At 44.3% G+C, this 139,790-nt stretch overlaps 2 protein-coding genes across 3 annotated transcripts; both read left to right on the top strand.

The window, feature by feature from the left end:
- Positions 1-7,782: 7,782 nt before the first annotated feature.
- Positions 7,783-9,246, top strand: Or98b (Odorant receptor 98b). Its single transcript, XM_017237234.3, has 4 exons — positions 7,783-8,092; positions 8,154-8,340; positions 8,394-9,000; positions 9,078-9,246. Exons 1-4 carry the CDS (start codon positions 7,783-7,785, stop codon positions 9,126-9,128), a joined length of 1,155 nt encoding a protein of 384 aa, XP_017092723.2. The 3' UTR covers positions 9,129-9,246.
- A 64,631-nt stretch (positions 9,247-73,877) lies between these two features.
- beat-VI (beaten path VI) lies at positions 73,878-130,000 on the top strand. Of its 2 annotated transcripts, none has more exons than XM_017237393.2 (7): positions 73,878-74,535; positions 99,014-99,059; positions 117,844-118,049; positions 119,455-119,546; positions 119,799-119,909; positions 128,333-128,602; positions 128,767-130,000. In XM_017237393.2, exons 3-7 carry the CDS (start codon positions 117,923-117,925, stop codon positions 129,151-129,153), a joined length of 987 nt encoding a protein of 328 aa, XP_017092882.1. In that variant the 5' UTR covers positions 73,878-74,535; positions 99,014-99,059; positions 117,844-117,922; the 3' UTR covers positions 129,154-130,000. The 2 variants fall into 2 exon arrangements, with proteins under 2 accessions (XP_017092882.1, XP_017092881.1); XM_017237392.2 differs by having other exon boundaries at positions 117,838-118,049.
- Positions 130,001-139,790: the final 9,790 nt, after the last annotated feature.

Below are 139,790 nucleotides of genomic sequence, written 5' to 3'. Positions count from 1 at the left end.
ACCCTATGGGGGAAAACCCCATTTTTAAGGGATCCCATCAGGAAAAATGGACAAAAAATCGAAAAAATATTTTGTCTCAGGATTTTGATGCAGAATGGTGAAGAATCGATCCACAAATCGTTTAAGGTACTCCGCTTGAGAATCGGATGCGAATTGGGGAAGATATAGCCATCCCAGTGGACCCTATAGGGGAAAACCCCATTTTCAAGGGATCCCATCAGGAAAAATGGACAAAAAATCTAAAAAATATTTCGTCTCAGGATTTTGATGCAGAATGGTGGAGAATCGATCCACAAATCGTTTAAGGTACTCCGCTTGAGAATCGGATGAGAATTGGGGAAGATATAGCCATCCCAGTGGACCCTATAGGGGAAAACCCCATTTTCAAGAGATCCCATCAGGAAAAATGGACAAAAAATCTAAAAAATATTTCGTCTCAGGATTTTGATGCAGAATGGTGGAGAATCGATCCAAAAATCGTTTAAGGTACTCCGCTTGAGAATCGGATGAGAATTGGGAAAGATATAGCCATCCCTGTGGACCCTATAGGGGAAAACCCCATTTTCAAGGGATCCCATCAGGAAAAATTGACAAAAAATCGAAAAAATATTTTGTCTCAGGATTTTGATGCAGAATGGTGGAGAATCGGTCCACAAATCGTTTAAGGTACTCCGCTTGAGAATCGGATGAGAATTGGGGAAGATATAGCCATCCCAGTGGACCCTATAGGGGAAAACCCCATTTTCAAGGGATCCCATCAGGAAAAATTGACAAAAAATCTAAAAAATATTTTGTCTCAGGATTTTGATGCAGAATGGTGGAGAATCGGTCCACAAATCGTTTAAGGTACTCCATTTGAGAATCGGATGAGAATTGGGGAAGATATAGCCCTCACTGTGGGCCATATAGGGAAAACCCCACTTTCAAGGCACCCCATTAGGAAAAATGGATGAAAAATCTAAAAAATATTTCGCCTCAGGATTTTGAAGCAGAATGGTGGGAAATCGACCCAGAATTCGTTTAAGGTGCTCCGCTTGAGAATCGGATGAGAATTGGGGAAGATATAGCCATCACTGTGGGCCATATGGGGGAAAACCTCATTTTCAAGGGATCCCATCACGAAAAATGGACAAAAAATCGAAAAAATATTTTGTCTCAGGATTTTGATGCAGAATGGTGGAGAATCGATCCACAAATCGTTTAAGGTACTCCATTTGAGAATCGGATGAGAATTGGGGAAGATATAGCCCTCACTGTGGACCCTATAGGGGAAAACCCCATTTTCAAGGGATCCCATCAGGAAAAATTGACAAAAAATCTAAAAAATATTTTGTCTCAGGATTTTGATGCAGAATGGTGGAGAATCGGTCCACAAATCGTTTAAGGTACTCCATTTGAGAATCGGATGAGAATTGGGGAAGATATAGCCCTCACTGTGGGCCATATAGGGAAAACCCCATTTTCAAGGGATCCCATCAGGAAAAATTGACAAAAAATCTAAAAAATATTTTGTCTCAGGATTTTGATGCAGAATGGTGGAGAATCGGTCCACAAATCGTTTAAGGTACTCCGCTTGAGAATCGGATGAGAATTGGGAAAGATATAGCCATCCCTGTGGACCCTTTAGGGAAAAACTCTACTTTCGAAGGATCACAGGAAGGGATACCATTCCCCATTCCTCCGTCGCGGAAGCTTGAATGAGTTAAATAAAGCTTTTGGCCCTTCCAACTTTGAAATTACTGGCACATATTCAAATAAGGTAGTTTTTGTTTTTAATATTTGTGTATTTAGACGGATTTCTTTACTGGCCAAGACGTCTAAAAGATTTGACAGACAAACAATGCCGAGAAGAAAAATAATAAAACAACGAATGGAACTTTGGGCTGTTGTGGCTGTCTTTGCACGTTTCGGCCTCTGTTTCTTCAGTTTTTCTCATGGTTTTTGTTGCTGGTGCCAGTTGGCAGTGGTGTTTTTGTTGTTTCAGGTTGCAGGTTGCTGGTTGCAAGTGCCACTGACAAACACAGCTGTCGAGTGCGGTCCTTAAATGGCAAGTAAACTGCAGCCGAGCGTTTGCTTTGCTAATTTTCCGGGCCGCCTTTGGTGCTTCTCCAACCGCCCCCTCGACAATTGTGTGGGCGTGGAGAAAAGTCGCAACAACAACAACAAGGAAAGACAACAACGTCTAGAGGAAGCAGCAAGGTGCTGGACCGAGGCAGAGGCGTTGTCAGGGCGTGGCTGTGCACTTGCTGCTTATTATTTGCACTCGGCAAGGCCAACAGCATAATAAATTGGAGGGTCAGAGCGGGGGGCGGTACTGCGGGGACTCCAAGTGCTGGCCGGGGTGAATCGGAAAATCTTTTATTCATGAGTATGGCACACCCCCAACCAACTGCGTCCATAAAAATTGCACAATTTGAAGCGCCTCCTTCCAGCCGCTTAGTCTGAGACGTATGTCCAAAAAAAAAGGAGTGAAAAAAAGGAATTTACGCGCCTCGGGCGGCTCTCTCAAGGATTTCGGCAATGGCTCTCTTGGTCGCCTGCCCTTCATCCTTCACCCACCGCCACCGCCATCGCCCGTCCTTCTAGCCGGAAGGCTGCAGGCGATAGTTGCATAAATCATAAAAGCCGCGTTTGTTGTTGTCCTTGCTACGTCGCCGTTACTCCTTTGCCGCGTCCTCATCCTTCCGTGGAGGACTTTACGACACTTAAGCAGCGAAAGGGGGCTGAAAGTAGGTGGGGTGGTGGGAGTGTCTCCAAATGTCTGAATTTGATTGCACGGCCACAACAGCGGCTTGTGAAGTGCCATTGCTCACCTCCCAAGGACCCCGTTCCCTAACCGTTAAACGGGTTCAACTCCCCTCGAAATACTTTGCGATTTTATTTATGAAGGTCTAAAGGTCCTCAAAAGAGGCTCCACTCCAACCACAGACTTTAGGTTGTTTTGCATCACATTTTGCTATTGGAGTATGTGAAAAACAGGTTAAGGATAAGAGAGTTCAAGTTAAGTTATGCTAACAACAGGTTCATAATCAAAGAATATTGGCATTGGTTTTTGGTAAACAAAAATTGATTTGGATTGCGAGAAGAATCTGGAAGTACCTAACTCCTGTCTTGTTAGTCTTTACTAGATTAGTTAGTCCCTGATTCGGAAACCCAGTTTAAAATTTCCATAACTACACCTTTGATGAACGTATTTGGCAACTGAATTGGCTTTAGAGCACTATCCAGTCACCTGGCCATTTGGCCATCCCCCTCTCCACTCCCATCCAGCCAGGCACTGAGGGTCAGGAGAGCCACGCACTTAATTTATGACTCGGCGGGCAATAATTCAAAGTCATAGGCCTCCAGAGACCATTCAGGGAACACTCGACCACTCATTCGCTCAGGGGGCCTGCCAGGGAGTGGTGAAATCCGTGGGGCTAGTGGCAACACCTCACAGGATGAGAAGGCGAAGGGGCCTGAGCTGTGGCTAAGGAATTTTTAATTAAAATATTAAAGCATTGGCTGGAAGGTGTTTTTAATCTTGAAAATTGTTTTAATTGTTATTTAGGATTTGTTGCTGATGGCGGCGGAGTGTTGGACCTCTGCTGGCGGTGTTGTTTGTGGTGCAATTTATGTGCGCCTAATTAGAACAGACAACAGTGGTGTCAGAGGTGGCCGCTGTAAGTCTGCTGATGCCGTTGTTGGTTCTGGTTTTTCTGTTTTCGTTTTTTCTCTTTCGTTTTATTTTTATTTGGCTTTTTTGCACTGCCTTATACAAAGCCGCTTCATAATTACCATATTTTCAAATTACCATTGGCCAAGTGCGTCCGGGCCGCGACCATGGCCGCCATTTTCCTTTGGCCCCGCGGCCATAAAAGCTAATTGTATGCGTGCGTGGCCCGAAGAGGGGGGCCTGTGTAAGGTAAATCCTTGGCCTGTTGTTGTTCGGTGATTTATATTTAATTGTTGTCATTATGGTCATCAAAAGCGTGTGAAGTCCCGGCGCCCAGGAGGAATACAGAGCAGGATGGATGGGGCTCGGTCTGGACTGGATGATGTAGTGCCTCAGCTGCTGCCGGGGAATTCTTCGAGTGTTTCCTGGGTCAACACGCGCTGACAGATGTCTAATTGCTGGCCAAGTTTACTCGTGGGTCTAGCCGACTTTTCTTCCCCCCCGGGTGATAAGAACCTTAAGAGTGCTCCAGGAATTCTCTCTTTAGGGTTTCGGAAGAGTATCCAAATGATGAGAATGGAACATTACTGGCTCGGCGCATGCCTCGTTTCCATTCATTCCATTGAAGCTCGAGTCCTGAATCGTTGTTGGGGCTTCGTTTCAGTTGCGGCTCGGTCCTGGCTCCATTTGGATGTCATGGATATATGGATATCATGGATATGTGAATGTGGGGCTCTGTTGGCTGGGCCACGCCGCAGATTAAATCATATAAATATTGATATTCGTTAAACTAAATGGAATTAAATCTAGCTTTGATTGAGTCTTGGCCATTCATTCTGCCACGAGGCTGGCGCCGGAGTGACACAAGTATAATTGAATGGATGCGGATTTGATTATGCAATTGGGCGGCCAGCCTCGAGGCGCCTCGCAAAGTCAATTTGCCTTTGGCCGCTGGTAGTTCATCAGCATTCGGCAAGGCGGGGAAATAAATTATTTTAATTATTCATAAAATAAAACGAGTACTTATTTGCCTGATTAATACAATTTCCATGCCCCATCCTCCCCAGTTTGTTGCATTTCACTCAATTTTCTGCATTGACACAAATTTAATTAAACTCTTTTTTGTGGGGCCTTTCTCTGGATCTGAAGCGAGCATTAAACATCAACATGAACAGCACGAGCGATAATCATTAGTTGCATTAATTCAATATGAAATTCCTTTTTCCATTTTTTTTGATATGAATATTATATTATTATATTATTATATCCCCCACCAGGCCGTCACTCAACCAGTAAGCGATTGTTCGTTAAATTGATTATTAATTAAAATGCGTTTTATTGTGGTTCATGCGTAGCTCTACTCTTCCAGAGGCTAATAAGAGGTTTTATCGCAATTTGACCAGAGAGATAATGAATGTAAAATTAAGTCTTCCACAATTGTGTCAATCGTAGTAGACCAGTTATTATCCTCCCAAACTGAGTTTAACATATAATCATACCTGAGTGAAGGGTATTTACAGAGGTTCTCTCCTGCCTTTTTGAATTGCCTTATCGTATCGGACGAATAACTGCCGGTAATGTAATTTCCTTATTTCAATAGTTGCATCAGCACATTAACCAGGAAAAAATAAAAAAAAATGGGTAAACAAGAGGCAAAAAAATAAACAAGTTTCTCAGGTTAGAAGCGATGGGCCGTTTCCCACGAACGGTGATTGGCTGGTTTGGGGAAAACAAATTACTTTGGTTTGTTTGTTTTGCAAAAAGTATATTTTTCCCATTTGCGTTCTCCTGGAGCCTAGACAAAGCCCCTTCCTATCTAAATATGGCCTCGTCATTTGCAAATTCGACAGTTTTCTTTGAGCGTATGAATTCATGGCATAACAACCCCACACAATCACGTCCCCCTCAAAAGATTCCCCGAAAAGTCCCAGGCAGGTAGTAGTAGAAACGCAATTTGAGAAGGAATCGCTGCCGCGCGGTATGAATACCCCATCCAATAAGAAAACCCCAATAAATAAGAAATTCGAAATAAAATACCTCTCATTAAATGATGACAGGAGCAAATATGAAAACACGCCAGCGGCAAAACATCATCCACCAGATACTGTTGCCATTCAAGATACGGCTGCCTTTGGTAAACGAGCTGGTTGGGGCATTAATTACAACTGTCTAAGTACGATTCTGGAGCTAAGACAAAGGTTCTTGGTTCGCTGCGAAATGAAAGTGGTTGTGGGGCGAAAAACAAAGTAAATCGAGGGCCCAGGAAAGCGCCTGAGCTAAACAAATATTTAAGTTGATTGGGTGGGCGCGCAAATGCAAAAAGTTTCCACTCAAGGAGTTCACCAAATTCGCATAAATTCAATGCGTGCCAGGGCAGCCGTGAACTTTTTAATGTATTTTAAAACACTTTCCACTAAACATTTTAAGCAAACGGCTACCCCGGCCTTCCCGGACTTCGTTTTCGTTTTAGTCTCTGTGGCAGTCGCAAGTTGACTTCCTGTGCGAGCGGCAAAAGCGGCAAAGTTTTCGCTCCTCGGAGTTGCAGGCAAAATCCCACGGAGGCTGAAATCAAGTATTTCATTTTGGATTCAACTGCTGTCCGGGCAGTGCAACAACTAAATGGGCTTGCCCAGGAAAGTAATTCAACTTTGGAAGGTAGCCCGAAGCGAGCTATACTCTTTCCAGCGAGTAAGAAATTTCTGATTCTCTGAACTCTGGTATTTCCTTAACAATGTTCGAAAACAAATGAACTGATAAGTGTTAAGACCAATAGTTGAAGAACAATAGTCAACAAGTGGCATTGGTTCAAGCATTATAATTCTTTGCACTTCGTAACTCGAATATTTCACGCCTCCTTGAAAAGGAAATTCGACTTTCGTTGAGAGCCCTGCCATGGCAACAGAATCTGAAGCGAACTGCAGCGGCATCAACGTGGTAATAACAATGCCAGGAATAAGAAAAACTTCTTGAGCAGTTTTCGGTTGCCACCCCAAGGCAGACACCCTCATCCCCATCCTCCCCATCCCATTTCATTCCATTCGCCCCTGTCAGCTGCCAGCTGAGTTTCGAGCAAGTTCTGTTTTACTGAAAATATATAAACTCCATATCGTGGGGCTTGGTCAGTGTCAATGTTTGTTTTATGTGCCTCCTAGCAAAAGTTTCACACAGCTTCCCCAGCAGGACGCCCCTCCGACTGAATGGAGTGGAGGAGATCCCACGCCAGGTAAAATTTTTAATTAATTACTGGTTGACCTCAGAGCTCGGCTGGTTAATAATTGAGTAAATAGACTGGGAGGAAAGCTCTGATTTGTTCACTTTCGCATTCACATATCAAATTAATAATGCTGTCGCTGCAAAGTCTGTGGCGTAAGTTCAGAACTTAATTTGTGTGTGTACTATTGCCTTTCTCTGGTCTACTTAGAAACGCCTTAAGCTGCCATCCAGTTTCGACCATGTAATTGCATTAATTTATTTGGGAAGCTGCATTATTCGACCGAGCGATGGCCAAAACTTTGCCAGTTGCTGTGATCTCTGACCACGACAACAATACCGATACACGGCAAAAGTCCTGGGCTTAGCAGTAATTAAAACCCTGAAATGTTGGACGAATCCGAAAACAGAGCACAATTTAAATGGGCCAGGAGTTTGGGGATGGATGCCGACCGAATCGAGACAAACAAAACCAAAGTTTTCACATTTGAAATGCAGCAAGGATTTGTTTAAGTTTTTGCTTTGCATTGCTGCCAAATATTTGCAGTGTCTCTGAGATTTGTTTGGAGCACCACAGACCCTGCAAGTGGATACCGCACACTTGACGGCTGCAATTCGAATTTGCTTTTAATTGTTTTTAATTAAGTAAAATTTATTGTGCAAACATAAGAGGGTCCGAACTTAAAATATCCAACAGAAAGGGACATTTTTGCTTGCCTAATGCCATTTCCATACCGAGAAAAAGGTTAAAGGTCCAATGCTTTAATTTGAATAATAAATAACTGGCGAGGTTAACTTTGACCTCGTTGAAGTGATTATCGATTTACTTAGACGTTAATGAGTAGAAGCTTTTATCGAACCTTTTAAATGCCTATAAATTCTACACCCAACTTTTCACATGCCTCACTCGTTCAAAAATGGCGAAGGATAACTTTCTGCGACTGCAGTCCATATATTTTCGCCTTTTGGGACTCGAGCTAAGGCAGGACAAGGAGGTGAGCCATCGATATCCCTTGAGGATTATCTTCTGCTTTTTTTCGGTGGCCACGTTCCTGCCTCTGACCATTGCCTTTGGGATAAGCAAAATCCAGAATGTAGATCATCTTACGGATGCCCTGTGCTCAGTCCTTGTTGATTCACTCACCATTTGCAAAATCGGATTTTTACTTTGGCTTTATGCGGATTGTAGGCATCTGGTCATAAGTTTTCAATGTAAGCTTCGAAGAGGTAGGTTTTCTTTCTAATGTCGCCTGTATTATGAATCTGTAACTCATATTCTAACTTTCAGAACAACAATATAGTGATCGTGAGGCTATTTTATTATCTTACAATAAGCGGGATCAGTTCTTTAGTGGCCTGTACTGCCTGTGTTTTTTATTGGCTGGAGTTTCTGCCTGTCTGATCCCACTTCTGTCCATTTTTATCACCCACCTTCGAACTGGAGAGCTGCAACCGGGACTGCCCTTTCCAAGCGTGTACGTTAACTGGAGAGTATCTTAATCTTTAACTAATTGCTGATTAATTGCAGCTATCCATGGGATAATAAGCGTCCTTTTAATTACCTCGTCTCCTATTTGTGGAATGTCAGTGCTGCGGTGGGCGTGGCCCTGCCCACAGTCTGTGTGGACACTCTCTTCTGCTCCCTCACCCACAATCTGAGTGCACTATTCGAGATTGCCCAACTGAAATTAATGAACTTTAGGGGCCGAAGTCTGGGCGAGACCCGTGAGAAACTGGTGCATGCTTTTCAGTTGTACGGAGAATGCCTGGAACTGGGCCAGTCACTGAATGGATACTTTAGGCCTCTCATCTTTGCCCAGTTTGTGGCAGCTTCCCTGCACCTGTGCGTTCTTTGTTTCCAGCTATCAGCCAATTTGATGCAGCCGGCGATGCTATTCTACGCGTCCTTTACAATAGCCATCCTGGGGCAGGTGTCCATCTACTGTTTTTGCGGATCGAGTGTCAAGGAGAGGAGTCAACAATTCGCCCACGCACTCTACGAAAGCCCCTGGCTGCAGCTTTTGGAGGACGATATCAAACTGGCCAGATCCTTGCCGTTTGCCATGATGAGGGCCCAGCGAGGATGCCGCATTGACGGGTTCTTCTTTGAGGCCAATAGGCAAACGCTAATTTTGGTAGGTGTGGTGCGCCATATTAATTACATTATTTATTTATTCATTTAAAATCGCCTTTTTTTTCTCCTCGCTTCCAGATTGTGCGCAGTGCCATTTCATATGTGGCCCTTCTCAGATCGCTCGCCTAGCCAGTCCAACGCCACACATACATTATTCAGGGTCCTGCTCTGCCTGGTTTAAGTCCGGAAATATTTACAATTATGCTTTAAGCCACCGTTGTTACAACGAGTTGGCTAATTAAGCCATGTTAATGGCAATAACTGCTCTGGAAAACCAGTGCTCCGCCATTTAATGCCTTTTGCATTATTGGCCTTGCTTTCAGCTCTTCAGCCCTTCAGCCCTTTAGGACATTGAACGTCGGACGTATACGTAATATTTGCTGTTGGCTTAATTTGCCTCCTGCCCCTTTTGTGTATAATTTTTTTTGGTATTTGGCGCTGCATTCATTTTTTTCGGTTTCGACCCCTTTTTTGTTGTTATCCTCGCACAACATTGCGGTTGTCTGCACGTGCCGGGCCAACGATTATGTATAAAAGTGTGACACGGTCAAAGGATTTGGGCGATTTAACTTTGTTTTGCCGATAGACAGCTAGGCTCTATGCCAGTGTGTCCGGCATGTGTGAGCCGCACGTGAGTGCGGTTGCGAAAAAGCCAATTGCAGTGGCCTGGATTTTGGGACGCATCCTGCAACACCAGCATCAACTGCATGCTGCAAGGCAGCTTAAGTTTAGTCGATTTTGTAATTTGTTTTAGCCACATTGTGTTCGGGCTAATGCTGGCTATGTGCGAATAAAACATTAGGGGTTCATTTTCCATCTGGTTTTATGATTCATTTGTTGATTATGCGCCGGGCTGGTAAACTTTTAGCCCGATTGACAAAACTCTGTGTGTAATTGCTGGTGTCGGGACCCGCGAGCCCTTTTCCCCAATCGCAAAAACAAGCAGACAAACAAAATCAAAGACAGTCAACACTTTGGCCGTGGCGAAAGTGGCGAAAAATATACCCCGAGGGCATTGGACTATCACAGTCGATGTGGGTTCGCCCATTCGCTTTCTCTATCTGTCGTGCATTTGCCTTCTCTCTCTTTTGGCTGTTTCTGTTTCTGTCCAGGATTCTCTGGCTCTGTCCTTCGGCGTGTCGTGTGGCGCTTTGTGGCCCATTGAGGCAAATAGTTTCGGTTTAGTCCAATAATGATGCTATTGCAACACAGAGCTTTTCCCCGGCTTTCTCCCTGCTTTCTCTTTTCAAAGATGGTGGTTTGTGTGTGTGTATGCGGGGGTGTGTGTGTGGGCGGATGGGCTCTGGTCCACTTTCATTCAATTGACGCTCTTCGAGCTGAAATGCCATAATAAATTCAATTGTGCCAGTGAGGCCCCCGGCGTCTGTCACTTTGTGTCAGCCCAGATCGGTTACTGCCATTCTTACAACTTCTCCTCCTCCTCTTGACCCGTACAGAAAACATTTATTATTTGGCTTTCTAACATTGTCATAACATTCCCTTTCATTACGAATTTTTCCCCTCTTTTTGAGTCTTTCCTTTTGCGGATGAAATTCCCTTTTTAATTTGGCAATTAATTGAATCAATCGCTCGCACTTCCTTCCGGTCTTCGGGCCATTTCGGGTCTCCATGCCTTTGGTATTTTAATGCCGCTAATTTATGTGGTCAATTGTTTTTAGTTTCAACAAGCATTTCGGTCATTTTTTATTGCCAAATGGTCTCGACAGCACCGGAAGCTTCAAAAAGTTATCCCCTTTTCACGGCCTTCTCCTTTGTGCTCCATGATATTTCCCTTGTACTTTTCAAAAGGATTTTCCGTTTATTTCCGATTTTGTCAGAAGCAATTATTTCTCTGAGTAAACATGACTTTAAGCCGGAGCACAGGTCCAGGTCGTACCCCCAATTAGAGAATAAATACCAAATATTGCGTATACGACCCGTACAGTGCCCTCCATTGTGCATATATGCATACATACGAGTGCATGGAAGCATAGGCAAGGCAAACGAATTCGTTTATGTAGATTGCCTGGCAAACGGCCGAAGGAAAAATGGTCGGAGTGTTCAGATAGACGAGATGAAGTCATCTTGAAGAGTCTAAACTATCCCATTGGCAAGGCGAGTTAGATATTTGTTGTGTATTAAAGTGCCTTTTGCCAGGATGGACACGCAGAGGTGAAAGACTTTCCATCGAATGCAGCAAGAGTTCGGCAGTGCACATGAAATTGTTATAAAGAGCTAACCGGATATTTTCGGAATTTTTAATTAATTCGTCTGCACTGGCAACCGACTTTCCGGGTTCCTCAGTATTTCTACGTCCACACATCCTCAGCCATTGTCCGGCACCGGTGCTGTCCTCGCTCGCACTTTTGTTGCTGCCACTTGCAAGTCAGCTGCCCTATGAGTGTCTGCACTTGGAATAATTATTTTAAATTTGTATTGAAACTTGTAGATGGGTTTATAATTTGTATAATAAAAATGCGCTAGCGGTACGTGGAAAGGCTGGACCGACATCCTAACCCTGAGGCCATCAATCTTTTGGACAACAGCTACACCACAAGGAGGCTGAAACGGACCCACCCATTGGACCTCTGCCACTCGGGCGAAATAACTTAAATTCTATCGCTAAGGTTTACTGTTAAAATTAGTTTCCTAGGATAAGCAAACATTGTACTACTCAATATTTCATTAAGTTAAGGTCCCATTATAAAATTTAATTATTGTCCATATCTCCGGACAGATTTTAAATATAACTATTGATTGATTGATAATAAAAAAAAAAAAAAAAAAAAAAATGCGCTAGCACTAACTTTTAAAATGTAGTTTGTACATACACCATAATTACTTGACCTGTATTTTTTTTAGTGTTTTATTGACGTTGTGGAAAAGCAAGCGGGTCGAGTTGCAACAATTTTCGGCATTTTCAGTTCTGGCTAAAGCAGGACACACGGCTTCCCAGGCTGTGACTGTTCGCCTGCTTTGTTGCTGCTCATTCATTGTGCAAAGTTTGTATAAATTTTTGATTTCTTTACACAAAATGCTGTGCATGTCTCTCCGAACTGTCTGATGTCCTGCTGTTTGAGCTCCACGGGTGGAGAACGACTTTTGTCCCCACAGTAAGCTGCTGCTGCTTCTGCTGCCACTCCTGCTCCTGATTCCGTCGCACAACACAAATGCCATTGATTGAGTCACATCGCCTGGGCATATAAATCTCCACCGATGGGGTGTGGCACGCTCGACTGCTGTCAGGAATTCGGGCTGGCTGACTGACTAGCTGGCTGCCTACCTTAAAGTTTTCGCCGTGCTGCGACTGAGCCACTGCGAGAATCCAGAACCGGAGAACTGACGTCTGGTGCGGCGTTTGGCGTAACTTGGCCGATGATTTCGTTATTGTTCGATTGACAATAAAAAATCAACTGAAAGTTGCAAAAGGCACAAACTGTCATTGAATTTGTGAATACAGACACACGGTCACAGACACAGACATACAGAGAGGCGCACAGAATGAGAGGGTCAGGATATTGCTTTGCAACTCCATAGTTGTAAGCATATAAAAATAAGTCCCTTGGGGCTTCCAGTTTCGGTTCTCCGATTCGGGGACCTTTTGCACCCCAACCTACCACAAAAGCCTTTCAAATTTGTATGCAAAAATGCAATAAGCGAGTACAGCTTAAATAAAATGCATTTCAATGATTGCATTTTGGATTAAAACAACAAAAATAATAACAACCGAAATGGGGGGGACCAACAAAAATATCCGACAACAGTCGACATCTCTTTGTTCGGGCCAACTACACGCAAAACATACATATTTATTAAAAGTTCTTCTCTCGCTTTTTAACGTTGTGCGAATGGCAGGCAAATGGAACTGACAGACATGCCATATCTCCCAGTTTGCTTCTCAGTTTAGGTTTAATGAAGTGCAAACAAAAATATTTTCAATTAGAGCAAATGCAAACCGAGCAGCAACCAAGAAAACCAACGACCCAAAGCACAACGACCAGAGATCAGGGAATCCGAAAAAGTGAATTTCAAAAGGAGTAGTGGCTGAAGAGACAGTAACGCTGGAAACATTCCGCAGAGGTGAGTGCCATGCAAATGCAGCTTGCCACGTTTTGGGGAGGGGAGCTTCGGCTTCCAGAAGTGCACTCACCTTTAGCTACAAGCTTAGCTCGCTGTCGGCTTTCTGCTGGCGACGTTGTCCGCCTCTGAAGTCTTCCAGAAAAGTGCTGTTTGCCTGATGGATTCCCGATCCTTGGCAGATCCTTTTCCACCGAACGTTGAAGCGAAAACATTCAACCTTTCGGAGGGTCCTGAATATCCCGATGCAGCCTAAGCTGGTACACGTGCCTGATTTATGCCAAAGTCTGGTCCTTTTTCGCCTCTGATGGGGCTTTGTTGATGGCTGGCAGAGTCTCTGCACATTGACTAAACATTCAATAAATAAGGCAAGCAAATTACGATTCGCTGATGTTTTTACGACAGCGACGTGCCCATTTAAAAGTGTTTTTGATTTGTTGCCATTGCCGCTGGCGGCACATTAAATTTATATGCCAAAATTTCACGCACTCCTAATTTATGTGGCGTGGCTAAAGTCGATGTTGCAAGTAATATTTCGCCGCCCAGCAACTTTATTATTATTATCGCCCTAACCACCACTTAGGCGATGACATTTTTATTCCGGCCATCAAAAACAAAAGCTTTTTGTTTACGTCAATAAATGACAAAATTGTTAACAAAAATGTATGCCCTCAAGGAATGAAATAAAAACTATTCCAGTGATTGTGCAGTAGAAATATTTCTGTAAAAAAATTCATTGAATATTTGACATAGAATAGAGTTTAAGTTATTTTCTTTGTTTTTGAAAAAATCAGGTACTAAAAAGGAAATGAAATTCATTTGACATTCATTGTTTAACCTTTTTTGAATTGAGCAATTGAAAGGAAATAGTCAACGAAGTAATTCAGAGTATTTTTATGAAATAATAGGCTTAAAAATTACTTCAAAGTTATACTTTGTTTCTCAATAAAGACATGATAAGGATAATCATTTTTTGTATATTAATTAGACTAGGGTTCCCGTAGGAGAGGTTAACTACGCAGTCCTGGGACCCCTCTGCCGTTTCCCTCCTGAGCTCAGCATACCCGACACGCGCACGCTACTTTGGCAACAACAATTTGCAGAAGTTTTCAACTTTCAGCTCGCTATTGTTGTTGCCCCGACTCCCCCTATACTACATGGTATATCCATACTACATACACAGGTATTTTTTTTCTCCGGCTGCCCCTCTAGCAGTGCTCGGTAGTTGTTGTCAGAGTCACAGCCGTAGACATATAGCCATAATGCTTACCTGAGCGAAAGCACAGCAAAAAATATACAAAAATTTGCATGAAATCGCTTAAGTGCTTTCGCCATAACTTTACTGAGAAGGGGCAGGAGGGCAGGAGGGGAGCCGGAGCCGGAGCTGCAGGCGCCCATAACGCTGTTGGAAAGTTTGCATAAAAAGCAGCTACAAAAAATTGTTTGGTTGTTGTACTGGTGTATAAATAAAAACTTTCGCACATGTGACGAGCAATAAATGCAGCAAATTAAACAGAATTCAACAAATTAAATCCGCAACAGTTATGGCACAGCCCCATTTGCAACTCGGGACGACCTGGGGGGCGGTTTTCCAGATTGCCGTTCAAATTTCCCACATCGTTTCGGTGATGGGCAGACTTCCGCATCGCAGGAGCTGGACTATCTATCTTTTAAGAGCAGGCCAAACAGCCTTGAGCTGTTGGGACGACACTGAATCAAACTTAGAATAAGCATCAAATGCTCTCACCCATTGACAATGTGCTTCCGTGTTCTGGCATTTGTGGGCCCTTCCATCCAAGCCAGCCATTCCATTTCATCCCATCCCATCCCATCCATCTATCCATCCATCCATCTAAGCTCAGGTATTTCGAATCCATCCTCACGTGCTAAAAGCATCTGCCGCAGTTGGCTGCTTTTTCCTTTTCGTCCTGAAACTCTCTTCATTTGCTTCTGCCCTACTGCCAATCCGCCTCCATTTTTTTTACCTTTTTACCCTATACTACCTGGTTGCATTGTCTGCTGTGTGTAACTAGCTTCGGGCGCCATGTGTTTTGTAATTTCCTTTTGCCTCTGAGATGGTTGCTACTTTCTTAGATTTTTTCTCTCCGCCTGGCCACCAAAAGTGCCAGTGCATTGACCGGCAGACGGCACACTGACATACACTTTTTTCTATTTGGGCCAGTTCCTTTTTTTATAGCTAAGAAAATACCATTGGAGACTTAAATAGGAAAATATAAGTCTTTTGTTTACCATGGGGCTTAAATGTTGATGAACTTTCATGCCACTCGATGTCGTTCGACCATCCGATTGTAAATTAATTTCAAATTTATTCAACAAACGTAAAAACAATTAAATTTGACAAAATGCGCGGACCATAGAATGAAATGTGTGCGTGCCGGTCGCCAGCCACAGTCCTGGGCGGCGGAATAACTCAAATGAAATTTAATTAGTGCCAAAATGTGGATACATTTTTCACTAATGACACGGCAAACCAATTTACTTGCGGCTCAACGCCTGCATGTCCTGCCTAGCCACACCGACTTCCACAGTCCCCTTCGTGCGACTGTGTGTTGTCATACATATTCACTTTTGTATAATCGTGTTTTGCGGGAATCATGCCGACCGATTCGCATTCCGTATCCTTTGGCCCTATCAATTTAATTCATTGGGTTTGCACATTCATTGGTTTGGTGGGGAAAACTTTTTGGCAGTCCGAAATGCTTGTTGCTCAGATGGAGGGCGCTTATCATCGATTTTATTGGCATAATCAGCGTGAAAATTTGCATTACAAACTTTTTGGCAACCGGCCACGCCCCTGCAAACGATAAACATTTATCTTCATTATCAAATTTGCGGAGTCCGACCCCTTCTACGGTCGGCTGGGGTTTTTGTCGACCGCCGCCTTCGTCATCATCATCATCGTTGGCAGCTTAATGAAAAACTTTTTGCCTCTCGCGCATAACCCTTTTTAATTTTTATTAAGCAGAAAATTGCCTGCCGGCCAGGGTCCTTCGTCCGCACCCGCTGATCCTTGGGCCTGAATGGGGCAGAAAAAGTGTAAGCAAAAAAATAACAACAGGCAAGCCAAGTGCGTGGCCTTGGCTTTTCGAATTTTCAGTGCTCTACGCGTTGGAAAAAATGCCAAAGAACCATTTCCCATATAGTCAAATATTAACAAATATTGTGATTAAATTTGTTGCACAGATTCCAGTTAAATTCATTAATGTAGCGGTCTTAAAATCTCTTTGTGCTTGGCCTAAACCCGATTACAAGCCCCTCTTGGTTTGGCCACTTTGCTTTATCAACTTTTGCCTTGTTTATTTTGCTTCAATTTTTTTTAAGGGTATTTCTCGGAGCTTCCCTCAGAATCTTTCGGCGCATTTTAAGCTGATTCGCAGAGACCAGCAGAGGGCAGGGAAAGAATCTCAGAAAACAAATTAGGAAAAAAATAATTACTTTCTTATTAGCCGGAGCTCGGGCCAAATATTTTCAATCAATCCTGAAAAGAGGACCCACACAAGGGCGGGGCAATCAAAATGGACATTGACCGACGCACCACTTGAATTGGTTGCACGTGTCGCTTGTTTGCACTTCATTATTGTTAGTTCATCCGTCGGTTGATTTTGTTGCCGTAGCATATACACAGTGTACATGCCTTGATGCCGCAATGAATATTTAAATCATTTTTTTCAGCATCCGATTTAATTAAACTCTGTGAAAAAAGGCACTACAACTATTCCTCTTTCCCTCCGACTGGGTCAGGGCCAAAGTTGGCTAGTTAATTAAATTTTAATTTTATTCCCCATAAAAATATTTAACCAAATTTAGCAGAGCTTAATAAAACGCTTAATAGTTTATTTAGTTTGGCTAATTGAAATCATTTACGGCCCACCTGGCGTATGAGTAATGGCCCCGCATTAGAAATCCTTTTGTTGTGTTTTTTGTACTTTTACGGGCTCGCAGATTATAGCGATTAAATGGATAATCAATTAAACATTTATTATTCAAACTCCCACTCAAGCGGGTTGAAAAAACTAAGGAAGGGCAAACGAGACCAGCTCTCACTCGCTGCAGGAAGCCTGTGTCGTTTTATAAGCAACAAATTTGGCGACGCTTGCTTATTTAGTTAATTATCCCAGATTACTTGCTCTTGATTATTTTGTACCCATCCAGCTCCATGGCCCCATGGCTCCCCGAGCTGTAAAGTCAGCAAGTTCGGCTCTGATGTCTGGGGTCCTGGGTCCCGTCATGTTTACTTATTTTGACGCAGCATGTGGTTTTGCCAGCGCACAGCAGGCCAATGCCAAGTTGGATTTTCTTAGCTGACAAACGGAAGGACACAGACAGGAACTTGGCGGCGAGATCGAGACCTGAGGGTGAACCTGAAACTGAAACGGAGACTGTGGCTTTGGCTTTGGCTTTGGCCGGGCCGATTCATTTGTAGCGTCGCCATATCAACAATTAAATTAAACGTGTTTGCTTTACCCAAGCGAGCTTAAGCGTTCAATCAACGTTGCGGAGACAGAAACGCTGGCAAGGATGCTCTACAAGAGCTATTCACTGCACGTGCGGCATTTTAAATTACTAATTACTCGTATTTCAGGTAACATTTGCTTTCACTTGCTGGGCTGGCTACCTTGCTACCTGGTTACCTGTATAGTTGGCTTTCTGGGTTGTAGCTGGAGCCGCCCCTTTTTGGTCACATAATTAGGTGCAACACGAAAGGGACTTCCCTAGACTGTGGACTGGAAACAGCAAGGCCAGCAGCCAGGCTGCGGCTTTATGTAAAGTTTCATTTAGCTTTTGTGCAATACCAACTCATTGTAAAACTTCTTAGTGTGGCTATGTTGTTTTGGAATAACTTAATTAATTTCAAAAGCTAAAAGCTAGTTGTTTAAAACTATACATACCTTTTTATTTAAAAATAAGTATGATTTAACTATTCAGTTTGTGAGTCCCTTTAAAGGTCCTAGGGCTTAAAGGTGAGTTATTTGTCAGTCTGATGTTGCCTGAATATTTCACAGGCAATTGCCATTCCAGTGATTTCGCTGGCAGCCAGTCAGTGGATGACCCACGTATTGCGGTCAACATTAACAGCCAAACGAAGCCGTCCTCGTCGTCATCATCAACGGCAGCATCATCACGGGTCAATTCTGGACGGAGACCGGCAACCGGCGACTGGTGACCGGCTGGAACCCAACCCCAAATTCAATTCCCAATCCCACCATGGCGCTGACCATTCCCGGGCACACACACGATGCAGTGAAAATAAATACGCAGCAAAATGCAGTTGCAGTTGCAGTGGCGACCCTAACCGTTTGGATGGCCCGTTGCAAATGAGCGGCAATAAACGCCAAAAGCAGAAAATTCAAGTTAATTACGTTTTTCAATTAAGCACTGGCTCGCCGAATCCCCGCTTTATCACCCCCGCTCCTGCCACTACCTTCCATCCCCTCGACCATCAATGGCAGCGGTAAAGTCACGAAGCTAACGTTGAACGTGGAACTACAGTTTGGCATTGAAATTGAATTGATGTTCGAAGCTTAAATCGAAATCAGTTTATTATTTTCCAGCCAGGAGCCTTCTGATGAGTTCGTTCGTAAACGGAACTTTCCAAATATCCCTCATAGGCTTTGAAAGCTTCCTGTCAAGGGTATGTATGTTCTCTTTGAGAACTGGGTTTTTTTGTCGTGTCCTTGTTTGGACCACGAGGATTACTGGGGTACATTTTATTCCTTCATTCGCCACGGTATTGAAATATGTATTCCAAATTGACCACCAAATATAATTCATCATTCATGTGTCCAAACTGACACGTCTGTGGCCGCAAACAAAAATGAAATTCACTTTGTTTGCGGTTTGCCAATTGTACAAAGTAAGCTTGTATTTGCTATGCCCTTTGCTTAACAATTTTTTATTCGAATCGCACGACCCTCGAGGGGGCTTTTGTGGTATGAAATATTTATGGTGAGCGTTTTATATTGGCCTAGGAATTAATCAGGAAAATATGCGGCCAAGTGGAAATTTTTGTAATCATCGCGGTTGGCAGTCGATTAGCAGGATTCGAAGGAGACCGAAGCCATTGGCCCATATAGCACCTGCAAATGCCCCCAGGGTCTTGGGCTACCAGCTATCAAGCTGGCTAATAACTCGCGTTGGTGCGCATTAAAAATGTACACAATTTTAATTTTTAAATAGGCGTCTCTGGCTGAGCAGAATCTTGAGTCGGAAGCCCTCCATCCGAACCCCCAAAAGGCCCCATTTCACTCTCCATCCAGCCACTGAAGCCACTCGAAGCCGTATAAATCCGAGATTGTGGCCGCCAAGTTGTCGCATGTGTGTGTGAGTGTGTTTTTTGGGTGTGCCAGTATGAGTCCTTGTGTGCTGGTGTATGCTTGCTATCTTGACTTCATCCTTGACTGCTGGCTCGCTCTCTGGGTTTGACTGTAATTGAAGCAAAATGAAAATCTTTTATTCATGAGGCTATAAAATTGCCCAATTTTCAGGCCATTAGCAAAATTTACGCCTTTTTCTCTGCACGCAGCGCATAGTGGCCATTAAATACAGTCGCCTGCATAAGTATGCATGCCATGCGGTTGCTTCGTGGGCGTTTAGATTTCATTTCTCACTCGACGCGTCTTGGTTTGGATTTTATATCATTTTTGTTTAAATACACGGCCCTTCGAACACCTCCGACTGAAAAAGCCTCATCCGTCACTACGACGCTCATAAATCGGAGCACAACGTGGCGTATGCTTGATTTCTGCCTTAGTCTCAGAGCCTCTTGACAACACAGCATCGACGTCATGGCCTAATCCTATTAGGCCCGCCTCGCTTGTATCGAAAGCAGCTTAGACATGTCAACGTTGTAATTAAAAGCAGTTGAAAACATCAGAGTCTCTGCCGAAAATGCTGCCAAGTCACGCGTCGCCTGTCGGCTTGGCTTTCTCGTCGGCTAGTGAGCAGCAAGTGCCTTTCCCGAGCCTGGCCAATTATTATGTTAATTTTATGGTCAAGAGCGGCTCATTGAGAGTAATTAAAGTGCAGCCAACGAGCTGTGAGCCGTGCCGCAAGCCTGTGTTTTCGTTCCACTAATTAGTTTGTTCTTAGAAACATATTTGCTGGGCCTCTTGATTGTTTTGTTCGCTCGCAAAAGTGTTTAACAGATATGGATGGTTGATTAACCGATTAATCCATGGGTAATTAAAATTGAGCCTATCTCCGAATGCAGCGTTGGCATTTACCCTGGCTTTGTCTGAACTTGACACTCGGGCGGCTGGGTAATACCCAATAGATTTTTAATTTCAATTTTCCAGCTATTGAGTAACCACATAGGAGCATGCAGCACGCAGCCTCCGGAGCCAGGCGCATTTCTGTTTTTATGGAATTGTGCATACTGCAGCCGCCCAAGCTCAGACACAGGACAGAGGGTTGCTATTTGGGGGTTGGGGCCTCTGGCTCGGAGCAGTGTCAGCGGTTTATGGTCCCTTTATTCCTGAAATGCTGCCGTCTGAAGAGGCATTGGTTTCCTGGAGCTTAGTGGCTTGCAACTGTTTCAATTCGGTTCAACTTTAATCGAATTTCCTACCCTCTAACCATAAGCCAATAGCTTCTCAATCTCCTTGGCAATCTATGCTCCTGCTCAGCAGCATTAGAGATTCGCACACGTGAGGACCAACGCCCAGATATTACTTATAAATAAATAGCCGCTGGCATTTTCACAGCAGACACTTTGGCCAGCCTCGGTTTAATAAATATTTATGAAATCCCCAGAGCAATCGACCTGCAGGCAAATTTCTGTTCTGGTTTAGTTAGCAACCGATTTAATCCGAACGAATGCGAATTTGGTCTGGCATATATGCTTAAATTACGTACAATTCAGTCCGTTCCAAACTGCTGCCATTAGAAATCAAACAACAATGGACTAGCAGGACCGGGCCGGGATGGGCCTTGCTGGAGTTGGACCAGCCATGTTCAACATGCAAACACAAATGGTCGAAAAAATGTTTGTTCACACAAACAGAGGCACAATCGGACGCACACTCACGACAACTCAAAGCGGAAGTATATAGGGGCATTTAAATATGCAAAGGAAGTATGCACTTAATTTGTGCCATCCTTGTTGTTTGCCTTGCCATGGTTGTCATCCTCGCCGCCTCTCTCTGCTTTTGTTTGTGTGGCCAAAAACAGGGTCGAAAACAAAAAAAAAAAAAAAGCGGACAAGTACTAAAAAAAAGTCAGATGAGCAGCGTAGGTCCGAGCGCTGATCTGACCATAGAGCACAATATTCAAGCTCAAACACAAATCCCAACTAATGTGGGCCAAAAACTTTTGCGTGCCCACATTTCCGAGCCGATGTGGCAGCGGCACCCAGAACCAGCTGACTTTGTTGACTGTTGAGTGGCGGCGGCGGGCGGACAAACCCACCAGTGGGACGGCAGAGAGGCGCGAAGAGTGTTAGTGGTCAAAATGCTGGCCGTGGCCCCCTGGCTGACTGCTGGCCATGTGCCATGGCCGTGCGCCGAAGACAAAAGTTATCAGCGGGCCGCAAAGGACACTGTCACGCCCCCTCCCTAGCTCCCAAGCTCCCAAACTCCCTAGCTGCCCAGCTCCCTACACTCTGATCCCACTTCCCTCTGACAGTTTTAATTGCCTTGAATGTTTGCAAATTTCTTACGATGGCTGCGATGGGGGAAATTGTTGTAGCATGCGGTTGGCGAGACAGACAGTCGCCACTCTCGTTGGCTGGTCGAAGGATCTTAAGCTGGCGAAAAGTTGTGCGTTGTATTTTTCTAAATGCTATTGCAAAAGTTTTCAGATACATGCTGTAGATGAACTAACTTACATTGCAGTGGACGACGAAACGAAACAGGGAGGAGCAGCTGAGCATCTGCTGGACGGAAGGCAAATTAGTAACAGCTGCACAGGGCCATCAAATCAAAGATGGAATTTGCTTGACAATTATTCGAGAGATTTTCATCCCTCTGACTTGGATAGCTTTGGGTGCTCGTCTTCTTAAATGCTGGAATTTTCCTTGACGCACTGCGTCACTGGAGATCATTAAAAATTATTGATTGACTTGCAAACAAGCAGCTCACACCACAACCCCAACTTCATCAATCCGACCCCGCTTCTCGGAGATAATTCTATTGTTTTTCTGCCACAGACCGCATGCATCATGGGCCAATGTGTGGTGGTGTCGGTGTCCTCTGTGCTGTGTGGTGGTTGCTGTATCCTGTATCCCTGTATCCTGGGTCCTGTTTGTCCGCTGTCCGTGTGTGTCCCTGCAGTGGCAAGCTCATCAGGATGCCAGAGCTGCAGCACCGTCATCATCATCGTCCTAAGCGCCTGACTCTGACTTTGGTTTATTGATTTCACAATGCAGCAGGAAAACACTCTCGCAAACACGAACACTCATACAGCCGGAAAAACATGTGAACACGGACACATGTCGGGGTTATCCTTGTGGGTCATCCTTTATTGTATCCCGGGAGTCACTCCCATACACAAGCTTATTACCTTACGCAAACGTTGTTTAACATAGCGACTCAAGCTGGAGGGCAATGTAATTAAGTTTTAATCAAACTTTAAGGCATTGCTCATCCGCCGCGTATGCCCGTCTGAGCTCGGCGCGCGAAGCTCAGAAAGTAAGCTGGAAAAACAAGGAGCGAGTCGGAAACGGAATGAGCAGGCAGAAGACAAATGTTTGATCATTATTACGCTACCATAAATAAAACGGACCCGGGGACAGACACGGACGGGGAGACCGGTGTACGGCGACCTGCGACCTACAACCTGCGACCGGAGAGCAAATTCCAGCAGCGAGTCTGCGTCGCACCTTTGGCGAGCTGAAAAGCGTAAATGATGACGGCCAAGACACGAAAGGAAGGGACTGGAACTGGGACTGGGACTGGGACTGGAGCCAGTCTGATGCTGTGGCCGTTTGAATAACTGCGATTAAAGCGAGCAACAAAACAATTATTGAGGATTTAATTGCTCGACAGAATGTAATTAAGCAAAGGTAGCACGTCCCAGAAACCGTCGCCCACCTCTGAAGCTCCCAGATCCCGACAGATAAACCACAGAGGGTCGAAACCTTGGTGCGTTCTTATGCACAGTGAGAAAGAGTGGTGCTTGTTCTCGAAGGTTTATAAACTATGGACTATGTGTAGTGCTGGACTATAAACAGTAAGCTGTTTTTAGTTCTTATTAAAAAATATAAAATACTATTACTAAAAACTACCTATTTATATTTTATCTCTGTATGGGCATGTTTTGAATGTGGTCTGTGGGTCGAGGTCATTAAATGCAGAGTGGGGCAGTTGATTCAAGAGCTCCTACATATAATATAACATTGTAGCAACCGCAATGGAGTGAAGAGCCTATTAAAGGCAGCCAGTCTTCACAATCGTTTGGCTGACATGCCAAAACCGCTCACTCATCCCATTGGCAGAAGCTCTTGGCATTCGCTTGAGGCCCAAATACCACTCAGCTAGCCAGCCAGGGAGCTAGCCAGGCAGTTGCTCGGTTAAAACTTTTCAGCAAGTTTCAATTTATTAACGAAATAAAATGCAGATGAATGCTTTGGGACCCAAGTCAGAAGACATCGCCATAAGCCGCACTCGATGTGGAAACTTTTGATGGCCCCGTCAAGTTTCCGGCGACGGGAGCCAAAGTTCACCTGGTGGCTAGATTAAAGGTGGAAGAAGGCCAACATCCTTCCTATGTCCAGCTTGTTATTGTTTGGGCCTCGTTCTGTTGTTTCTATATTGGCCAGTTGCGGGGCGTTAGCCATCAATGGTAGCGAAATTGAGGAATTTTATTTGTTACGCGCCCGCGATTTCAATGCAATTTCCACGAGAAAAAGGCCGAGGCGCATGCAATCGCGTTTCATTGCATGTATCCCGTCTGTGCTGCGAATTGAAATTTTGCAACATCCCGCTCTTTTATTTGTATTTCAACGTTTTTTTTAGTAAAGCCAAGCGGCCTATAGAAGTCGGAAAAGTCGACAACACTCTGAAGCAGGGTCTCAAAGCCAGGGTCGAAACATATTGGCCCGAATATCCCGTCTGCAGGCGGCAATAATGTTCCGTGTTTGCTAACACGGTCAAATGGTCAAATGGCTGCTGCCATATTCCATTGAAAGAACGAATTTGTTTTTTAAGCAGATAAATAATGCGGTGCTCCGACCTTTAAAGGGTCCTGGTACACCCTCTAAATAGACTGCCAAAGCTGAGTTGAGTTATTTAGTAGTGAAGTGGGGAAATAGTTTCGTCTCTTAGTTTAAAATGTTAAAAGAGTTCGTTTTGGCAACCAGATTAAGATTTTAGGAAGGGACTGTAGCTTCAAGGTTGAACAGGTCAATAGGGAATTAAAGTTTATCATTTTATTAAGTGTATAAATACTCTAAATAATTCTTGAGTCAAAATGTAAACATTTATTAAGCTGTATTGAAGATTGTGTTTATATGAGCGGCATTTGGTAAAAGCACACATGTTTGGCTTCAAAATCCGACTTACTTAGAATTTCCTTGGATATATATTTGCATCTTTTGGATCCCTGAATGTCTGTTTTTGATAGACAACTGTCGGTGAATCGGGTTTTGTGCCTCCGTCTGATGCGAATGAGCAATGAGTTGTGCAAAGTTTTTCGATTAAAGTTCATAATTACACTTGCAAGTGTTGCAAGCCAGTAAGAGCTGTTCACTGACACATATGTATGTATGCTGATTGCCAAAGTAGTTTTAATTGAAAATCTTTAGCCAAGATCCGATGGAAGCTTCGCTGTCAGTGTGTGGTCGCTATTTGACCCAGCAATTTCCCGAAATTTAGCCATTTACATTCGCCATTTAGATGGATGCTGACTGCTGCAGACGCGGCGCCATCTAAACTGTATCTGCTATCTGGTATCTGGTTTGTGTATCTGAATCTGTGTCTGGGTATCTACATCTTGCTTTGGGAGAGCACATCCACATATGTCTGACATTGCATTGATGGCTTCACTTTGCCTTTTTGCAGTTGTTCTCTATACTCTATACTGGCACTCTACCCACGCATTTATTTCAATTCCTGCGACTGTATTGCCATTTTTTGTTGCAACTTCCCTGCATCCCAGACAGGATGTCTCCTAGCCTCGTGTGCGGTTGTCTTGAACTTGCTGGAATGGCTCGAATATTTTAAATGTCTTTGTCTGACTGACTGACTCGGTAACTGGCTCAGTGCGTTGTCAATCATGTGCATCGCTGGCTTTACGGCTTGCCATGATGTCAGCCACAATAGCAAATAGCGAAAGCGGAAAATACCGAATGGGAAATGGGATAGCGCCATACATACTTTGTCTAACTGATAAGTGGTTATCTGTTCGTGTTCATCTCGGTGTATTTTATGGCTCTATTAAGCCAATTATTTACCTCCATCGGGGACTGATTCTGAAAGCTTCTCCATATCTAGCAGGCAAAGTGAGAGTTTACATTCGGTCGTATATTTGCCCTGTTAACGTTTGTCATCAGATTAAAACGTAGCCATTATTTGGTCAAGCACAAAAAGTTTAACATTTTTCATATTTAATAGCTCCCGGCTATGTGATTTAATTGAAATTTTTCGACCAACTTCCCGGAACTTACACAGAGACGCACCTCAATTTGGCTGTGACCTGCGGCAGGAAAACAATTTAAGCGTTTAAATGTAAATGTTTTACTCAAAGACCACAGTAAGTCGAGTGGCTGTGGCTCTTGAGGATAATTTAATTGTTTTTCCAAGGATTTCTCAAAACATTGTTCGCCTAATCGAGTGGCAATCATCAAAATGTCTTGTTTCAACAATATATTCCTTCACTGTTTATGTTTATTCTCTGGCAGGGATGTAACAACAAAGGACTCGAGCACACAAACGCACAACTTCTTTTCCTACCTCATTACTTCCCGGTTTTTTTTTTTTGCTTTTGCACAATCTTGTCAACATATTAAGATAATACCTTTTTAATCCGTACCGACCCAAGGTCATGGCTACAATGATGAGACAGGGCCCCAGTAAAAATGTCCCAGTTGCCAGCTCGGCTCCTTTCACCTGCCAGCCATTTATCTCTTTTTGCTGGCTGGCCATAAAAACCCTTTTATAATTATGATGACAATAAACAAGGAGCATCCCGTCCAGCCAGCCAGCAATTGTTCCCTTGTCTCTGCTGAGATGGCGATGGGAATGGAAATGGGGGCCGTCAGGTTTTGGGACGACGACTTTTATTAGCTACTTTGCCACGGCTTTGTTACACCTTTCATTATGAATCTGGAATCTGTGGACCTGGAGAGGGGAGCGGAGCGGAGCTGTTGAGGCAGAGGTCCTGCCACAACAATGCCGGGACGAAGGATATTTCAATTTAGCAGCTCAAACAGTTGCCACTTTGACGTTCGGCTGTTGTCTTCGGCCCGTGACGCCTGTTGCCTTCCGTGGAATGGAATGCCAGACGTAAATATTTATGCGGCACAATGCCGAGAGCCAAAGGTGACGATGTCAGCTTTTTAACAGCTGCGGAATTTGTTGGCTGTCTTTGTCTGTCGGAGGCAATCTCAACTAATCTGCGGTTGTCGTAAAATGTAAGCAGCTTCGTTTTGGGCCAAGGAAGGGGGGACGGGACTCGAAATATCTCGGCAATGAATGAGCGACATGCCAGCCAGAATATCCAAGCAGTTCATCAATCATACCTAAGAATTCTTATCGCATTGAAGTGTGCATGTGGCCTATGAATATGGCAAGATAGCGGAGGATTATATTTGCGGCTTTGGTTTGGGGCTTTGTATTCGGTTTCGGTTGGAACGCTTTTTAATTGTTCTACTCCAGCAGCAGTCGGTTCATTTTTCATACGATATAAAGCGGAGAGTGCAGAATAAAATTTAAAGGCACCCAACCAACCGGGAGGGGGCATGGCATCAATTGGCGTCAAGGGGTCTGGTTCGGAGTCTGGATCTGGATCTGGGTCTTTGGTTTTGGTTTCTGCCACAGTGCAGCTTTAAAGAGATCATCAATCTTGTTTAATGGTTGTCCGCACGATTGAATTATTACATGTGTCAGCTGCGCGTGAGTTATTGATATTACGTAACAAATGAAGAAAGCTCCCAAATAAAAATCAACCATCAAGGACCAACAAGGAGCACAGACAACATAGAGATATAAATATATGTACTTGTACTCTCAAGTGAGGAGAATTGCTTCGACTGTCTATCGATGGATGGCACATTGAAGTATTTTACTTCAGGAAGCCCAGTATTGTCAGCATTTTACCCATTTTCTTTGTGTGCAACCAGTTGCATGTGACTCTGATCCTGCCCGTCAGGTGACGCCTTTCCGGCAAATTTCGAGTATCTTAAGCCGACAAACAAAAAGGAATCGACCGAAATTGCTGCGAGTACGACATGGCACATAAAGTCGATGGGCATCCCAGCAACACCAGCTCAATGAAAACAACAAAAAAGAAAAAATAGAATTCCAACGTGATTTGCATATATTTATTTACTTGTAGAGCGGAAGACAAAAATGCAAAAGGGAACGAATACGTTAAGCGAATTGGGTTGCCGACGTGAATCTGTGGAAAATCGACTCCTATGAAGCCTTTCCTACAAGCGACATACTCTTCTTAATGATTTTCATTACTCAATTTATCAATTTATCTGTGGTCCACAATCCTTTATACTTAGTAAATTAAATTCTAGATTTCTTTTAAAGACACAAATATGTCCTTACCTTACCTAATTCTCAAGAAGTCAAGAATCTGTTGTAAACACATTTTCAACTTTTGACTTTGACTTGACCAAAAAATGGCTTATTTTTGGTTTAGCCAGGTTTCAGAAACACGATAACCTCAGATTGGATGGAGAAAAGCCATGTTCGGGGCATATTTATGATGCGGTTGCCATGTCATGTTTATTTATGCAACATCAAACTGTGACTCTGACCATAAACTGCAGCCCACTAGGGTCAGGAATTTGCATAATGCAAATGATGCTTTGGCGGCTGGAATCACTAGATTCCGGCTCTGAGGATGTTACTGCGTAAGTTTTAATTAAGCTGGAGCTTTGATAATTGAAGCATTTGGACCGACAACTGCAACAGGCTAAGACTCCTTTCACTTGTTCACACATGGCCAACAACACTAGCACACATCTGAAGAGAGATACGCCGAGTTAGGTGAAAGAAATGGAGAAAGCCTTTCACTTGCCGGTGGGAAACACGATGGCTGACAAGCATTTGAGGCATGTCACAAAAAATTTCATTTCACTCAGCCTTCCTTCGACGTCCTTTGCATCCTTTGTCCTCTGGTGTCAGCTTTTATTTTAGCTTAAAGCTGGAAATAACATTGAATGAAATAGCCCGTTTTCCCTGTTGATGTTTTTCGCTCGTGCTTTGTTTGGTTTTGTCGTTCTTTGCTGTCGTTTCAAATTTTTTTTGGTATCCCTATACAAGGACCAGGACCAGGACGAGGCCCTGCTCATTTTATCGCTCATTCGCCTGCCCGTCTTTCCTTTAAGGGCGCGCTAAACGCTTTGGGGCGTGGCACCGATGCTGATGCTGATGCTGACGCTTTCGCCGGCGCCGGTGTAAAACAGCATGAAAACTCAGTCACAACCAGTGCAAAAACATTTTGACACTAATTTCATTTTGTATAGAGAAAAACAGGCACGAGTCTCTCTTTCTTCTTCGCCCCTATATATATATTTTACTTTTCTTTTTTTTTGAGAGCTGCCTTGCTGGCGTCAAAGGATTTTCCGGGTACAAAAAAAAAAAAAAAAAAAGGTTGAAATAGAAATAGAATAGAATTGTAGACAACGCAAAATGGGAGAAAATGGAAAACACATTGCCACGAGGGACCCCATCCCGCATGGGCCCCGGGGAGCCGTGTCTTTGAAGTTGGCTTGCCAGTGATTTGCTAAATAAAAATTTATGCGCCATGCTAATTGAAATGCCACACACAAAAATAACTTTCAATTTCCCACCACAGCCACGAAAAGCCCAGTCGCATGCGTTTCATAATTAACATAATTTTCACAGACTCTCAACACTTTCACACCTGTGCTGAAAATGGTTAAGCAGGTGCGGAGCTTAAGGGTTCGGAGGTATGTATTCGCCCGGGACATTTAACGCTTCGTTTGGGGCTGGCAGAAATTAACTGCCGTGAAAACATTTAACATTTTTCCCAAAGAAGCCAAAAAAGGTTGGACAACAAAGGGAAATGTTTCGAAATGTACAAGGAGCGCTCAGTTCTTAATTCAAAACGAAACTTGAATGCTCTAGGATAGTTTGCTTTAAAACCCAGACTTGAAGGAAGTATTCAATTCAAGGGATAAACATTATAAGTAATGATGATTTTTGTATATACATATATCCAACTAATCTCTGATATCACATTGGATTTTTGTAGAACCCATTTGCAACCAAGAGTGGAAACAGCATCGAGGCCAGTCCCATGTTGCATTCTTCTGCCCACCTGGGGGCAGCCAACCAACTGCCACATAAAGGGCACATGCCAGCTCAGCCAACACAGAAAGCTGAAATGAAAATTGCAAGTGACATTAAAGGGTCCGCAGAGCTCTTAGCCAACAAATACCAGCCTTACCTTGTTCCCAGCCCAAGAAGCCCAGACAAAGAGCTGTGGCAATAAAACAGAGGCGCGTGCTTATTCCACGAGCAGCGAGGAGTCGGAGTACAGAGATGGGGCGGCGGAATAGGCAAATCGGTAGCCTCGTGAGAACTTGGTTAATTTTCAATTTGTTGCTTTGTTGGTCTGCCCAAAACGACTAAGCCAACAATTGAATAGCAACAGAAGAGGCAAGTTTGGGGAAGAATAACGCTTGCAAATGAGTTCACCAATAAAAAGTTTAGCTCCTGTTTCTCCAGCCGGAGCAGAGGGAGCCCAAAACAGAATCGTTCGGCATCGAATGGAGCACGCACAATTTGGCAAAGAAAACATAAATACTAGGAACAGCAAACATATGTATGCTAAATGAGCTGAATACAGGAGACCGTAGTGGATGCCAAAGGAAATTCGAGTCCGCATTCCAAGCACACACAGATACAGATACAGTACTGAATCAGATACAGAAACACACTTACAGGCAGCACACTCACAGGGCAGCCAGGGAAATGTAACTGAGAAAATGAAGTCATGTGCTCACCTGTTCAATGCATTTCGTGCTCATTTGTATTGTTGTCGTTGCTATTATCACAGCAACTGTAGGGGATAACATCACCGATGGCGGCGTGTCTATCGACGCTACATGGACTCAGTGTCCCAAGCACCGGCCAGGCACCCAACCACCCACGAACTTCCCCCAAACCCCAATCTCTAGCCCACACATTTGTTTCTGGGTATGTGTGTAAACATGATTGGAAATTCGATCACAGCTGCACACGTAGAGCACATAAATCAGCCTCGGACCGGGCTGAGTCGGTTGGTTTCCAGCCTTCAAGCCACTCGGGTATCCCAAAGATACACCCCAGGGCCCGGGGATATCTGGGCCCGATGCGTGTGTGTTAGGGTGTGTGTATCTGGGTTTAACACCCACATTGATATGCAAACGCCCTGTCGCCTGCTGTGTGCGTAAATTAACTGACCAAGTCCGTGCCCATGTCCATGTCCATGTCCATGTCGATGTCCATGTCGGTGTTCGTGTGCAGGCGATGCAACAATTGATTGTTGCATTTAAGTTTTAAAACCACAAAATGAATTTATCTGTCCGTTGGCAGGTAAATATTCCAGGATTAATATAATGTTATCCCCTATTACCACAAGAAAAATCTATAACTTAATTAAAAGGTCGGAACAATAAGACCCGAATATGAAACAATGGCCGTAAATGATGGCCTTTGTCTTTGGAGAACATGCAGCATTAGATACCCGCAGAGAAGGATATCTGGAGACGGGGAGTGGGAAGGGAAGACTGGCAGGACATTTAGTGGGGACACGCAGAGAGATATGTGTGTTCTTAGTATTTCCTGAATTTCAAAATGTAAAGCATAAATAAAGTTAAATTGGCCATGCACATTGTTGTTACTTACATTACGAGGATAAAACAACAAACTAAAAGGAACAATCGCACTGAAATGATGTATGGCCAAGGAAACGACTAGAAGTTACCCTAAATGTCAGCAAACTAGTGTTTGCTTTAAGATGTGTTTAAAATTTAAACAAAGTCAACTGTCAAAGACAACTATAATGATTCATGCCATCAGGGTAATGTATTCATGAGCTTCAGCCTTTTGTAAATTTAATTTGTTGAAAAAAATGCTGATTTAATTATGGTAGCTCGTGTGAAGCCATTTTTTCGCGATTATTACAATAGTATTCTGTGGCTCAAACAAGAGAAGAACAATATGCCCAACTGGCGGGGCTATACCCAAAAAATACGCCGCTTTTTAGGCTGACACTTCATTTTTATATCCACATAAAAATGGTAGATGAAAATTGTTTTTATTTTTAAACAAAAAAGCGAGCAAAAAAAACGAAATAACAACATTGGTTGATTATTTTGATGAGCCTGGCGCGCAAAAGCACAGAACAGTGAACATGGCTGGCACACTCACATGGGTGCCCCCACAGAAACATAAATAAACAAACGCATACCAGCGAACAAGCGGCACATGTCAATGACTCAAATGGGTGATGCGATGGGGGTCGAGGGCCCCACAGACAAGGGCCGGGATAGATGAAATGGATCATTAGGATGGGGATAGACGGGGAACTGTGTTGGTTGCCAAATTGGCATATTTGCCATAGAAGCAAAGAGCAATTCATTCATTTGCCGCAGACAAACAATCTCGGCCGAAATAAGCATATAGTACATACAGATAAATACGCATATGAATGCGCGTATTAGCGAATGTTTAAAGGAGCCCTCAGGGGGAGTGAGAGTGAAAGTGGGTGGCGGCTCTCGAAACGATGGCGGTGGTGCGTTGCCATCGGCGACGCCAATGCCACAAACAACGACATATTTTCAAATCAGTGCAAAATGGTAACTTCCGCTCGTTAAGCAAGTGAAAAATTAACTCTCGGCTGTAATTTGCTTATGCCTGGCATGGGCATGAATATATGGGCGATGGGTGGTGGGTGGTGGACGTTGGGCTGGTGGGATAGCTGTGTGGAATGGGATACTCCAATAGGGATATGGATTCGAATCGGGACAAAGACGAGGGCGGTTCGAGCTGACAATGATGCGGCTTATGTGGTGGCGGCGTCGCTGGCGACGACAACAACAATAATAGTGCTGGCGCCATAGTGCGCGTCTGGGCAGTAAATAAAAATAATTGCCTTCTGCTTCACTTCGCCTTCGTCCTGCGTCCTACGTCCTTTTTGGGTAGTGCTGTAGTGCGTGCGTGTGCGTGTGTGCGAGTCATAAAAGCGTCTACATTATGAAGAAGCGGCTTAAAATTCACGCATGCCAGCAGTAGTAGTAGTCGTAGTAGTTGTTTGCCTTTTCGTAATAAATGATTACTCTTGCGCCGCCTTTTTTCCCCGGCTCTTTGTCCAAATGGCACACAATTCCTCACTCTCGTCCATTTATACTGTTAAATGAAACACGTGCCAAGGAAGCAATTTCTGTGCAATCTATGACACAAGCGGTCCGGTCCTTCGAAAATCCTTCGGCTCTTTGGCACATTTAAAACGCCACGAGGCATCTCGCAACTCGAATGGAATCGAATCGAGAGCTGTGTACGATAGTTCTGGCCAGCTAGCTTTCGGCCCTTTCAATTTGGCTGGCCAGTTTCCGTAGTTGGTACTATTTTTTTCCTCTCTCAATCCATTGAAATTGTTTGGTCTGCTCAGGAGGGTTTGCCGGCTGGTTCAGTCGAGGTTATAGGCCTCAGTGGCCTATAACCCAGTGGGCCGTCATCAGCGGAAGTTAATATTTGACCTGGCCAGGTGCAGGACTTTGATTCCGATTGCTGTTGTAGCTGCGGCTGCTGATGGAAATGAAAGAAACATTTCATGATCCCGCTTTTATGGTGTCTCTTTTTTTAGAGCCACTCTCCGGTCTAAGGCTTCAATTAGATTCACAGCAAACAATGTGGCAGAAAAAATTTTCATACTTTTCCGCTACTGTGTTGCTTATTCCATTTCGTTTTATTTCCATTCCTATTTTTTTTTTTTTTGCATTTTTGTTGTGTTGCTGGCAAGCAAATTTATGCAAGTTCTTGGCACGCTTTTCCAAGAATTCTCATTATTTTCTCAAGATTATGATTTCATAAAAATTATGTGCAGAGTGGACGGCCAACGGATATTCGGACTACCAGGACTCGGCTTTAGAAAATGACCCTCGGACATGCACACCATGGCACACCAGGCACACACACACTCACAAGCAAACACATTTACAAGCAGACGGGCGAACAAACTCACACGCAGCCACCAACACACATACGCGGCAAGCTCTAAAGTTTTTCTATAAAATGGAAATATTAATTTCCGAGCAAGAAATTTGTTATTTCCGCGACGCCTGCGCCAATACGAAGGGTGGGGTCCATGGGAGGCGGATGCTGAAATTTTAATACGATAATAAATGACTGTTAGCCCCTGCTCCCCGTCCCTCCTCGACTGGCCACCGCTCACCTCGCTCCATGCCACACTGTGCACTTGCATGTACTTAAAATTTGAGTAATAAATTCGGGCGCTGCAACTTTGGCCGTTTTCAACGTTCGACCTTTAGGCGAGCTCTGAAAAGTAGGCAACTAACTTTGCCGGCGATATTAAATTCCGAAAGGAAGGCCACTATTCAACTAGGCCTCGGGTCCTTAAATTGAAACACTCCACTCCTCGTTGGCTTGTTTGGGGACTCTTGAACATGCATATCATTAAATGGATCTGAGACAACGCATAATTGCTGCTGGCTCTGGTTTCTCACTCGTGTCCAGTGGCCAACACTGCTTACCATAAGTGTGAATTCATTTGGTTAATTAGAACGGGATTGTTGGATTACACCGACTGGTTTGTTGCTCAGTCACCGGGTGTTTTAGTTTCGGCTCACTGTGTGAGTCGTGTGAGTGCACTGGAAAATGTATTACTTTTGATAGAGAAAGTTTGAAGTTTATAATAGTGGTATGATAAACTTAATACATTGCTTAGCTTCTTGAAGTTGATAAACGGCAATACATTTTTTACTATTTTGGCTTTCATTTCTTTAATTTTTCGAGTGTATTTTGGTTGACAAGATTGAAATGCCCTCCTTCGAAGCATTTGGCCCACGCATGAACAGCTCAGAATAGATTGCGGTTGCCATCGCTTTGGCTGCTTCTGCTCTGGGCTGGTCATCTTCCTACTAAGGCCCCATCTTGAGTTGCCATGATTTCGGTTAGGACACTCAGACTCATTCCTAATGAGGTGGTGCCTGGCTACCTGGACACTTGATCCATTAAAACGGAACGCATCACCTACCTTTGGCTTGCCCTTTACCATCCTGCCAGGGGCTGAAAGTTTGCTAATGTGACAACAAATGCGTGACAAACAACTAAACAGCAGTCATTCAACAACTAAATTGTAAATATTTTGAACATTCTGTTACAAAAGTTGAAAAACATAAACAGCAATGCGAAAAAAATGAGCGAAAATTGAATGTTTTTGTTGTGCGGCCAGGCAGTGGGCAAACTTTATGGCCACAAACACAAATTACAACTACAACATTCGGCAACAATAGCAACAACACAAAGTTTGCCATGCAAACAAGCCAGGTAGCCGGCTACCAGGTGCTCCGTCCCATCCATTCCAAAAAAAAACAAAAAAAAAAAAAAGGAAAGCAAAGGCAGAGCCGAGCGTTGAAAGTGCTAGAAAGTGCGCTGATTTACATGTTGCCTGGCCATGGACTCTCACGGCCACTAAATTAGAAGTTACTCTGATGCTGATTTCAAGCGGCGGCCGAAGGGGAGGGAGTCTGAAACAGGGCCTGAAAAAGTGGAGTGGAGGAGCCGGAGAGCTTCCATTTTATCTCAATTAAAAGTTGTCCTTCAGCATGTCAGCAGGAGGCGGACCAACGCTGTTGGCCACTTGAAAGTTTATGCCTTATGAGCCGCAAATGGCCACAGGACACGAACAGGAACAGGAAAACGGCACTAGACACCAGGCAACAAGCACCTTCTCCCTGGCTCATAATAAAGACACACGGACACGGCAACTGGGATAGCCGGAGTACTCTTAGAGGGATTCGTAATATAAACACAACAAAAAATCTTAAAACCTTTAGACTTAATTGAATTTAATTAAAAAGAAACTAGTTTTAGTCATAGTTTTTATAGAATTGAGTTAAATAAAAGTAAATGAGACTCATAATGAAGTTACACCCTAAATGATCTGTATTTTTCCCAGTGTAGCTAGCTAACTAAGCCGGCGTGAAGCAGACAAAAAAATCTGCTGAGTCAACAGGAGCCAACTCCTGACTCGGAGGCTGCTTGCCGGCGATGGTCCCTGGGGTGTTTGCGGCTGGTGGGGCAGATGGTGGTGCAGCAACTGAGGAACGTGGGTAGGGGCGTCCTCGTCATTAGCATCAGTAGCCCGGGCGGCGGGTGGAGCTCGTGCCCTTGCAACACCTACGCGTTTGTCTGCGGTTCTGCACTCGCTGTGGCCAAGGTGCAGGTCCACGGAAACCGCAGAAGCAGCAGTAGCCGCCGTAGAGCAGGATCAGACAGAGCAGCAGGATTGCGGGGTCCTGGCCAGGGTCTAACAATAAAACCGAATGTGCGGCGTGTGTGGCCGTGCTGGACCTGCAAATCCCAAAAAACTGTGCTGCAAAAAGTGAACCAACTTAATTCAGTTTGTTTTGGGATTTTTCGCTTTTTTCCTACAATATACGTGAATTTTTTTTCGGTGTGCAGCTCTCGTTTGCTTTAGTTTGGTTTCCCGATTTTTTTCTAACTCATTTCGCATGCAAATAAAATCGTTATGAATTATTTATGCGTGCGTCTGACTGTGTGCGGTTTGGCTGCCATTTGAAAATAATTTTTATGTAAACTCCGGCCGATGTACAATTTAAATTTTTGTCCATTCGAATTATGTGCAAACAGTTGTAAGCCTTGCGTTCAATGCAATGCGAAAAAATTGAATCATTATGGGGATATTGTTGCACAAACCGCATTTTATAGATTATAATATTTTAATTAAAATCAAAGCATGGCGGTATAAACTTTATTATATACATTATGCAATCAACATGAACCAATAAAGATGCAAATTTTAAGTTCAATTTCGTATTAATAATTGAAATATGTCAGTTATTTTTCTGTCCATTTAACTGCAGTTTCAGAAACGAATAAGCCCTTCCAGCTTACAAATGACTTAGCCGTTGGCCAAACTCGGATTTTGTGAATAATTATTTTGTGCTATTCGGGGCATTCATTTGCCATAATATAATTCAGAACAATGGCTGGTTTAAGTGATATAACCCAACATCAGGTATTCCAAATATCAATGTCTAGCCCTGCAGGCGAATGTTACAAACAACTGGCAATCAGTCGGGCTGCCGCTCAGCCAGGCAGTCAGACAGCCAGTCTTTCTGGCCAACAGGGGGGTGGGGTCGCTGGGCACCTGAGCAAAGCCAGGAAAAATGAGCCGCCCCGCTCGGTAATCATTTTGCGGGGTGCGTGATGTATTACACTGGCATATGATTGTTCATTTTGTGAGTTTACACATGTTTACATGACCGTGAGTGAGAAACTGGTTGGGGTTGGGGTACCCCAACTCCCAGCTCCCAACCACCAAACTCCCTACTACCAACACCCTTGCCCAACGCGAAGAAAAACACATGCAAATCTGCTGACGATGCGCGACTGCCAACGGAGTTGCTTGTTTGTGATGATAAAGCGTTATAAATTTTCCGGGCGAATTATATTTGTCACCAGCCGCACGCACCTTAAATCCATGTAATTTTCCTAAAATATTGTTTAGCTTTTCGCTTGGCCCGCAGCGCTGAGCTAAGCGTATATGTTTGTTGATTTGCGGCTAAGCCGCTAAATGGTGCACAGCGCCAAGTTGATGGCCATTGTCGGTGGCTGTACTTTAAGATTTATTTTCATTTGGTGCCGCCAAACCACCGCCACTTGACAAAAGGTTGGGGAATGAATGGTTGGTGCGGGAACCCGTTTTCATTTTTAAACATATTTTCTGCAAGTCGAGGGGCGCCACTTAACTGGGGTTGCCCCTAAAACCACCGTCGGCGGTTCTCGCTCCCCCCAGTATGCTTCCATCCATCCAATTCTTTTCGCCGCCCCCACCATCCTTTCATTATTCCGCTTTCTCTCGCCGAGTTGTTTGCTCATTGTCACGGCGTTCACTTTGTGACCACGCTCTTTTTTTCCCGTTGAAATTAAATGAAAGGATATTATGATTCTGTTAATGCAGTTGCATTGCCTTGAAGTGGAGCTTTATGAATAATTGCAGTGGAAATTTAATGTTTGAAGAAAAGAGGCAGCATATTTAAGCTTGCTTTCCAGTCAAGGACGCACTTTCAAGCCTGTTTTAATGGCAGGCCAACACAACAGCAAACGAAAATATTATTCTTTAAGAATTTAAATATTTTTATACAGTTAACGAGTATTTAGTATGAGTTCTAGCAGGCAAGGTCAGCACGTTCGCCGCCTGCTTGGTTGGCCATTAAAATGATTAAGAACGGCTTGAGCCATTTTTAAGGCATTATTCGAGGGGCAGATGACAACTACCAGAGCCGCGGATAAATTTGCTTTACGTGCAACGCTCGCTACATTTGGCAATTTACGACTGACAGTGTCTTCTGCTTTTGCCAGGCCAGGCCCGGCCCAAGTGGCACGCAACAAATTCTCGCATCAGACTTAAGCCGCTTAATCCTTTTAGTGTTAAACGCGGGCCAAGTGGCAACTGGCAACTGGCAAGTGGCAAGTGCCAACCGGCAAGACAACTTTCGCCGCGAGGGATGGGCCATGGGTGAGTTGGGTCGAGAGGAGTCGAGTTGTCTTGTATTTCTTTAAAGTGAAACATAGCGTGTAGTGGAGGGCAGGAGTGGGTGGCCTAGTGGGCGGCATGGACTTTGCGCTTTACACGCGTGTAATGTGCAAAAACGGCGTTTAATGCCTCACTAATCCCTCAACTACAATGCTGCCAATTTGCGCAAGTGGCGCCCTCCTCAACTCTGCAACTTGTAAGGGCCACTGGAGCCTGGAGGCTGGGGGTGGGGCATCTTACCAGCTTTGCTTTCCTGGATGCTGAGTTGCGACGCGTCTGGCTGCGGCATATGTAAGTGTAATGAATGGTTGCCAGAGGGGGCGAGGATTTCCAAAGAAGTAAAGCATCAATTTATTTAAGTGGATTCCAGGAACACTTATTTAGTTTTGCCAAATTTCTGGCTGCGCATTAGTTCACATTAGTTTTGCGTCTCAAATTTTACCAATATTGGAAAATATTTGATAGCCCTGTTAAAAATTTCATTTGGCAGCCAGCTACAGATATCGTTATCTGAAAACATTGTATTGCCACCGAATTGCTGGCTCCATCCCTTCCGTCCGGAAATCATTTAGTTAAAGTGAAGCGTTGATTGCCGTGAAGCTGTGCGTGAAAATGCATCAAACTCCGTTTTCGCCTGACCGGCTGCCCATTGTCAGGGGGCAGTTTGAATGTTTGCTGTTGCTCTTGCCGCGATGCGTTGCATTGTGCATATAAATTGCAATTTTAACAAACAAAAATTTTTGCTATTGGTTTTGCTTTGGCATTCACAGAGCAGCCTTCCTTCTTTTGCATTTTTTTGTTGTGTTGATTGTGTACCAGTTTAGAATTCTGGTGTGTGTTTGTTGCGCGTGGATTTTAATTGATTTGCAGCATTTTTGCTCTAAATGGCAAATTGCTATTCCCACATTACGCATACGCAGTGTATGGCCGTGGCTATTATTTCCATCTCGCTTTGCCCGTTTCTTATTTCGCCTTTTGCTTTGTTTTTGGCCGGATGCTCGAAAGTCTATCAAAACAAAATTAATTTTCAGGCATTGGCTGGTATTTGTTTTTTGGGTTAGAACGTGGAGGGCTACAGAATAGAGCCGGGAGGATTGCGAAACTCGTGCGAAAATTGAAACGAAACACTTGAGTGCCATGGCACTTCACCCAGACACTGACACGGGCACACCGACTCTCACACACACCTAGTCTGTGTCACTGTGCTGGTGTGTTGGTGTGGTGGGGCAGAAAGTTCAGGCCAAAAACTTTGTGAAACCATTTGAAAAGTTATTTACATTTTAAGTTGTTGAGGTTCACACGACGTCAAGTTGTGTTGTGTCCTTGTGATGTGCAAAATATCTGTAGGCAGGTAGACCCAGTACAAAGGAGTCACTCCCCCCTCAGTATCTGTGTGAGTCGCTTTTTTGTGTGTGGTGGTGGTGTATCTGTGTGGTCGCCGGTGTCAAATCTGAGGACCACAGAGGCTTACATAGAAAATCTATTAAATTGCGGCAATAGAGGAGCCAGAGCCGAATCTAGAGCTAGAGCTGGAGCCAGACTCAGAGTGGCAGCTGGCTGGTCTGGTCTGGTCTGGTCTGGTCTGGTCGCTGGCAAAGTTTGCAACATAAAACAAACATTGGCGAGATATCCGCCAGAGCAGAGCCACGCGAGTCTTGACTGACGACGTCGCACTCGACGCTCTCAATGGCTGACTAAACTTTTGAATAAAAGCAGCCGGCAGAGCAGTTCCTCGTAGTCCGAGCCTGGCAGCTGGGAGTTTCGAGTTGCTGCAACTTGTTCACACAGGAAGAAATGCACTGGAGTTAAGCCTAAAAAATTATATAGCAAATACACCCATTATTTCTTAATCTCTTGATAATTTTGTAATTATATGATATTATGACTGTAATCCTGTTTTTCTAAAGAAGTTAAATTCATAAACGTTATGCTAATTTTTGTACTGTGCAATCTTAGACCGCTCCTGGCTGTTGGCATTGCAGTTCAGCCGGAAAACATAAAAAACTACTTGATTCTTCCTGCTGGAGTGCCAAAAGTAAGCACAGCAGCGCCACATAATAAATAAAGCAGACGACGGGGTACGGGGAATCAGGAGCAGGAAATATGGCACTTAAAGTGCTTTAAATAACATTAGAAAGTTGACTCGCTTTCTCCCTGGATGAGTGTGTGTTTGATACCCGGTCTGGCCGGGTATGAAGAGCCTTGTCTGGCCTGGATCACACCCCCCAATTCAGTAATCTCCCACCCCATCATTGTCGACTTTGTCAGTCTGTTTGACTTGTGCGAAAATCTTTCAAGTTGTGACAATCTCAGGGAAACGCAAAAGCAAAAGCAAAAGCAATGGCAACGGCAACAGCAACGGGAAAGGCATCCTGCATTTGTTAAAGTTGTTCATTTGCAAGGCAGTTGACAGACAGAAACGGAGACGGCAACTAAGGAGGATCTGGCAGCAGGCAGAAGCCATCAGGCAGCCGCCTGACGCTCCTCATTGTTTGTCTTGTTGCTACAACGCATATGACACTCGCCACGCCCACCGACACAACACGTAGCATACAGCACTCGGGCACACGCCCATAAATAAAACATTTCACTTTGTTTTGTCGACTGCCTCTTAGCCTAAACAAACAGAGACCCGAGAAGAGCATCCCCAGATCCGAGACCTGAGTTTTCAGCTCCCAGCTGCCAGCTTCCAGCTTCTAGCTTTGAGCTGTGGGCTTCTTTCTCCCGATGTGACACACTTTGATTTGACTTTAATGCACAATAACATTTTATACTGCACTCGCTGACTGCCTCTGGCTGTTGTCTGTTGAAAAATGCACAAAAGCCGGGCAAATTGATGATGGAATGCTGGATGGAATGCACTCCTCGAGCACGGCATCCGAGCCACCCCACGGATGCGATTTCAATTGTTTGCGACTTTTCATGTTCATTTCCATGTTTCCACTCACCCATTATCCCCGGCTCGGAGCCTTAAATGCCATTATTCATTGAATGAATCTCGCCAAACGCATACGCATTTAAAAGCCAATTAGAAGCAAATTGGAAGGCTTTGTGGTTTGAGCTTTGAGTTATAAGATGCCGCAACAATGCTATTAAATTGCCGAATTTGCCAAAGGTAAAGATATGCGGGAAAATGGCTTGCATGTATTTTGGTTATTAAGCAATGCACTTTAAATTAACCCAAAATGAAGTTAAACTCAAGGCAAGAAACAAACAGATAAAGTGCCTTAGAATTTGCATATTCAAGAAAGGTTTATTCTAGCTGCGAGAAAGGTCCTTTTTTCACCACATAATGAACTATATAATTAGTTGAAAGCAAACTTTTTTACGCTGAGTGACGACTTTGAAAACTTTACACATGAAAAAATTTTAATTTTAATTTTCATTAATGAGGCTATTATTTTAAACTTCTTTATGAACTAAAAAGGACTTCAATTATTGAGTTAAGTATTAAAATTTAAGTTTCTTAAAATATTTTCACAAATTATTCTTAGTGACCGACTAATGCAAATTTCAGCAACTCTCTCTTTCTTCATTTTTTGGTGTGGGCTGGCCTAAAAACTTTTGCCTAATTGGCAGCGGGGAGACCGGAAAACCGGAAAACGCACAAGGAACTGCAGATTTCGCGACTCTGGCCAGTCGCCTTCAGTTTTCAGTTTCCATAATCTGAAAGCCGCCAACATGTTTAACCCCTGCACAATGTCAGCGGTGCTGTCGTCAAGTTTTGGCCCGGCTACATTTCTTAGGCAAGAAGCCCTCGACAAGTCGCAACTCCGCCAAAGTTTTTGGCTGCCGAGTGCTCTCCAGGAATTTTTGCAATGCGCCTGGAAATTTGTTGACAGTTCGAGGTCGTTAACTTTGGTCGCATTAGCGCCCATAGCTGCGGCCCCCAGTTAAATATTGAAAGCGTCTCCCACTCCAAGTTATTCAATAAATGTCAGCCAGGAAGCTATGTCTGCAACTTGTCAGGTGGGTTTAGTGCTTCGCGGGAATTGGCCAAATCATGGTTTTTGGCACGTCTCTCTGGCATCCACTCCACGCACAATTCTCACGATTTCGGCCACATGTGTTTTGGTTGCCAGTCTCCGGTCTCCGGTCTGTAGCTTCCGGTAGCTTCATTTCTCTATTTGGTTGAAAGAGAAATCCTATTCACCATTTACCATGGTATATGTGACCTTCGTTGGCTGGCAACGCGAATTAATACCAGAGCACATACAAAATTTAAACTTAATTAAACTTTCTCGCTGCATGTGTGCGTGGTACAGGAGCGAGCGCGAATTCAATTTTAATTATGAACTTAAATCGAAAAACTTTGCATTTACACGAAGCCTCTGCAAGGGTCTGCCTGTGCCAGAACCTTTCTTCCTACCGCCGTCTGGTGTCTGCTTTGACTATGAAGCCCATTCAAACAGACATTCGCGGCATTCAGGACATTCATGCAGCTTTTACTTCATGCACTTGGGGAAAACTCCTTTTTTTCTAAAAGGGGGTTCGTTTAAAACCAATACTGATTTGTTTAATCTTTAAAGCGGAATCGCAGTGCCCCAACACAAATTAAATATTTTCTTTATCTACGCGTAGCCTTTCGGGGTGTGGTACATTTTCTGCAGTGTGTGGCTGCTGCGTTTATTTATGTAAATTTTCGGGTTGTTGCACTTGCGGCGACTCTCCAACGCAGAGGAATGAAAGCTAGCCGAGAGCTAATTAAATGTGGCCTCAGAAATGCAGCGCTGCAGCCATTGAAAAGCGAGCCAGAGCCCGCAGAAAATATGAGACTGCTGGCTGGCCATTTTTAAAGCTAATTTAAGGGCTGGCTGCCATTTGGTGGCTGGTTACAAAAGCGAGCTGGAAACAGGAACTTTGGATGGCAGCGGCATGTGCCACACATCACGTGCCGGCGAAGACATTGCAGTCGATGTTCATGCATACAAATGCAGTTAGAGGCGAGCGGCAGGACCCTGGAAGCCTTTTTATGACGTCAGGGTGCGACTTTTGCCTCTCTGCCCAGAAACTATGGCACGACTCTTAGTGCCGTCTAATGCGACGTCGCTACTACAATGTCGCGTTCTCTGCCGAGTGTGGCCCCTTCTCTATTTCTCGTCCTGCTCCCTTTCTTGTCGTTTTGTTTTTAAAACAAATTTCCAAAATCAATATTTGCCGAAAGTGTTTTGCATACCAAATAATTTGGCCAAACAACTTGCAAGGCAACCGGCAAGACGGGGGAAACCCGGAGAATTTGTAGTGGCAACAGCAGCTAAACAAATTGTCAACAAATGATTTTATTTTTCTCTCTTTTTTGGGTCTCTAGCGTGGGACTCACATACGCCATGACCTGGCCGCAGGGCGTTGGCAAACAGTAAAAAATTGAATCGAACTTTAAGTCCGATAGGAATTGGATAAGGGCCTTGGCCTCCCCAGCAGAAGGTGAAACTTAAATGCTCAAAATCGAACAGAAACAGCCATTGAATGGCTGGGGGAATTCGAGTAAGCTCATATTCAGCTCACTGCTGACTCGAAAGTAGTTCACAAGCGGCCTGAACAAATAGGTGCTTCTGCCTAATGTGTGCCTAAGTTTCTGCAAAGTTTTTTCCTATTTGTACTTTGCATAAGTAAACAACAAACGGTCCTGAGACCGAGCCCATATTTCAAGCGGTCACAGGCAGCCAGGCGAGGTGCATTGATATATTACGTGTCAGTACACCAAGGGCTTGTTATACCCTGTAGTTGTATAGATGGGTGGTTGTTAGGTTATTGATTAATTTGTAATATCACTGATAGTTCTTGTCTGACGTCCAACACTGCGGATGAGTAATTTTTACACTAATTGACATATGGCAGTAGCAAGGCATTAATATATTAATTAATAAATATTTATTGAAGAATATAAAATGGGAAAGAAATTTTATCTTTGTGTATCTTATTGATAACTATACCAGTTGTAAATGGTATCCCATAGTCCTTTCCATTCGGTTTGAGTCCTCTTCGTTGTTATGCCTTTGGTCCTTGGAAATTCTGCCGCCCTCTTCACTCTCGTTAGCCCGCCGGAGTTGGAAACACTTCCGTCAGGCAGTGCAAGTTTGACACGCGCATCAACACGCGCTTTGTCAACTGGCCCCCGCCACCCATTCTCCGCTCTGGGGCCCTATCGATGGCGCCCTACTCGCCCCACAAGCTATAAGTTCCTGAGCTGCAACAGGAAGACCGCTCACAGGCACACTCATACACGGGCATGGAGATGTCCTGGCCCTGCCACGTGTGTTTGTGAGTGTGTATGTAGGAAATTGGTTTCGCTTGGCTGCGCTTTGCTGAAAAACCAATACCCAGGGCCGGGCAGGAAGTCTTCAGTGACCGCGTCGCACTCGATAATCAGCAATGACGGCGGCCAGCCGATGTCGGACAGCTGGACATCTGGTCAGGCGGACTAACGGACGAATGGACGTAGTGCGGACAGTGGGCTTAGGTCAGGTCTGGGCTGTGTTCTTTGAACATACAATTAATTTACTTTGTTTTTCCAGCTGACCAGACATTAACATTACATACTTGACTTCCGTGCGTGCCAGGCAAACGTAGGCCAATATGTGGGGCAGGCGAGGGGGACCGAGGTCTTCGATTGCTGACCTGCCATATGCCAGCATTTAGCCATTTACTTACTTTAAGCATCATAAATTATTTTAAGCTGTTAAGCTTGCTTTCACTGATATTTTCGCTGCTCCACCTCGTGTGTGCTCGTGTGTTTTTGTGTAGCGCACATTCAGCCAAAATGTTGGGCAATTATGGCGCACCTGGCTGCTATTAGGGCGCTTGCCACGCCCCCAACACACACCTAGCTCCGCCGCCGCCATCTTACCTCTAATGACAGCCATTTGTGCAGTTTTTGTCAGTTGCGTTTATTTATTACACTTGTGTTGCTCCACGTAATTTGTTTATTTGTTGCTTCAGAAACTTTTGGCCACGCGACATGCAAGCTTTTTTGCCGTTCAACACTTTTCCGACGAGCTGATATTACTTTTGCTTAAAGTAGGGAGTCGCATTTGCATGTATTGGGCTTAAATACTCATTTGCCGCCATCTGCAGGACTCAATATGCCACCAGTATAAGCTCGGTCTACCCTCATTTTGTCCTTCAACTGGCGGACAGATGGACAAATGGACAAACGGACATATGGACGGAAAGTAAACAAAGAAAGGAACAACTGGCCATGCTGGACTGGTTCACTGCGGGTCAAACCACTTAATTTTCAGTTTGGTTTAACTTGCAGCGAAACGCAATGGCAGCGAAATTGAATTTGTTGGACGTCGAGTTGATCCGCCTGACGTTCGATCGCTAATTGAGGGGATTAGTGACCCGCAACATGCCACCTGCCAGCTGCAACTGAAACTGGGACAGCCAAGACGGTGCCGAATGGGGCTTACTGCCGTGCAACAATAAACAAATTAGGGATGATGGCTGCTCTAATTGAAATGCTGTGCAACGGAGCACTGTTAAATTTTCTTAAAGCTTAATAACCGGCACTGTCGAGAAGCAAATCCTTTCAATCAAAACCGATCGGTGCGGCAAACGAGCTTCGTGACAGACAAAGGCCTTGATTGATTGCCTGAGAGGACTTTAAGTTTGCTGCTGCTTATTTAATTAGTCGAAATTTTAATGACTTTGCCCGGGGAGAGGACGACGAACAATTTGGCTTAGAGCATTATGTCCAACTTGCCAAATTGTTTTAAAACCGGTTGAGCCAGCCTGCAGCCTCTGTGCGTGTGCGTGTGCCCGTGCTCTGGCCTGTTGTTGTTTGCTAATTTCTAAGCATAATTACGGCAATTGCCGTAAAATGTTGGGTACATATAAATTGAAAATTAGTTAATTTGCAGTTGCATTGCCATGATTTCGTGTTTCGGCCTTTGGCCACTGCCGGGGCATGCCGCAAATCAATATGCAGCGCATAGTGCCAGTGCATAAATATATTTATTGACATGCCAGCAATGGCGGCAATATTTTAATTAAAAACGTTTGCTAATTTCATAATTTAAGCATATTAGTGGAGTTTTTTGTGTTCCTGCCTACTTAAACAATTTCCATGCTCTCAGCTTAATTCACATTATTTATTTGCGAGCCATTTAATTGATTTCGATGTTTATTTGCGCTGTTTTTTTATTTTTACGACTGCACACTTTTATGCAATTATGTTTTTCATGTTAATTTACCAATTTGTCACTTAAAATAATATATTATTATTAATTTAAGCCTACCACAGCCTCCACCTCAATATTCATAAGCAATTTGCTTAGCTACTTATGTATATCGAAAACATCCTTTTTTCATTATAGCCATTGCATTGAATTATTTATGAACACCAAAATGCACCATCATTTATACTTGACAGCAAAGGGGCGGCCACCGAAAAAGCCCTTGACTACACGCACTTAAAATGCCGAATAATTTTCCAAAATAATTTCAATTATGAACAGATTTTAATCCCACACACCGCGTCCGCCGACCTCCCGGATCGGAATTCACAAACAAATGGCATTCGGCTTCGTACTTCAACTCGAGTATGATTCAATTAGGTCTTGGCCAGAACGTGGCTCTGTGTATGGGTGGCTAAAATATTTTAGAGCAGTTTAAAGTGGGTCCAAAAGTCCCAATTAAACTTTGATTATTTGCGTCAGAAACCTAGAATTAATTAACTCAACTCTATTATTGGACGATAATTCTTGGCATAAATTGTTCACAAAGTGGTTGAAACATGGTAAATATTTTGTATCTGAAACTCAAATTAATTCCATAATTATCTCATCAAGAAACCCATATTTTTATAGTTAACAGTCGGAATATTAAATGGACACTAAGCCAATTAACCATTAAATTTAGTTACTCAATTGACTAAATTATTTCACAAAGTACGAAACTTTGTTCCGTTTTTTTTCAATCTCATACATGATAATACATTTTTTCACACGATTTCTAATTTAAATGTACACCTAATTGAATTTGCATTATTTTATATTTAAATAAAAGTTTGACATTAATTTGGCGAGCATTAAATTAGATTAAAGCTGACCAGCTATTACGCTCAGTCGACCTCGGTTGGCAGTGCAAGTTGTTAGGCCACCTTAATGGCCACAAGCCGTGACAATCTCTTTTCACATTCCGACCATGGCACACATTCTGACATTCTGTGGCCTTCTAATTGATGTAACAAGTGTTTGGGCCATGTATCTGCCAGAATTTATAAGTGGCAAAAGAGTCAGGGAAGACACAGTCAACAGTCCAAGACGCTTGTCGATAGTTGTTGGCCTTAGGTCAGCCAGGACCAAGTACGGAGGACGGAGAACACAACCGCAGAGCAGTCTGCGACCTCCCCCAAGGATTCACACTCAATATAAGGCGACACGTAGCTGGCCAAGTGCTGATGGCCCAGACAACTGCCACTGAACCGGACTGGCCTGCGACTCCGCTCCCGCTCTTTTCTGATTCAGATATTGCCTTAGCTCTGGCTTCGGCTGTTGCTTGTAATAAATTTGCTTCAAACATGCAATGCCCCTGGGGACAACTGTGGAGGATTTTGTTTTCTGGATTCCGGACTCTAGTCTCTGGACTCTGGGCTCGGTGTGTCTGGCTTTTGTTCTATCCATCGCTGATGATGTCGGTTTGCCGTGCAAAGCCACAAATTGCCACTTGGCTGCCTGCTCGTGCCAATCTGCTGCAATGCCTCTACTTATTGCTGCTCTGGCTCCTCTTACTGCTTACTCTTGTTGTTGTGGTGTTGGTCTCTGAATAAATCTAAAGAAATAGCATTTAATGTCTATTTGCAAGAGATTAAGATAAAAAGCATTCCCCAGCTCCGTCATCCAGGGAGAAGAGAGTCGCTTGCAAGCTGAACCCAGCAACAGCCCTGGGAATTCGTGCGGCTTATTGATCTGGATTTGGTGCATTGTCTTCCTGTCCAACCAATCCCTTTTCAAATGGCACGCTCGTAACTGCCACAAACAAGTGACACAATCAACACTTGATAGAACAAACACTTCTAAATTAATTAAATTGCAAATATCCTTGAAGCAGCTGCACTGCTTACTCACACACGTCCTATGGCCAGGGTTCATGGTAGACAGATAGAAAAAGAATCGGAGATTTTTCCTGTAAGCTTTTAAGATTTTTATTTTATTAAAAAAATATTTCAGAAGTTCTATAGTTAGTTTTTAATATGGCTTTCTTAGATTTTTCTTCATAATTTATATTTTTACCTTAAAGGATATTAAAGATATTTAAATTTATATTTTCCAGTGTCCTTTCAGATCCCATATAGTTGTCAACGTACTCTCGTCAATACTCGTCCGTAGGACCACTCTGCTCAAAGATAATCCAGGCCATCAATAATGCAAACAGACTTTCCTGCCCCCCGCCCTGCCCCTGCCCCGCCCCGGCCATCGTCCCTCTGCTCCTCGACCACCATCTCCTTTGGCTTGGAGGAGCTCTAGCCTTGTTTGCTTTTCCTTGCGTCGCCTGCAGTTCTTTTGTGCTTTTGCTTCGGCTTAGAATAGTTTTGCTTTTGTTTTTCCCCCTCCCCACTCGTCCTTTGTCTTGGCCATGCCAGTCGCCATGACTGGCGGCCGTTGCCGAACAATTTGGCCAAAGATTTCTCAAGTCGAGTTGAGTTTGGGTTAAACTTGAAAATTAAATGAAATATTTTGCGAGATACCCGGCCGGAGGCAGCATCAGTATCAGGTCCGCTTCCTGGCTGCAGGTCAGTGCTTAGCTTATGCAAATGCAATCAGTTAGACGCCCGAGTTCTGGTCACCTCGAAACAGGAACAATGCGATAAGGTGGCTTCGCTGCTCTATCCAATTGTCTCTTGGGCGATCAATCAAAGTTTTTGGCGGCGGCACCGCAACAACATCATACAGCTTTAGTTTTTCCTCCCATTTCCTATTCGGGCCACGCCCACAAATATGCAAAGCCGCAGATGTGATGCGGGTGTAGTGGTTATAATGGCTACAATTACATAACACGAATATAAATTATGGGCGCATGTAAATTTTTCAATTGCTTAATGAGCGGAAGTGGCCATCATCGTTATATGTTTCAAGTTGTACATGTCGTTTAAATGAATACCCAAAGGGTTGGGGGGACAGGGCCTTGGGAATCGCCATGGGCATAGGTGGCCCTATACCGGAGGGGCGTGACCTCGTCAGGTGCGCTGCATGCACGACATAATTAATTACAAATAGGCGAATCGGAGGGGGAGTTTTGATTGTGGGCCGGAGGTGCCTGATAATTTGCAAAAGTGTTGCCCGTCCAAATGCGTTGAAACGTTCGGCGCGACCGTTTAATTTATGGACCAGCTGTTAAATGTTGTACTTTGTGTGACAAATAGCCTGCAAAGTTGCATATACATACGTATGTGCTCTGAGATTTGTTGGCCAAAAGTAATTAAAGCTGCCAGAGTCGCACGCAAGTGTGCTACGTTTTATGAGCAATTGCCAAAAGGATGTGTGAAAGTTATGGCCAGACGGAAATTTACTTCATTAAAAGCTGTCAAAAATATGTTCAAGTGAGCCGGCTAAAAGGTTGCAAATAGCTCAAGACACTTAACTGAGAGGTCTAATTACTGCGAAAGAAAAGCATAAATTGTGGATATTGCACTTTACTTATGTATGGAAGCATCCATTTCAACTAATGAAACGACAACTGATTTATTTCCAAAGTCTAAAATTGATCCATAAATTCCGTATTTGTTTGGGGGGACGCTGTTGTCAATTGAATCTTACTTTTATTTCGCCCGAACTCAATTTCATGGCATTTAGAGCAGATTGCGAGTGGCGGTTGTCCGACGCCCAGCCGGCAGCCAGCAGTCGGCAGCCGGCAGTTGGCTTGTCTCCCGCCGAGTGACGTAAATTAAATTAGTGTCAAAGGAGCATTGTGAGCAAGCGTGAGTGAGTGTCTGTGCGTGCCTGACACGACCGACAAACATAATGACCACCAGCGCCAGTACTAACACCAACACCAACACCAATACATGAGCAATGGCGGAGACGCAAGAAGTCCTGATGGCGAAAAAAAAAAATGGTGAGGCAAAAATTGTATGCAAATTATGCTTGACATTGTTTCAGCATACTTTTTGGCGTGTGCGCCAAGACAAAAGCTGACATTTAGCCCAAGGAGCATAAAAAGAGATACAAGCCCAGAACACGCCAGAAGAAAGGGAGACAGTCAGAGAGTGGGCGAGTGAGCCAGAGCGATGTCAGGGGCGGGCGAAACTTTGTGACATTTTTTGGCGCGCACAACGGAAACGTGCAAAACTGGCAAATTTATAATGAGCCGCGGGTTCAGCGCTGCGTCCGTTTCTGCATCTTTCCCGGCTCTCCTCCGAAGCCAGTACAGCCAGTTCTCCAGCCCATCCACCCAGCTTCATCCGTTTTAGTCCACTCCCCGCCTGAGGCGTTTTCTTTTGCTCTGCTAAGCACTAAGCGCATTTGTCGCAAGGTTCTGACTTTAAAAGCGAGGCGTCGCAGTTCAAAAGGTTCGGTTAATACCTGAAAATGCTTTTAAGATATTTCATACCCTGATTTATTGGTGCGTCCGCTTATACACGGCTGCGGAATGGAGCGGAGCTTACTGCCGCGGCATTTGCATTTCAAATATGCCACGAATTGATGTATGGGATCGCCTCGGATGCTGCTTAAACTGGAATCGCAGCGCCGAGCAATTTATGGCATTATTGATATTAAATCGACGAGTGAGTGCTTTAATTTGAAATTAAATTACGTAGAAGTACTGCCATCAGCCGGCCATTGTTGTCCGTATCCCCTTTGCCCCACGAGTCGTGCTGCTCGTTTTGCATTTAAATTTGTTTTTCGCGCATAATAAATGTTTTTCCGGGCTTAATTGCGATAACGCACCATCTTTTAACCATAAATAAGATAACGAAGCCAGGGCGAGCAGTAATTGTATCAGCGCGGCAACAATAACAAACAGCCGCGAAAACATTGTCAAACAAAAAACAATGCCCGAATCAGCCTCCTCAGCGGGATCGGGGAATACAAATTTGTTTATCTTTTAAATTCCACACAAGGCTTGGCTTATTAAATTTGCGCCAGAGCGCCATTTTTTCCATTTTCCATTATTTTGGTTAAGCTAGCCAACTTTGAGCCAAGTAATCAGCTTGCACTTGAGCGGCATGTGACGGACATGAAGAGGGAGCTTGCGCCCGGGCTGAGGCTGAGGCGGGGTTGAGAGGCCAGCCAAGCCGTTGACAAGTTGACTAACTTTTAATGCAGCTCACTTAAAAGTTCTCGGCGACCGGAGAGGCAGCCCTTCGTTTACTTTATTAAAAGCAAGATGAAATCTTGATGCAATGTCAGCGCACAAAAATTTCCATACGGAATGTTGGATAATAAGAATTTATCCTGAAAAATACCTAGCCAGAGTTTTACTTTAATTTTTTCTCATTAGATAGTTAATGAACGGAGCTCATATTATTTGTTTCAGTTTGTTTAAATAGTTTGACTTCAACTTTTCCAAAATAATGGTTGAAAGTATTAGCATTGTGGAGTCGAAATTGTTTGAATATTTCTTTTCAAACAGTGCATATTCCATTTTTAAAACGTTAAATTCTTCTAGTTTGCAATCGTTAGTTATTTGCTTGTGTGGCAGGAAAAAAAATACCTTGCAACCCGCCACTTGGTTCCAAATGAAAGAGTCCGCAGCCGGACAGACGGACCAGAGTCGATTGCCTGGCACTTGGACACGTGTAATAATTCAATTGTGTGAACATCTATTAAGGAAGATTGATGACAAGCGCCGGGCAATAAGAGCAGCAGCCAGCATCCTCCATCTCTGGTCTCCAGCTGATGTGGCTGCAGCATGTCCTGGCTGACCGGACAGTTGAGTCAGTGTCAGTGCGTTGCCGGAAAAAAGCAGATGCACACATACAAACGGGATGAATAAATAAATAAAAGCACACCCAGCTGGGTGGCAGTAGGTGGTCCAGAAGGTGCAGGAGGGGCATTTATCATGCGAGCTGAAACTCAACACTACCTTCCGACGACATCACACGTATTCAAGGTGGAACAGCTCGGATTTCTCATTCGCTCTGTTTTCATACCCTCTATCTGAAAAAATAAGGTTGTGTTAAACTTCCAAGAGATTTAAACTTTAAAGCCATGGTTAGCCACCTTTAAAAACTCAGCAATAACAAGAAAGGAAAGATAACTTCGGGCGCACTTCGGTAATATGGGCACTATAAGACATAATCCCCTATATGGCCCACAGTGATGGCTATATCTTCCCCAATTCTCATCCGATTCTCAAGCGGAGTACCTTAAACGATTTCTGGGTCGAATTTCCACCATTCTGCATCAAAATCCTGACACAAAATATTTTTCAGAATTTTTGTCCATTTTTCCTGATGGGATCCCTTGGAAATGGGGGTCCACAGCGATGGCTATATCTTTGCCAATTATCATCCGATTCCCAAACGGAGTACCTTAAACGATTTCTGGATCGATTTGCCACCATTCTGCATCAAAATCCTGAGACAAAATATTTTTTTGATTTTTTGTCCACTTTTCCTGATGGGATCCCTTGAAAATGTGGTTTTCCCTCATAGGGTCCACAGTGACGACTGTATTTTCCCCAATTCTCATCCGATTCTCAAGCGGAGTACCTTAAACGATTTCTGGGTCGAGTTTCCACCATTCTGCATCAAAATCCTGACACAAAATATTTTTCAGAATTTTTGTCCATTTTTCCTGATGGGATCCCTTGGAAATGGGGGTCCACAGCGATGGCTATATCTTTGCCAATTATCATCCGATTCCCAAACGATTTCTGGATCGATTTGCCACCATTCTGCATCAAAATCCTGAGACAAAATTTTTTTTTGATTTTTTGTCCATTTTTCCTGATGGGATCCCTTGAAAATGTGGTTTTCCCTCATAGGGTCCACAGTGACGACTGTATCTTCCCCAATTCTCATCCGATTCTCAAGCGGAGTACCTTAAACGATTTCTGGGTCGAATTTCCACCATTCTGCATCAAAATCCTAACACAAAATATTTTTTTGATTTTTTGTCCATTTTTCCTGATGGGATCCCTTGAAAATGTGGTTTTCCCTCATAGGGTCCACAGTGACGACTGTATCTTCCCCAATTCTCATCCGATTCTCAAGCGGAGTACCTTAAACGATTTGTGGATCAATTCTCCACCATTCTGCATCAAAATCCTGAGACAAAATATTTTTTAGATTTTTTGTCCATTTTTCCTGATGGGATCCCTTGAAAATGTGGTTTTCCCTCATAGGGTCCACAGTGACGACTGTATCTTCCCCAATTCTCATCCGATTCTCAAGCGGAGTACCTTAAACAATTTCTGGATCGATTCTCCACCATTGTGCATTAAAATCCTGACACAAAATATTTTTTCGATTATGTATCCATTTTTCCTGATGGGATAAGGGATCCCATGGGATTTTTCTCTACGGGGTCCACAGCGATGGCTATATCTTCCCCAATTCTCATCCGATTCTCAAGCGGAGTACCTTAAACGATTTCTGGGTCGAATTTCCACCATTCTGCATCAAAATCCTGACACAAAATATTTTTCAGAATTTTTGTCCATTTTTCCTGATGGGATCCCTTGGAAATGGGGGTCCACAGCGATGGCTATATCTTTGCCAATTATCATCCGATTCCCAAACGGAGTACCTTAAACGATTTCTGGATCGATTTGCCACCATTCTGCATCAAAATCCTGAGACAAAATATTTTTTTGATTTTTTGTCCACTTTTCCTGATGGGATCCCTTGAAAATGTGGTTTTCCCTCATAGGGTCCACAGTGACGACTGTATTTTCCCCAATTCTCATCCGATTCTCAAGCGGAGTACCTTAAACGATTTCTGGGTCGAGTTTCCACCATTCTGCATCAAAATCCTGACACAAAATATTTTTCAGAATTTTTGTCCATTTTTCCTGATGGGATCCCTTGGAAATGGGGGTCCACAGCGATGGCTATATCTTTGCCAATTATCATCCGATTCCCAAACGATTTCTGGATCGATTTGCCACCATTCTGCATCAAAATCCTGAGACGAAATATTTTTTTGATTTTTTGTCCATTTTTCCTGATGGGATCCCTTGAAAATGTGGTTTTCCCTCATAGGGTCCACAGTGACGACTGTATCTTCCCCAATTCTCATCCGATTCTCAAGCGGAGTACCTTAAACGATTTCTGGGTCGAATTTCCACCATTCTGCATCAAAATCCTAACACAAAATATTTTTTTGATTTTTTGTCCATTTTTCCTGATGGGATCCCTTGAAAATGTGGTTTTCCCTCATAGGGTCCACAGTGACGACTGTATCTTCCCCAATTCTCATCCGATTCTCAAGCGGAGTACCTTAAACGATTTGTGGATCAATTCTCCACCATTCTGCATCAAAATCCTGAGACAAAATATTTTTTAGATTTTTTGTCCATTTTTCCTGATGGGATCCCTTGAAAATGTGGTTTTCCCTCATAGGGTCCACAGTGACGACTGTATCTTCCCCAATTCTCATCCGATTCTCAAGCGGAGTACCTTAAACGATTTCTGGGTCGAATTTCCACCATTCTGCATCAAAATCCTAACACAAAATATTTTTTCGATTTTTTGTCCATTTTTCCTGATGGGATCCCTTGAAAATGTGGTTTTCCCTCATAGGGTCCACAGTGACGACTGTATCTTCCCCAATTCTCATCCGATTCTCAAGCGGAGTACCTTAAACGATTTGTGGATCAATTCTCCACCATTCTGCATCAAAATCCTGAGACAAAATATTTTTTAGATTTTTTGTCCATTTTTCCTGATGGGATCCCTTGAAAATGTGGTTTTCCCTCATAGGGTCCACAGTGACGACTGTATCTTCCCCAATTCTCATCCGATTCTCAAGCGGAGTACCTTAAACAATTTCTGGATCGATTCTCCACCATTGTGCATTAAAATCCTGACACAAAATATTTTTTCGATTATGTATCCATTTTTCCTGATGGGATAAGGGATCCCATGGGATTTTTCTCTACGGGGTCCACAGCGATGGCTATATCTCTATTTTTCTTGATAGGATCCCTTGAAAATGCGGCTTTCCCCTATAGGGTAAACAGCGATGGCTATATCTTCCCCAATTCTCATCCGATTCTCAAGCGGAGTACCTTAAACGATTTCTGGATCGATTCTCCACCATTCTGCATCAAAATCCTGACAAAAAATATTTTTTCGATTTTTTGTCCATTTTTCCTAACGGGATCCCTTGAAAATGGGGTTTTGCCCTAGAGGGTCCAGAACAATGGCTATATCTTCGCCAATTCTCATCCGATTCTCAAACAGAGTACCTTAAACGATTTCTGGGTCGATTCTCCACCATTCTGCATCAAAATCCTGACACCAAATATTTGTTCGATTTTTTGTCCACCTTTCCTGTTGGGATCCCTGGAATGGGGTTTTCCCCTATGCGGTTCACAGTGATGGCTTTATCTTCCCTAATCTTGATCACATTCTCAAGGCAAGTACCCTTAACGATTTCTAGATCGATTGATCGATTAGAAATCCTGAGACAAAATATTTTTTATATTTGTAATGGATATTCTATTCGTTTATCTTATCTTATTCATGAAGTCGTCTTGATTTTTTTTTATTGTATACCGTATACCGCATGTCAAATAAACGCTGTCAAATGGAAAATAATTCAAGCTGGGTCAGCCATGGCAGTCATTTTTAAAGCGCTAACAGGGGAATCGTGCAAGTAAGACGAAGCCAAAGCAATATTGACTTACTGCCGGGCATTTTCAACCTTATTAAGTTGACACTGTGTCGGAGGAGAGCTTGATTCTATGGCACTTTTAAAGTTGCAGCAGCAGCATCCCGTCGTTTTGGCCCGCTCTTTATGACAATACGCTTGAGTGCCCGCCGCAGTGGCTTTAAAAAAAGTGTGCGATAAGTGGAAACAAGCTGACATTTATGCAGTTTGCCCAGCCAGCCTGCAGGCGACTGTTCAACCGGAGCAGAGCACACATCTCCGCATAGGATGGAGTGCATTGGCAGGAGAGTGGAGTGCACATATTTTGCTGTTTCAGCTGCGGCTATGACTCCTCGGCAGCAACAAAGCCAATACAAGGAACTAACGAGCTTATTTCCAGACACCAGCTCTGTCAAAGTCGCAGCAGCAGGAGCTGCTGCCTGGCGGCTACATCACATGCATGATTGACTGCGCAGTTGTGCAGCGAAACGGCTGATACAGACTGGATACAGGTCTGGCTGGGGGAGCCCGGACATCACGACATCGGTACGAAGGAAGGAAAGGATACCCAAGGACAAGGAGGACAGGTGGTCCGCCATCGATTGTCATAAACTCCGGGCACATGTCCCGAGTTTGCCGCCACTTCATTTGTAAGTTTGACGAGTTGACTTCGCTTCGCGAGCGGATAATAACAATTCAAGTTCGTGATTCTGCTGATGCATACTGCTGTGAGTGGAACTTCAGCGCAAACCAATTAAGATACGCTGCCTTAATAATGGTCTGGCGTACTGGGCGTATACGCAATATCTATGCCGTGGGAGGGTGGAGATGGAACGTCAGCAGTTTCTTTTAATAAAAATTGCATTAAAAGTGAATTGTGAGGGGCAAAGGTAAAAAAAACTCACTCAAGGAACTAAAAATAAAAAAACGTTTAGCTCACCGGCTTCGGCTCCCAGTTAATTAAAAGTTTATTGCTGAACCGCTGGCGCCAGGGATGCAGCCAAAGTTTATTATCTGAATAATTATCAATTCACAGGTGGATGATTGCTGATCTGCGGCCAAGAGGGGTGGCTTTCAGGCAGATATAAACTGAAAGCAAATAATGTACCAGACCGTGGCACATTTTTCTATCCCTGGTCCAAAGGATTCAGCAGCCGTTCATTATCAGGCGAAGTGTACTGCACAAAACGCCACTTTATTAAAGTATTATTAATTAAATGCTAGTTCTGCTTATCAATTAAAAGTGACTACCATGGCAGCCGGTGGTACTCGGCTACTCTGCTAAGCAGGGAAGCGAGAGATAATTGGATTAATGGGCGTGTCCTTTGTCTCCAGATCTGCTTACACATCCTTGCGATGCTCAATCAGCGGACTCAATCATTGCACTTGCGGAAACCAAAAGCAGAACAATTAAAGCAAGCAATTAACAGGCGATCAAGTTGAGTGAGTTGCCCTGTTGTTTGTCACTTGTCTTTCGGTTTTATGTGCGAAAAGCAGTGCGAATACATGACGATAGCAAACAACGAAAACCAATAAAATGAACTTGTCATAAAATTAACGCATTTATAAAGCAAACAATGCGGGATTAACAACAGCGCTCCTACTGCTCCCGACACAGTCATCCAACCAACAAACGCTCTGATGAGAATGTGAATGGTCCTGGGAGTGGGCCATGAAAGGAGCTGTGGGCCCGAATGGCGAATGGCGGCATAAAAACTGCCACTTGCCGTATGTCGAACTAAAGCCATTTATAGGCCATATTTATTTACACGCTGCGGACGAGTTGCGTGAGAAATAACTGCCAGTTCATTTGCACAGTCCCCGGCAAACAGATAAGACAAACATCGGGTCTCCATCACTGGAGGCAGCCCCCTCCAGATTGGCGGTTGTATGTTTATGACAGGCCCCCCATTCGGGGGGCTCGTTAAATTAAAATTCGCACACGATTTGCCAAGATAATACCTCAAGTGAGATGAGGTGGCTTGTTGGTGAAACCATAAAACAATAGTGGTGAGATGGTGTTTTTATGAAAATTCTTAAATGTATGTTTTTTTTTTGTGACGATCGGAAAACTTTAATTTTAATTGGTTGGCCTATACCAGATAAGAACTTGTACCATAAAGTGCAGGTTTTTATATTTTTTTTCTTAAATAGGGTCTACTTTCTTCGATATTGGGGAACTGACTTCTCCTCCGAAATACAGCACGCCAATATAAGCTTTTATGGCGGAAGTTGTTGTTGGTGTAGGCCTTCATATTAGTGTTGTTGTTGTTGCATATGTTGTTGTTACTTGTGTTGGTGTAATTGTTGTTGGTGGCCCTCTTACATGCATGACAGCTGGCGCACACTTTGCGCCTTTGCCCACAAATTACTGCAGTCAAATTGATCGATTGTCCTGAAGGAGAGCGACAGGGAGGGGCGACAGTGTGCGAGCGAGACGGTTGAAGGAAGTAGTGAAAAGTGGGCTAAGAGAAGGATTGGTGGAGGGTCCCAGGGGGGGACAGTCAAGAGGAACGACGTAATGGGGCCAAGAGATGAAGCGAGATGGCATATGAGAGAATTTTATGATATAAGGCATGAGGCACTGAACTGTGGTAAACGATTTGTTGTTGTTTTTGTCTTCAACATTGCATGCCACAAACACGCATACACTCACACACACTTGCACACACACCGCACGTACACCCACACACTCGAGCATCTTCTCACACAGATGAATTGAATTAAATTGGATTCGTTGAGTTTGTGTAAACAAAATTTTAATGTCTTTTTGCTTTTGAAGTCATTCACTCAAACTCGAGTTGAGCTGTGCAGCACAGGCTCGCCCACACACAGACACAAAGGACCAGAGCTCGATGGGGCACAGAGGGGCATGGTGGGGGATGAGGCGGGTGAGGCGGGCAGGAGTCACCATGATGTTGATATGTCTGACATAAATTTCATCAACTGTCTAAGTTAATGACAGTAAATTTGTTTGAAAATTGCTTTAAAATGGCAGGGCAACCAAGCAGCGCAAAAACAGAGTCCGGGCACTTTTGGGAGGCTGGAGCAGGGACGAGTTGAGCTGTGAGGCTGGTACATTGGTTACTTGTTAAGGTGGGTAGGCACATACAGATACGCCCACCCGGCCGACCTCCCCCTCACAGATACACACGCACACAGAGACATCGCATGGGCGCCATGTCGCTGTGACAGCCGTGCGCCAAAGACGCTGGCAAAGGCAAAAGAAATGACTGAATCCAGCGAAATGTGTCATGATAACTCAAATAAAGAATGGAAGCCAACCCATGCTGAAACCCGCTGTCGCAGCCAGCCCCTCCCCGAAGCCGGAGCCTCTCCTCACGGGTTCAAGTCAGTCAACCAGCCGCGAAATGCAAAGTGCGCGGCATTCGTGGCAGCGGAAGCAGCCCCCACACACACACATGCAAGCTTAAGGGGAAAAAATGTGAAAAGAGGAGCACAGGATGCCGGCTAGGATGAACTTATTACGTAAGGGCGAATTTATAAAGTGAAACGAGTTAAATGCCAGGCCAAGAGCGTCTCTGGGGTGTGTCGAGTAACCACCAGTAACCAAAAACAACAGAAACCAAACTTGACACGGAAAGAAAAGCCACAAAATCAGTTTTATGTTTTATTTTAATGGCTTCTCTTAGATCTCCCAACTGAAAACACAATAACAATGTATGGAATTAAATAAAACTTAAATTGAATACACATCTTACCCTCATATAGGTTCATTGAATTTTACTAAAAACCAAACTCTTTATTTATTATATTAAATTTTTTCGTTAATTCTATGGTTTTTTCCCTCCGTGCTGTGACAGCTAAGAAATCATTTCTCTCTGCCTGTGTCTTGCGCTCAAAAATTTTTAATCTGATGATGTCAACACAAATTGTGGCGCACAGTCAAGGGTGCCGCAAAAAAACAGAACATGGGGCGTCGCGGAAAAAAAAAGAAAGCCCCACTCAAGGACTCCGCAAAACGCTCCGGCTGGCAAAAGGTTAGACGGTTAGGCGAGTGTCAGGCGAGGAGCTGAGCTCGCCTTCGAGTGGCGTGCTAGAATCTGCGACTGCGACATCCACTGGAACTGAAAGTGCAACTGCCACAGCAGCCAGTTTTGCAGCCACAGCGGCCTTGTAGTGTCACTTACACCACATAAATTTGCGCGGGTTTTTATTATTTTTCCCTTTTTTTTTTTTTATTTTGTACTTGCTATTACACAACTGCAATTTGCAGTTCCCGCTGCAGGCGCACTCCGTGGCAAAGACTATGTAGCTGTGAGGGTGTCGGGCCAGAGCGCTAATGTTAGGCACTGCAGCGTGAAGGATGCGGAGATGCCTTGGCTTGTTGAGTGTGTCTTCTTCCTGCCAGGACGGCTGGCTCAGCTCTCAGCTCACAGACGCTAAATGATGTCGGGTTGGCATATAGCGGTGTAGAGCGAAGGTCACTGGACAGGTAATCATGGGCCATATATAATTTCCCACATGAGTATGGGGAAAATGGTGCTTCAGAAAGACTTATTAAAAAGGTTTTTTACCCTTAATACTAGTGTCAAGCTACAAATAGTGTAGACAACTTAATGGAAATATTCGATTAGCGTACAGGCAGTTGTTCTATAATGGAAGTCAATTCTGATATAAGATACCGCTATGGTAACATTTGTTGCCATTACAAGTCCTGCAAAACCAATCGGAATACGGGCTATGGCCCCAGGTCAACAGAGAAAGGATACAGACATACCAGTTACCCAAACACCCATGACATAGTGCCAAAAGTCACGAGTTTGCCTGTTCCTGGCCATATCTGCTTTAACTTATCGACATCGCCCGCAAGTATATCAAATTTACGATTCCCTTCGTACATGCATAACAATTATGAACATACATATGTATACGTGGGAGGGTTCGAGGAGAAATAGTGCCACGGGCTATCAGACAACAGTAACAAACGGAATACAAAGATAACAATGACTTAAGTGGCAAACAACAGTCTCCAATTAAATGGCATTCCGCCCTTGTGCAAATTATGGTAGTGAAGCGAACCCAGCTGAATGCATTGCAAATGCCGTATATTAAATTCCGATCCGAAAATTAAAAGGCGACTGTGCGCCATGTTACGATGAAGATGCCAGCGCATCGCTGCGATACTCTTTTTCCAATCCGATCCGGTCCAGTCCGGTCCGACGGCTGCAATTTAATGAAAGTATCACAATGATTGGTTTCCACTGGCGACTAAGCAGCGGCAAAAATGTCCGGCATAATGAATGGCATTGGGCAAAGACACTGGGCGCCGCTAGCCCCATCGACCGTTGTCGTCTTGGTCCGAGTTGCATTAGTCGCCAACATGGAAATGCTATATATAAGCCCGGACAGGAGCCTTGGCTGACAGGCAGCTTAAATCCTGCCGAAAGCGCACAGAATAGTGGCTGCAGAAAGCTGCTGGAGAAGCATCAGCATCACCATCATCGGAGCAGCTACTACACTTGAAGAAACAATTATCTTCAATATTTTCTCAAGCAATTGATGTTCTATGTTGAGTTCACAGGGTTTTTAAAAGTTTGTTAATGAGGTGTTTGAATATTTGAATATTTGAATGGTAAGATTTTTTCAAGTGCTTTAGAAACCCGGAAAGATGCATTGTTTGGCGTAGAATTTAATTTTAGTTTAACTTTGTAATTTATCGATGCCGTATGTCGTCGACGAGCTCAAGCTGCTCTTCCCTTTTTGGTCTTCACGGCTTCAGGACAGAACGCTCTCGTTTCTAGTCCTCCCCAGAAACAAACGTCCGTGGCAGCGTCCGAATGGCAGAAGGTCCTTTTTACAGGATAAGGCTAGGCGGTGGTGATGGCTATCAAGCGCAGTGCAGCGCAGCTCGCTACTGACATTGCTGCTGACTACCTTCATTAGTGTTTTGTTTGGCTTTGGCTAACCATGGGGGACAGGCAGGGATCCCTTTTTTGATGTGGGCTTGAGCTTTTTGAAGTTTGCCTCCCAAAAAGTGCACAGCACTTTTGCCACTGCAAGTTTCCAATCCTTGGTCCCTTTCGCATTTTTTGTTTTCTGTTTCCTATTTTCCTCTATATTGTTGGTTGGATGGCTTGGATGGTTCGCCTTGCCAGCTGCGCTCTGTCTTGCATTTGTCTTCATCGACAGCCAAGTTGTTAGCTCTTTCATTTTTCTTTCGGTTGCAAAAACTTTTGACTCCCTCCTCTCGTTCTCATTTGCCCGCCTCGCCTTCCACTCAATTCCCATTCCTGCTCGTATTCCCACTCCGGTTGCCACCGCCACTGCCACTGAAACAGTCATTCCGCTTTCCCTGGTATCAGTGGCTAACTCGTTTGTCTTTTCAGTTCGCTTTACGTATACGTAATGACAATTAGAATTTGACAGACACAGCGCTCCGAAAGTTGCCCCGGCTAGTTGCCTCCAGCAGCTGTTATTGTTGATTGCATCTAATCCCGAAGATTTTATACTTGCTGCAGTTCCAGCCCCCAAAACCCATCACCCAGCAGCCAGCAGCACCCACTCCATTAGTCCTTAATGAACAAGTTACAATTTGGGCGAGCTGAAAGCGAAGACACCCTCCTACCCTCGACTGTCTCTGTGGCTCATCAATATGGAATTAGACCCCTTGTTCCATAGGGTAGAATAATAGTTTTACCCAAAAACTCAAACTGCCACTGATCTGGCTAGTTAACAGGCGCATTACGTGATAGCAGCTTTTAATTTGCGGGTGTCGGGGCGTTCACCCCAATCAGAAGTCGTCAGGAGGCAGAAGTCAGGAGGGGGAGGAGACAGGACCTGCAAGCTCTCAAATATTCTCAAGTGCACTTCGGCATGAATGTCTGCATTCATACTTGGACATATTTGAAGCACAAGTTGTTGAAGCTAATTAATATTCTCGCATTACAAATATGCGCTCAATTATGCATAATTAGTCGAGCACGTGTAGCCACGCCCCAGCCATTAGACGGACAGAAAAAGAACAGGACTGGTACTGGAGCGGGAAAGGACTCGGTCGTCAGAGTGACGACTTCTGTCTGCCCGTCTGTCAGTCCATCAGTCTGCTTGTCCGTCGACTGTGTACATGGAAATCCAATTTCGCATGGGTTTCATTAGCAGCTCAGCTCTGTTCGGTTAGATGTCTCCCACTCGTGTGGGTGACTCAAGCAATTTAGCTCCACGCTTTCCAACGGAAAAGGACAAAACCGCAAAAAATAATTAAGCACTCGCCGAATTCGCAACTTGGCAATGTCAGCTTCAAAAGCGAAAGCTTTCGCAGAAACCCATGTCGCAGCCGCGGCGCAAATCAATGGCTTTTGGTATTGAAATATTGGAAGCCCCTTTTTTGGATACAAATTCTCATCCTGCCGTGGCTTAGTCTTAGAGTATCCACTCGGGCTTCTCGTGCCAATGACGGCAAACAACAGCACAACGGACATGTCTCGCCTCACATTGCCGGAGCCGGAGGCAATCGCGCCGTAGGCTTGTTATATTGAGTTGTCTGTCCATCAGTCAGCCAGATAGCCATCCTGGCAGTCAGTTAGTCAGTTCTCAGTGTTCTAGGCTCGGTGTTCGGTGCACGATGGTCGGTGCTTGGTTCTCAGCTTGTTGGTTGGCATCAAATGAAGTGAAATCGATGCTCTGCTGGCTCTATTCATATGAGCGAAGTAGGGATGGCCAGACGCAGATATAGTCAGTCAACCAGTCAGTCATTCTGTAGCACTTGGAGAAATTAGAGTAGAATGCTATGTCTAGCTTAGATATTATTGCTATTTGTAACCCTGCTTTTAACCATAACGATGGGAAATTTCTTGTAAAATTTTTTAAAGTGCACGTATCAGGCAGCACTGGAGGCCAGAAACCGGAGAGAAATGCTATCCCGCTGCGGGCGGGCCACATGCGGGCAGCTGTCAATGTGTCTATGGAAATGCGCGGCGCACATTTGAGTGGATTTGCTAACTGATTTTGTTGTACAGGCGACTGCCGGCCACTGATGATTGCGATTTGCGATGCCGCACTGTCCAAAGTGTTCCGGCGTTTTGTGCTGACAATCGAATTGTGTTGACGTGGCTGGATTATTACTTCATAAGCTGGCTGAAACAATAAAATAATAATACCCCAGGCCCTACACCCCTGCCAGGCTCTGCATCAATCCCCGAAAGCAAAGCATGGAATCGAAATCGCAATGTCAATTATCAGCGTTTCCCTGTCAACTGTTCGGGCGCGCTCTTGTCTTCTTGATTTCTGCCACGACATGCCCTGTCGATCCAGCAAACCCATTAACCATTTCATTCGATTTTCGTATGCGAATCTCAATTGCCAATGGCATTCCCTATTAGCAGTGGCTAAGCTAATTTGCTGCCAAAGACATGCCATAGTCGTGCAGACTCGTCGAACCGACTTGGAGCCACTTGACTGGGACCACAATGCCAATTGTCGTAGTCAGCGGGGCGTGGCCGGATTTAGTAATAAGCTGGAAGTGCGTCGAGTTCATTTAATTGAGCCCGGAGATAAAATCAATCAGTTTGGTCGAGTCAATGAGATTGCTGTTTGCATACATCCCCCACCAGCAGATAATTGTCATCAAGTCAACGGAAACTAAACGACAAATCAAGATTTTTGTTGCTTATTATCGTAATCCTTTCCTATATTATATATTAACTCTTATCTACTAAAGTAGTCGTAGCAGACAGTTAATATTTTGTGCAATCCCAGATAATATATTTACATAATCATTTAGTAAAGTTATTTTATTGAAAACGTATCAAAGGAAAAACCTACTGATGGGGTCACAATGACGTGACAAAACCGAATTTCACGATGGGAATCGATGGGGCGCCATGGCAGTTATTTCCGCTCGCATTCGTGTTCCACAGAAAGGAATGACGAAAGGACGAAAACCTGTTAAGCACTCAACGCATTGAAGAAAATATTCGGAAATAAGTTCATTCGTATGGAGTTTGCCTAGGAGCGAGTGGGTCTTACAGAGGGGCATAGTCCGTGGTTGGACCTTTAAATGGATTTTACGGAATCCTCATTTAAATACACAACGGGTGGCAATCGCTAAAAGCTGATTTAAGCCGGAAAATGAATACTCTCTCAATATTTTTTTCAAAATTAAACTTACTTTGCATTGTGAAAGAATATTTAAAAGTTGAGTACCAAATATCTGTAGAGAAAAAATTTAATTCCCACTTTAAGCCTAAAGCTAATACCCTCCCGGAAATATCCTTGGTAACGTAGGGCATGTATGGCTTCTGTGGTGTATGGCAGCAAGGGAGCCAGTTCGGTAATCGCATATGCCTGGCCGCAGAAACAACCCACATGCACACACAGCTGCCCACGGCTTCAGTGTGGGAAAAACCGGGAAAATGACCGGGGAGCCTGGTGAACGGTGAACGGCGTACGCCGTACGACGAAGGGGCCTTGGAGAGTGGGGCGGCGGCGTGGAGGTCAGTGGTAAATGCGAGCGCTCGACCGGCATAAAAAGCTTGTTCTATGCAGTCGTTTAGCCTAACCGCAACATTATGTCGAATGCTGGAATCTTCAATCTGCTGATGTTGCTTCTGGTCCTGTTTCTGTTCCTGCTCGTAAGCGCTTCCAGGATGAGGGTAGTCGCTGGCCTGGAGTTTATGCTTCGGGTCAAGCATGAAGGCATACTCATTTTCCCCTGCCTTCCGCTTGGGTTCTAAATTCTCGCTGAAATATGCAGAAAGATGCGTGTCTGTGTGAGCGCTGGTATTGTTTAATTTTGAAATTTTTACCCTGCACAGACAAGAAGCTTAATAAGCAAACGATGTTATATATTACGAGCATATATCGTGTTGCATGCCTTAACCCAGACCTTGGAGAGAACCCTGAATGCGTTTAACTGGCAATTACCAGCAAAACATTAATGTGCGTTTTTCGCTTTGAGGAGAAACTTAATTCAATTGCCGCTGCACTCAGTTGTCGGAACTTTTAGGCAGATCTACAGGAAGCTTCGCAGCGGAAGAGCCGGTGCAGGAACGGCCGCCCACAGGACGAGTTGGGAGCCAGGCCAAGTCCATTAAGTTGCTTTAATTATTTAGCAGCCTTAAAAGCAAAGCAATGGCAACGCCTGGTAAAGGCCTCTGCGTTTTTAATTCCAACGAGCCTTTGCATTTAATTATGAACAATTTTGTCTGTGCCACAGTCCGTACAGAGTTTTGCAAACTTTGTCATCATCTGACCCACCGCCCAGCAAAGGGTCCCGCCGACCCGCCGTCCGGTCGACAATAAATAATACGACCTTTAATACGAGGGCGAGGAAGGGCCAGTGCCAGTAAGGGATAGGTTGGGATGGATGGATGGCACATAATTTGTGGAAAAATTCCGATGGCTGGCCGATTGGCTTTTGCCACCTGACAGTTGAAACTTTTCGCAAACCCAAGAAGCACATGCACGAAATCATATCCACGCACAACAAACACAAATCTTTCCCACACACACTCTGCCATAGCACCCAAAACGCACACAAACTGAGGCAAAGCCATAGCTATTGCCATTCGAACTTGGGCCTGATCCCGAGACGAAGGCTAGCTGCGTCAACGGCACAATTTCGTAATTTTTATGGCAAAAGTTCTCTAATCAAATTTAATGAATTGTGAAAAAGGCAACAAATATACGACAACTTTCTAGCAAAGTTTGTCCTGAGTTGTTCGGCCGACCCTCCCCGGCGCTCTGCCCGACCTGACTTGACTCGAGCCGAGCTGATATTTCTTATAAGTAGACGTCACTCCACATCCACAACCATGTCGTTGTGAATGTCGAGGATGCGGCATCGATTTGGTTTGGCGTTGTAAATTGGCGGATGTGATTTTTGTGGGCTGGCATTATTAAATGCGGCATAAAATCAGCAGCCCAACAGCACTCACAGCCCACCGGCATTGAAGTCTAACAAATGCGCACAGTTAGCAGGGCAGCCAACAAATTGTTGTGTACACTTTCTTTCTGACTATGGTTGCTCCACCAAGTCCCCTTTCAAGCGTTCCTAGCTGTGTCCTTTGTCAGGGTTGTCCGGGCATTGTTGAACCACTTTTGCCGGCTAAAAGTTTGTCAATGTAACGAAAAACTGTGTTTAAGTAAATTTTTCATAAATTTTCTGTTTGTTGAACTTGAGTGGAGCAGTGGGAGTGCCGATGAGTAGTTGACTGAGAACTGTCTGTGCTTGGTGGGGTACAATAAATTATATTATTCTATTTTCCCCCCTAAAAAAAATCGCATTTATAGTCCTAGCTCAAATTCTAATTAAGATAATTGCCAGTGGAAAATAAAATTTTCTAAATTTATTAGACACCCTGTATGTGCCTGCTGTTGGCTCGGCTCATAATAAGCCGCCATAAATTGTTATATTTTATTAATGTGCCTTGAACGCGTCGAGTTTGTTACCAGTTGGCCATATGGAAGTATTAATCAAAGCAAGAACAAAAAGCGTAGCATACATTTGAGCGCTGCAAAATTTTAGCTATTTTTCATTATGCGCGTATTTTTGGGCGATGCTCTAGCCAAAGTTTTGTTTCGTTACGAAAGGCAAAGGCAATTTACGCATCGCCACAAATATTCCACGGGTCTGGGTGTGGGCGTGAGTCTGCAAGTACGGATGTATGATGGCCCATGAGAGGATGTCTGTGTGCCGATGGGGCACCATTATGATTACTCATACGCTGCGTTTGCAACAATCATACGCCACGTTATTAGCTGTGTCAGCCCAACAAAAATAATGACAATGAGAATATGCCAAAAGTATTTGTATATTCCCACCAATATACATGGATACCTAGCACACACGCACGCACCACACTCGCACACATAATCGCACTACAGTTGTGGTAGTTTCCCAGCTCCTTGCCAAAAGATGACGACGTCTTAACTCCTCATTGCCGTCGTCGTTAGCGTCTTGCTGCTCTCGGCTTGGCCAACTGAAACGTCGAGATTTATGTCTTGGCATGATCTTTTGTGCCAGCAGCTAAGGAAATATTTTATGAAATAATACACACAGAACACACGCTTAAACACACAAGCTCACTTATGACTATATACACGTAGTATATACTCATTTCGGGCGCTAAGTGCTTTCTGCTGCGTCATCCTTTAAGTATTTGCGGCATAATTAGCTTGCAGAGTGCGTGTGTCGAGAGTCGAATGTGTCAAGTCGAGCACCGAGCGGAATGGAGTGGAGTGGAGTTGAGAAAACTAACAACAAATATCCGGACTAATTGTTATGTTAGGCGAAAATTGAAAAGGTACGGTGCCCGGTCTCCAGCACAATGGTGTGCCGGGTCTTTGCTTTTAAAGTCGGGTAATTACGGGCAGGAGTCTATTCAAAGTCATTCCGCTTTAAGCTCACTGCTTATTCGTTTTAAATGTCAATAGTCAGAAGTCAAGAGTCACCCCGGTAAACCACATCAAAGGTTGCAGGCTGGGCGAAAGCCTACATTTGCAGCCTTTCCACTTTTTTGTGTTTTTATTTTTTGAAATTTTTGCGAATTTGTTAGCTAATTAAACATCGCTTGGCCGGTTATAAATTTACGGCTCTGCAACGGAAATTCCCGGCTTATAGTTTTGATTTGGCTTTCTGTTTTTTATTATTTGGGGGGCTTTGGGGTCCGCAAATTGAGTTCGTTGCCCCTGACGGCCCGCCAGAGGCATGTTGCAATGGCAATAGCAGTAGCAACAGCGGCAACGCGGCGTATGCGCAATATTTGCTGGCTGTGCAGCATTTCTTTGGCACTTGGCTGGCCGAAACGCAGTCAGCTGAACTTTGACAGTGCCGGGCTGTAATTTATGACTTGTTTTACAGCACCCCCACATATACGAACACTCCATCGATAGATGGCGCCACTCCCGAGCGAAGGACTTGAAATATTTATGGAGTTTTCTTTTCGTTACAATTTTTTTTCTTTGCCCTATTCGTTTAGATTTCTATTTTTTTTTTGCTTTTTTTTTGGCTCTGTCCTGCTTTTTCTCTGATGTGGTTTTATCTTGGGGACACGCCCCCGCTGACAAGCTGTTAAGTGGGCGGAGGACGAAAGGCGGTGTCCGTTGGGTCGCTTAGTCAACAGTTGACTTTGCCTTTGTTTATGACATGTCCCCTCATTCATTTTAATTAATTCTAGCCAGCATTTCGCGCCCATGGCAATGACGTCGCAATGCAAACAATAAAAAACAAGCTCTTGCAGAAAAAAAGAAGGAACTCCAACTTGATCTCGGACTAAGGATTGGCTTGGACATGGCTTTGGGGGTGGCTGGCCTATTCTTATGTAAAAATCACGGAGGCGTTTATGCTGGCCAACTATTTTTATTTTCATTTTCATTTTTATGCTCATTCTTGGCGGCTGCCGCACAAGTTACCCGGCAACATTGCGATGTCGAGGCCAGGCATTGGGGGCATGGGCATTATTGACGTAGTTTATGGAGCCATTTATGACGATTCAACATTTTTATTTCAACCACACTGCAAGGCGAACCGGTGGCGGGGGGAACGCGGAAGGATCCTCAGGCAAGAGCTGGAGTAGGAGCACGAGCCGGAGCAGAATCATCTTAAATTTACTGCTTGTAAAAGCCGCTTTCTCCGGTGTGGGTAAATAAAAACAAAAGACGAAGGGAGAACAATGCCAAAACAACCGACGAGTCAGCCATAGATAGAGCTTAGATGCGCCAAGCGTATCGAGTTTCTATTATCTCTGGAAAAACGTCGCGACGTCTAGGAGTCGAAAAGTTTTTACGCAAAAGACGAACGGCGAACTTAAAAAATAAAAATAAATACTCAACGAAAACATAAAGCAAAACCGCCAGGAGCACTGAGCAGGAGTGCTAAGAGGTAGCTGGCAAGCAGGCAGGCGGGCAGGAGCTTTCCTGGCATCCTCACACAGGCGCATAATGAAGCGCGTCATTATCCTTAAGATACATAAACAATGCCAGCACCGAGGTAGTGCAGCTTCGCTTTAGCTGCGACCATATCTCTCAGCCATAGTCTGAACTATAAGCCAAACAAACAGAAACAGAAGCAACAATACAGAAAAGTTGAGCAAGCGACTGGAAAATGTCCAGGCATTGTTTCTTCTCTGTGCTTAATTACCAGGCAAAAGCCCTTTAGTTCTTTGAACTGAGAAAAACTTTTGCCATACGAAGACTTCGACTATTGTGAATTTATACAATTACCTTGCTAACCCTTTAACCATCACCGCAAAGAATTTTCATAAAGTACTTAATTTCTTTGTTAGGGTTTTTCAAATATTTTCGATATTAAACAATGCCGATAGGGGGTGCCATCCTTCTTTGACTTGATCGACCTGTGATTGATTATGGTATTCCCAATTAGCAGGCATAAACATTATTTTAAAATGCCGAGAGTGCCAGACACTGGCAGTCTGGCACCCACCACAAAGGATTGAACGAAATAATAAATTTAATCGAAAAAGTGCATAGAATAATATGCATGGAAAATATTTTTAATAGATGGTTTTAGTGGCATCCTTTTGTGCCGCATACCACATGCAAGTTTATTTTCTCAGGGTAATTCGGGCCAGAGCTGTGAAGAGGGCTTTTTGCCCGTTTTTGTTTCTTGCAGAGCATTTATTGGTTTTTGAATTTTAATTAAAATTTGATAGCCGCCGGCGCCAAAAGCAGTAGTCGTTTAGCTTGGGCCCGCACAAAAATATTCGCATCTGCAGCAGCAGCATAGTAAGGGTTTGATTGTGTTTCCGGGGGATCAGAGAGATAAGGGGATCATTGGTTGTGGAATGATTTTATTTAGAGTTTATCCCCTTCCCAGACTGACCAGCATCGCTGCCGGCTTGTTATTGTTGTCTAATATTGGCTATGGTTTATGTTTTTCAATTGCATTTTCGGAGCAAAGTTTCGCAGATATTTGCGCTCTCTTTTGGTCCATAAAAGTTTATTAGCCCAACACATGGTGCAAGAGCTGCTGCGGCAAGATGGATTGATGAGGCGGTTGGGTTAGGTGAGTGTACCTTTGTATGCTACCTGGGCCAATCAAATTAAAGCCGTGGTTTAGTGCGCCGGGCTCAAAATTTCATTTGTGTTAAGCTGGCTAAATTGTTTGGCTTATTATGTTGCTCTGGTGCGGCTGTGGCCGCTTCTTCTGCACTGTGCACATGGCGTATGAGTAATGTTTATATGAAAATTATGCAAAATGCATATTAAAAAAATGAAAAAAAGGTGAAGCTCACCCGCTCCCTGGCGCACTGTGCACTAAAAATGTGAGCCAAAAGCTTCTTAAGGATTAAAAACGTCAGCAATTTTGTGGTACACCAAAAAAGCAAAACAAAAACGAAGGGAATGGGGATGGGGTTGGGGGAAACACAGAAAAAGAGGACAAAGCAAGGCAACAGCCACAAAAATATTTAATAAATTTTACAAGTAAATAAGCACCAGCCAGGCAAAGTTATAAAAACTGCAAAAGAGCAGAATTTTTCGTTTTCTCGTCATGTTTTTTTCTTGTTGCTGCTTTGTGGCATGAAGGGTTAAAGGCTGGGAGGTTGGGTGGTTCCGGTGTACGGTGTGCCACATGTTAATGATAGTTTGCCAAAAGCCGCAGCTGCAACAAATCTGTCAGGGGCATGGCGGTAGCGGAGGGTACATGGTTAAGAGGCGTGGCTATGTGCCTTAGTTGACTGACATGTAAATAAAAATAAAGTGCGTCACCGTCAAGTGACGACAAAGTGAAACGGATGTATACGGCACATTTGGCTTTAATGCTGCATAATAGCCAAACAATTTCATTTCTCACACTCGAGCTCTCCACAGCCATCGACGTAGCCGTTGTCGTTGTCATTGTCGTTGCTTTGCCTCTTTGGCTTTGGCTTTGGCTTTAACGTTTTGGCCTTTTGATTTTCCTGCGAATGTCAACAGTTTTGCAAGCTGCACGCTGGGCCATAAACACACACATGCGAGAGGAGGGAATCTCCTTCAGATCTCGGGGCTACTGCAGCTCCTGTCGGACTGGTTTCGGGTCACTTAAGTTTTATGTGGCGAAACGCGTTACCAAATTGCGTTCAAATTGCGCACGCAGATAACAGTTTTTCATTACGGCACATAAAAGCGTTTGCCATTGTCCTTGCCGGCCTCCAGCCGCCCTCGAATCCGTATCTGCTGTTTTTGGGCACTGCTGCTGAACGGCTGCCCTGCCAAATTGTTACGCCAACACGTGCCGCACTTTGCAGCTCATGTCAGCAGACAGCAACATCAACATCAACGGCAACGGCAAAAGCAACGCACCACAGCAACAGGCAGGGCTTTGTCCAGTTTAATGCTGGGCAGGGACACTTCGCACTCCAATAGCACTCTTGCCGCACCCGAAAAACATCGTGGCCCACATGGTCAGTGCTCGGTGCTGTCACATCGCTGATGATCCCATAGCACTTAGATTAGAAGCTTTCCCAAAACCACACTCGGAGAAATTATTTTTGATAGTCAGAAACCAATATAATGTGGCTTCTATTCTAGAAGTTCCAGTAGCTTCTAACGCTTCTTTTCTTAAAAGGTAACTTGAGACGTAAAAAACTTTGATTTATTTCTTTGTTGAACAATCATTCTACTCTTGGTCTTTTTTTTCAAGTGCCAGGCTTTTATCAAATACCAAAACTCTGCTGATTTGCTGGCGCCAGTTGTCGGACAAGTTAATTTTTCAACTGCCTAAGCGGCCGGAAGCCGATTCAAGTCTCCCGATTCTGATTTAAATATGTCGCGAGCAACCGCAGAATAAAAAAGACATCCGACGAAATGGAATCGGAAGCTCGAAATGCCAACATTTTGTTATGCCATGGCACGATGGCTCGGTGGTTGGGTGGGTTGGCCTATACATATATTTGTATTACGAGTAGATTGATAGGCGCCCGTAGAGTGTCTGGTCGTGCAATTTGCCAGGGCCAAAGTTTCGGTTTAGGCGCTGCTGACAATGAAAAACTTTTGTGCTTATCAGGCGTGCAAGTTTCGCCGACGTTATAATTGAAAAATACTTGCTAAACTCGAGCCCAGCTCCACCTACGCCAGAGAGAGTGTCAAATGGCAACGCCAGACTCTTGGGGGCTCAAGCAGCTGTTGAAGTGCATCAAAAGGTGCGAACTGCACACACCTCCTTGCATCGGTCCCGGCCAATAAGACCGATTTTAATTGCCGGCTTAAGGCGCTGGCCTAGTAACCCAGTAACTAACTCGGCGCTCTTTCCTTCGGGACGGGCTCTCTCGCCTTGGCTCTAAACGCCTCTCTTGGCCGGGATAGTGTTTTTAATTTGGCCGGGATTAGGATAGGGGTGCGTGCTTAATTTTAAAACTCAACGATTTGGCGGCAGTGCCGAAGGAAGCATCGATGGGAGGGCGGAACGGGATCACGTCCGTGTGGCACGTCTCACGCTTTCTTATTACGCACTCGTAAAAAGAAACGGCTGCTCGGCTGAACTGAGTTGTCCAACTCGTTCGGGATTATAGCCATTAACTCTGCCATTGCATATCGCTGCGTGATGTCTTTAGCGCGTGCAGTTCGGACCAGGAGTCATGTATAAACAACACGAGGACTTGGCCTGGTTTCGGCTTGTTTGTCACTGTAATAAACTTGGCAACAAATTGTCCTTCTTGACGTTTAACCCTTTGCCTTGACGCCGCATTTTGACACGCACGTGTCGAAAAAAGGCGCATACATTTTTAAGTGATTAAAAAAAAGTTTACCACCCCAGCCATCCTGGCATCCTGCCACCCATCCACGAGCCCGGCGAGCTGAAATTCACTCGTTCGGTGGAGCAAATTCCCTGCGAGAGACAGACAATAAGCAAAAACATTTAAATGCGAGCAACGTGCAAAAAATAAATTGTTGTCAATGCGCGGGGGCAAAAAGTTGCAGTAGCCTCTTATCAGGCGGAGGAGCGGAACGCCATGGACTTGGCACACAGCATCCACATTCCGAATCCCCGTTTCCGAATCGTTTCATTTCGCCGGAAAGGATTCGTTTGAGTTCCACACTCGGCTGCGGCGTCGGAGTCCTTTGCCGAAGCGGGACTTCGGGTCGGGGCTTCGCCTCGTTCCGCTTCGAAATTCAATACGAATCAGTTGGAAAACATCCTTCGTGCGGGTCGGTTAGTGTAACGGTGCAAATTTGGTCCCAGAGGCAAAACTGAATCCTGGCATGGCCCAGAAGTAAACAACAACATTCGCATAGCCGTTCGGCGATAATTAAATAACATTTGTGCTTACCCCGCTCGAGTGAGATTAAAAAGACTAGAGTGAGACTAACTGGTCGAGAATCGCCAGGGGATTCCTGGGACGATAACTGCAAAAAAGTGTAACAGAATACCAAAAACAAACCAACAGAATCCCCCGGGTTCAATGCATTGCCTGTCGCTGAGGGCAGGGGCAGATAACCCGCCGATAACGCGGTTGTGGTTCAGTGGCAATTTGCATTGATGAACTGTGCGCGCCGCTCGTCGTGCATAACAAAAACCAATCCGCTCCGCCGATAATCAGAGCCCCAGGACCCGAGCCTTCAACAGCTCAGCTCAATTCAGCTCGACTCCTTCCGATTATATCCTTTGAAGTGCCGGCTCTCGGTGAGCGGTGTGCGGTGTGCCTTGGCTCAGTGTGCAAAGTGTGAAAAAGCGCAAAATAAATATTAAAAGCGAAACGTGCGTGGATTAGAAAGCATAACCCAGGGAGCAGAAACCGCAACAACTACAGCTGCCAGCTGGAACAGTTGAGGAGCTGAGCAATTCCTCCCAAAAGGTTCGTATCGCCGGTGGTATCCTGTTTAGGAAAAGCAAAGGCATCGCGTTGCGCGGTTCAATGCACCGCCATCCCGGCATAAGGCCTTTCATTCGAGATCCGATGGTTTTGTTTTCCTTTGCTCTTGCTGGTCTTTCTATTTTTATTGGGGCGCGCACGTTGGCGCATAATTTACGCTAACTTTTATTTCGCCAGGTTCTGGGTTCTCTTTTCGCTTATTTCCCCATGGCAAGTGAACTGGAAACTTTGGCGTGCAAATGCACTGACAAAACTCCAAAATGTACTCTAGATATTTCAACTTTAAATTGCAATCCAGTGTTTTCATTTTGATGAATTTATTGTTGTTAGAAAAGTGTCAGATATCTAAAAGCCACTTTTCATCCGTAAATTGATTTGATACAGTTTTAGAAAGTAATTTTATTTAGATTGTTTTTATTGAGTGACAGTTGCGAAAGTCCAACTTTGAATCCAATTTCTTTCTGTGCTCAAACTGAAATTTAAATTTTTCTGTTAAGTGGGTCGCTCAAACTTGCACCTGTCAAGCTTTTGGAGCATCGGGCCTGGGGCAATGGGCATCGGTCGTCGGGTGTCGAGCATCGGAGCGAACATATGCCAACAGCAAACAATCGGTTGACAACAGCCAGGACTTCTCCCCGAGCCCAGGGTCCATGTTGATTTATGACAATCGAAGACATCGGAAGGGACGGCGGGCTGTAGCTGGGGCTGGAGCTGGGGAATTCTCCCTATTTACCCAAGTAGCACAGTTTCCGTCCAACTGGAAACTAAATAATTATGTGGCTCAGGTGGGCGGCCAGGTGGCTAGGTGGGCGGTATGGCAAAAGATCTCTTAGGCTCCACCACATTTCTGGTTGTGTCGGGTTGAGTTTAACGAACATTTATGCGAATGCGGTTGTTTATGCTAAGCTCGAGTTATGTGGCACTTAAGAGGCGTGGCAGCCGCACTTACACACATGCACATTCGCACACTCGCTCGAGAACACTCGCACTGGGGCTCATTTCCCAGCCGCACTCATACGCCGTGTGGTACTCTCAGTGGCAGTGGCAACAACGTACATATGCATATGTTCATCAAGAATGAATTAAAAGTTATTTTAAATTCGTGACACTCGCCTAATTTTGCAGGTCTACGACTGTCTCTCTGCCTGTCTGTCTGTCTGTCTCTCTGTCCGACTGTCTGTAAGTGAGCGGGTGTGTGTTTGGGGTCTGTCAGTTGTTCTCCCCGTTGCTGCGTTACTGTACTCAAGTGGCGGAGGTGTCACCTGGCAGGCAGGCAGGCAGGCAAGCAGTCAGGCAACCAGGTAGTCAGGCAGTCAGACAGGTGTGCTTTGCTCTGGTGCGACTATGATGCTGCCACTCACAAGCCACCTCTAATGTGCGCACATATTGCATACCATGTGTATGTATCGTAGGTGTGCTTATATTATATATTTGGGTAGAGGAGTCCCCGGATCCCCACAAGGATCCGACTCCGACTGGCAAGTGAATTAAATTTCAAATGTTTCTTAATTTACTTTTTCGGTTTCTCGTTGACAGTTCAAATTGCTATAACAAATTTTCTAGCGCCACGCATGCCACTCACTCATTCATTTCACTTTACTCTGAGGCTCAGAGGGGGCGCACATGCATAAGTGAAATATTATGTACAACTGTCGGGTTTGTTTTCCTTTTGCGCTCTTCGCAGTTATCCTTTCCCAAACAGTTTCAGCTTGCCTCGTTTTCCTTGATTTTTTTGCTGCTTGATGGCGGCGAAAATAAATGAAGCCATTCGGGCGCAATCAGAAATTCGCATTAAAGCGAGGCGCTCACGCATTTCCAATGCGATTGTCAGACTGGGGGTATATAATGCATATAGAAATCATTCAAGAGCATTAAAGCCAAAGGGGAATTGTACGAGTATGGGAGGGCAATGTTTGAAATGTTAAAAAGCCAAATAAATTAGATGGAAAAGTAATAAATTAAAATATTCATCACACAAAGAAAAATCTTAAAATTGTGTTGACTTTCAAGCTTAAATAAAATATTTACAATATAAACAAAAATAGCTTTAATTATTGTTTTATTGAAAACAACCGAAAGTCAACAAATAATTAATTAATATTGACAAAATGAGAGTAACAAAAAGTCAAGAGACCAAGCTCTTTAAAAAGTACATTCGATCTTTAATTTCTATCCTTGTTTAAAGTTCCGTTTTGCTGATTCACGAGTCCTTTGGGTGCTGCGGAAAATGAGTAAATTGCAGACAGCCTTTGAGAGCCAAGTTAAATGAAAGGAAACAAGAGGCGACCATCAACGTCTGTTTGCTCGGGTGTCTTAACCGCGTTGCGCTGAAAACCATTTGCAGTTTTCAACTAACTCTCTGGGCAAAAGCAATGGCTGCGTGCAAAATAAATAAATACTTTGCGAAAATTTCTACAGCTTCCCAGACATTGAGTCTGTCAGTGCGTCAGCTGTTTTTTGTAAGCATCTAGCAAATTGAACTCAAACAAAGTGCCCTGCAATTACAACTTATTCGTGGAATGAATGGCTCCTTGCATTGAAATCCTGGTGGCTTTCCACGTTTAACTGTTGCCCATCCGTTTCCGGGGGCTTTGTTTTGTTGGAGGGCTTGGCCACAAAAAATGCTCCGACCAAATGAAATTAGTGTCGAAACGCTGGTTCTGCAAGTGCCGCATGCCTCGTCAAATTCGTTTCCGCGGTGGGTGTTCCGGGCGGCGACAAACAGGCGACGGGACATGGCCGGACAGTGGGCGTGGTCGCCCAGGACTTAGGCCATCTAGCAACCAGCAGACAGCTTCTAGCAACCAGCAACGAGCAACAGCTATATACCACAACTACAACGCCATATTGCCATGGTCTGGGCTTAGTCTCTGCTCCTGTTCGTTGTTGCCAATGCCTTTTAAGTTGATTATGGGCCAAAAAAAAAGCAAAGAAAACAAACTATCTAAAAAGCAAAGGAGAGCCAGTAGAAAAAAAAAAAGCACCGTTGTGCTGAATGAAATTGATGAAGTAGTTTCAAAAGCTGCTCCTCCTAGTGCTGCTGTTACAGCTGTCCCAGGAAAAAGCCTTTCCTGAGGTAGGTAAATAAGCCTTGTTTTTGCCTTCTGCTCTTTGCAACTTGGTTGCTGCTTAGTTTTTGCCAGGAGCGGTCGCGCTTTCACCTGAAAATTGAATAGGTTTTTGGGGGAAGGGTCCTGCTGCGGCAGGCTGCACGCGGAAGTGCAGCTGAAGTGCATTGCCCCGAACAGGGACAATGGAGAGCATGACCCGAAGTGCATTGTGGCCAAAACCAGGCTGGGGCACTCGAGGCTTTCGCTGGGATGCGGCTTTGCTTTGATTAACTTCAATCAGCGCTGGGGAATCGCTTTCAAAATTAAAATTTATTGCCAATTTGCGGCAAATTCGATTAAGCTTAGGCTCCTTCTTCTTTTCGTGGCCGTTGGTCCTTGGTCCTGTGGCACAAAAGCCAGGGCGAGGCAGGAAAACACTCAGCTGGACATGGAAGGAAGTCTGGGCATTTAAATCCAATATGTAAATGAAAACAGTGTGAGATGGGGAACCACCAGGCGGCACCAGGCATAGTCAGTTCCTGGCCCCACTCGAACTGTTGAAAAGCTGTTGAAGTTTATTGGAAAAATATTCAAATCACGTGGGTGGTCTCAGCTCATCGCCCAGCAACGCCATCTTCTCCTGCCAGTGCGATAAAAATGGCCAAGAAATTACTTATAGATTGAATGAAATCGTCAGGCTCAGGCTCAGGCACTGGCAAAGGCAAAGGTTCAGTCTTCGACTCAGACACAGACTGGGGAGGACCAGGTTTATTCCCATCGTTTTTCTTTTCTGTGGCTCAGCTCTGCTTTGCTCGGCAACATTTTTGATCAATTTAAATGCCCGGCTAAGACAATAAAAAGTCTTATTGGACCGGCTTAGCTGGGGATTGGCCGACGCCGACGTATTCGAGGGCAAGCGCCTTTGGCATTCGCTTATTTTTGGACCAGATAAGCAAGCAATTAAATTTAAAGTCGAATGGAAAATGGCAAAATGATGTACACGGCCTGTTCGAGCTGCAAAAAACTTATCTAATAAGTGTCAGTGGAAAGACAAGATGGAAACAACGTGCTGCGGCTGACCCGAGACCTCAAAGAAAAGTTTCACTTTCACTTTTGGGGTTCGCTCAAGACTTTTGTCACTTTTCCGGTTTGCTGCCGGCTTTTGGGCATGGGAGTCCCCCGAAAATCAATGCCTATAAATTCCTTGACGCCTGTGCCCACGCTTATTTATAGCATTGGGATTTATGTTCGGCATATTTATTTATGAACAACAATTTGCCGGCTGCTTTAAGGCTCATTGATGCCCGGGAGAGAGTCGTAAATTAGCAGCCGCCCTGCAGCAACAAATGTAAATAGTTCAATAACAAAGGCGATGCTTGGCCAATTCCAATTCCAATAACAATAACAGGCTGCAGGCAGACCTCTGAACCTTACCGAACCCACCAAACACATGGATAGAACGTCTGTCGGGGGCAGCAATAACAAGTTGACATGTTTTATTTATGGAGCAAACGTAGACGACGACAAACGACATCGAAAGTAGCTGTTAAAATTGTTTTAATTTGCTGTTCGCAGTCGAATACACAGCCTCCGCTGGGGAGACAGGGCCAGAAGAACACCAACGACATTGGCAACGACAACGACAGGGCCAACAACAAGCCATCATCAAATAAATGCCCAGACTGAAGGTCAAAACTAGGATGCGAATCGGTCAGTAAGCCATAGGCGAGCATTCTAGTATATATTTACGATTCAGGAGAGTTACACCGAAAACAAACAGGAATGGAGACAATATTTTAAATATTTTCATTTCTTTTCTTTTAGTTTTTTAATATCAGATCTATATAACAAAAAGATTAGATTATATGGTTTCTTCATTCAATAGTTTTTATTTCATTTATTAATTATAGAATATCAAAAAAATATTTTAAAAATTTATTGCTTTAGTGGACTGTCATAAATATTATTGGCTTATATCTGAAAAAAGTATTTAGTTTTATTAAAGTAAAATACTGAGTATGAGTAAAAAAGTGAAATTGATCATCTCTCCTTGGAATTTATGTCCCAGTGAGTAGTCGGTGTCCTCGGGGCTGATTTGCTCGGATAAACAAAAAACAAACAAACACACATGGCTGCAAATGAGTGTCGCCATATCCGATGTCCTCGTAGTGACTGCCACTCACATTATCCTTGCTGGCCATTGATGCTACATGCTGTATGCTGGTCCTGTCTGCTTCTCGTTGGCTGGTTAAGTGACCAAATCGAGTACCAAATGGCCAAACGTCTGTTCAACCCGATGTAATAATTCAATTGTGAACATCGCCGGCAGAGACAGTGGCAGAGACAGTGGGGTAGAGGGGAGGTAGCGGACCGGAGCGGATCAGATTGGATGGGAAGACGGGAGTGGAAGTGGAGTGGAGCGGAAAAGGCGCCACTGCCCTCGAGATTGATGGCGTGCATTGAGACTTGCTTTTGGCGACATTTGTGTGACGTGTTGCCAGCGTCTTGCTGAATTATGTATACATATAGAGTTTCGTGTGTGCTTGAGTGTGCTCTGAGGCGCAAATGTTCAAGCTGAAAACTTTGCCAACTTCGAACCGAGGAAAAACAGAACAAACAAAAAATAACAGCTAGACAAAGTCAGGGGGGATGGCAGAAAGGGCAGGGAAAGTCAGCACGTGAAGAGAGAAAGCCAATGCTTTCAGTGGATTTAAGTTGGCTTTGAGACTTGAAGAGCCCCGAAGTTGAAACTGAGGCAAAAGCGGCGTAGCCTCGCCATCTAGTCATATACTCGTTGCCAGATAAGCATTTATACGCATTAAAGCGACAGCCAACTTTTGACCAACTTTTCCTCTTGGCAAAGTTATCAAAAATTCCACTTGCGCAGTGAATCAAGTGCCATTTACTGATTGTGCCACGGTGCGGCAGTGGCAAGGAGCTCCTAATCCGCTTCACATTTTATCAGCGTTGTGACAGTGGCTCAGTGTGAGTGTTGGTGCGACTGTGTGTGGGAGTATCTGTGAGCACGCGTATTCATAAGTTGGCCTAAACCAGAGCCACGGCCTGCGCCTGGCCCTGTTCCTGGTCCTGATCCTGGCCTGAAGCGCTTTTATCCGCACACAAACTTCGAGTGGCCAGAATGAACTGGATGGATGGGGGTTGGCGGATGGAGGAGGTCGTGTTAAATCGACGCCTAATGCCACATCTAAGCTCTTAACTAGGACATTGACAGTTGTCGTTGTTGCCAGCTCTGGGAATCCAGGACACCAGATGGAGTGGGTCCCGGGCCCCACTCGTAATGAATTAATCGAAGGCCAAGCACGCCTTTACATATCCCTGCTAAGGCCTGGTACTAAAACTATTTCTAGCCGCTTTGGGGCTTTTCTTTAATGTCCTTATTTCGTGTAGCGAATCTTATTTAAAATTAATTAGAAACGCATTAAATGAGATTTCATCAGAGGTGATTGTGGGATTAACTGACACTGAGCAGTCGGCCAGTCAAAGTCTGAAATTTGATCAATCTACGAAAGTGATTATTCAACATTATTTTGGGCGGGTTTCTGGTGAAGTTATGGTTCGATGGAAAAGGCGGAGATACCACCCGGATCAGCTTAGCTTTGTAAGGCAAAAGGCCAGAGAAATATGAGATATGTACGAAAAATATGCTTTTTGAACAGTCAACAGGCTGCATTGCGCATACGCCATGTGGGACAGACAAGCACGAATGCAACGCAGACCAGAAATAACAAGCGATTTTTGGCCAAAATCAAAAATCAAGTCATTGCTTTGAACTACGGCAAACATGGGACCAACCAGCATAACCGAAACGCACACCAAGTCTGCCAGATAGGAAAAATTCTGAATTTCTGAATTTCGAACTGGTACTGTGAGTGCGACTCCTCCCGAAGCGACAGGATGACTAGGAGTCTGGGGAACTGGGAGACAGTGGAGGGCAAAGGGAGCTAAACATTTCCTCAATTTATTGGTAAAATACGATTTGTGCCAAGAGACTTTTACAGACCGGCTGCTGAGCTGTGTTCTGCACTTGCTTTTTGAGGCATCAGGGCATTTTATGCAAATGTGGCAAGTTTATGGTTTTGTGCATGCACATGTACTCTACGCAATCCAAGCATACGACTTTTAAGTGAACTGTGGCCGGCCATCATTACGCCGTTCCTTCAAAAAGACGTTCGATCAGGGGCATATAAATATATGTATGCACATGCAATGACCAGAATGGAGTGGGCAGTGGAAAAATATAGCATCAACAGGCCTGGACACACTCCAAGTGCGGGTCTGTGTCGTAGTCGGGACAGTGACACTGACGGGTCGTCAGGAGGCAATAAGGAGCCAAACGATGCCAGATCCTGCCACCGGCAGGGCCCCAAAAGAATGAGAAACAGAACGAGAATTCATGTAAATTCAGTTGAGTTAACAATTGCAATTTTTGAAGAAGCCTTTCTTGTGCCACTCACAAGCTTTGGCTTACGGTATGTTTTGTGCATTCGAAGCATTGCTGGCTTTTTGCTGCCTTCTGCATATTGACAGATAAATCAATCAAAGTTTCCCTCCATCCCCTCGACGCATGTATGCATAAAATGTTGCAAGTGGTAGTCAGCTTTCGGTCTTAGCATTTGGTATTTCGTATCGGAATAGCATCAGTTTGCTGCATAGACAGTCAAAGATTTTCAATTAAAACTCAATGTTTTCCGACTTTCAAACAATAACAAAAATGACTAAATTATCCCCAGGCATATTGCTATTCTAACGAAATTCTTCATGCACTACGTGGTGCGTATGTTGTGTTTGCCAAGAGCGAGTATCTTTGGCAGCCGCTCTCGGATAATCGAAAAACTTTTCCCTTTTCCCCTGCCATGTATAGCGAATAGCTTCGAGGCATTTCCTAACTATTCGCGTGCGTTAAAAAACGATATCCGATCCGTGCCGAGCGGTTTTTAGAAACGCCATTAGTGATTGTTGCCGAAGCTATTAAAAGCGGAAAGTCAAAAAGCAAAATTCATCCCTTTAACGTGCAACTTTTAGAGCATAATTAATCATTTCTTGTGGCATTTTCAGGAGACGAGTGTGTGTGTGGGTGAGTCCGGGGTCCTGTTCAAAAAGTTTCAACTAAAAAATCGGATTCGGCTCCGACATCAATTATAATTAGCTGGAAGTAGAAGCAGGCCTTAATTATACAATTCGTGGGCCCGTTGCGGTTGTCGGGGGCCAGCGGGGAGTTCTCAAACTATGGCTGATTGGCAATAATCAAGTATACGCCGGGTGGCGCTGGGGACAAAGTTTTAAAAGCTGCGTGATTTGCGTTTTACGCTTTTAGTTCACAATTTGTCTTCTATTGACGCTAGATATGGCGCATTTTAAACAATTTACGGGGGTATCAATATTTGCCGAATGTGTTTTGAATATCAAATGAGCATCGGATCGCAACGGAATGTTCTTTGGGGTCCTTTCACTCGGTTCGGTTCGGTTCAGTTCAGTTCAGCTCAGTTCTGTCCCTGTAAATTCATTAAAAATTTGCAGCCACACGGCGAACACAGGACACAAATCCGCAGCACAAATACAAATTTTGCGGCCTGAAATGGGAATGAAAACTTTTGTGCATGTGGGTGTTTGATAAAAGTCCTCGGGCTTGGTTTTCTTTTTTTATTATTTTTGGGTCTTCCGGCTGCTCGACGAACTAGTTGAGTATCTATAAATAAACACGGAAGCTGTTGAAGAGTTTTCTTCTGCCTGCGTTTTCCGCTTTTCCCCGTTTTTCCCTTTTGGGTTTTAGGGGTCTCGGGGCTCACGACATAAATCGAATCTTATTTATTTTGGTTTTGCAATTTCTTGAGCACGAGTGTTGCTTGCACAGATAAAACGTATTGAATGCCTTAAATCGCATGCAGGCATATACAAAAATACGAACACAGGCCTGTCATTTGTTGTTGCTTCTAATGCCCTGGCCTAAGTCCTTTGGCACCCTCGCACAAACGGAAACGATTTTTGTGGGTTTCCAAAGGGCATGAGAACTTTGTCATCAGGGTTAACTCGAAAGTTTGATTGATAAATGCACTTGAAAAAAATACACAGTATACTGTAGATTAGATTAATAGCCTAGATTTATAAATCATTTTCCATTTATTTAAGTATTTGTGTTAGAAATATTTCTACTCTTACTGTAACATTTTTATCCGTGCACCCACGAGCCCATGCTGTGGTTATCCCATTAGTTTGGCAAAACTTCCAATTAGATTTCCGTTTTCCGGCTGGCAGGCTAAGTGATAAGAGCATTTGTAAGTCGCCTTCATTCAATTGGGAGATCTAAATCTTGTTGCTTTATTTATTTGCACACAGGAACCGGCCAAGTTTAGCAAGAATTCGGGTCAACTTTATGAGCAGCCACGCACCAACAGTGCGTGATGCTTTTGGGCCGGACCGATTCTTTGCGTCTCCTGCGCTCTTGTTTGTTTGTTAAATTTTGGAAAATCCTTTCATATAGAAAATGGCAAGCAAACACACACTCCCGCCCCCAAGACAAAAAGGAGAGCAGAGCGAATGAATAAATAAATAAGCCGGAGCCGCTGTTCCAGCTCCCGATGCTACTGCCCCATTTTCCAGCTGCCGGTATGTGAACTGACGGGGCTGTCGGAGTGAAGGAGTGAAGGAGGCGATGCTGACTGACTGCGCTGGCATTTTTGGACAGAGAGCAGCAATGGCAAATGGCAAATGAAATGCCGTGCAAGAATTTATAGAAATTTAATTATGCTCCGTTCCTCTGGCTACAAAGTAAACAAATCTAGAAACGTGCCCCATATGCCCGGAACACACCGACAGAAATAGCACACATCCATGGTACGCGTACGCATGGTATGGGTGTATAGGTAGCCCCGGCACGCACACGGACACATTCACAGGATTTGGCGAGCCATGAAAGTGAGCCAGAAATTAAATTTTCGCAAATTTGATTCGAAATGCGTGCTAGGAAATTCATTTAACGCGGATTGTCAAACAATTGAAACTACCTTTTAGATTTAATTGCCTGTTTATGCGTCAATCAGTTTGGCCACCGAGCAGCTGGCTGCGGTTCCGTAATGATCCTTTGGCCACGCCCAAGGACCTCTCCCTGTCCGGCCGTTGTGATTTCGTACACGTAGTGTCACGTTCTTCAAAATATGAAACGCTGACTGATTTTTAATGAAGCAACTTTGCTTCTGCCGGGCCAAAAGGTACAAAGTCAGAAACTAGAGCAACTCAAACACAACACAGGAACACAGGAAAGATTGGGGGCAGTGGAAGGAACCGAAAAACTTCACAGTCCTCTGATTAATACGTGCACTAAACGAGTCCTGGCATTGCTACCTGCTGCTGCCTTCGCTCCTCCTGCTACTACTGTTTCTCCTTTGCTTTGTACAGCCCCGGATTCTGCTCCTGGCGACCTGGTTCCTGTCGGGCATCTTCTCCAAAGTCCGGCTACATCGTTACGGTCATGTACGCAATAATTAAAAGTATCGAAACTTGTGTGTGACTCTGGAGAGTGTGTGGCCGTGTGGTTGTGCGGGCACTTGTCGCCTGGCCACGCGGCCACTCACAGCGGCTGATTGCAAAAGCAAACCGGTAGGGGGAGCCAGTGAGAGATACGCCACGTTACGTATACGACATGTGGTCCCCTGTCCAGGCGACCCAGTCCAACTACTCTGTTTGTGTGTGTGGTACGTGCGCTCCAACAATTGTGTGGGATTTCTTTTTCCTTCTTTTCTATCCCCATCCACGAATGGTGACAGAGAGAGAGAGGGGTGGCCCAGAAACTAAAATCAATAATCCCGAATTTAGAGAAGGGGCGCGTTTTGAATAAAATAAACATCTATTGTATTGTTCTAAAACTCTTATCGAAACCAATATAAATATCCGTTTGCAAACTTATAGATTTTTCGAATTATTTATTTTATGGGGCTTTTCCCTCAGTGTCGAGATGGTTTGTGCCGGTTGCCTGGCCAGTCAATTTAGGGGCATGGCCGCTGTGGCATAGATTGCCAGCGCACGGAACAAAGCAAATGACAAATAAACAAACAAACATACAAACGAATGAAACGAAACGAAACGTAGCCATTCCCGTCTGCCGTGCTGCACACGGAGCACACGGAACGTGTGTATAAATAAAAACTTTGCAACAGTCGCCCGAAGTCGTCTCTGGAAGGAGCAGGATCAGGAGCAGGAGTAGGACGAAAAACTGAAGAGGTCAGATGGCGGAGCGGAGATAGTCTGGGAGCAAGCGATGCCCACACTAATACACAAATACACTTAAGTTATTGTTACTGTTATTTAGTTAGTTTATGCCACTTTGTATTATGTGCGCCAGTGTGTGCGTGTGTTTGCTCTTTGTCTGTGCCCGTATTTGTTCTTCATTGTATTGCATTTTCTTCAGATTTTCTTGCCACTGTCGGCCGCACCCTCGCCGCCGCCGGTGCCACCGCAAAAACGGAAACCATCCACCACTCCCAGCCAGCCCGACAATGAATCAAACAACTCCACTTTGATTTGATTGATTTGCGCTGCGTCAGCTGGGCGCGTGTGTGCGGAAATCGGCGGGGGGAACAAGGGGTTTCGAGGGGCGGAGAGTTGGGGCTGGGGGGTTCAGAGTGCAAAATTAAAAAAAGGAATTGAGAATCGACAAAGCAAATAAGAACATGGACAGCATATGGAATTGTTTGCCAGGCAATCAGACGGCAAAGAAATACATTTAAAAAGGTCGAATTTCCAAATGCTCTAAATTTTTGGTTGGAGAGTTATTGGATTACATAAACTCACAAAAAAATGTATGCTGATAATTAAGACCAGACTGTAAATTATTTGGTCAGTCGGAACTACATTCAAATGTAGAAAACTTTCAAAAAAGGGCATTAGGCACTCAAAAGTATTTTCAATTGATTTTAAGGGTTCCACCAGAAGCAGCAATTTATACCAGATTCGTCTGAGTGGTGGTACTTGTGTACAAAACACCAGGCAGCCGACTCGCACCAACCCACTGGCTAGGTGTTGCTGCCACAAAATATATACACATGTGGGCCTAGGCTTAGGCGACGGGATCCACTTCAGGCCTGCCTCCTGCGGAGGTTTTTTATTTGCCGGCTGGCGGGAACATGAAAATTTACTTTGCATGAATTTGTTCGTCACGCTTGATTTTTTATTTATACATCAACCAAGCTGGCAAACCAAATATGTCACATGGGTGTGCGTAGGCCGTGAACGGATTAGGGGCGTAGCCAGTAAATGGGTTCGAGGGGGATTTTCGGATGGGAATAATAGATTCAAATCCGAGCGACTTTTGTGCGCGTTCTGGGAATGTAAATTAAATGCATTGAGTGGTGAGTTTTTTCCATAGTTAATTGTAAAGTGGCACAACTTTATATAATCCCTTTTAGCCCAACCCTGAGTCGTTCAGGTGTTGGGCCTGCGAACCTACTTTAAAGCCCTTTCAGAGTAATAACCTAGTAGAGGGTTCTTGGGGAATTAAGCATGAGAGGATCCTAAAGAGTACTTTCTGCCAAGTCGTGCCAGGTAGCCACGTACAGTCAAAGCTAATTAAAAGTCAAACAAGGGACACCTTTTGGTTCGTACTTGCATGCATATACAACATCGTTCGAATTTGACGCATTGCTCATACGCAATGTGGGACAGAGGCTGCGGGAATGTCGAACAATGGGATATTGTAAACTTGGCCCGATTGACAGGATGTAACAAAGGGGCGAGTAAGGGAAGCAAAAGGTAGTCGAATAAGGTACAAGGTACAGAGATCATCGCCGCTGGCTTCAGTGAAGCAGCCGCATAGGGTGGTCCGCTTTATGCAATAAATGGTGATATTGTTAACCGATTCGAATTTAAAACAAGAAAGGAAAGCTTACTTCGTGCGGAGCCGAAGTGATATACCCTTGCGGTTAAGATTGGATATTTATCGAATATAGTAGGCCAATACATATTAGAATTTTAACCATTAAAACCAATTTATTAAAATACAAAACTACAAAACTAAAGCGGATTACCTTAAACGATTTCTGGATCGATTTCTTACCATTCTGCATCAAAATCCTGACCCGAAATATTTTTTCGATTTTTTGTCCATTTTTCCTGATGGTATCCCTGAAAATGGGGTTTTCCCCTATATGGCCCACAGTGATGGCTATATCTTCCCCAATTCTCATCCGATTCCCAAGCGGAGTACCTTAAACGATTTCTGGGCCGATTTGCCACCATTCTGCATCAAAATCCTGAGACGAAATATTTTTTCGATTTTTTGTCCATTTGTTCTGATGGGATCCCTTGAAAATGGGGTTTTCCCCTATATGGCCCACAGTGATGGCTATATCTTCCATAATTCTCATCCGATTCTCAAGCGGAGTACCTTAAACGATTTCTTGGTCGATTCTCCGCCATTCTGCATCAAACCCCTGAGGTGAAATATTTTTTAGATTTTTTGTCCATTTTTCCTCATGGGATCCCCGAAAATGGGGTTTTCCCCTATATGGCCCACAGTGATGGCTATATCTTCCATATTTCTCATCCGATTCTCAAGCGGAGTACCTTCAACGATTTCTGGATTGATTTCCCACCATTCTGCATCAAAATCCTGAGACGAAATATTTTTTTGATTTTTTGTCCATTTTTCCTGATGGGATTTCTGAAAATTGGGTTTTCCTCTATATGGCCCACAGTGATGGCTATATCTTTCCTGATGGGATCCCTTAAAATCCTTTAAACGATTTCTATATTGATCATGTCACTGCGTTGCACACTTTTGACCCAAAACTATAATACCCTCTGCAAGAAAATAAAGAAAGATAATTACAAGAAAAAGCACCAGGTCGGTTTTCGGTATCAGTGTCTTTTTGTTTGTTTGTCTCGCTTAAAGTCGTAATATTTTAATAAAAATGTCAGTTCTTGTTCGCTTGACAGGTCGCGTGACATGCTGCCAGAGACAGGTGGTGACACAGCATCAGCAGTGGCGGCATCATTTCCAGTCTCAAGTGTTCCCGGGCCAGGGTACTGGCAGCGTAACTCCCCCAACTCCAAGGTCCCAGCAGCCAGCACCCAGGACCCATCTCCTCTCGGATGTATTTATGATGAGCCCGGGAACCAAACCGAAGCGATCTCCGCCTCGTCCCTTCGAGGCTCCGTGGGGTGTATGTGAAGCACGTTTTGCGATTTTGTGATTTTTTGCTGAAAATCCATTTGCCGGTTGGCTCGTGTCTCCTGGCTCGTGAGCCGTAGCCCGGGCTTACAGTTTAGTTTATCTGCGTAAAAATATTTAAAGGACCCTCGTGGCATGGCATCGGAAATCTGGAATCAACGCATGTAGGCCTCATAATTCTGTCAGCGTCATAAACGCGTCGCTTGCCTCAACATGGCAGCTGCATGCGAATGGAATAATAAAAGAGGACACCAATCTGCCAGTCCCTATAACATACCCTAGCCCCATCCACCTACAGCCTGCAACACACACACTCACATCAAGGCAGGCTTCACGTTGCCCGACTTTATGTTTTAATTTGATTTGATTTGTGTTGTGTTGCGCACACTGTCGTATGTGCAAATATTGTTAAGGCAACCAAATTTGATTTATCACGCGCCCGCACCATTGGATTTCCCCATCCTACCCACCCTTATCCCCTGTAATCCCACCACGACTTAATTGGTTTTTGGAGCCGCGATTTCGAGAAGGGCGAGGCAATTAGCTGCACTCCGTATGCCACTCGCTGGGGGATGGGCCATGGGCGTGGGAACTTGTTAAGTGCCCACAAGTAGCAAGAAGACTATTGTTGGCCAAGCTGCCAAGTGGTGCTTCTCAGAACTGTCTGCACTAGAAACTTTGGAAACCTTTTCAGTTTAACATTGAGGTTGATATTTATTTAATTAAATTTAAACTAAAATTCAGAGTTTGTGTTTAAATATTATAGTTCTCTAAATCAACTTAAGACAAACATATTTGTAGGGGCCAGTTATTTAGCAAAGTCAAAGCAGTTTATCGAATAAACACGACCTCAGAAAGGACGGGCAGTGGTTACTTTGTATAATATTTCACTTTAGTGAAGGCCACTCTTCTGACAGTGTTTAGGATTGAACTGCGTTTTTAATTATGCAGTACGCGGGTGGTTGTAACTCAAGGGCGCGACGAGGTCAGAGCGCCTTGCTGGGCCTGCGAAATTAATATAAAATAGCAAAAACTTTGCCCACTGCATTACAAAATTGAGCGCGAGGCGCGGAGTGCGCCCGCCAGTAGCTTCCACAGCTACTGCCTCAATTTCCCAGCTTGTGGCGTAAATGCAGCCGCCAACTGCATAAAATTTAACGAGTCAGAGCTCAGAGCTCTACTCGGGGCGCAGGGCTATGAGCCTTGATCCTGGCAGGCAGCATAGCATTCAGAAACAATTTGCTACAGATTATGAAAATTGCTTAAGAAATTAAATTGCTGCAATGGGCCGCAGCCAGACGAAATCGGAGGAGACTAGAGAGGGAGCCGGACTGGGACTGGGGACTGTGGACTGGGAATAGAACGGCAAAGGTTGTGGTCGCAGTCGCAGTCGCGGTAACCGCGGGAAATTTGCATTTCCATTTGCGGTTACGGTCGACTCCTGGCTGTGCCTTTCCTTTGATTTGCCCGGCACGTAGCAGAAGGCAAAATGATGGCGCAGGACATGGGTATGGGAGGGGGATATGCGGGCAGGAAAGCACACAAAAAGGATTTCTGCTGCCTGTCCACTTTTTGCTTTGGTTACTAATTCAATTTGCAATAACAACAAGACCCACATTGGCATGCTCTAATTATATTGCGGACGGTGGTCGTTTGGTCAGCAAAGCTGCTTAGAGCGTGGACTTTATTAAAAATATTTGGCCAGAACAACGCCAGCCCATACCGCCGGAACTGGCTGCTGGAACTTGGAGTGTATTTACATACTTTCTGTGGAAGTGGAATCCGGGCAGAGTCGCGGAAAATTTTTACGAGTCCTAGACCATTCCGGGAGCAAAGCACGCGCCGAGCCTATAAAGTGGTTCGCCCTTTATACATTTTTTTACTGTTCAATTAGCATAATGGGCGCACCAGCAAGGGCCGGGGTAGGCAGACAGGAGGACGCGACTGATCCTTTTGCCAAATAAATAAATGCATAAATATAAATACAGTTGCGGTCGAGGTTAAAGTTTCGGGGCAGGGTCCTGGGGTTCAAGTAGCTGAGTGGCTGGCCTTTTTTTTTTGGTCCTGCGTCCTGCCTTTAATTTCAAAATGGTCAGCAGCCGGGAGGCGGCACATCATTTCCGGTTTGTTTACGCAAATCGAGCACATTTCGCATAATTTCCTATTGCCAATGCCAGTGGGGGTGAAAAGCTGTGCACGGCATGCCAAAGTTGCTCGCCAGATCTTCAGCGCCATGTAGAGCCACATATTTATATGTGCGCAATGTTTTTCTTGTGGGAAATTTTATGAAAATGCTTTCCAAATTGAATGAAAACATATTGACTATGCCATGACGACGATGACGACGTCAACGATGGCAAACGTCAAGAAAAACAACGTTGTTGATGGTTGACGGTATGTTCCGGGAACAAAGCGGCCAAAAGGGGCTGACAAGGAGCCGAATTGGGGCCCAAAAGAGGCGGGCGTGGTGGCAAAACGTTTGATGTTAGCACAGTAAATACATGTCCCTATATTTGCCTATAAGTATGTCGCCTGTGTAGTATGTTCTGCGTGTATCTATGACTGTGTTGGGCACTTGTATCTGAGAGTTTGCGTTATCGCCTGCTATTTGTATTTGCTACCCGCTGTGTGTGGGTTGCGGCGCTTTTTCTGTGGTTTTTTGAATATGTCTCATTTGAAATTGTTCCTCTGATATTTGCATGGCATTTCCCTTTATCAACACATACATACAAAGTTGTGGCCCCCAATCCTGGGACAAACAGCTCCTTGGAATTTGATTTCACCCACCGAGCTCTGAGCCCTGACCGCAATGGCTAATAAACAACAAAGCGCATAAATTCTAAGCCCTGGCCAATAGCCACTGTCTGCCTGGATGCCTATGCCATGGCCAATTGGCTGCAATTTAACAAAGTGCAACGGAGCGAGGAGGTCCTAGAGCAAAAGAGGGAAACCGACACAAAAACTAAAATAAAGTACGGAAAAAATGATGAGAAAATGTTCGTTCAGAAGTCAAACGACGAGGGGACCCAGAGATCGACCATCGCAATGTTGTGCACATTCTCAGTACAACATGTATTCTAAGGACCAGATTACTTAAATAGTTTTGTGATGGAATTTTTCAGGCTATTGAGCAGGGCTAAGGGATCTTAGTTCTCGTTAAAATAAAATACATAACTGGGAGTAGAATAAATCAACTCACATTGACTATCTGTACTTTTTTTTCTGTGTCTCATTGTCATGGCCTTTGTTGAACAAATGCTTCTGTGACCCCGCCCATTCCAAATCCGGAATCTGTGCCCGGCAGGTTGTTGTTTCTGCCGCTGTTTTTGCCATGTACATATAAATAACATCCTGCTCCTGCTGGCTGCCTTCCTTTTGACTTGCCGTGCATAATTAAATCAGATCACATTTTAAAATTCCATTTATATTTACCTCTTGTCGGACCAGGGCGTCCGTCTTTCTGTTTGCTCGTAAATCATGATTAAAAGCTTCGGGCGACAGGACGACCGCCCAGTGGCAGCAACTTGCCTCCAAATACTATGCCTAACACGTAGCCAAAATAACAACAAACACGGCTGGAAAAAACGGGAGGAGAACAGACAACGACGAGCAGAAACTTCAAATAAAAAGCGCTGTGGCCAGCAAGACGACACAGCGAGCAGAGCTACGGCTGCAAAGATGGCAGCTCAGGGCGAGATTCAATTCTGTAGATACAAGTGGCAGCTAGTGGCACAAGAAAAGACCGAGTTCTGGTACCAGCCAACCAACTGCGGTGGTGACTCACTTCACACAGCCATCGAGAAAAAAAAAGGAGATACAACGGCAACAAAGCGGAAGCAACAAACAACACAGCAAAAAATATACGTGATACGGCGGGGCATGGTCCTCCTATATGTACATACATATATGTTGCTCGGCTGGTGTATATAAGGCGAGATAAATCAAATGTGGCGAGAAATTGCAACAACAATGGATGGGGAAGCCAAGAGTGGAGCTGCCGTCGTCGCCGTCGCAGCGCAACATACAAAAAATATAAAAAACAAGGAAAATAGCAAAGCGAAAATGCGAAAAATTTATCCAATTTGGTAAAAATTTAGGTCACAGCCGGGGTTCTACGCTGGAAGCGCCAAAAGCGCAACTACAGCAACGGCATCCATGAGGCCACAGGAAGAGCTCAAGTGCAGCTGAAGCCATTGTCTCGCTCTCGTTTGTTGGCGAGCCGAGGAGCTATTAGATAGCGTGAATTTGCAATGGCCTGGACAAGGACCAGGACCAGATCCAGTGCCAGGAACAGGACAAGGACCAGAACAAGGAAATTCAACTCGACGCGACTTCACTCGATTCAACACGACTGGATGTGCAACTCTGGCAACTCAACGAAGCCAAACGAAGGCAAACGAAGCCCCACGAAACGAGGCACAGCCGGCACAAAAGTGAGCCATGATAAATATGGCACAGAGGACCCAAGGAGATATAAACATAAAGCATAAAGCTGAAGGCCGTAGGAGAAGGAGTTCTGGTCAGGGAGTGCGGAGAAAGTTTTCAACCAACCAGCGTCCCATACACTATTCACAATTTACAGCATCTCCATCTCCCGTACCAGCACCACAACCCCATTACAGACAACTAATAGCACATGAAATGAGTAAATTATCGCACACTTGGTGGGGGGAGGGCTTGTCTAGCTAGCTGGGGAGAAAGCTGTGAATAGTGCCACGCTCTCAGCCAGCTAATTTGCAGTGAAGCAGTGAAAGGAAAAACCAACAAGCCACAACATTGCGTATACGTGATATTTGCTCCCTGCCAGTTGGCTCCCTTATATCCTGCTGCCAGCTGGTAGATAAGCTACAAAAAATGCAGCGTAAAAAATCGAATGCATATTTCACAAACACAAATGTCACGTACAAAGAGGCAAAAAATGGGGGGAGCTGAAAAGGTATTGGAAATTGTGGCCAGAACTAAAACCAGAGGTAGCAAAAAGGTAGAAAGGAAGTGTCCTGCCCGGCAATCCCAATAGAATTTTCTGAATTATTTCGCTCGATATGAACTTTTGTAACAAGTCTCAATAATTCTTAAGCTGGCAATGAAGGAGGAGAAGACCTTTCCTGCTGTGCTGGGGTCTGCATTAAACCAATGAATCGAAAACGCAACGGATGTCAGCCAGTTGCCATTTTGAGAAATTAAAAGTGCCCATTGCCGTTTTCATTTCCGTTCTGGGAACCACGCTCTTCCGTTGCCTGCGGTCAATATCCCGGGGCGCGCCACTCTCAGGTAATTCCCCCAAACACAATCCTATTAAAAACTGCGTAGGATACTGAAATTACTTTCGCCGGACAGCAAGGGACACACTACGGCGGGCGAGGCTAGGCAAGAAAAGCCGCAAAGCACTCGATAATGATGCCCCAGCTTGCGTCTTGGCCACGCTGATGCCCACGATAATAAGCTGCCTAATAACCCAAGGCGACCCACCGAGGGCGGGAGCTGTTGTGGGCGTGGTCATGGTCATGGCACTGCCCCGATGGGCGTGATGGTCCAGCAGCTCCCTGCGGAGCTGCCTTTACAGTTCGTCAATTTTAATGGTTAGGGTGTTTGTATTGGTGGTGTAGGGTGTGGGACGTGGGACACACTCGGAAATCGCTGCTAAAAGTAATTCACTTTTATATTAAAAAGATTTTCGTTATGCCCGGGTCGCTCATTTGCATGGCGTCCTGTTTTGTCCCGTCCCCTGCCCCGTCCGGTGCTGTCATGAGCGAATCGGTTCGGTCCCTCCGCTGGAGCTTCGCAGCGAAAAAGTAATAAAATAAACAAGTGTCCTGGAAAAAGGACCCATGCAGTAAAAACCGGGTCTACACCGATGTCCGCCGACAAAATGGTGTGAAAGTGATTTATATTTTAATTCAAAAATGAATTATTTAGCACACTTTTTAATTCCTTTTAGCTGCCCGCTCTCGCCGAGTCCTTACAAGTCCCGGGTCGAATCTGAAATTCTGATTACTTTTTATTTGCTTTTATTCGGGGAGTTTATTGCATTTGGTACTGAAGCAAAGAAATGCAAATACTTCGGCTCATTATTGCGCCACATTAAACATAGCAAAGAGGCCTAAAAGCTGTTGACAGTCGGCCAACAGGCGGAAGGACCGTCTCCGGCAGACAATTTGATGCTTAAGCGTGCATTGACATGGCGCGGAAATGGAGGCAAACTTGTGCATAACATGCATAATAAATACCAGGCGCACTAGCCAGCAGGATGCCGAGTGCCTAAGCACTCCTGCACTCCGGAAGACCACAGGGAATGACTGGCTCCCTCGATATAAGGACTCCTTAGTCGCGTCGTCATATGCAAAGCAAAATCTGGGCGACTCTTAAATAAACCATTCGGCGACTTGGAAGCTGGGTGTTATGTCTCGTATTATGAAGCGCATAAAAGCTTGTTATAACCATTACTTTTCGGGGGTATCGGGCGGCTGGGTAAATGCCTGTGAAATCGACAGTAAATTCCGCACTCTACATGCTCCTGCAACTGATTATTTCGCAGACTGGGACACAAGCAGCCCGGGGCCATAGTGCTAACAATCCGCGGGCCAAAACAGAACCAGAAAAAAATATATATAACACACAAAAAATATCAGTGGGGCAGGGCCAACAAACTGCGAATAGAATTTGCAGTGTGCTGGAAGCTGCCAGACTGCAGCGAAAAAATTTGAATATAAAATGCGTTATGCTGTGGGATTGACAAGGGCCAGGGTGGATCCGGGAGCGGGGCAGGCCCGGCCAAGAGCTCAGAGGAGAGGAGGTCCTGCGGCAACAATGAAATTGCGTATGTAAATTTCATGTCGTTACCAGCGGCAACAGCAGCATGGCTGAAATAATTAAAGTGGAATGCACCCGCAAGAAAAACTGAGAAAAAATCCGCGACAGGGCCAGTTGTAGTTGTAGTAGGAGCTGTGCCTTGTGTGTAGTTGTGATTCCAGTGTCCTTAGTCCTGTTTGTCTATTGCCAGCTTGGCAGTTGCTTTTTTTCTGGTTTTTGTTTTTGGCGCAGCCACCACTCGGCGCTTGTCCTCCGTCCATATGCAAAACAGTGTCACCAGCTGCTATGGCTCCGGCTCTGATCCTTGCATTGCAAATGTGCCACTGTGTCTGCGACTCTAACTGCAACTTGTCAAAAAATGTCGCAACAACTGCAGCAGCAACCGTAGTAGCAGAAGCAGCAGCAATGGCAAACGCTTTGGCTTTGCTTTGGCATAAATATGAGTGCCATCAAATTAATATGCACGGCATATGGCTGACGATTTTGTGGTGCAACATGTTAAGTGCATTCAGCGGCAGCTGCTCGGCTGCCCTGTCTCTTCTATCTGCCGCTTTGGTGTTAGGGGACAGCTGCATAATGCAGCGAGTACTCCGGTTGACTCCTCGGCATCTTGGCAGGGTTTTCACGCTCCTTGAGTGACAGGCACGGCTACCTTGGTTTTATCTTCACTGAAAAGAATATTTCCTATATTTTAGGACCTTTTTTTTTTTGATAATTCGATTAATTTTTCTGAAGGTTCTTCGAATATACTGCCTAATACATTCCAAACAATATAGCTTTAATTTAATCTCTGCAAAATCAGTTCAAGAATCTTAAAATTTGTTCTCTCTGCACCATGAATTATGATGCTTAGCCGCATTGCTGGGGCTGACGTGGCAAAGATAAAACTCGCATCTCCTCGAGCGCTATTCGCGAGTGCAGGAGGACCAGCGCCAGGATCCAGAACTGAAAGCTGGAGCTGGAGGAGCGTTTAATTTGGCTCGGAGTTGGCATCCGTAACTGTCCACGGGTGTGAAGCTTTTAGCGGAATTGTCTGCGGCATGTGCGCTGCCTCCACTGCCGTCACTGCCTCTGGAACATGTTGCACTGTCAGCTCAAGTGTACCAGGAAGAACTCCCAACAACTCCTGTCCCTGTCACCTGTGCCCTTTGTTAATATCTCAAATGGGTCTCACCGCGACGTCATAGCTGGCGGTTGTTCTTAATTTAAAAGCTTTTCATTTTCGGAGTTAGGCAAAACCTGAAATGTGGAAAAGCAACGTGCCAAGTTGTCAAAGCTGTCAATGGCAGGACAAAGGGGAGTAACAGGCGATATAACTACTCAAACTCGAGTCCAGAACCACTCCGATTTTATCTCCTGGCTAATGACATGTGAAATGTGTTGATAAAAAGCGTGGGAATGCCAGTAAGACATTATAAATTTGCGTTCCGAACGTTTGGCAGCTGTTGATTCAGTGGACTGAACGCATCACTGAGCAGAAAGTGGCCCGGCTTAGGGGGAGTGAAAAAGCTGGATGAGCCGCATCGTAACGCCCCAGTCGTCATGGTCAAAAGGGGGCGTGCCCCTGCCCGTCTTTCGCTTCCATAGCCTTCGCCCTTTGCCATATTAGCCACGCATCACCGCACTTTCAGCCTGAAAGTGGCTCCGTTGGTGGTTCGAGGCCGGCTGTCGGCTTTGATTAGACTTTGTTTGCTCTTCTTCGAGTCTGCTCAAAAGGATATTGATAAAGGCATTGGCTACACATTTGTCTGTCTTCACAGAGCATGTGTGAGTGTGTGTGTGTGTGAAGATAAAAGAGTGTGTCGGTGTGGGTGGGGCTGTGTGCAAAGGTGCGTCACAAAAGTTGAGTCAAAGGTTTTCGCTTTGACTCGTAATTAATTTGCTTTGTTCCGTCCGCTTGGCCGGGCACCCCACGGTGGGCGGAGGAGAAGGTTCCGAGATCAGGGGCGAGAGGGCAACCGCTGCGACGCCAGCTGAAATGGCCCTTACTCGTCCGGCCATAAATTATTTTATTAAGCCACTTCGGACGGCCCTTCGGCACGCCCTGAAGTTATGTGAATTATTTTGCAAAAGTTAATTTCATGCAATAAATTCTAAATCGCGTTGGCAACATTTCAGGCCACACTTCTCCACTTGACTCGACTTGAGGCGATTTCGACTTTGGTTTTTGTTTTGTTTTCGGCCAGCTTCTGAAGCTTCAGAAGCCTGCAGAAGGGCCTGCCCCAAAAGTATGCAACATAATTACATTTTCAGCAGGTGATTAAATGGGCCGTAATTGTTTCTGGCGCTCCTGTTGTTGCTGCCGTTCCACTAATAGCCGTAATTAGTGGCTGATCCCTGGACGGGGGATGAGCCTACCCCCAGTTTTGTGGCCCAGCCGCTCCCGAGCTCCGTGAGGCCCCAGGGCTGACTTTAATTTATGCCCTCGTGTCTCTCAGTCGTTTGTTGGCGGCGCTTTAGCCACGGGGCTACATTTAAATTACACAAAGCGGGGCATATCGTATCGACCTTTTTTCCAGTTGTCGGGCAATAAAACTTTTTCACTCAAAACAATAATTGAGCGTATTTGTCGTTGATATTGCCAGCAGGCTGGGGGCGCTGGTGGAGCTGCTGTGTTTGGTGTTTGTTGTCCTTGTCCTGGCGGGCGAGCTGGCTGGATGGCTGGCTGGCTGGCACTTCGGGCATCAATAAGCATCTCTTGATAAATGTCCAATTTAATTTTGTTCTCTTTACTTATCTCCGGGCCTTTGAATCGTCTCCCACATGGCCTGGGCCTGGGCCTGGTCCTGGGCCATTCGTTTCTCCTCTATATGCAACACCACGGCTTTGGCGCCCGACCCCGCCCCGCCCCTTTTCCGCCTTTTATCCCATTCGTTTTTCAGACTTTTTTTGCAGATTTTATTTCGTTTCATTGCGCGTGGCAAGCCAGTTGCCAGTTGCTGGCACCATTTCTTACACTTTGTCGGCTTCTTTTTATGCGCTCCGTAATCACGATAGGAGCGAATGAATGGCATATTCGTTTGCCACTTAAGCAGATAAGCATTTCAGCAATTGAGAGTCCGGATTATGGAGAGTTCAATTTATAACCTGCAGCTGGGAAAATCATTTGATACAAATATTACACGGTAATTCCGTGGCGATTCCCCCGTCAGCTTGTTGCTCAATCTTTCCGGGAATTATACTTTCTTAGGAGTCGAGCTGAGAGTATCCATGCAGTCGTACATCATGTATCGAGTTTCAAAGTTCAGTTCTTTCTTGGCTTCCCCACATCAATTCCATGATTTTCATTTCACTTTTTTGTTCATTTTTCCCTCTGCCGCCATAGCTGGCCAATTTATTTTCCCTCCCATTTTTTCAGGGGTTTTTGCAGCTTGCGCTTTAAATGTAATTTAATTCGTCTTCTTATTTCTTCTTACAGACATCGCCGCCAGCAGACGGCGTCTGGCGCCGGAACTGTCTAGCGGGTAAGAAATATGCTGAGGCTTTGATTTAATTGAACTTGCGTCATTTTCTCCCACCCCGGATCGGGGGCATTCGGAGCGGAGGGCATGGTAGGATCCAGTAATCGTGCATCTGTTTCATATTTAAAGTACAGCGGCTTATTATTCAGCCGGCGGGTGGTGACGGTGAGCCGGATCCTTGGAGTTTGCCCAATAGAGGGTACTGATACCGATATTATGACATGCTGGGTATCCTGATGCTATGTTGCTTTGATGCACTAAAAAAAAATATTATAGCTTATGCATCCAAATCAATTTTTTACTTGTTATCTTTTTTGTCTAGATGGGGAGCTTAAACAAAAACCGAAAATAACTTTTAATCTTTATGAATTCATGCAAAATATTATCATTAAATAATACCTTTTTTTTGTTCAAAAGCTCTTTTTAATTATTTCTTGTTGACTTATTAATAGCATTTTTGAATCAAACAAACATTTTTTTATTGATTTCATGTTTTTGCTAGCAATTTCCGGTGAAAATGAATTTTCTGAGTGCTTGCCACATGTGGGCCAGCATTCCGGCTAGTAAATATTGTCTCATTTGGTATGCTGTGTGCCGCGGCTAAAATCAATAAATCAAAGCCGGCCAGGCTGTCGGAGCAGGATGTGGAGAGGCCCTGGAGCTGGGTGCTCTGATAGCTGGGAACAGGGTCTTGGATGCGACGTCACGAATGTCGCACTCTGGCGCGTGCCTTGGCCCCAGCTGGAGCTGCCAAACATATTTGCGTGCGGCAATGCAAACAATGCTGCCATGTTCCGGCCTGTCCCTTCCCTCCCACCTGTCACCCACTAACACCAACCGGCCCTCCCTCGCCCAGCTAACTATCGTTTCAAGGCCGAATGCTTTTAGCCCGCAATCGCAGCAGCCCGCATTGATAGCCTGTCTAATGTTAACAGCGGCTTCCCAAGCCCAAAGGTCCTGACCTGGCAACAGGTTGACCTGGAACTCCCCTCGCAAGCATGCAGTGCAAACTCTAACATTGCATATTGGCCAACCCGTCCAATAAGTTTGTAAATATATCCTATATATACATATACATGAGTGGATGTGGGTTGGCGGGAGTATTTGCCTCTGCATGTCAGCTGGGGACGAAGCGACCACAAAGGCAAACACGCTTGGCTAAAACTTGAAGCGGCTCAAAAGTTTCACGTTTTAAAGGCTTAACTCCCATTTCGGCCCTCCGCCCATTTCGGGCCAGCCCCCGGAGATCGGCTGTGCTGCTTTTTTATGCGGCGCTCTGTGGGTTTAAAAAGCAATTCCGCAACTGTTTTTGCAATGCCGCACACAGCACACAGCGCACAGCACACAGCACAGAGCACAGCGCCCAGAACACACAGCAGAAAGCATATGTAGCCATGAAAGTGGAGGAGCTCCACATTCGCATCCCAGCGGGCTGGCAGCAACAAAGCTACCGACCCAGACCGTTCCCATTACCATTCCCAGTCGCAGCTCCGGCAGTCCCAACAATGCTGTCGTTATCGTCGTTTTCACTTCAATTAAAAGTTGGCAACTTTTCTTGCCATGTTTACCTAACTTGGCGAGGACGAGACCAAAGAACGGAACGTGGAATATGGTAGCCGAATGGAGGAGGAGCTCCGATTGCCATTATGCTGATTCGTATGGCTGATTACCGAATTACAAACTGTAATGGCAACAATTGTTTCGCCGGGACTGCGACTCGGCGGCATATGGCACGCAAATGGCAAGTAGGCCGCATGTTGTCACAAAAAATTGCGCTAAGATACGAAAAAACGCGCCACTAAATGGCAGCAAACGGCTAAAGAGAATATGGAGTGGGGTTCCTCGGAAACAATGTCATGCAACAATTTGCAGCAGACATTCGGTGACACCCACAAACTCACACACATAAAGGTCAGACCTTAAAGCACGTATCCGCCGTGTGGGCCGAATGACTTCCGTGCTGTTCACGCCCCAATGCGTTGGCCCTACTTCCCTGTTGGCCACCCCTCTCCTTGGCCCCCTATTCAGGCCCACTGTCACTGTGTGCGACTGCCAGGAATTTCCGCGAACGTTAATTGCGACAAGCCGGCAGTGGCAGCGGGGCCAAAGAGCCAAAGAAATGCCATGTGCTTGCACCTGGAAATGGCTAGAGACAGGTGCACGCAAGTGTATAACAACTTAGTTGAGGGACTTGCCGCACTCAAAGGAAATATTTAAAAAAAAAAAAGGATAAGCATTACTTATGACATGGAGGTCCATGTATCATGTTCTTGAATGTATCATGTTCTTTAATCTTCAAAATTATTTATCTGCAAATAGGCTGATAAAACTACATCTAACTTTTAAAAAATACGTTTGTTTTCAACTTTTTTTACATCGAATAATACATAGATTCAACTCATCAGATTAGTGGGGATGTATTTTTTAGCCTAATTGATTTTTATTTAAAGTTTTAGAAGAGTTTAATCCTTGTCACTTTTTTCAATAAAAAATACTCTGGTTTATTACATAATTTATTTAGTAAGCCAGAAAAATAGAGGGATTTAAACTATTCGGCTTTAAAAGACCTGCATGTGTTGCAATCGATGTCCGGATGAGTTAGGACAGAGCCATTTTATGGAGGTGCCATTTGCCATTTACTCGCCGCCTTTCGGTTCGCTTCCTTTCCATTGAAGCCACCTGGATGTTCGGTATCATTAAAATTGATTTTGCAGAAGGATGCTGGAACGAAAGAAAGACCGAGCACCGATGGAAGTTGGCTTTTCTATTTGCCAAACACCAAGGAATTTGCTAAATTGCTTTTCAGCTTGCAACCGCCGCACACCTTGCCACATTATTGAAACGAAAGGGAAAAGGGGAGGGAAAAGGCTCCATAGCTACCCTAGATGTGCGTTTGGTTTTGCAATTAGTTTGTGCCTCGAGTCACGGCAAAAAGTTGCAATGGCTGCTTAGTCATATGACAAAGGAGAAGCAACACAGGAGCTTGGCTGGGCGCAGGGATGTGCGGGGCAGCTCACACACGCAAGGCTCATTCTTTTTATTGTGGTCTATTGTCAAGTTATTGTTGCGACTTTGGCAACTGTAACAAAAGCGATTAAAACTGCCATAAAACCTGAGCCCATTAATAGCGCAATAATATTATCAGCTTATGTTCAATGCCTCATGCAGGATGCCATGCCAAGCGCCGAACTAAACTTTGTCTCTTGTATTTTCATTAACATTTATTGGTTTTTTACTTAGACGTCAGGACATAATAACTTGGCCCGCTTACTACCCGCTACACGCTATCCGGTGCCCGCAACACACAAAACACAATCTCTCATCCCAGCTCAGTCGTTCGGCAAGTCCCAGGGCCAGGGCTTCCCATTTCGGCCGGATTCGGTGCAAGTCCTCCAGCTTCTGTGGGTGGTTATGGTGGTGGCCACACAATATTTCGCGGTCGTATCAGCGTCATCATAAAATAACGTTAATGACGGCAACAAGGTCGTAAAATCAAAATTTCTGCTATTTCAACGCTGAAACCGCTGCGGTTGGCAACAGTGATGGGGACTTGGGTAGCTGGCTCTAGTGGCGGCAGCTTAGCAACATTGTTGATACGACGAGAGTGGTGGCCCGGGCCAGACAAGATGTGATGAGATGAGATGATGACGCTGTAGGAAACGAGGAGACTGAGACGGAAACGGGAGACCGAGACCAGACCCGAGACTGTTGCCCTTGCAACCCAGCAGGCGCCGGCATGGCCTGAATACAAGCCGCACACCCGCGCACACACACCCAAATGACTCGTTGTAACATGTGGCGTATGCGTAATACGACGGAAATTTAATTACTTTAAAGGCACGTTAGGTGGGTCAGTGGATCGGAAAACACAAATAAAGCCATCAAGAGGTTAGCAAAGGATTGGCAAGGCAATACCCGAAATTCCCTGACGTTGTTCAGACGTTGTCTCAGGAGCACTTTGTATTTATCCGACACTCATTGCCTTTGCATTATTTGCCTAAACAAACTTCACATTGTCTGATCCCTAGGGCCATTGAGACTGCGGTGGGCGTTGTCCGTGGCACCTGAAAATTTCATCTGTTCGGATGCCCCAGCAACCGGTTTAAAAGGTCTCTATAAATATTCCCTTTGTGCTGGTGGGACGTGCAGCGGTTTAAATATTCATTAGCCCAGCTGGCAGCAAAACTGCGGTGCCCAGGTCAGGGCCATAGACTCGATTTGTGGGCGGCAAGTGAGAAATGATATTTGAAATTAATTTAAATCGTCCAAAATGTGAGCCACCAATGAATTGCCCATTGAGATGCAGCACTTGCAGGTCCCGTTTTCGAATTTGAGGATTTCGGGGGGCATCAATACGAAATCGCCCCGGAGACCTTTCGCATACCCATTGTCTGGGCTCCGGTTTACGGCTTGGCCGGGGTTTATGGACGAGTTCGAGCATCGGCGTTCAGATTTTATCGCGCTGGCGTTAAAAGGTCGTAAATGTCTGCTGTCTGTGGCCTAAGTAAATCAGCATAAAACCTAACTAAATGAAGACAATCAAAGTGTGGCCACGCCTCGAATTGCACATGTATGTTACACGTTTAGGAAGATATATATATGTGTCTATCCTCGACATCGGGATACTCGAATTGAGTCACAGATTCGGCGGCAGTGGCAGCAGCTGGGCGGACTTGTTTGTCATGGTTTTTGTTGCCGGGCGCCACAGCTCGGCTCTTTGCACTCGAAATTATGCTGTGGCCAGGACTTTGCCTTTTGGCCTCATTCCTTCGTCTCGCTCTCAAAATATTTGCAGGCGTAGCAACAAAAAGTAGCCCAACAATATGGTAAACTATATAAAAATTTGCCCTGGCTGTGGCCGAGGCTGCTGACGGACAAAAGGTCGGGATAGCGACATCGTTATTGTCCTCATTGTCCTGGGCTGGGCATGGGCCTGGTCAAGTGGCTAGCAGCCGGGACTATGACGCTGTCTACATATAGCTATAGCCACAGCAGCAACATCCAGCAGTAGCAGTAGCAGCAGCAAGGAGCAAGCAACAACAAGGAAGATTTTACTGTCCTAATAAAAGACAAACAAAGGACCTTGGGGTGGCTGGCGGTGGCCAGTGGCCACCAAGGAGCTCTTTCGTATCGCAATTTTCATTATTTTATTTGCCTATAAACGGAGCCATATTTTGTGCAAGTGTAGGTCACACTCTGGCATACAAATGTATCTATCCATCCTTCCCACATCGTCCTGGGACGGAGCTGGGCGGTCTATTTCTTTATTTGCCTACACTACACAATTTTAAGGAAAATAAGTAATTAAAAAAGTCATAAAGTGGTCGGCTTGTGCTTCTATCTCGGTAATAGCCAAAATGCTCCATAAAAATCAATGCCGACCGACTGGGGCCAGGCGAAGAGGCTAAATGGGAGGGGAGAAAGCGAGTGGCCGCCTGAAAGAGACACCGTCAGTGGGTCAGTCGCGCTGAGGTCAATTCACTTGACTTTAAACGATAAACATACTCGGCAACAACAAGGCAAACAACTTGTAAGCAATTAAGGCAACGTATTGACTTCTCCTCCCTGGCAGTGTTGCGTGTACGAATATGTGCAGGACGCTGGCCAGGATGCTGGCCAAAAGGGGAGGTTCGGACAATCAGGCTGTCGCCAATCGTCGTCTGGCGGACAACAGCGTTGACATGACGATATTTGTCCTTCTCCGTCAGAGGTAAATGTACTGCAGGGTCTTGATAATCTTTTCATGCAACTCGATACAAAATCTGCAAAGCAAGTCGAAGATAATTGGATTGAGTGGTAATCTAATGGTGTGGGATTATTATTTTTTTCACTTTTTTGGCAGAGTATTGCCCATGGCGACGTTTGTTTTGATTTCCATTTTTTCGTATTGACTGGCTATCTTGTTCTCAGTGGTTTTATATACATCTATAAGTTCAGTTTTATTTTCGAAATTGTGGTCGGTGTTGGGGCGCCATTGGCCAATTAAGAACAAATTGTTTTGTCCTTTCTTTGTGGGATGCATTTATTTAAATTGCTTTTTTCTGTGTATTTTGATTTATTTTATTCAATATTTTGGGTTGGTGGCTTTGAGTTGGTACAAATAAATTTCGGTCAATGTGCTGCACAAAGCGAAGCGATTTTATTTTGCATAAAAAGTGTTTATGCTGTGGAAATTGAGGTCGTCAGCGTTTTGGGATACATGTGAGAGTGCATGTGTCTGTACCGAGTGGCAAGTTTTGGCTCACGGCTGAAGTGCCTCCACCTCCTCTATGCCTGCCCCACGCTTTTCCCACCGAGGGCCGACTATATGTTTGGCGACATGCTCCGGAGGAGAAGGAGGAGGCAGGAATTGAAATTCTCCGCCTGTTTGCCACTGTTTGTGCGTCTTGTTGTTGCCTGGTTTTTGTTGCTTTTGCGGCTGCCATTGTTGCCGTGAAGTTGAGCTGTGTTAATGAAATGCGTTTGGGTTTTTTAGCTGGCACAAAGCGCAACTTGGAGCTTGCAACTTGCGGAGGCCGAGCGAAAACTTTTGCGACTGCCTCTCCAAAAAAAAAAAGGCAAAAATCGCAGCCCCACTTTCGCCCACTATGGCAACTGTAATTAAATGCAGCGCATAACTGCTCCGAGCTTGTGGCAGCATTTATATACAAGAGCACTAGCACACATATCCAGCCGACTTTCGCGTATTTAAAGTATATTTTGTTTTTGTAGCATTTTGACCTAAAATTTTTGCAGTCTCATTCGCAGCCTCGGCACTAATGTCAAGTATGCCGCAGCCAGAACTGCTGGAATTTCAGCTATACAGGCAAATGAGTGAAATAAACTGAAAAAAATTAAGTAAAGACTTTTAATATAAGCTATTAAGTTACCCCTTTTTATCAAAATCACTATATGGCCTAGAAGTTTTCAATTAGATGTTTTTTCCTGTGCATTTTTTTTGGTTTCGCATACTCGGTAATTACGCCTTTTTCTCCGAATCTGCCTGGTTTTGTGGGTGTCTGCAGCGCAGTAACAATAATTGCGGGTAATCAAGTAATGCTCATTTGCGAGGCACAACAAAGTGTATCGCGGCGATAAAGACATCGCGGTGGCAGCACGGTCGCGTCAAATGTGACATGTTAATTCCAGGCGAACAGGCAGCCAAGGCGCCACCCAACCCCTCCCACTCGGCAGGCTGATTGAAGTGCGACGCCCCACCGATAAGAGCATTTCACAGTGTCGACGTGTTAGAACGCCGGGTGATATTTTCCAGGAAAACTCCTTGCCTGCCTACATAAGCGTAAAAGGTGCGACACTTGAGGACGGTTACGTACGTGCGTGTATAAAAAATTGCGGCTTTATTGCACTCGACTGTGAGGAAGGCAAACAAAAAGCGTAAAGTACAAGACAAGCCAAACACCAAAAAATTTTAGACAAACACCAGCCCACTCAGATGTGAAATGAAACAAATTTGGGTCTTCGCCTCGGCAGTCGAAAAATTTTATTTGCACAGAGACTACTTCAGGAATGATTAATTTTAAGCCACCTCAAGACTGGCTTCATTTTGTTTCGATTTAAAAGAGCTAAAGATCAAATAAAATATTAAACTCTCAGTTCCTGCTGCACACAGTATTTTCCTCTTAAAGTTGGAAAAAGTTTTTGAAATTAAAATTCTACTAGGAGCTTTGCGAATATTATTTAAAAACATTTTTGTTAGAGAAAAACAATAAATGGGGAAGAAGAGAACTTCCTCAGATGGAAAATTCCCCCGTTTATCTTGCCTGACCCATCAATATTCGGCAACTTTTTAAGCCACCCTCCATATTTTGGCCTTTATTTTAATTTATTTGCCATTCTTGCACGCCCCCTCGCACAGATAAACACACAGACATATGTACGGAAGGAATACACGGAGCACAAGCATCAACGCTTTGGCAGAAGGCTAAGAGAGTTGGCTTTTTAAAAAATAACAAACTTTTGCTTTGCTTGTGCAAAGGGCTAAGATGAGAGAGAGCAACACCAACAGGAACAGCAGTTTGGCCGTATGTGTGCCGAGCAGCAGGCTGTCAAAAAGTTACTTATTTTCTTTTAAAAACTTGTACGAGTCTTTTTGCGCTTCTCGACCTCGCTCCTTGCATCTTGATCCTTTCTCCTCCTTGCTCCTTGCTGGCCCCAACAGCTCCACGCCCTGATTGCCCTGCCCTCTGCGATGTTTACACAGCTTTTGCTTTTGATAAGGTTAATCAAAAGTTTTTTAATCCATTCTGCATACAGGCAAACATAGACCGGCACACACGCCACGCCAAGCCAGGACCCGTCCTTTCCCGCCCCTCCCGCAAAAAGGCGGGTGGAGATCATCAGTATCAGATTCGTGTGTCCTCATTATACATTAGTGCCTGGCAAAGAGCAAAAAGCTGGATAACCAGAGTTCAGAGTTCAGCGTTCCGTAGTGCCAGAGTGCCTGAGTGACGGGGACACTTTGAGCCCGCGGCTCATTCGAACTTTTCACACTGCAAAGTGAATTTCATGAATGCCAAATTGTATGTATTTGTTTTCTTGAAGTTCTCGGTACCCGCCAGCCAGTACTAGCCAAGCCAAGAGAGTACACGGACCGAAGACCCCGAAGAGCTGGCTGTTTAAAAATCGCATAATTTATGTGCCAAAGTTCAGCGAAATCACTTTGGACAGCGCCACGGTTAGCAAAAACTTTGCAATTAAGCTCTGAGAGACATTTGGCAAACGGCAAAGTGAATTGAACCGCTGTTCAAGCAGCAGAATAAGTACCCCGTGTTCCATTTTCCACTGGCAACCCGCTGGGTAACGCCATCGCCACCACCCTGCCCAACTCTGCCCAAGCCAAACCACTCGACTCCACCACCTGCTGCCGCCTAACCTATTCAGGTTGCAGCCCAGGCAGCTGCAACTTTTGCGATAACTTTAAATCATCTAATTATGAGTAGCAGCCATTGGACAAGCCAGCCCCACAAAACAGCAAAAACACCGGAGGAGGACCGGATGGGGGGGAACTGCCAGTGCCAGCATTTAATTTCCGCTGTCTCAGCTCAGCCTGTTCACCTCCGGCCCCGGGCTTCGATCCCCATTCCCATCACCATTCTCCATCCCGATCCCGACATAACTGACACTTTACTTCATTTCTGCTGACTGGAATTAATGGCTTTTGTTGGCATAGTTTTAACGCTTGAAGTTCGGTTGCCGAGTTGCCGTACTCTGCTGTGTGTATAAAATTTATGTTCGAATTTATTGCAAAGTTTATTAGACAATTCCTTTTTTGCAAAGTAATTTTCGCCAAAGAAGCCGAAGGGAAAATTTTTTGTGAAATTTATGAGCTTCATAAATGACCAAAGCATAAAGACCGGTCCTCCCTCCGGTCAGTGGAGTCAAGACGAGTTGAGTTTCTCGGGGCCAACCCTGCGTATGAGCAACGTGCCAATTGCCATGATTTCTGAAACTGGAATGGGATATAGAAGCGAGTGAGAAAGTGGGATGGAGTCAGGATGTGGCAGGGAGGGGGCTGGCTAAAGTAAGGTCGGTGGTAACAGCTCTTCACATTACGAAATGATGTCGGCTGAATGCAAAAATGCCATAAATATGAATGAGCTGCCGTGCAGAAAGAAGAAGCCTTACCGCATCCTCGTTCTCGGCACTGCCATTGCCCAACTGATGTACTTTATTTGTTACAACATATTTAACTGTAGTTTTCCGCCCGCTATCCTCCGACCCCGTCTCCACCTGATCCCTTGCCTGTGGGCAGGCTTTTAGTTTCAGTTTTCTGCTTCTGATTTATGGCGGCGCATGCAAAACATTTCAAAAGCCAACCCAGAAACTGTGTCAGAGTATGTGGCGATGGCCCACCAGGTTTCAGATTCGAGACTGGAGACCAGAGGGTGCTGGGCCTTGATGGATGATGCAGGGTGGGGAAGAGATCCGAAGGTGGGCGGCCCCGAAAGTTTCCTCATAACTTGCTGGCCCCAGCTCGCCCCGGCTGTCCATCCGCCTGCCACTTGTTGTGTCTCATCAAAAATGTATTAACGAGCTTGCATAGCAGAAGATTTTTATCTGCCGGCGTTGATTTCATTTTGGGCTTAGTCCGTCGCCCTCCCCAAGCAAGTTTGGCTTAGATTTGTATCGCTGGCGTTTTCAACACGTGCATGCAAAGTTACTTGTGGCAGCTGCGACTCCTTGCCCCCCCGGACTTGTGTCCTTTGCCAGCAAGGCGCCAGCTTTCCTTCTTCGGTCTGTGCGCCTTTCCGCTTTCCACTTTCCGCCGTCCGGAAAAACTTTTAATGGCGCATTATTTCGTGCCATAAATTATGACTAAGGCCGCGTATTAACCGCCAGCAGATAAAAACTGTTAACATTTAACAAAGTCGGCGCCACTTGACTTTGTCAATGACTAGGCTCTTTGACATTCACGCTGATGAACCAACAAGAGGTGCCCGCAAAGGTGCATTTTTCTGGCTCCCCAACAATGCATCCTCATCCCTTTCATTTGGTGGTTAAGCAAGCGGAAACAACAAAGAACTGGGTAAAAGTTTCATTTCCAGGCGTGACGTGATCTTGCGAAAAAGTTGCACAAGCCCCAGCACAAACGTAACGAAAAACGGAAAAACAAAGCCAAAAGCAGAAATAGTGAGCACAAGTTTCAAATGCCACTTTATCTTGTGGCTACTGCCGGTTGCTGGAGGTTGTTGCCACTGCTACGCCTAAAAGCGAACTATACTTTTTTTGGCTCTGTTCTTGCCCTACGTGTCTGTGCTGTGTGTGTGACCCGTCAGTGAATTTATGTGGCTGTGGCGGATTTTTGAGCAAAATAAGCAACTACCCCAGGAAAAAGTTATGACTTTCGTGTCATAAAATGCCACCGAAATGGCGGATGCGATTCCACCTGCATGGCCATTGCTTAAACGAGTATTTGTGTGGGCGAGATGTTTATGCAGGAGCTCATTTCACGCTTCCGCTTCCGTTTTCTATTATGTAAGAAGAGCGCACCGCACGGCAGTAGTGGCGACTGGCAACTGGCGAAGAAAAAACAAAATCATAAATTTGTAATAAAATAAATATTCCGTTATCCCCGTGTAGTCTTTGGCCAAAGTACAAACATAACTTCAGCTTAAGCTCGCAGACAATGCCCGGGGGAGGGACCGAAAAAGGATAGATAGGGAACCAGCTAAGAACTGGGGGCAAACAATGTTTTCGCCAACTTTTTAGCTTAGCTGGGGCCGAAAGAGAAGAATATAAATAATTATCTAAAATTAAATTAAAAGCCTGGCTAATGAACGCGCATGTATATTTTCGTCTTGCTAATCAAATTAAATGCATTCAGTGCTTGATGAGAGCTCCGACAAAGGCAGACCGAAAGAGGGAAGGCAGAATCCGGGCCAAAAGAGGATTTTGCATGTCACATGGAGGGGCACCAACAACAAGGACAAACATTAACCCCAAAACGACTGAGAGGGCTGATTCAATCTCAGAGGCAAAGACTGGCACGCATCGTGTCGCCTACAATGTGGCAACATAAAACTATTACCACGACGACATGAACACAACTCCTAATTACCCAGGGATTTGCATTTGTCTTGCAAACGTGCACACACACACACACATGCGGCGACTGAGTGGCATGTTGGGGGGCGTGGGTGTCATAAACGAATCTTATCAGCCGCGCCTTTTTCTGGGCTGCCACGCCCAGCCTGTCTCCGGCATGCATTCGCTTTCGCTCTCTATCGTTTCGAATCTCCTTTGGCACTGCTTTTTCTATCCCCTTGCCTTTCTCCACCCCTATCTCTTCTTCTATTTAATTTTATGGCTTGTAGCGGAAACGCAGCCGCCATTTTCTTTTCACTTCATTGCCATCTCGCCATGTCGTTGGTTCTTTCGTCACCACTTCCACCCAAACCACTCTACGGACCATCAGAGTACCATGGTAACCCCTTAGAGGCCCGCTCACTATTTAGCCCCAAAGTCATTAGCTTGTCTCGTTTATCTTTTAATGAGTGTAAAATAAAAACGACATGGGAACGGCACTAGAGAGTGTGCAGCCTGCTTAACAGCTTACCAAAATTCGAGACTGACGCAAATTATCGGGCTGTTAGCCTGCAGAGCCATCTTTCCTCCTAAACACCCTCCCATTTTTTCTTTATCAGTATCCAAATTCAGAACCCTGAAGGGGGGACCCGTACTAATACGCCAAAGCTCGTTATTAACTAGATATCCGGAACGATGTTGCCAAGAACATGTACGGAAAGAATATACTTTAAAATATTAATAATTGACGTGTTTAAGAACTTTATAAACTGAGTACTAAATGGCTTCAATGGGAGAAGAACATTTAATTGCTTTTCTTTTGTATATCCAACATTAAATTGCTTTTTTTCTGTCCATTTTACACACAGTCATATCTCGTCCTTCTAAAAGCTCTTAGTTTCTTAAAGATTATAGCCCGTTTCCCCATTTTATATTCCTGTGTCGTCATTTGTTTTCTTTTCTTTAAAGCCACCCAGCCAGATCCTGCTGCTTTACTATCGTTGCCTTCGACGGGTGGTGGGGTGCTCCTAATCTCCAGTTTCTACTTAGCATTGAGCTTGCCTTTAACCAACACTTGCTTACACAAATCAAGTATACGCACTGGGTCCGGCGACTGCCCAGCTCTGCCTTAGTCGCTCCCCGGGTGAGGAAGCTGTTGTCTTGAGCTCAGGGTCCAACCCCCGGATTCCCAGTTCCCAGAACGCCTCTTCCTGTTTATTCTTAAGCTGCCACTTAATCCAGCCACTTCATCCGCACCACTCCCATTCCCTGTATAAACAGCAACGCCCATGAGCCGGCGTGTGTTTGCGTGCTCTCGAAATACGGGCGGACTTTTGTACGCAACTTTTTTTGCCATTTCCCCTGACTTTCTTTTTGTCGCTCGCCGCTGATGTCGGTGCCGTTAGCCCTTAATTAAATATTAAATGCGCCTAATTGCGCATTTCATAACTCAGGCAACGGCAGGTAATTAATTATTAACGTTCAACCAAATTGAGCAGCACCAGGCACACGACTCACGCACAAATTTTTCAGTGCCGCCGGCCACGTAAATAAATACGCCCAAATGTATAGGGATATGGTAAAAAATCGGGTTGTCGGGTTGAAGGGAGTTGAGATGTAAATTAATATGTCTACGGCAGGCGAAGGGGAAACCACCGGCACCTTAAAGAATAAGTGAGCAGGACCCGCAATCAGTTGGCTAAGCACATGCGTGACTTTGATGTTGAAACTTAAACCAAACGCCCGCGGGGCATTTAATTATGCGAACTCCGGGATGAGCCGGGGAATAGTGCTCACGGTGCTGGCGCTCGTGCATGAAATGAACAGAATTTGGATGGCTGGCATGATTAGCTCCGGCATTCGCACACACAGCTCGAGCAAAACAATCCAGAAGCATCGAAATTAAAACCGAGAAATCAGAGAACTGCCATCCATTGTTCGGCCACAATTTGCACAACTTTTGGCAGACCGTGGTTGTGAAACTTTCACAACAAGGAGACACACAGCCAGAGATAGAACTTGCTCTAGAAACTATTTTCATAAATAGCAGCTACCAGCGGCCAGCGCCCAGCTTCCAGTTCTCAGCTCACAGCGCCAAATGCAAACACTGTCGGTCCAACCGCCTGACGTCGTCTAGTCGCCCAACCTCGTCCTTGGTCCTTCGTCCTTGTTCCTACATCCTACAGCCTCCGAGCATCCAATCACGGGAGCCATCTCCCGCCTCTAGCCAACTCCTGACAGCCGCCGGACAGCCAGCGTGAATCCTTTAGGTTTCTTTTGTTCGGAATGTACTAATGCCGGTTTTTCACTGTGTGATTTATCGGTTTCGAGGTTCACAGTTCGAGTTTCAAATGCATTTTCCATGTTGCCAGAACCCGGGACCGCTGTCAGACTTTGGGACTTTGGCCAGAGCAGCTACAACAAACTTCAAATAGCTTTGGTTACCTCTCATTTCATTCCGGGGCACTCCTTTTCTCACTTTATCGCTGCCTGGGTGGGCAAACTATTTGGCTTTAAAGTTGTCAACTCATCTCGAATGGATTTTTTTGTCGGATGCAATAATAAGTGAAAACTTTTGGAAAGTATATTTGGATAAAACAAATTTGAAATTGGTTTAGATTCCATGAATGAAAGTAATCAATACGTATTAGCACCGATTGCCGGAAAAAGTTTTTACCAAAAGCCTGTTAGGGACTCAAAAGAAACTTAAATTTGTAGCATTTCAATATCTTGTCGACTGGGAATATATAATTGGACAATTGCCATCTTAGCTGACACCAAATCCTGATTGTCATCTCTCGGTTTGGCTTCCGCCTTCAACCGACAATCCCATACGCCATCAAAGGGACCCAAAATCGCTAATTAAGCCTCTGCGGTCGCCCAAGTCAGAGTGACAAGCCTCAATTGGCGTTTTGATTAAATATTGAATCCAAACTGACTGAGCCATATGGCTGACCACGTCTTTGGCAACTATCTCTGGTTCCCGCAAACAATTGCGACTAAATTCATTAGTGAGTCGTGCATAATTAAGGGACCGGCCGTGACACCTTGTGGTGCTCTAGACTCCGATTGACGAGCACAAGGAGTAGAAGGACCATGGCATGGAGTGAGATGATGCGGCGGCGGATGCCCAGAAATTGAACAGATAGGGTATAAAAAAGAAATCAATGTCCTTGCAGGAAGTGCCTTGGCAATTTGCAATCCTTTGTGCCATTACACAAAGCTTCCGTCGTCTGCTTCCTGACGATGGCTGAGATCGTGCCCCCTGGTCTTGGTTTTGATCCTAGTTGGGTCGCCTGCAGCCAAACACTTGCTGCTGCCGCAGCTGCTGCAATCAAAGCACGCCGGCACTGTTTCAAACCAGCAGAAGAAGGGGTATTAATCCTTCATTGGCAATCAGGAACCTGTGATGAACTCTCTGTGCCTTCCCCCCGAAACGGAAGTTGTAAAAACGCTAACGCCGCACAAAGCAAACATGGAGGAAATTTTCGGTGCCTAGCTCTTGGCTGCCGGCTTTCTTTCATCGCTCAGCTTCTCCCATCCACCTCCACTTCCACATCTATGTCCTTTTACCCATTCCCTCGCCTACAATCCCCTCATCCGCTAACCAGTGGCTTGGAACCGATTATAGTATTCCGTATTTGGATTCAGATTCAGCTCCGCCCGGGGGCATTCGTCAAACGACGCAGCAACCGAAGCAATTGTTTCGCCAAGTTTCCTTCTCGCTTTCGCTTTGTTCATTATGTACTTTCTGTTCTTTTCAGTTCTTTTATTTTGGTTCCGTTCCGTTTCGATTCGTTTGTCCTTTGCAAGGATCCAAAGAAAAGGAGGAGCATAAACACTGATTGATTGATTAGAGGCTTGAGCCGGGGCCTGAAAGGAGGCAAGGCGTCGGGAGGCAGAAGCCCAAGTGCTACTGCCACCGAGAGGGCACTATACCTAATGAGCAGCCCTCGAGCAAGTGTCGCATCAATCAAGGACGCATTTAATGCGTTATAAGTGTATATATACATATGTATTATATATTATAAATATATATAATGCCTGTTTCTGTGTGTGCGGATGATAGAAGCGATTTCTCTTGATTTGCGATTATTGTTTAGGTGTGTGCCCCGTCTGACAGCCGGCGATTAGCAAAGTGGATCACCGAAATGAATGATTTCCTCCTTGCACTGCCACAGCTGACTGAATCCTTTAAGCAGGCTTGTCCGGTCTTAAAGCCCAAAATCTGATGCTGAAGCGTCATTGGGGCCTATCGAAACACTTTCCCACAGCCACAATGCCAATTTCCCTCAGCTCAAATCTGTCTACGTGGCCAGCTCAAGTGTCGGCGATTGGCATCAATGCCACCAGAATCGATACTAACTGGACATCGAGCAGAGCTTACCTGCTGCTGGTTCAGCATTGTGGCTTGTCATGGCTTCCGCATTAGATTCTGGTCAATAACTATCCAAAACCTGTACACTCCAAATAAAAGAACTTTTGAAATGTGGTTGGGGTTCTTGACGTACAAGAAACCAATATCATACAAACTTAACAAAAAATTATTTCCTCAGTGCATGTTTTGTTGAAAAAATGTTCACAAAACTATTTCATGTCATTTCAGAAAATCATATCAATTGACTCAGCTCAGCCACTGGTTTCAACAGCCAGCATGATGACTATTCAGATGGGTTTGCTGACGTGTTCTCCTATCCGATTTCCAACATTTTTCTATCTATATTTTCCGGAGTGGGGACACTTTGTAACCCACTTCGCTTCTCTGTCAGTTGCCCCCCTGGCAAAGTGCTCATTATCAGCTGAAATGTTGTCAATTACGGATTTTCGTTTTGTTTTGTTTTGCTTTGACTTTCAATTGAATTTTCTCCTTGGAATTTGAATATCCGGCATTGTCCTTTGTCCTTGGCGTGGCGTTGCTATCGTCACGAATTGTTGCCCTGTCAAGAATCCGCTTCCAATTGACCCCAACCCCAGATTTCCATTAAGCTGGGCGCTCTTTTCAAAGCTGACTGCTTATGATGAGCTCGCCGCCCTCGGTCCCACGGTCCTTATTGGTAAACTGCAAACTTTGTACATAAAAAATTAATTTGATTATTTTCTCCCAAAGCTTAGATTTGCGTTAATGATGCCATAATCAACTGTTTTATAGCACTTTAAAAAAGTTAATCCAGCACATATACGTGCACTGGACACTTTATTAAGCTGAGAAGCTGTAACTTTTTTAATTACAGCGTTTTCATGACTGCTGGAACACTTTGCTTCCCACTCGAAAGCTGAGATTCATGCAAATTGTTAATCCATGTTCGTTATTATTTTGATCAACGGCTAAAAACAAGGAGCCATGAGTTAATAAAAGTCCCACTTTTATACGACAAGACAGTGGTGAAAAGGCATTTAAATACCTTTACTTTGCACTCTAATGAAACCAAACCATTGTACAACAAAGGGAGGTTGCGGGCAGATAGATTTCAATATGCTGAGAAATTTCAATTAAAATCATAATGAAATATTTGGAAATTTATGTTATCAAATTCGGTACGGACAACAAATTTTGTGAATTCCTAATGCGATCCAGGAAAGACAAAAGCCAAGAACAAAGGGCAGATGCGGCGGTATTGGTTGAACCGGATATCACCCCATGCCAGGCAACCGCAAAATTATTTCCCTTAGTGCCCCAAACAGAAAGGCTATTACTCAGGGCAGAGCAGGGAAGGTCCGGACTGTTTGTCGTTCATCCATTCAAACAATAACACTGAGACATTAAAGTTCAAAATGATGACCCGAACATAATCGACTTGCCTACAATAATATTTAAATTTAATTTAAATGCTCACATGAGGGCATTTAACAAAGTCCTTGGTCCGTATCCGTAGTCCTTAGTCCTTAGTCCATGGCAACGCCAGAAAACCCGCAAGCAAACAAATCGATAAGAATGTGTCTCAATCTGCCGGACAATTTGCAAAACGATACGGAAAGGTTGTTGGGCATGCAAAATGCAAAAGCAACAATTCGCAGCTCCTAGTCCTGTGTCTCAGCTCTGCTTCGTCCTTCGGCTTGTGTGGGTTAATGCGTTTGTTGTCTTTGCGGCGGAGGGACGCAGAACGAGTACAACGACTATAACTTTGAGTCCCATGCTTAAAAGCACAAAATGATTGGAAGCGCTCCGAGGGCCCCGGTCCAGGCTAATGGCATTTTATTGCCAACTCTCTAGCTCTGGCTCTGGTTTTGTGTATATTTTTCGGGGGATTGCCATTCAAAATTAGAAGCAACTAAGGCGAACCAAAGGAAACGAACGAAACCATTCTGCGCACTCGACCCTAAGACGACGAACGTTCAGCTGGGTGCAGTAAATGACATATAAGCCCGGCCAGGCTTAAGTGCTTAGGGCGCCTTGAGTTAATGCGATGATATGATATCATTATCAAAATATCCTGTCCTCTATCTGTGCTTGTATTTATAACTTTATCAGCATCTGCAGACTGCTGTGAGCCTCTGGGAGAGGGCCATTTGTAACTTTTGACCATTAGCTTCTGTTTTTGCGGTAAAATGGAAACAAAACAATTGCTGTTGCTGATTTTGTGGTCTAATTGATACAAGAAGCAGACGTCTTGTCCTGTCAGCCAAGTTACAAATGCAACCAGCAACTGACAATTGTTTTCAATGTTTCGGTCAGCTTCCACCTCTCCAACTCTTGTCTGGACTGTCGGACTGTGTCTCGCCCCCTCAGCCATCCAATCTATTTCAGTTGTCACTGACACAGTCCTGTATTTGGAAAACTGCCCTCAGTTGTCAATCAGTGGGCGGACGGACGGGCGGGCAAGCTGACAGACGGACTGCTCTGATGCATCTGTCTGGGCGTACGCTGCGTATGCTTAATTCCATTTAGCTTTGGCACACAAGCACTCTTACCGCTGTTTAGTTAAAGGTTTTTGTCTTTCAGCAAAGTTTTTAAGCACGTGGCTCTGTTGAAACTTGCAGACGCGTGTCATTGAAAGCCTTACAAAGTTGTCAAACGAACACAGGACACAATACTAAGAGATACAGATGCAGCTATAGCTGCAAAGACAAAGCAGACAGACAGAGTATAAATATACTGAAGAGGTTGCACAAAAAGCAGGAGCAACATTTCAATTTGCTGCTCCGAAACTTTGACAAGTAGCTGGCCAGTTATCAATAAGCCGGGGAGAAGCATCTCATATATGATTATATGCTGCTACAAACTTTTTCTCATGCACTGTAAACTCTCAACTCTTTTCAGCAACAGAGGCAACAAAAAAAGCACCAGCAGTAGGAGCAACGAGGATCCAGCAACACTGAACCAGATATTGCGACAACAAACAGAAATGGCCAGCAAACGGGACGGTTCCGAAGGAGGGACTCGGAGATACTGCGGAACTGGAGGAGCCCTGCATGCTACATTCAATATGCTGGCGTTGAGCTGGATTATAATCTCAGAGTTATTGCTCAGTGGTAAGTGCATAAAAGACCGTACATATATAAATGGCATATTGCAGGACTTCCGCTGCCAAAAAGCCTCCCCTACCACTCCATTTATCTTTCCACGTCGGCCAGTCTGTCATGTTAAACAAGTTGAATTTATTATGCCAACTGCGTGTGGCCTCGTGGTTAAAATTGATTATTTAATCTACCAAATAACTGTTTATATTATGCACTGAATCCCCGTCAGCCCGTCTGCCCACCAGGTCAAAACCATTTCGACCAACTCTTCCGCCAAGCGGCGGTGAAGTAGTCAATTTATTAAATGCCCCGAGAGCGCCTGAGCGCTTGCTTTTGATTAATATTGGTTTGTTCAATTAAAGTTGCCATAATTTGGCCGACCACAGGCCTGTCAGCTCACTCGTTTCCGTCGCTCCGCACGATCCCACAAATCGATGCAACTTTTCAAGTGACACGCGGGCCATTGCACCGTCAGTTCATTTAACGAACTCGATACACCACGTCCCATTCAAGGGTACATTTTATTATTCTACTTTATGAGACCAGATAAAGACAAACTGTAATGGAAGAATTTTCATTTTAAAACTCACCAGCCATTGAAAAGAGGTTTATAAGCATGATAAGAAAGATGGACGGCAAGCAATCGGAAATTTTTTAAGTTTTATGTGGCTCTAGCTAAGTAGTGTCCCTACAGACATTTAAAGCCATAAAAGCATTCGGTTTATTTTTATTAAAAGTATGAAAATTAATTTTATAAATTACCTTTTTTCAAATTAATTTACCGACACGTTTGTCTTTTAATCGAATTGGCCCACCACTCTTTTTAAGAATTAATACAAAATTGTATTTTATACGGATGAGTCTCGTTTAATGTTTATAATTGCGGAAACCCTCGCTGAATTCTTTAATTTGCCATGAAAAAGTGAACAAACGAATCGAAATTGTAATGAAATGGAATAAGATAAATAAATTGCATTAAATGCAAGTCAAATTTGGGACGGAGATGGGAATGGTTGTTTTCCCTTTTATTGTCATAAATAAAAATTGAAGTGGGTCCCAGTAGTCCGACGATGATCCCTCTACTTTGCTGCTTGAGTGGATAATTGGGTTTCATTTTTTTTGTTGTAACGTATGGTATGGTATCCTTTTGTGTTATTTTATTTTCGCCTTTTCTGTTCTCCGTGGAATAATCGAATTCGTACTCCGGCAGCTTAAAAACGGAGGCCCTTTCCATACAGAGTCCAAAGCAATGGGGTTATATGTAGGCATGGTAAATCACAGAATTAACTTAGTATTTTTACAAGATTTTATGTTTCTTTTCATAACACATTTAAACCTTTCTTTAAAAATAATGAATATGAAATATTTTTTACAAAAAAAACCAATTAAGAACATTTCTTTCTGTGCACTCTCCCAGCTCATTGCCTGAAGGATCTGAAGATATTTGTACCGGAGGCAGTCCGCACTGGAAACTCTGCAACATTGTCTTGTCAATATGATTTGGAACAGGTAAGCGACACTTCCTTGAGAAGCAGCCTCCACTAAAAGAGCAGGAAGAGCCGAACAGTAAGAGCTGCAGACGCTGGCAGGAGAAACAATACGGATATTGTCGTCGGCGGCATGCTTAATTATTATAATTGCTTGCACTTTGTTCTGCCGTCGTCGCCGTGTCTCCCGTCGCTCATTGTCGCTTCCTGTGGCGCTCTATCCAGCATCCACTCAGCCTTTTCATTAACGCATCTTCCTTCCGTGCTTTCGCAGGCGGCGCTCTACTCCGTGCGCTGGTACTTCGGCCAGGAGGAGTTCTACCGGTATATTCCCCGCGAGGCCAAGCCCACATTTGTCTTCGCCGTCTCCGGCATTAATGTTGATGTAAGTTAAATTAAGCATGGGATCGTCCATTTGCAAGTACTTGTTTCATTTTTTTGAACATTTTATTTTAAACTTTTATAGTCGCACTACCAACATTGCTATTCAGATATTTAAAATTCCTTCGATAGTAACCATGACCATGAATAAAAGGTGACAAAAACTTCTAGCCCAACTCGGAAAAAGCTCTACCATCTAAAAATAGTTTATAAATTTGGATATACATAGTTTGTACAATCAAATGATCGAGAAGTATGAGACTTTTTAAAAATTCTTCTCGAAATACAATCATTAAGTATTCTTCAGTCTATACAGTAGATCCTTTTCTTTTTTGTCTGGACTATTGTCAGCTTAATGGACAAATCACTGGAGCAGCAGCGCATGTGTTTTGCTCGGGCCGAGTTTGCTTTTCAACAAATGCAAAATGGGATAGCATTCAGAATGCCGGGCAAATATTTAAATGTGGACAATGCCGGGGCTCTAGCCTGGGGCAGTTGCACAGCATCTTGCCGCCTCTGCCCCCCCGGCATAGTTCTCTCCTTGTCACTCTTTTGGGGACGTATATACATGCATTTTATTCTATTGCTGTGCAATATTTGTTCACTTTTATTTACAATATTCGGTTGTGTTTTGCATTTACATACGAGTGTGTATGTGCGGGATGTGTGTGCATGAAATATTTCGCTCCACAATTTTGGAAAGTGCCACAAAACACACAAACCCACTACACTCCGATACAGCAGCTGACTGAAATATTGCGAATGGTGCAAAATAGTTTATGGCGCGGCTGCTGGGAAATAAAACAACCAAAAAATAAAAGCAAATAAACAAGTGCAACAACAATGAGAAAATTCAAAGAATGACCCCACCTAGAGGAGAAAAATACTTGGCAGTCGCTTTCCGATGCTACACTCATTAATAAAACTAACAGCCGCAAAGTAAGCTATAAATTATCAAAAAAAGTGGAGAAATACCTCGGACAGGAGTTTAAAATTTCCATGTCCTTGTTTGTAAACGGAAACCTTTAACCTTTGAAGATCCATTAAATATAGAATGCAATGAACCAGACATTTAAACTGTTTTATTTTCAAAGGTTAAATATGAACATCCACTTCATCATGGAAAATTAATTTTATATTTTAACTGACTATAGTGTATTATTTCTACATTGATTTAATAAAAATATTTTACTTTGTTCGGCGTGAAACCTAGTATATTATTTCTAGCATATGACATGTGTTGATTAAGTGCGTCTACCCAAATCTCCGGTCAGTGTAATGATATTCGATTTAAAAGGGACGGTGGGAGTGGAAAAAACGAATCGATTGTCGTATAATCATAAATAAATAAAATTGAATTCGCTATGAAAAATTTGTATGGACGAAATATAAATTGAAAACTCATTCGTCCGCACATAAAACTGCAAACTCATTTACAAACACTTCGGGCACATTTTTCAAATGCGCCAAAAAGGGGAACGTTAAATAATCATAAATAATAGCATCAAGCGGGGGCGAATGATGGAGTAATGTTTGTTTTATGTAAGCGAAACAAAGCAGTCGAGAGGGGGGAAGGCGGATCCTTCATAGAAATAATTTTCCCAGCTTCCGTTTCCTGTGTCCTTGCTTTGTCTACCCCCTTTCTCCTGGTCCTATATCTATTGGTCCTTTTGCCAGCTTCGTTCATCGATAATGGCATACTGGCCACATCAATCAGCGGGGACTGCCACTGCCTCTGCCTCTGCCTCCGTGGGACTTGATTAATTTGCTTTGATTGTGTCTTTAATTTGCACTCCCATGCAGTGACCGAACAAAAGAAAAAGAATAAGCCAATAAAACGAAATAAAATACAAATAAAATCGAGCAAAATCGAGGCAGTCCGGCTCGAATGTTAATTTGCCACTAATTAGCATTCAAAGGCATTTTTGCACTAATTAAATATTTCGATTGCAGTCCCAGTGGCAGTCCTTCGAAAGGCGGCGGTGGGGTGGTCTTTCGTGGTGGGCGTGGCTGTGTGGGTAGTGGCGTCAAGCTATGCGTGTTAATTATTTCCCGTCTTTTGTGCGATTCTCTTTCTGATTTTATTTGGCCTTACATCGCCAGCGAATTGGAAACTATTCAAAAAACAACCAATGGCATTGAGGTTAATGTGGAAATTTTTGTAGCCTACTTATCGCACCACCAGCAGCACAGGGAGCACAGGGAGCAGAGGCAGGCATCAGAATCAGCATCAGTGGAAACTCATTTTAATTTGAGCAAATTTCCACTCCACTCCTGAGCAAACTGCTTTAGATGCAATCAGCTGTGAACCGCAAGAGGTGAAAAGTGTAAGAAAAAAGAACTGGAAGAATAAGCTGATGGGGGGTCAAGGGGCCAAGCATTACTGCACAGAAAGAAATAATCTTCTTAATGCTAATTATAGTTTTGTATTAGAAAGTTATTGTCTAGTTAGGCTGATATTCTTATTTAAGAACCTATATACTAAATCGTATGCTAAACTCTTTAGGAAATCCCCTATCCATCCAATAATTTCCTGTATGTTATCCTGTACGGACTTTTGGTTATGGTCGATTGCATAATTCAAATGGCTTAACCAGGGTGCGCTGTGCAATTAAGTTTGAAGGTTGGCCATAGTTTCAGCCCCACAGGCATGTTAAAAGGTGCCTTTTCAAAAGTGCAAATGTGCAAAACTAAAAAGCTAAAAACAGCAAAAAAAAAAAAAGTAGGAGCATAAAACTAGGGAAAAAATGCTTTACGCCCCAAGGCAGAAACAAATCGAAATGAGGCGCCATCAGCCAGCCAGCAGCTGTGTTTTCCAACTTAAATTGATAGTTGCCCGGCACTAACGAAGGCAAACGTCAAAGGCCAGGCCGCAAATGGAAATGGAATTTTTAAGTTATGCCAAGGCAACCGGGCCAAATGCACGAAAAGAGATGGCTACACCCTGAGAAGGAGATAGACATGGATACACATACTAAATGTATGCGAAGACCTCTTCGAAATTGTGGCAAGTGCCTTAATTGAGATTAAAACATTATAACTTGACTTGTTTTACTTTTGCTAAATCATTTCAAACAGCTAAACACGCTTAATGAGAAAAGTTCCGCCCGTGCCAAGTTGTCGGCCATTATGCATATGCACATGTGTGTTTGAAGGCAGTGGTGTGGCAGTGGGGTGGGGTCATGTAACGGCAGGTGGTGGGTGGCAGGTGGGCGTGCCGCATAAAGCATCGAGCACTTGAAAGGCAGCTGCAGCGGGTGCTTCTTCGTCTTCTTCAGCTGCTGCTGACATGCCATGCACTTGTGGGCGCTTGCCGTTGGGGGCGTGGCCGACCAAAGTGCACTCGTGTCGTCCACTTGAGCGTTATTGGAATGTAAATGTATGCATATTAAGGTGGTAGGCGATGGGCGGTGGCGGCTGGTAGGCGAGTCGCGTCGCCCAAACTTCAAAAGTCATTCAGCATGGCAAAGCATCAGTCACGCCCCCTCACCTGGTCGTCTAACACATGTCAATGGGAACAACAGCGAAAAAATAAACGGGTAAACATAATCGCACATGAAACGAAAAGGGGTAAATAAACAGGAAAACCATCATGTTAAATGTAATTAAATTTTTAATTTAGAGACAGCGCTCGCTTCGCTGGCAATCTTCAATTAAAAACACAATTACCAGGCCCACCCGTTGCGCTGGTTCGGGGTCTGGGGGTCACGCCATCAGATCAGGGGCTAACGGGAGGGCGGCTGGAATGCTGAGCAGGACAGGAATAGGATATGCCAAGTGGCCCAAAGTTTTGCGGCTTATTCATTGTCCGCTACAACAATAAAAAATCGCCAGCTAGCAGCCAGCCAAAAGGCCTGAGCCTCTCCCTCCTCCTTCCATCGGCTTTCCCAGTTTTTCACTCAGTCCGGGGTGCTTCCCAAAAATTTTCGCCCCGAAAAGTTTTTGCACACTGTCAACACGGAAGGAATTATTCCGCATTAAGTTTGCGGTAATGGCAGCGTCAGTTTTACTCTCACACACACTCACACCGAGTATGGAGTGGAGTGTACTTTGGCTTTCGCTGGGAATGTCCTTGCTGCTGCCCCGTTTGCTTTTAACATTGTTAATAACCCGACACGCCTCGCATTTATGCACAGCAATGTGCGCTTAAAATTAATGCACTTACAACTGGGAAATTCCAGAAGCTGGCGAAAAGGAGTTTCCCTACAGCCAGGGCGACAGAAGTGACCAAAAAGTTTGTCTGTCCCCTGTCCATGGCCTGGATCCTGGATCCTGACCCCTGGTTTCAATGTGCTCCTGCCGGTTTACCAGGAGTTCTTTAGCCAGTTGTTAATTAGATGCGCCAGACAGGACAGATAAAATAAGGTACACCAAAAAAAAGCATACATATTACATTAATTTTTTTTAGAGATTAATTTTTTGTCGCCTTACACAGGTCCTTAAAATGTAACAACCAGTTGAAACTACTAAAGATTCAATTTTCAAAAGCATTTAAGACCTTGAGTTCTTCTTTATATTGTATAAATAATTTTTAGTTAAAAAAAATAAGAAAAATACAGTATATATTTCTCTGTCTTTTGAACTTAATCGAACAAGGCCTTTTTGAAGAGTCAACTTCAATTTCCATTAGCCACTTAAGCCACTCACATGCAGGCGATTTGGGCCAACTCCCCAGCACTTTTTCCCCTGCCGTTTTCCATATTATATAGTATACCCCATTGCCTGTTGTTTTTTACGTCGTGGTGGCGGCCTTGCCTAGAAATTGTTGTGTGACAAATGGCAACAAATAAACATAATAAATAAAAATGCGAAATGCATTCGTGAAGTGCCCAGAAGCTCCAACCCATCCAGCAGTAGTCGCAGTGGCAATCGGAATCGCAGGGTGTAACTAGCTGAGTCTGTCCGGCGTCCGAGGGCCGCCAAATGGCATTGGGCGGGAGGGAGATCCTGGCTTGCGGATGGGAATCCGGGTAGTCGAGGGTGTTGGGGCCTGAGTAGGGGTATTCCATTCACATTGGCGTGCTGTTGTCTGCCTGCGCCAACAATGAGCACAATAAAAAGCCATGCATTTTCCAAACACCAAAAATTGTTCATAGCTCTGCCAGTAGCAATAGCAATAGCAACAACAACAATAACAAACACAACACAAGCAACATGCAACAACAACAGAAACGAGGAAGAAGAAGAATAACAACCGCACCGGAAACATCTCATTCACTAAATTTGTGGTCGGTTTTTGCCAAGCGTTAGGCAGTCGAAGTTGTGAAATGCCAACGGCAACTGAAAGTGGGATGCGGAAAGTGGGCGTGGAAAAGGTCCTGAATGGGAATGGGGAATTGGTTGGGTTACCACCAGAGAAGAAGGGAAGAGAAGGGGGGTGTGGGTGGCTGGCAGGATAGCGGGATTGCTGGGCTGGCAGGCGGCACCGCCGTTAGTTACAACAATGCTCGAGGCAACGGAAATTCGGCATGACATAATACGGGCACATGTGAGTGTGTGTGCCGGCGGAATAGAAGTGTGCTGCTGGTGTGGTGCAGTGGTGCTGTGGCCGCGACTTGAGTTGATACAGCAATAATTCATAAAGTGTTGCATGCAAACGAGGCTGCAGCTGAGGCGAGCACATACAGTTACTCCATGAGTGCTGCCAGAGCTGCCCGGGTGTGTGTGTGTGCAGTGAGTGTGCCGCATGCGACAGCGTTGGAAAAATTAAAATTGCTGCACAACAAACAGCGGAAACTCAGCGAGGAGCCAACAACAAGGGCAACAACCATGGCCAGAATGCCAAAGAGAGCTACAAAAGTGCGCAGTAGAGCCGGAGCCAGTGTGGAAGGAAGCCGGGAAAAGTGGAGAAAGTGAGGCAACAACGGATTGCGACCAGGGGGGATGGGGGTGGATGCAATGAAATTCATTGTATTCTTACAACTCGACGACTCTGGCAGCTCTGCTCAGCCGGGCCGAGAGCTTTTTGCAGTAAAGTTATTATTTCATAAAGCCAGAATTATTGAAACAATACTTTACTCTCACACATGGGTGGAAGGGGCGGATGACGGCTGTGGGAAAATGCGGAAAAACCCACATCCACGTGTGTCTGTGCCTGCGACTGCTACTCCATGGGATTGTATGTGCGTTTGGCATGCAGAATTACGCTTTAGTGGCGTAATTTTTTTATGCCAGAAAGTTGCAGCTGCGGCTGCTAAAGCAATATAAAATATAAATAGAAATTAAAAGCCAACAAATAAAAATAAATAAAAACCGGAAAACAGAGAGACGGGCCGGGCCGTACCGAGTCAGGAAAAAAACTTTCCACGACAAACGCAACTTGAGCTGAGTTTTCCCTGCCTCTTTCAACTACAACTGCGAGTGTTGTTGCTTTTGACTTTGCCGGCTGCCCCGGAGGAGTGGTTACAAAATGGCTACAGTTTCACATACGAGCATCCTAAAGGATGTGAGCCAGCGAGGGAGGGTGCGTGTGTGCGAGGGTCCTCTTCTTTTTATTTGTATCTGTGCAAGTCGGCTGGGCATATCATTCCTCAAAATGGCAGACATTTGCGTTTGTTTGGCGCGCTTCCTGGCGCTGCCACTTCCGCTTCCGCCAGAAAAAGCCACAGAGTACCAACCAACAAATAAAGTCACATGCAATTAAATAAATATGACAGTCACAGCCGCCCACCCAGAACCCGAACCAGAAACAGGACCACAAGGACCAACAAGAAACAGTCCGCAGCGTAGCCGGCCCCGGCCACATGAAGCATTTGAATAAATAAAGCACCCGGTCCCAACTTTTCCGTATATGTTTGATTACATAATTAGTGTCATTTAATTAGATGGGGTTGAAATACCCCCAGGCGCATTGTTGGAGGGGGAAAGGTCATCCGGCTTATTTGCACACACATTTTTGCTACAAAACAGTTTTCAATACTTTAAGTAAATATTACTTGAATATAGTGAGGAATTTAAAGACTCTGGGCTTCCATGGCTTGAATATTTATCAAAAAACTAATGCGATAGCAGCAGCCAGCTTCACGCAGTTGACTCCATAAGTTGGCAGGTCTCATAACTCATGTAAAACAACACAAAATCATAATGTATCTCTGGGCAGTTGCACATTATTCATGGCTGCCACCGCACCCTCTCATGCATATAGAGAACCTTATCAATACGTTTCGCATTTGTTTTCATTTTACGATTGCGTAACGAGATCAGCGTCGACAAATCCGAAAGCCACTAAAACCACAGCTCGCCTGGGGCCATTGCGTTGGATTTGGATGGGGGTGGATGTTGCCGGGTTGCTGGGCTGCTGCCAGTGGCCAATATGCCAATTTGCAACCGCGAGCGGATGGGGGTGAGCCACCCTGGAATGGAATGGCTGGGGTTAGGGTCCAAGAGCATGGCCGGTGCCGTAGGTGGCCGGTGGCCCTTATCGACGGCGTTATCTGCGAGTGAACTGGCAGAACTGGCTGAAAAGAAAACAACAAACTAAATAGTAGGAAAGCGAAAAGCCAGGCCATGCCAAGCAATGCGCCAAAGTGTTGAAACAATCGTAAAAAGCTGTTGTTCGCCGCGGGGCACCAGGAAAGGGTTACGGAATGAATGGTAATGGCTGGGTGGTTGCAGCTATATATGCCAATACTAACAACAACAACAACAAAAGCAGAAGCAGCAGTAGCAGTAGCAACAGCAGCAACAGGGATTAGTAGAGATGCAAATGAACAAAGCGATGGCAACGTTCGCTCTGGCTTTGGTGGCATATGCAAAACTTGCATCCCATGGCTGATGTTGTTGCTGTTGCAGCCTGAACTTAAATACAAAAGGCCAGGCCTGCGATAAAAGGACCGCCACGCACTCACACAAACATACCCATTCACACATCGGGTAACACAGATACACACCCACACACATAGACGGTAATCGCGAATGGTTCGCTGCTGAAGTGGATTTTGAGTAGGATATTGCACAACTGTTTGCCAAGTGGCAAGCGCTTGCTGGCAATTAACAGAATATGCTAAACTGCGACATCGGAGTGGAGGATTCCCGGCTTGAATCGAATCGAATGTGGTATGCCCTCGGCAATAGCGTTTTTAGGATCGGCCTCCGAACAGTGGGACATACCCCTAATGAACGGAGTCTGGTTTCTGGTACTTAGCCATGGTCTGTTGATTACCAACAAATGCGTTGCCTGCGCTTTTCATGCCCGTCGTGCTTTTGCAGATTTTTGGAGGGTGGGGATAGCCACATCGTCCCATCCAGAAATGAAATGAAAGATGCAGTGAAATTCGTTTCGGGTATTGACATTTTCCCTGCGATTTTTTGTAGAAAAGGTACCTTAAATTAAATGGCTTAAAGGGCTTTTTATTTTATATTATGTTCTGTTACCATACATACGAAACCTAGCTTTTTTTATATCCTTTTCATTTTTGTCCTTTTCAGCTCAGCAAATCGGATGCCACATCCGTTACCCTGAAGAGTGTCACCCGGGAGCTGAGCGGCATGTATCAGTGCGAGGTTTCCGAGGATGCCCCGCTTTTCCACACGGAGATTCGCTCGGCTCACATGCAGGTGATTGAGCTGCCCAAAGATGAACCGGTGATGCAAGTGGACAAGAAGGAGATTGGCGTGAATGACAACCTAAAAGCGGTGTGCACGGTGGGTCCATCATATCCACCTGCCAATATTACCTGGCTAATCAACGGACGAAAGGTGAGTCAACTTTTTTTTTAAGAATATCGGACTGTATGTTATAATGGCATATACCTTATACCTATATACCTAACTCTTAACAAAACGTTCAAAAATTAATGAAAATATTCTCCTATCGTTTTGAGAGTAAAAGAATTAAAGGAATCCATTTTAATATTTTACAGATTTACAAGACGCCGCTGCAACGCATTTCACATGACACCTACGAAGGCTCCACCACGTACTCCTCGTTGGATCTCTTGCCGCACAGCCAGGCCCTGCAAGTCTTTTTCCAGGCGCTGCCCAAGTACCAGCACAATATAGTGCTCCAGTGTGATGTCTCCATCATGCAGTTATTGTACAAGAGCGTCCATCAGCCCATTAGACTGAGCAACGCGCCGCCGACGACTATCTCGCCGAATCTTCTGGGCCTGGAGGGGTCGAAGCGATATGCCAACGGCGATCCGGACAATTCGGCGCTGACCGGCGCCTCGCAGCGTTGCTGCATCTGCTGCGGAGCTCTGGGCGCCTTTTCCTTGGCGCTTTTCACGCTGGCGGTGGCCCAGCTGTGACCGCAGCAGGCCCCGTAAGCAGTTCTTGGAGGCCGACGCAGTAGTCGCACTGACAATGGAGAAACAAACCGCAGGAGCAATGCGCCAGCATAATTGAAAAATAACAGGCACCTGGCCGTGGAAAAATATGAACCAGCCGGCATGAGAGGCATATTTGATTGCGGAATAAAAAAACAAATGCAAGAATCAAAAATAAAAAAAAAAATGATGGGAGGTGGGAGATTTGAAAAGGAAAATTGTTGATGGCGGCGACCCTGCAGTGTCAACGCCTAGCATTTTATAGTTTTTATTATTTGCATGGTTTGCCAAACAAAACAAGCAACTGGGTCGCAGTCCAAATGTTCAAACAGAAGATTGTTTTCAATGCGTTAATTAATTTGCCAAGGCTACATACAAAATTCGGATAATAAAAAATACATTTATATATAAGTCAGCCAGAGGACACTGCACTTTTAAATATGATCGGGCAAAGTTCATGGGAAGGTTAAAATAATAAAAGTAAAAAAGAGATAGTATAATTTGAATACGTAACAAGCATAATTGCATGTTGTGGATTGGGGCGTGATGTTGAATTCTTCATATAAAAAACAGAAAAAAAAATGAATATAGAAACCATAAACTTAAATAAATTAACACACGCACTTGCAAACAAACCTTGCAAACCTAATTGCATAAATAAAAACAAAAACAATTAATAAGCATAAGTGACACACATTTAATACTAAGTACACCCTACCCTCCAACTACCGCAGCCTAGACACATAAGTTATGTAAATAATTACTGTAAAGAATCCAAAATAAAAAAAAAATATTAATAAATACAATTAAAGTCCACACAAAGGCAGCAGCAGGCAAACATTAATTAAAGCATAGAAAACAAACGAGAGACGAGGAGAAAAAGTTAAATGCAAACTAATTAAGTCCTTATGAAAAATCAATGAAATCAAAAAAGTCAGAGTGGATATCGGCCAAATTTAGTTAAATTAGATTTGTTTTAATTTCGATTGTGGCTTATTTGCGGTACAACATTGTCCATATTCTGTTAGAATTATAATTTCCGTTGAACGGTTATTTGTTAGCAGCGTAAGATTGTATTTGTTTTAGACTAAATTTATATAAATAAATGCAGAGTATATATTTATCTAATAATAACAGTCAGATCGAGAGAATTTAGTGAGTGTATGTTAGTTGGATGATGTTAAGAGTTATGCTGCCGAGCTAAAACTGCCGAGATAGCCCGTACTCCCTCGCCCAAGGAGGAGAACTATTTTTAGATGTTCACGAGATACTCAACTCGACATGGAAGTCCTGGCTGGGCTCTGCAGGCAAGCATTTCTCAAATAAGAAACGAAAATTTAAGAAATTTTCCAAATCAATGTAAACCATAAAACAAAATACTGTAAATCACAACTTGAGAAGTAAAACCAAATTATTTTACAGAGCTGTGGCAGGTCGAAATAAACTTAAAACCAAACTAAACAAAACTAAAAGAAACTCGTAATAAAATGTAAAATCAAACGTAAATACAGGAAGACACTAAAGTAAAACAAAGAAATAAGATCCGAGCAAATGAGTCGTAAAAAAACAAAAAACAAATTATATATTAAATATGCATAATTATGGATAATTTAATGGGAGTTAAGCAAAGCCAAAAAGGTCAAACGAAATCAAACCACACAAAAACAACAAAGTGAACGCCAGAAATGTGCGTGGAATTTAGCTCAAAATTAAATGCGATAATGGCAAGAATTATATGACGAAATAAATAAATAATACAAAATGTACAAAGCTGGTTTCATTTATCCCAAAAATCTGCTTCATAATTTCTGTTAAATTTTTTGATAGATTGAAACGCTTGACGCTTAGATAATTATGGCAATGATCCCTTATTAACACACACACGGAACACAAAAGGTCGGTATTGTCAAAGTTGGTCCTTGTACTCGTTCTCGTGTCGCCAGCTACAAGCCCCCAACAGCTGCACTTACATACATGCAACACCAGCTGAAGTTGGGGCTGAAACTGATGCTGATACCGCTGCTGACACAGCCGGCGAGTGCCGAACACACAACAAGAGAACCAAGACCGGGACCTGGACTAAAGTCGGGGATCATGGACCACGGACCACCGACAGGGGACCTGTCCCCAAGCCCCGAACACCGAACACCGTACACCGACTGCCGAGCATCGCAAGCGTCTCATGTTTTGTAAATTAAGCAAACAAATTAAGTGCACTTGGCGCCCAGCTCGCACACGCTTTTGCTGTTGGGTCCCTTGTAAACACATTGTGATTGTAACAAAAGCGTATATATCAAAAGACCTGCACTGTCATAAGGTATTGGGAGAGGCCAGGCAAAGTACGTAATCATATTTTCTACGGACTTAACCTAACTTAATAGATGTATTCCACCTAGTACCTTTCCTAAGTTATATGGTGCACTTTAACAAATGACATAATTTGATAGGATCTTAAAGCTGAATGTAATTAAATGGTTGAATCTTTTCTTACCGTGTACGGTGCACGGCTCCCTTTGGCTTCGCCCTTGAGCTGAACTGCCACTCTCAAGGACATGGGGCTCCCCTAAGCGAACCGAATCCGCACACCTTGCTGCGCACGTTAGTTTGTCTTAATTAGTTGCTGCAACAGCGGGAGCTCCGGCACCGCCTCCCACACCCTATTCCGTGGCAAGGAGCAAAGGCCACAAAATGGCAAAGCCACCAACTGACTGCATCCGCTGCACCGTGAGCACCAGCGAAAACAATAAGGCCGCAACCCGCTGGTGCAGGTAACCGTGCCAGTATTATTTACAAGCCATTGGCTGCAGCCAGAACCCCACCACAATTTCAACTTTACCGCTGGTCCGCCCCCAGATCCGGACGCCTACCCACGGGACCATAATTGTGCAGTCATCGTGCTGTTTAAAGTTTTACACGTAACCCTATTGCCAAAGAGCTGACAGCACACACGGCGTATGCGTAACGCAATATGAGTAGGCAAAACTGGCATACGAACGAACGTGATGGCAAAAACTCAAGACGCGAACGGTTCTTCAATCCACTCGAATGCTGCTGACACAGCTACTAAGTAAACACGTGGCTTATTCTGCTGAGTAAATATACTATAATTACACTTGAAAACAAAGCAGAAAAACTATTTCCACAAAAAAAGGAACAAAGAGTAAGGAGTTAGTTATGCAGGTGTTTAGGGTCACAGGCATTTAAACTGAAAAGTCTCTACTTTAATAGTTAATTGATTTAACTTTAAAGAGGAGAAAATGGAAATGTAGAATTTTAGTCAGCGGAACTATTTTCTAAAAGCCTAATCGCCATTTCAACAATAATTTACCTTTCTCATCCATCTGAATTTTGGTGAAATGTGCTCCCAGTTTAAATAAATGATTCTAATCCTAGTCGCACTAAGCAAAAGCAAAACTAATGGAAATGCGTCACTTTAATTAAATGCGTATCGGACTACAAATAATGCAAATGGGATACACCAGCAAGCCCCTTCCCCAAAAACATCGACAAAATGAGTTGCATATTTTGAAGCATGATCTCCCGGCTCCGGAGTCCGGACTCCGGCCGCCGGACGCCGGGACAATGTTTCACAGCCTCCGCTTTGGGGGCGTGGCAGCGCCGAATGATTTGGTTTATGGTCTTTGCATGCATTTAACAACACAAAAACGTCGGCAGCAAACACAGTGGCCATTGGTTGAACGGCCGGCTGACTGGCTGAATGGGTGAATGGCGGGCTGGCTGCCTTGATGGCAGGGCGAACCCAAAAACATTGTTAAAATACAGCAACATTTTTGGATTTATAGCGCGCTAATCGCGGCCAAACGGTAACTGGGCGGCAGCTGGGAGCGGGAGTTGGGGCGGTCCTGTCCGCCTGGCATTCGGAATTGTAATGGAAATTGAAATGCAAATGCACGGCATGACATTTACGAGTGCTCCGCCAGCAACATCAGACAAGGGCCAGGACAGGACAGAACAGGGCCTGCCAAAAACTCAACAATAAAATGTTGCAACTAAAATGGGCAAGACCCAAATCGACGTGCACTTGGCAGCGTTGTGTTTTCATTTCGCAAATGCAAAACAAGACGTTCCCGGCCACGCCCTCAGATTGGGACAGCCTATAGATTTATGGCCGCGCAATTAGCGAAAGAAACAATATTTTCCATTTCTTTGCCAAGAAGAAAATATTCATGGCGTAGATAGTCCTGTTTCAGACGGCGCTGAAACGTTTTACGGCTTCAACCGAAACTAAAACATCAACATCAGCAGGCGAACACCCCAAAAACTGATGATGAGCATCTTTTATGACAACCATCCGACGCCTTGGACATGGAGCTGACGGGAACGTGATGAATGCAGCTCTCTGAGGCGACATTGCATCATAAATTCAGCAAGTGACGTTTAGCAGGCACCCGGGGATGGTTGAAATTCAGAGCCAGAAGGTGATGTTGCCATAATGCCGAAGCTACGTGCATTCCATTTGGCTTTGATTTGAAGCCATTGATCAAATGGAAAGCTTAAAGACCGAACCCAGGGGCCATAAATATCCTATTTCAGCTGGGAAAAGTCACACAACTGGCAAATAAACGACTATTATTGAACAAGGTTTTAGACCAAAACAACTCCAAAGGTAAAGTTCGAAGTCAAGGATAAGCATTACCAATCGTTTGAGCAAATTGACTTTGCTTGTTTTGTCAGCCGTTGTTTGGCTTCGAAATTTGTTAATTTTGCGTTGAATTAAGATAAAATCTGCTTACACTGGCTTATGAAACCAAACATCCACTCCAACCCATCAAGCCTCATACCCAAACCCAAACCCAGCCCCTACCCCAACACATTGTACATCCCAGGCCGTTCAAACCAACCCTTTTATCTGCAAAACTCTTTTGTTGCTGCCGGGAGCACCCCCCTGATTGTTTTCAGATTCCGAGAACAACAAGACACGCTCAGAGCCAGGCCAAGAAGCATCGTTCCCGGCTACAGTTTATTATTTTTGCTCATCAGCGGAGCCTTCTCCAACTTCCCCAGCGACTCCCTAGTAGGCACTTTTTCGGAAGTGGGGAAGCCTTTTTACAGAAACAATTTGTAGCGCAGAGATTAAAACTTTTAATTTGCTTTTAATTAATTAAGTTGAAAATCACAGCTGAAAGTCACTGGATTCCATACTCAGCTCTCGTTTACACGCCTCACTTTGTTGAAAGTGTTTTGCCGGCGCCAACCCATCGTCGCCGGTGATTTTCGGAAATGAAAGTTGAATTTTTATAGGTGTTTAACTTTCTGAGCAAATTCGTTCACCTGACATTTAGTTTGCCATCATTGAAGTTGGCCAACTTGAAGTGTGTTTTGTGTTTCTACCTTTTTCCCCTCTTCCCACCCATCGTACAATTATTCGGTTACCTGTGCGCCTACCTACCTGGCTTAAAACATTCATCAAAGTAAAAGTGGAAAAGTTCTCTCTTTGCCAGAGTGGCTAAATGTATTCCATTTGCATGGTAGCATATCTTTCGGTGGTTTTCTATCAAAAACAGAAACTGGTTAGGAGACCAAATACTAGCTAAATTAGAGTAAATGAAAAAATAGAACAAAAAATAGTTTGGTTTCGATTTTCATTTGGTAACTGAAAACTTTATTCGGTATTGGTTGCGTTCAACCGTTTATTTAGGAGTTAGGAGCCATTTTAGTAACTTTAATAAAGCCTACCAAAGGTGAAAATATGCCCAATAAAAATACTATTTTTCAATTAGGAAGAACTATAATTATAATTAAAAAACTTGTTCCATGTTTGAATTCTTTCAATATTTTGCTACTAAGAATTTTCAACAAAGAAATACAATTTCCCAATAAACTTTCATCATTCATGTGGAAGATGTCATGGTGACGTGTAGCAGCAGTTGGTAATTGATAACTTTATTTGGTATTGGTTCCGTTCAACCCTTTTATTTGGAATTTGGGGCCGTTTTAATAAATAGCCTACCAAAGGTGCAAATATGTCCATCAAGAAATATTATTTTTCAAAATATGCAATTAGGAATAATTTTAGTTATAATTAAAAAACTTGTTTTACGTTTCAATTGTATACTACTTTGCGACTGACAATTTTCATCCAAGAAATACAATTTCCCAATACACTTTCATCATTCATGTGGAAGATGTCATGGTGACGTTGGGTACGTGCGGCTGCAGTTTTTGCCCCATGACTTTTGTTGCAACATTCGATACCAAAGCAGTCGATAGTCGCTGCCTTTGATGGCGATTCCTTCTACTTTTTTTAGACTTGCTATTGCCGCACATCTTCGATAGAGAGGCAGGCGCCAAGGCTTCGAGTCGACTTCTGCCACATTGCCAGATATTTCTCGGGTGCCTCACGTGCCCTGCCGCTCCTTTGTATGCTCAACGTGACGGAAATTAGCGTGGCTTTTGCGTATACGTATTACGTATGTGTCTGCATAGCTCTGCGTGTGTGTGTGTTAGCCAGAACAGCATCATATTTATTTTTCCACTCCGGCGTAGTTATGAATGTCTGTGCAGATACAAACGCACACACACCCATTCTTGTCGAATGTGCATCTTTAGCTACCCGAAAATTTTGCTGGTGTTCTCTGGTTCTTTTTTATTTAATTTTTTCCTTTTTGGCTCTGGCACTGTGATTGATGTGCTGGGGCGAACCTCCCAGTGCCCCACCCACCCCTTCAACAGCCGCAAACAAACATTTTACGTTTGAGTACGCGCCACTTTTGGTTCGGCGAACCATTCTGCTTTACTTCCGCTGCCAGAGCACGAATTTGCGCATATTTGCTTTATATACACACACTCTCACATGCCCGCACTTCAATCTTTTATCATAATTTCGATGCTGCACGCCTCATAAATTTGTTTGCTGAAAACATTTTCACTTCATTTATTAGAAAAAACAGACGGCCCCCAAAAACACCATCAACCGCACCCACTGGGGCAATGCATTTGCCCCAACCGCCTCCAGCCATATTTTTTGCAACCACCAGCCAGATGGCCATTTGCATATGAAATTGCAGCTGACTGCTTTCCATCTTGGTCAATTATTTGAGCAAGGCGGCGAGCGAGCGGTCTTTTATACGTTAATTGCTTGAAAATTGAAACATGAAATTAAATGAAAACAGCCTTCGACGCAAAAGTGTCCCTGCCATATAACTCATACGCACCGTAGTCCGGAGTCTGGCAGGCAGACAGACAGACGAACAGGCGGCCTACAGACCGCCGCTCGACCGCTGTCCGCCACATGCAGGTAATTAATAAAAGTTCAGCCCTTTGCCAGGCTCAAAACCGCACTCAGTATGCAAAAGTACACTGAAAAAAATGTAATGGGACGTGTAGTTAAAGTCCTTTCTATCCTAAGCTATAAAGGTTATTTTATGTTTCATACTTGATTAAATAAGTTATACTATTAATACTATTTGTTGGCATTAAAGCACTTTTTAAAAAAAACAACAAAAATTCTCTACCTGTAAGAGACAATCAAGTGAAATTTCTCCACGGCTTCGGCAAGGAAAACATTCGGAAATTATAAAATGCCAGTTGGCCCAGGATGGGGCGCTTGACAAGTGACAAATAAATACGCTTTCAATGTGTTCCTTGTCCGCCAGTCCCTCATTTATTCGCTTTCACTTCTTTACCCTCTCTTTGCCTCGGATTTTCTCTGTTAACCACTCGATCCTAGACGCCCCCGCCTGACAACTGCAGCAGCAAACTGTGCGCTGCGTCTGTTAAATATTGCAAAATATTTCACTGCCCCCAAACGTTGGAAATTATGAAAAATTCACCCTGACATCGCCCCGCACAGAATCGAATGGCAAGGCTTCATGAGTGTATTCGTTGGCCCGGCTTTTGTATAATTTCGTGTGTTTTTTGCCGCAATATTGCTTGCATATTTTAATGAAACAGCCACATGACGGCTGCCGAGAATACGCCCGGCCGCGACAGGGCCACGTTTACTCCCACACTCTCCCACTTCCACATGAGTCCTCGGCGGGACACATGCACATCTCGAGTAGCTGGTGCTGGCAGGCTTGACTGACAGCCCGCCCGGAGCATTTACGCACCTGGCTTCTGCACCACCCACGCACAAAAAGTGCCATAACTTATTGACGCGTTTAACTGTGCTAGTGGTACACGGTTGAATGAAAAGTTTATGGTAAATTAAATTCGTACCGCAATTCGTAAATATAAACGTGCTACATACAAACTTCTCACTAAATGGCTTCTAGAAAAAATGGTGTATAATTCCTATATAAGAATTATATATATAAGATGTAGGAATTCTACTTCGAACGTACAATTAATGAAATTTTGATGCACAAGTCGTTAAAGGTATTCCGCTTAAGAATCAAAAGACTTTTGGCAAAGACATGACCATCAACGTGAGCCATACTGTCCACACCATGCGTTTTTAAAAAACTTCGAGGGGATGCCCTGTTAAAAAAAAATTTAACAAAAAAAATTAAAAATGTATTTGTTTTGAAATTTTATCGCAGATGGATTCAGAATTGGTCTACAAATCGTTTAAGGTATACCTCTCAAGAATCGGATGACTTTTGGCAAAGATATAGCCTTCTCTGTGGGCCATACTGTCCTATCCTCCAGAAAATTTGATGAAAAATCTAAAAAATATTTTATTGTCAGATTTTGATGCAGATTGATGGAGAATCGATCTACAAATCGTTTCAGGTATTTCTCTTAAGAATCGAATGAGTTTTGGCAAAGATATACCATTCTCTGTGGGCCATACTGTCCTCCCCATGCATTTTCCACATTCTGAAGAGGGTCCTCCAGAAAATTTGACGAAAAATCTAAAAAATATTTTATTGTGAGATTTTGATGCAGATTGATGGAGAATCGACCTACAAATCGTTTAAGGTATTCCACTCAAGAATCGGATGATTTTTGGCAAAGATATAGCCTTCTCTGTGGGCCACACTGTCCTCCCCATGCATTTTCCACTTTTTGAAGGGGATCCTCCAGAAAATTTGACGAAAAATCGAAAAAATATTTTGTTGTGGGATTTTGATGCAGATTGATGGAGAATCGATTTACAAATCGTTTAAGGTATTTCTCTTAAGAATCGAATGAGTTTTGGCAAAGATATAGCCTTCTCTGTGGACCATACTGTCCTCCCCATGCATTTTCCACATTTTGAAGGGGATCCTCCAGAAAATTTGACAAAAAATTTAAAAAATTATTCGTTTTTAAATTTTGACGCAGATGGATTCAGAATTGGTCTGTTAATCGATTAAGGTATTCCGCTTAAGAGTTCGAGGTCTTTTTGCAAAGATATGACCTTAGACGTGCGCCATACTCTACACCCCATGCATTTTTCAAAATTTGTATTTTACATTGGTTAACATCGTTAAACAAATAATTGCAGATTCAAATAATTGCAGACATAATAATGTGTTATGTAATTTATTTTATGTTATTTAAAGATTTAAAATATCCGATCTCTTTTCAATAGAAGCCTTATCCGATTACTCGAAAGTCCGAAAAACAAATAGCTTTTTGCTGAAGGAATCTATTTTTTTAAGTCCCTGAGCCAAGAGTCTTGGATTGCATTCCGAGCACATCCGCGACCAATGCTCTGACGAAATTGTATCAAAGCAATTGGTTCGACCATTCCACATAGCACCACTCTCCCCGTAGCTCTAACTTTATTTATGAGTCAATGACGTCGCCTGCAACTTCCTGTGACGTGACAATTCCCCCGAGCACTTGGCATAAAGCAAGAGGCGCCAAATGAAAACACGTGACGCCTCGGCAATTGGTGGGCAACAAAGCTCCGGCTTTGAGTTATGGCCAACGCAATGGCATATACAAACAAACAAAGAAGGAGCTCGGAATCAGGACTCTGATCCCCCACTCCCGGACAGCGGAAGGCAATCCACTGGCCACGTTTGCATTTCAATTGACTTTCCGTGAGCTTCGCTTTCCTTCGCCATCCGCAACCACGACTTTCTACGCTCCTTCTCTCGCTCCACATTTTTCACGATAAAATCATAAATCAGCGCTGAATCAGGTAAATAAAAATAATGCTCAAACTCTGTATGCAAATTGGACTGAGAGTCGGTGCTGTGGAGACTCTTTCGCTGAGATTTGACTGTGCGAAAAATATGATAAAACTTCAGACAGTCAAAAAACTTTTCGACTGTGGCCAAAACTTGACTTTGCTTATGCGAATGAGTCGAGATGGTTGGGGTGATTTTGAATAATATTGTTCAAGAAACTCTATATATTTTAGGTAAATGCTCCCGCGTGTATGCGTCTGTACGGATTCTCCATGAGGGTTCGGTGAACTGAAAATGGAAATGGCTCTGCAATCAAAGCCACGTTAATTAGCCAGCCAACTAAAGGGCATACTAAATCGTTCAAAACGTGCAACGTCAATTGTAGTTCCCTACAGGGTTAGAGAAAATTCGCAAGTTCCAAAGTTTTACGTTTAACTGCTTCAAAAAGGTCTGCTTCTGCTTTCTGATTTAGCTTTGACATTAATTGTTTAATTGTTTCATACCTAGTTTCAATTCGTTGCTGGCTAGTGTAATTCCACAACCACAGCACTCGCATCCACATTCCGGTTCTAGCTTCAACTGACCTGTGCT

Source organism: Drosophila bipectinata, chromosome 3R, assembly GCF_030179905.1.
Source record: "Drosophila bipectinata strain 14024-0381.07 chromosome 3R, DbipHiC1v2, whole genome shotgun sequence".
Classification (NCBI taxonomy): domain Eukaryota; kingdom Metazoa; phylum Arthropoda; class Insecta; order Diptera; family Drosophilidae; genus Drosophila; species Drosophila bipectinata.
This window is presented reverse-complemented; position numbering and strand designations above follow the sequence as displayed.

Coding starts and splice junctions, on each gene's coding strand:
- Or98b (XM_017237234.3), top strand. CDS start 7,783: ATGGCGAAGGATAACTTTCTGCGACTGCAGTCCATATATTTTCGCCTT. Junction 8,093..8,153: donor TCAATGTAAGCTTCGAAGAG/GTAGGTTTTCTT, acceptor TCTAACTTTCAG/AACAACAATATAGTGATCGT. Junction 9,001..9,077: donor ATAGGCAAACGCTAATTTTG/GTAGGTGTGGTG, acceptor CCTCGCTTCCAG/ATTGTGCGCAGTGCCATTTC.
- beat-VI (XM_017237393.2), top strand. CDS start 117,923: ATGGCCAGCAAACGGGACGGTTCCGAAGGAGGGACTCGGAGATACTGC. Junction 119,547..119,798: donor GTCAATATGATTTGGAACAG/GTAAGCGACACT, acceptor GTGCTTTCGCAG/GCGGCGCTCTACTCCGTGCG. Junction 119,910..128,332: donor TCTCCGGCATTAATGTTGAT/GTAAGTTAAATT, acceptor TGTCCTTTTCAG/CTCAGCAAATCGGATGCCAC.